Below are 144,179 nucleotides of genomic sequence, written 5' to 3'. Positions count from 1 at the left end.
TTGTCGTCTGCCCAACTGATAGGGCTGTCACGGACTTGTTATTACTCTTGGTGAGTTCTGTTCTTTCATGTCTAAAACGTGTTTGTGATGAAGCCAAACTAATTACACAATTTCAATCCTAAACTGTTTCAAGTTGCTGATAAATTGAAGTGTAGAGAGTGTACAAGTTTTATTCATTCACTTACACAGATAGGATATACTGCTAATACTACATGAAATATAGTTTAACAAAATGCATAGTCAACCAATAATATACAGATAATAAAAGTCCTTTGACCTTCAAAATATATATAATATATAGAACATTTCATTCCTTTTGGGAAATATGTTTGTGAAAGAATGCATTAGTATATATAGCAGTTTGGGGCAAATTAGCAATTATTATGATTTCCTATTTTATGACATCTAACTGAACTGTCTTGATGTATAAACCTGGAACATAATAGAGAAAACCACAAATTATAAAATATGGAGTTTCTTTAGTAAATGCAATAAAGTATTTTAAAAAATGGTTAATTAAATCTATAAGGATTTTAAAAAGAAGGAAGTATAATTGAAATTTGTGTAACGAGGTAAAAATTGTGATAGGTATCTTGTAAAGAAAGGAAATGGAAAATTGGTATCTTACAACAAAGAAAGAGGGATATAGGAAGACAACAACTATAAAATTGAGAACATTATGAGCTCATGATTTCAAAAAGAAATGTCATTTGCAGCTCTTCTCACTAAAGTACTCTGATACAATGTCATATTGGCTACCTACCACGGTATAACCAAGGCAATCCCATGTGCACCTCTAATACAACTACAAGAGATAAAACAAGGAGAGAAACTCATTCCATTTCTCACTACAGGGAAAACTCAAGGTGGACCAGGACCATATTGAGAAAAAGCAAGAATCTTTTCACAAGTTTAGAGAAAGGGAATCACCTTTCATAACTACCACTTTCAGATGGTGATGCTAAATGAAAAAAAGAAAAAAATATATATATACACATATACATATGTAAATGGAACAGGTTGAATTTATGAAAAGCCATACATACAAAAGGATACTCAAAATAAGAAAATAAATGCCATGTTTTAAGCAATTGTTTATAATGCAAAAGAATGGCATTATATATATGTATTATGTATAATTATACTGATTTTTAATGTATAACTATACTGATTTTTAATAAGTGGTAGTATTTGAGTATTCTGTTCTACTATTAAGTACATTTCACTTATAAGGTATAAACCTTTCTCTGTCAATTAAATAAAGGAATAATAAGAGGAAACTCTAAGTTGTAAAGTCCTGGGAAAGAACAGACAGGACTGGCCAACTGAGTAATCACAAGTAAGAACCATGGCTGATCAGCACCATAGGTCACACAATGACCAAATGAAAGAGGGACTAGCAACATGTCCTCAAATGGTGGCTTGGACAAATGTTCTCAAGAAGAGAGGTAATTTTGTACTCAACCTTTTGTTTTCTGGAGTTAAAACCCCTAAATTATTAGTAATGAGATATTAACTAGTCCAGCCTAATTTTTCAATAGTTACACTAACAGTGTGTATGTAATATGGGCTAAGGAAAATTTCTCAGCACGATTGTAGAAAAGGGAGCAGGATCTGCAAAACTAAGCCTCAATGGACATATCTGGGCTTACAGAGTCCCTCAGATGAGCAGTGAAGTTATTTAAAAAAAAAAAAAAAAAAAAAGTATAAGTGCCTAGCCTGAAGCACTCCTGCTAAGGTTTGGAAAATACAATTAGCTCTATATGCCAACCCAGAATCAATCGATCGCCAGAACTTGCAACCTCAGCTTCAGTGAGACCATAATCTTTTATTTCTTCCTAGCTTAGAAGATGGCTATAGCTATATCCTAAGGAAAATACAGCAATGTGTTTGATGAAATGACTGTTACTCAAGGAGGCATAAGAAGCAGTTTAAGCATGTTTACCAATAATGAGAATAAAAAAGATCATTAGAAAACAGATCTATATGCACTATACTGATAATTTTTAAATTAGATTAAATAGTAACTAATATCTTTACAATTTTTATTTAAAAAATTTAAACTTTTAAGTGTCTTTTAAGTGACTATAAGGATTAAATCTATTACAGTATGCTTTTAATTTTATTTATTTATTTTGAGAGACAGATACAGAGAAAGAGAGAGTGAGAGTGGGGAGGGGCATAGAGAGAGGAAGAGAGAGAATCCTAAGCAGGCTATACACTGTCAGTGCAAAGCCCCATGCAGGGTTTAAACTCACCAACTGTGAGATCATGACCTGAACTGAAATCAAGAGTTGGACTCTTAACTGACTGAGCCACCCAGGAGCCCCGGTATGCTGTTAATTTTAATTACATGTTTGGGAAATCTGATTACAATGTAATCAAGATCTAAATAACTGAAAAATTTTGTCTTCAGCTTATGACAGTTTTCTAAGTATTTAAGCACTCAGCATAATATCATTTAATAGATATATAATATTAAAATATTGAACATTAAGAAAATTACAAATAAATAAAAGTCATATGGTCCTAGAATAAAAAGCCATATAGACCTGCGGGACAGAATGAAGAGCCCAGGCATACACTCATGGATATATGGTCAACTAATTTTTGACAAGGGCACCAAGATCACACAAAAGGAAAAGAATAGTCTGTTCAGTAAATGGTGCTAAGGAATTAAATATCCACATCCTAAACATGTAAATGAACCCCTATTTTACACCACTCAGATGATTAAGTCAAAATGAATCAAAGATTTAAATATAAGACCCAAAACCATACAACTCCTAGAATAAAACATAAGGTCAAACATCCTTGACATTGATCATGGCAATGATTTCTCAGATAAGATACCAAACATACAGGCAACAAAAGTTAAAATTAGTTAGTGGAATCAGACCAAACTAAAGAACTTATGCACAACAAAGGAAACTGTCAACACACTGATTGGGAGAAAATATTTGCAAACCATATATATGTTAGGGATTTAATAAAATTTATAAAGAACTCATGTAACTCAACAGAAAACAAAAGCAAATAACTCAATTTAAAAATGGGCAAATACACATTTTTACAAAGAAGACAGATAAATGACCAATAGGTATATGCAAGTTGCCCAACATCAATTATCATCTGAGGAAAACAAATCTAAACTACAATATGATACTACTTCATCCATGTTAGGTTGGCTATAATCAAAAAGACAAGTGGTAACAAATGTTTCTGAGAATGTGGAGAAAAGTGAAACTTTACACACCGATGGTGTGAATATAAATTGATGAAGCCATTATGTAAAAGTATTATGGTTCCTTAAGCCATATTACATTATTAAAAATTGAGCTATTATATAATCCAGTAATCTCACTCCTGGGTATATATCCTAAGGATTTAAAATCAGTATCTCAAACACTTATCTGCACACCCATGCTCATTACAGCATTATTCATAGCAGTCAAGATATGGAAACAATCTATGTGTCCTATGACGGATGAATGAATAATGAAAATGTGGTATAGAAAAAGATCCTGTGATTTAATGGATAAACATGGATGAAACTTGAGGGAATTATGCTATGGGAAATAAAACAGAGAAAGACAAATACTGTTTGGTATAAAGATGGAGTCTAAAATATTTTTTTAAATGATTTCACAGAAACACAGACCAAATTGGTGGTTGTAGGTACTATGGGGAGGGGGGAATGGGGTGATGGAAGTCAAGGATACAAATAGTTTTAAAATATCTCTCATAAGATATTGCATAAGAGCCTACTGGACATTCAAGTTAATAAAAAGAACATTGACTGAGTACTTGTATGTGCTAGATACTGTTTCCAGTGCCTTGTCATGTCTTCTTTCTCAGTTTACACAAATCACAGCACTATGAGTTGATAGTGCTGTATTTTGTAGACGAGCAAACTCCAGCACAAAGAAATTAACTTGCTCTGGGTTATATATCATGCAGTTCCAGGCAGGGCAATTCCACTTGTTTCCAATCTTAATCACCATGATGCAAGGCCTCATAGTCACAGTCATATCTAAGTTGAGTGTCAATTCCCTATAGACCTAACTGTATACATCCTGCACTTTGGCCAGTCTTTATCAAGATAGGGCATTTACACCTGTGAAAAATAGGCATCTTATACTAAGATCTCCCTTAGTGTCTCACACCTCTACTCTGCCGACAGCAAGAAAGCAAGGCTTCATTTAAAATTCAAATCTTTGCGAGGAAATCTCCAAAGAAAATGTGTTTGCCCAATCCCATAATTCATATTTTGAATGACAGTAATAACGTGTGAAATAAACACATGTTGAGTTCAAAATCATGTCAGCACGTTAAAAAATATTTTACCTTCCTTTGAAATACCAAGAAATAGAGAAACATAGGTAGTTCTGAATCGTTTAATGTTCTTTCCAGAATTCAACTCTTTCCATTTAATTTTACTTTTACAATTGCAAAACAACGTGTAAAGGGATATACAATGAGCCAAGACGATAATTTTGGAAAGGACCAGTTTCGCCCTGCTGCTCAGCATCAGCCAAGAGCACAAGTTTCCATTTTATTGTTACAGTCCTGTTGGTGCTTAATGATCAGGTGCAGTTTTCTAGAAAACTAGAAAACATGTTTAAATAATGTTACCTAAATATCTGGACAGCTGTAGGCCAGAGCCATTTTGTTGTCCTTCTAAGTAGAAATGTCCTATTAGAGATCAATGCAAAAGCTGAATGGCTTTAAAATCTAAGCCAGTCTTTTGGACTAATGATTTCATAAACTAGTCACTTTAACAGGTATATGCAAATTGCACAGACTTGACCTGAAAGGTGTTCTTGGATGGACGAGGACAGTGGTGTCTGTTTCTACTCTTACATTCTCAAATCACCTTCCAGTCCCGGAGAGAAAGACGTCATCCTTCTTTCCAGCATTGCTCTCAAATTCTATTTATGTACCCTGATCTCATCCAGTATCCCTTTTGACCTTCTTTCCTCAATTTCTCCCTCTCTGCATTTTATTAACTTACATAAGGATATGTAACCCACTGTCGGCAAATGTTTTCACACAAATCGAGTCCTCTTAACAATTCTGAAGGTAGAAAGAATGCTAGTCTCCTATATCCTAGATCAGGCTTGATTGTACATTTCCTGTCACTGAACTCTGCAGAGACCAGAAATCAACAGAATGGAAATCTACATCTCTTCTTGGTCTTCCATCTCTAAACCTCATCAAGGTTCTTGTCTGACCAAATCACTGTTGTCTTCTTTTTTTATTGCTATCATAATCTACCAACTTTCTGTACCAGGACATATGGTCTGCACGTGGCCTGGAGTCACCCACTCCTCTTCTGGTCTCATAGTGGTCTAGGGGGATGTCAAAGTCTATGGTGAGGGCTTCCTCAGCAGCCTACCTTAATCTCCAGTGACCATCCTCAGTGCACTTGCATAGTCACACCCTGGACCTTATCACAACTCAAATCTGCTCTACTTCTAAAATCTTTGACTCATATTTGCCTGTCTCTACCAACCTTATAAGTCATTCAGCTGAGGGCCATAGCAGACTCTGCAGTCTCTCAACTACATCATTTATTACAGATCTATCAGCTTTGTTCTTGACTCACTCACTCCCTTTTCCATTCAATCTTGGCCCAACACCCAGATCATTAAACTCCACATCCCTTCTCTATGCACTGTTTTCTGGCCATCACACAAACCTTTTAAAATTTCATCCCCTGAGCAAGCTATGTCCTAGTTATTCATGTTTCTGCTGCAGAAAATCACCTAATAGGGAGGATGTATGTCACACAAAATTCATGGTTTCTAGCCCAGCTGGATCTCAAAAGCCTCCCGGGAAGCCTTCTAAGCATCACTAAGTAGCACATACTCCATTCTCCTCAGTTGCTAGTCTCAACTTTTGCGTTTCCCAGAAAACCATTATTCAGCCACATCCTCCCTCAACCTCAGCACATCAACTTGCCTTATATTTAACCAAGAGCATTTAGCTGAAATAAAAATCATTTTCTCCCTTACAAAATTACCTATGTCTATGCTCCTCCTTTTCGCCTAGGTATCTGTCTTAGAAACATGTACACTGCTCCTGTGTGTGTCTCCTTTACTCTCACACAACACTTGTAACACCAGAAGTGTGGGGTTTTATCACACACCAAGCAATTTTATGACACGAGCTGCATGCCTACAATTACACTCAATGCTGACACTATCTACCTGGAAATGGCCTCAGATCTCACAAGTTAAGTAAGGGCTCCGTCCTTTAATACTGTCCCTCCCCCAACTTCAGATGTCAATAACAAGTCTTGGTTGTTACCTGTGCTTCTGGCTGACTCCCTGTACATTGAAGGTTTGAATGACTTCCTCATATTTGCTTGATTTGGTAGAGTGGCTCAGAGAAAGATTGTACTTACTAGATTACCAGTTGATTATAAAAGGATATAAACAGCCAGATGGAAGAACTGCATAGGACAAGAAATGGGTAAAGTGTGTGGAGCTTCCATGCCCTCTCCAGACACCACTCTTCCAGCACCTGAGATGTTTGCCAACCCAGAAACTCTCGAGATCCCATACTTTGGGGTTTTTATGGAGGCTTCCTTACATAGGCCTAACTGATTGAGTCCTTGGCCATTGGTGTGACAGAGTCTACTTGCAGCTCCCCCCCTGTCACACTGGAGGTAGGGGGAGGAGATGGGACTGAAAATTCCAACTCTCTGATCACAAGGTTGGGTCTCCAGAGAACTTGTCCCATTTTTTTAAATGATTTTTTTTTAATGTTTATTTATTTTTGAGAGAGAGGGAGAAAGAGAGAGAGAGACAGAGCATGAGCAGGGAAGGACAGAGAGAGAGCGAGAGAGAGAGGAAGACACAGAATCCACAACAGGCTCTAGCCTCTGAGCTTTCAGCACAGAGCCTAACTTAGGGCTCAAACTCAGGAACTATGAGATCATGATCTGAGCCAAAGTCAGACTCAGCCCACTGAGCCACCTAGGTGCCCAGGAACCTAGTAAGTAAGTAAGTAAGGTCTAAAAATTACCTCATTAATGTAACAAAAGACACCTTCATTATGTCTCACCACTTAGGAAATTCCAAGGGTTTTAGGACTTCTGTGTCAGAAATGGGGGCAAAGACTATCTATCTATCTATATACTTTTTTATTATAAATTACAAATTTACACTGAGGAAAAAGATGGTGTGCAGGCAACTTATGAGGAATGTGATCCCAGAGAGCGGGTATGAGGAACAGAGAATGAAATAGGATGAAATAGGAAATAAGGGAAAATTAATGCAAGGATTAGCTTTTGACTTGACCACATGGACAAAACAATGTTTCTTGGTCACCTGCAATATTCTCAGAAGCCTTAAAAATTAATAACAAGTGTTGGGGCGCCTGGGTGGCTCAGTCGGTTAAGCGTCCAACTTCGGCTCAGATCACGATCTCACGGTCCGTGAGTTCGAGCCCCGCGTCGGGCTCTGGGCTGATGGCTCAGAGCCTGGAGCCTGCTTCTGATTCTGTGTCTCCCTCTCTCTCTGCCCCTCCCCTGTTCATTCTCTGTCTCTCTCTGTCTCAAAAATAAATAAACGTTAAGAAAAATTTAAAAAAAATGATAACAAGTGTCTATCAAGAAGATAAAAATCAAAATATTTCTTGTTCCGCTCTCATCCCGAGTTGGGCAAGAGTGGTCCCGTAGGCAACAGCTCTCTAATATATATCTCTAAATTTTCTCAAGAGTGTCCCACTGAGTGGTCTGTAGTCTACTAACCATCTCCTCTTAGAATTTCCCCGGGTATCTGAGACTCAACATGCCAAAAACCAACTTGTCATTATGTACTCTCCACTAATAAATACACACAGACACGCACAAACACACACCTGCTCCTGCTGTAGCCTCTCCATTATCATCTACCCACCGGCCTAAGCCATAAAATATGAAATCATCCCTGATTCCTCCTTCCTTTTTGATATTTTAATTTCATATTTTACAATTTCCCCTTGAGACTTATCTCCTGAATAGCTTCTAAATTAATTTCTTCCTGGGGTCCCCGGGTGGCTCAGTCGGTGGAGCACCTAACTCTTGGTTTCAACTCAGGTAATATTCCCAGGGTTGTGGGATCAAACCCCACATGGGGCTCTGTGCTGAGTGTGGAGCCTGTTTAAGATTCTCTCTGTTTCTCTCTCTCCCCCTGTCCCTATTCATGCCCTCTCTTTCTAAAAAAATAAAATAAATGAATATCATCCTTTGTATTCCTACTGCCATTATCTTATTTCAGGTTCTCGTTGGTTTTCACTCTGGTTACTCTAATTCCTGCATAACCAATTTCACTAGCTTCTGTCTGATTGTTCTTCAATTACTTCCAATATGAGGCTTTCAAAGTCTAACGCTGAGACCCTGAGACAAAGACTCAGGTGCAGTCAGTATATTCAGGATGTTATCCCAGAAGGCACAAATGAGGGAGTAGGAAAAGTGAGGGAGGAGAGATTTCATTAAAGACTGCATACTTCTGTTTTGTTTTTTTTTTTTTTTTCTAATTACCCCTAGGCATTTATTTTAAATGTCATGCTCCTGTCTTCTCACAACACCCTATTCAACTCTGGATTGTTAATCTTAACTCTATAATCTAATTGGTAATTTATTCCTCATCTTCTTCTCTAAATTATTAATCCCCTGAAGACCATATCCTGATCCTTAACACCGTGTCTGATACACTGGTTGCTTAATTAACACTTCATGAGTAAATAAGTGAATGGATATTTTTATTTTATTTTTTATAGATGAGGAAATTAAGACTCAAAAGTAATCAAAGAGTTTGTTCAATATCTCAAAGCTTGTAAATTAGAGAGCCAGTTCTCACACAGCTGTCCTTTGTTCTCTGTCCAGGGAAGTGGATTGTGCTCAAATTGTTATTTCTATCACTGTTACTGCTATTACTGTTACTGCTGCGACTATGGCTATTCTATTTCACCTCCACACACTCTTTTCCTGCTATACATAAACAAGCTAAAGTCTCCTGTAATCTGAGCGAGTTGAAGGTGGTCAGAAAGAATTTCATCTGACCTTGATGTTCTTCTAGGCTACATATTAATCTTAATTTGCTTTTTATTTCCACCTATCCCTAATGTTAGGATTCTAATTTCCTGAAAGTTTCTTTTTTCATTTCCTATGCTTTGGCTCTCAAAATGGTCTTTGATGACAGCCTTGCTAAATAGGCCATTGGTTTTATGCCTGTGTGTTGCTGTCATTGGTGTATTTCCTTTGCATTTCATTTAACTCTGGTTAACTCTTACCTTTCCTTCCTAAAAGATTGTTTTCTGTCGCCATTAAGGTTCATCCTCTTCCCACTTTTCCAGCCACCACCCTCTTCCTCCTCTACCATCTAATGCTTCTCCTTTAACTCTGTGCCTTTTCCAAAACTCAGTGCTCAAGCTGCTTTCATCTCATTTCATAGCACAAACTGGATTCTTTAATGGCGATTTCCCCATTTATATTTGCAAACCACACGTCATTTCAAAATTCAATGATATATTTACAATTATATAAAGACCATTTTACTGGACATCCTGTTATCAACTTAAACCCAACTTAATTCTCTCATTTCTTTCAGCTTTTATTTTACCACTAATTTTGATTCCTATACCAGTCAACAGTCTTGGTTTCATTTTGTCTTTGACCTAAAGCCCTTGTTTGTGCCTTAAATAATTTGATTCTGATAATAATTTGATTTCCCCTGTGTAGGAAACCTTTTTAGAAACTTGTGACAGGCAACTCTTCCTAAATGAATTATTTGTCACTCCTCTGTTCCTAAGTTTATACAAGATAACATCCACATTTCTGGACCTGCCACTCTAGGGAGACACATGAAAGCTTGTGGTGGCCGTGGCAATGCTGTGCAGTAAGGATTTGGGATCTGAAGACGGACCCCCTTCTCTCACATCTCAGCTAGAGGTGCAAACTGGACAATGGTGCTCCAACTCCTCTGAGCCTCAGTGTTTTCACATGTCGACAGGGATAAGGTACTCCAATTCCTGCACGGACGGCCAGATTAAGTGAGATAAAGTGCATACCTGGCATATAGTAACTATAGCAACTGCTCAATAAATGGTGGTCATTCATTTCTCAAACACAGCTTCCCCTCCAGCAGTCAGGCCTACTCACCATCCTCCAAGTCTGCCTAGCACACCTAGGCCTCAGTTACTTTTCCCACGTAATTACCTACACTTTACATGACTGTTCACCTCTTTAAATAATGAAATTCTATTCATTCTTCAAAATTATGATCTCAGTCTAGCTTTGCCTAGAGTACTCACCTTATTTATTTTCACTTGTTTGTTTTTACAGTGAATGAGTTCTCCCTATTCTGATATCATTTAAGAAGTAAACTTATTTTTGTGTTACTCAGTTGACTCATACCAGATTCTGCATTTTGTTGCTCATGGTTCCAGAATAGGCAGTTTGTCTCTCTCTAGCCAGAATCTAAGCTTCTTGAGGACAGGAGGAGGTGTATCTTCTCTTCGCTACTTTCTGCACTTTGTACATATTAGTTGGTTAATTCATTGAAGTTCATGAACAGGCTATAAACATAGGATGTTTTACTTGTACCCAGGGTCCATGTTCATATTTCTGATATGAGCTATGTCAATACATACTTTATATACGTACAGATATCCAAATTTATGTAATGTCTTAAGATACTGAGAGACAAATAGCAGTTACTTTTCCTGTGACATAATGTTTCTAAAAAAAACAAAAACAAAAACAAACGAAACAAAAACTTTCTCCATAAAATTAGACATGACCACAGATAGAACTGTAACCTTTGCCACCTATGTTCAGCAAGTATGCAACTCACCTCCTTATTTAAAGCCAGCCAACAGTAGTGTCCACACAAGTAAAACCCATGTGCACACACACTCTCACACATATAGTCAGAATGAGCTCATGAACAGCAGTTAGTTTTGGGTCTTCTGTTTTGTCCCAAGGGTTGTCTGATACTCCCTGCATCTGATCACTAATCAGCCTAAACTGAAAGATCACCTTTTAAATGCAGGGGAAAATGTAACTGTTGACCATGTTATCCTTCTTCTGTCTCATGGTATTATACTCCAACATATGGCTTGAATATTTATTATAGGCTTCTTTTAGTGCACTTCAGGTTGATCTTACCAGGTATAAAAATGGAAACATCATCTGAAGCAGTGAGGAGTGTGCTGGCAATTGGATACACGTGAATGTCAAATATTATCAATAACTATCTTAGGTTATAGTGTATTTTGCCAGGTCACACTTCTTTAGAGATATTTCTATGGGAATTATTTTAAAGCTGTACAGGGGGCTCTATAAAGTCCCTAAATCTAGTAAATGACACAAAACTAAATTATTTTGCATGGAAATCAACTCCTTTCCATCCAACTTTTTTTCCCTTACATTTTCTAAAAAATGTTATAAAAATAACAATGGTTGATACTTATATAGAGTCTACTCTGCAGTAGGCATTGTTCTATGAGCCCTTCATGTATTAGCACAGTTAATAGTCATTATCATGTTCCTTGTGTCACAAATGAAAAAAGGTTAAATGACATGTCTAATATCATAATGCTATTTATAGTGCCTCAATTTTATTATTTCATATATTTAATAAATATTTAGGAACAGTGACCATGTCTGAGTCATTATCTTCACATGTATTTTCCCTTTGCCCTGACTCCCCCAATTATTTTTTCTTGTCCATTTTTATTGATTATCTGTCGGAAGCTCTAAAAATTTTGGAATGTAACATATATATGCACATACATGTGTATATTTGGATGTATGTGTACACACACACACACACACACACACACACACACAGGCATTCCTAAAACAAAATACTCCTACAGCTGATTTTCAAATCAGACAATTTATGTATTTTATTTCCTGCCCCTCCTCACCTGCTACAAATGCTGCAGTCATTGTCATTCTCGCCACTAGGACATACACAGGTATTAGCTCATGGTGATTCTGTAATGTCCTTCCTTCTCTATTCATTTGAACTCTGTCCCATAGGTCCCAAATCTACTCAAATATTTTAACCCTGATATCCTCTCTCCTCTGAAATCCTGCACTTATTATTCTTATGTGATCACTGCAGGGTCCATAATATGCACTTCTAAATCCCGTGAGGCACTTAACACTGTCTAGGACTTAATAATGAATACCAATTGCTTATTTGATTCATGATTAAGAACAATTGCTTTTTTATTTCCTCATATTTCCATTTCATAAAAGTGCAGCTTAAGAATTATTATTACCATAAGGAATAGTTGGAAAGAAAAAATCATGCCCTTGGCCTGTGGTAAATAGAGTTAGCATATCCTTATTAACACCAAATGAACTTATAATCATTTGTTAAAAGATATTCTGCCAAAATATATATTGAATGGGTAAAATATTTCACTAATGTTATATAATTTCCTCTACATATACTACAGACACTTACTAGGTTTTATAAACGCATTTTACTTAAAAAAAAAAAAAAGAATGTTTTCCCAAATTGCTCCTTTACAGGGGATTTGCTTTCCTCTAGGTGAGTCATCTTTTCATAATGATTCATAATATCCTTTTCCAGAGTCCCTTAAAATCACAATGTCTTTTAAAAGACTAATTTGAGGGGGATAAGCCTTTAGTACATCTCTCATCATTTGTAAATAGATTCAAAGTGGTTGTTGAGATATGTGAATTTGACTTCAACTTTAGAGATGAAACAATCAAGTGAAAAAACAAAACAAAACAAAATTTGTGTGCTAATCATCCTACCATGGATGTATTGGTGCCACACCACAGGGTCTTCATGTAAACAGGTTCCGAAAGTACCCTTAGAGGAAGGTACTCCAGGACTATTAGAAAGGGAAGAGTTGAAGTTCTTTACATGAGGTACGGAACAAAAGCCAAATACTCCCTTATGCAAAACAGTGTCCAGAACATTTGTTTCTTTGTTGGTACAGTGGCAGGACTATGTTGCTTGTTTCCATTCTTGGCTTGAGTGTTGTGGTATAAAGAGGTTGGCAAACTAAGGTCCACAGGCCAAATTCCTTCCTCTCTCACCTGATTTTGTAAATACAGCTTTATTTTTAACATAGACACATCCATTCATTCTCATAGTATCTTGGCCTCCTCTCAAGGTACAGTGGCAGAGTTGAGTGATTGCGACAGACACCATATGGCCTCCATCTAAAATTTTTACTATCTGTTTCTTACAGAAAAGGTTTGCAAAACTCTAGTCTACACTATATGATTTACAATTCTTATTCTCCCATTTACCTGATAAATACATGCCATCTCTGTCCTTATCAATGGCTTTGAAGAATCTGAAAAAAGGACACTGGAGCTGAAAATGTAATGAGTTAACAAGTAAGTCTTATCAAGCACACATACTTGCTGTTATAATTTCCACTATTATTATATTATCGTTGGTGAAGGTTATTGTGCATTTATGGTGTGCCGAACACTTTACAGGTAGTATCTCATTTATTCCTCACAAATGACTTTGTGACATAGGTACTATGTAATCTCGGTTTTGGAAATGATGAAACTGAAGAGCAGTGAGCTAGGGTAACTTGCCCAAAGGAACAGGCAGAAAAAGGGATAGGGATAGGCAGGACAGGAGTTAGAAACATATCTATTCTCTACAATGCATATTCTCAACCACCATATTCACCACACAACCCCATGGACTAGGGAGGGAAATAAAGAAATATAGAAGAAGATTTAGCCTCTGCCCATCCTTCAACAAGCTTCTAAATGTGTTACAGACAAAACATATACATCATAAAAATCTATATAGAATTTTGGTAGGCACTATTCTCAGAAATTTAAACGTTAATTAATTAATTAATTAATTTAGAGAGAGAGAGAGAGCAAGCACAAACAGGGGCAAGGCAGAGAGAGAAAGAGAGAGAGAGAGAGAGAGAGAGAGAGAGAGAGAGAGACAGAATCCCAAGCAGACTCCACACTGTTAGTACAGAGCGCAGCGAGGGACTTGAACTCACAAACTGAGATCATGATATGAGCCAAATCCAGAGCCAGATGCTTAGCTGACTGAGCCACCCAGGTGCCCCTATTCTCAGAACTTTATACTTATTATTCCATTTGATCTTCAAAACAACTTTTTGGACTGAGCTCTATTATCTACCACTTTACAGATGAGGAGAAGAAAGGTTAGGTCACTTGTTCAGGGTCATAGAGAAAATAACTGTAGGGTCTCTGTTTAATCAGCTTACATTATTCCACACTATGGTAAACCAACAATACCCACATAAATGAAGCTTTCAAATGATTTTTAAGTGCCTTACACTTAAATACGACCAGATATAAGGATATATTGAATATTTAAGGAAACATTCTAACATGGAAACAAGCAAACACAAAGAAACTAATCAAAGAGATCTAAGAAAACTTAAAAATACCCATAGATGCTACATTGGAAAATAAGAAAAAGATGTTTTATCTATGAAACACTAATAGGACACTATTTTTTAAAAGAAAGGATACTCAAAGCATAAGAAATAGGTTTTGGAAAATGAGACTATAAGGGCATAACTAAATCAGAAGAAATAGGGAAAATAAAACAACAAAAACAAAAATAACAACATGGCAATAATAGAAAATGGTAATCATATAGAAAGATTTAAAAACTCAACATATATCACAAGAGCCAAAATTTTTCAAATGAATAATTTAAGACAATTTTTCAGAACTAAGGGATGTAAGTTTCTAAAATGAACAGACTCCACTAGCAACCAGCACAATGAATGCAGAAAGACCCATATCAATAAACATCATCATTAAAACAGACAAAACCAGGCATAAACAGAAGTCAAACACTTCCAGAGAGAGAAGAAAAGTAGTTCACATTTAAATACTTTACACCAGAACAACTTACGATTTCTCAGTGGCATCAGAAGCTTGAAGAAAATGGAGCATGGTATTCTTTATTTTTCTACATGAATTATAAATTCTGAGGGCAGAGTTAAAGCTTTCCACTAGGATTTTCATCTTGTCAGTTTCTCTTTGTGCATCTAACAATTTTGCCTTGGCTATTTTCTCTGCTATATAACATTTTATCTTTATTTCTTCATGGTTTATTGTACTCCCCCCCCCCCGAATATGTACTCTTTCTGTACCTTTTTAATCATTGTATATTGAATTCTTTTTTAATATTAGTAAGGTCTCTATTCTGCATTTTCATACATCTATCTCTTAGAGCTTTTGCTACTTCATGCGTTCCAACAGTCTGGTTATTTCATTTCATAAAAGGGTCTTATAAATATCGAAGATATTTAAATACATTTAACCATATATATTTCTATGAGTATCAAAAATTTAAGTGTCCATGATGTTCCCACCATGCTCTTCCCAACTCTTACTTTGAAAATGACAAGAACTTTAAATTTCATTATAAAGTTTTTCCATTACTTTCTATTAAAAAATAAGCATACTTTGAAAATTTTTCAGAGCAGTTGAGAAAAAGATCCCATTAATATGTTAGAATAATGATTCTTAAATTAATGAGGATATATTGTATGTTTGGGAACTTGTTTGGAAGGTGTGGCAATTCTTGCTAAGGAACTATTGTAATAATTTAAAGGAGAGATGATAATTACTTGATCCAAGGCAGAGCAGGGATTGAGAAATGATAAATTGAATAAAAGACTCAAGGAAGTAGAGGTGGGAGGCTGTTAAAGATGTTGGGGCTTTGATGTAGGGTAACTGGAAGATGATAGTAACACTATTCCTGGAAGTGAAACAGAGAAAGTTTGTCTACATATTAATTTGAAGCATCTCAGGAATCAGAACTCCAGAGTTGCAAACAGAAACTCATAATGAGTCAGTCATAATAAAAAATTTCTCCTAGTTCTGCCTTGACCTAGTAGCTGGATTCTATAAATAGCCTTTTACCTAAATGACCCTGTTATCAAGTACCCACCACCTGTAAACCCGTTTCTCTCAGATTTTTCTCCAGTTCCGAAGACTGAGATGCTTTCTCTAATCCCCATAGCTCCGGTGAAAAGTGTCAGTTCCTGTTAATCCCCTAATTTTAATTCCTCATTTCTATGGATCTCTTCTCTCCTGTTTGAAATCTATTAAAGTTCTTGGATGTGGGTAACAGAAACCAATCCTGGCTAACTTATTCAGTAAAATAATGATATAGGTACCACAAAAACCCCATAGGAAAGCTAGAAAAGCAGATTTAAACAACTGTTAGAACCCAAGGAAGGATAGATGGTGAGAAACACAGCCCAAGACGATGAAAAGGGTTAAGATTCAGCTTCACCATGATACTGCAGGACTTTCAGGCCACCATGGCAGAGACTTGAAACCGCCATTCCAGACATCTGATACCACAAATGTTACTGGGAATAAAATCTAAACTGACTGGCATCATTTTCTCCAGTTTCAAACTCCTTGTCAGGCTGTTCTCTGGCTGTACCTAGGGCAAGTACAAGTACCTGCTCATATATTTGATGTCAGGTATAGAAACAGAGACTGTTGCCCCTCTTTGGCCTCTCTAGTGAGGGAAAGGCATTGCGTCTTATGAAAATACTCAACAAATATTCATTGAGTATGTACCCTGTGGGCCAATTCTAGGCACCGGGGTAGAGTGGTATACAAAACACGATGTCCTTGCCCTCATGGATTTGTAGGATAAAAGAAAAGAAAGTTTCTGGCAGATCTTTGCCTAAGGCTTTTTCCCCCCCAATCTTTACAAACTAGTTTCACAAAGATCCAAACTCTAGACAAATGATTGACTGATTTTCTGAAATTTATGTTTCTTTTCCTTAAGAATTTAGGTCTGCAACAGGGTTGGAGATACTATCTAATAATAGATACATCATAAAAGTTTGAAAAGGTAGCTAAACCTCCATTTTCCTTTACAGCTCTGCGCTTTCAACAAGCTTATCCCTCTCATCTTCCTACTTCATGTCTCCCCCACCCCCAGTCTCATTCTTCTGTGTAACTTGTATGACAATGAAAATTTGTACGAGGCAGTGCTATGTCTCTTGAATACGTGACAATTTTTTGGTTTAATGTTCACATGCATAGTCAAATCCTCAAATATATTTTTTAAATGTTATTTATTTTGAGAGGGGTAAGGGACAGAGAGAGGGAGAGAGAGGCAGAGAGAGAGAGAGAGAGAGAGAGAGAGAGAGAGAGAGAAAGAAGATTGAGAATCCTAAGCAGGCTCTGTGCTGTCAACACAGAGTTCCTATTTGGAGCTTGATCTCACGAACCATGAAATCATGACCTCAGCTGGATGAAGAGTCAAAAGTAGGATACTTAATCGACTGAGCCACCCAGGTGACCCAAATCCTCCAATATTATAAAGCAACTAATCCTTATCTATGTGGGTTCAAATCTAGACCTTCCCACAAGAGAAAATTCCATATTGACTATCTCTCACCCAATTTCTCCATTGGGGGTGGGGGAGAGAAATGCACTGGCTTATTAATTAATGCAGAACACCCAGATATAAGGGATAAACATGTGAAGTGTTTTATGCGAGTTTCTAATCCCAGTCCCCTAAAGCCCAAATGGGGGAAGCTGAAGGTCTTAATTCTGAAGCCTATAATGAGCAATGAAATACCTCACAAGTATAAATTACATCATAGCAACGATACTTCAGGTAACTAAGGTGTAGACAGCTTCACCAGGCTGTGCCCCTAACTAGTATATATGTCTTGTCTGCATGCGGGAAAGTATTCCAACTCTGAAACAACTCAAATTACAAATGAATTTTGCAAAGGCAGTGTTCTACCATGTTATCATTTTTTTGTTCCAAGAATGGTTTTATAGGGGTGCATGGGTGGCTCAGTCGGTTAAGCATCTGGCTCTTGATTTCGGCCCAGGTCATGATCTCATGGTAGTGTGATCAAGTCCCCAGTTGGGATCCATGCTCAGAGAGCTTGCCTGGGTCTCTGCCCCAACCCCCTTGCTTGTGTGTGTGCGCATGCACGTTCACATGCTCTCTTTCTCTCTCAAAATAAATAAATTTTTAAAAAAGATGTGTCTTATAAAAGTTCTCATCCTTACTAAGCTCATAATCATTTCTTTTAAAGATTCATGGGCTTTATGGAGGCACAAATTGAAAAAAATATATAATCAAAACACTTATAATGTTTTTATTAGTATTAATGTTTCTTGGTTCCTCACAGTAAAGAAGGACTGGACTACCAACACCTTCAAAAGGAGAAAACAAGCATTCTCCAGCTCTGGATGTCAACATGACAGCAGAGGCTTAAACTGTGACTCAACCATGTTGCTGAAGAAAATATCTGTCTCCTAGGAAACGTACATGAACCAGAATTCTAACACTCTTTAACTGCCAGAGATGTTTTTATACAACTCGCCAATTACCACCTTGTGGTAAAATTTCACTTTGAAAATCTGCACAAACTACTAAGAAAGAAGGTGAAACATAAAGCTAATTCATTGATTTACTCAACAAATAATTAGAGAGAGGCAACTCCAGGCTAGGACTTGTTATCTTAGCCGAGTGCACAGCACTAAAATAATTGACAGATCCCTTGCTTCTCTAGAGCTGACAATCTTAGTTATGGGAGAGCATTGATTAAAGGAAAAATTGCATAGAATATAATGTCATATATTTAGGTCTGTGGCCGGGGTGGGAGGGGAATAAAGCAGATTTCAAGGATAAGGAGCCAGCAGTTGGGGGGAGGGGTGTCACATTAAATATGGTGGACATAGAAGGGGGCTCAGAAGAGATGAAACTGGAGCGGAGACTCATGCAATGAAGGAGGAACCGAGGGAGTCAGGCAAACAGATATGTCAGGGGACAAGGAGCAGGGCCTGTGAAGCTTTATGGGCAGCCACCTGTATGGTGGGTGTGACACAGGGAGATGTTCAACTCAAGCTGAGTGAAAGAGTAAACAGGAGGGAAGCAGAAACTTCAGCCGTGTAAGTAGAAGACCAGACCATTCAGGGATGTGTAGGCCACATAAGGACTTGGGATTAAATTCTAAGTGATATGGGATATGAAATGGGGAAATTTCAACAAGGGAGTAAAGAGTCTTTTTTTTAACGTTTATTTTTGAGAGAAAGAGAGGGTGGGTACCCAAGTGGAGAGGGGCAGAGAGAAACGGGGGTGGAGGCTCGGAAGCAGGTTCTGCGCTGACAGCAAAGAGCCTGATGGCGAGCTCGAAATCAAAAACCGCGACATCATGACCTGTGCCGAAATCAGAAGCTCAACCAGATAAGCCCCAGGCGCTTCCGACTTTATTTTTTTTTTAATTTTTTTTTTAATGTTTATTTATTTTTGAGACAGAGACAGAGCATGAATGGGAGAGGGTCAGAGAGGGAGGGAGACACAGAATTGGAAGCAGGCTCCAGGCTCTGAGTTGTCAGCACAGAGCCCGATGCGGGGCTCGAACTCACGGACCGTGAGATCATGACCTGAGCTGAAGTCGGACGCTTAACCGACTGAGCCACCCAGGCGCCCCCCGACTTTATTTTAAAATAGACTCTTCAAATGAAGTTATGCGGGGATGTGAAAAACACCTTAAAAAGAATATGATTTATAATGTATGATATCATCTATATGTGGAATCTAAAACAGAGAATAGAGGGTGGTAACCAGAGCTGGCCAGGGGCAGCAGTGGCGGTGCTAAGGGAATTAGGAAAATGTGGGTCAAAGGGTCCAAATGCCATTAGAAGATGAGTCAGTTCTGGAGATCTGATGTACAGCAGTGAAATTATAGTCAACAATACTGTATTATATACTTCATTGTTGCTAGGAGACTAGATCTTAAATGTTCTCACCACACACAAAAAAGGAATAATTGTATGACATGATGAAAATGTTAGCCAAGGCGATGGTGGTAATTGTAATATATACATCTATCAAAATCAACACGTGGTACACCTTAAATTTACAGAATGTTGTAAGTCAAGTATACGTCATTAAAAAAAGATGCAAGAATATGCTCTTAGAACAATATCATAATCGGCACATTAAGTGTGTTATCCTTATTTCTGATTATTCAGTTAATTTTTTATCTCCTCTTTTATAAATTGTTGACAGGAGAGATCCTACAGTTTTCATGATCGTCTATTGATTCCAACAATATTGTTCTTTTTTTTTCAAACTGCCACTGATGTAATTATTTTCTTCCCCAAATTCTCACATCCAAACTCTACTTCTGATTGATTACATTTTAAGTAGGCATAGCGGAAAAAAAAATCAAAAAATTCTGTTGTGTGAAAAATTTATCTCTAAATCGCATATATTTTATAAATCTTGGTAACAAGGAACATTTCTTTTTTGCATTCTAAAAAATGAGAGGGGCATCATTTTGTGGTCTGAGACTGAAAGAATAAAGGATCAAGAGGTAAAGAGGAGGTTTTAAAACCTTCAGCCATCTTCTGATTACCATACGTGGGAGGGGAACCTCTATTTTTGTGTAGGATTCACTCATCAGCAGTCAGTTCATCAGGTGGTATCACTGAGACTCTTCCTAGCTTGGCAACCAAGTCAGACTCCTAGGCCTGACTCATTAGCACTAATGAGTCACTGGCAGTCTGCTGTCCGCAGTGGCTACAGTGATTGGTTTAGGGGTGAGCACAGGATCCCAGTCAAGCCTTTTGGAGCGGATCTCAAAGATTGTAGAAACCTGAGAGAAAGAATGCTCTCTCTTTCCAATGAATATCTAAGTGTGAGTTTATATGGCTAGACTTGGTGCAATAACTCGGAGCTTCCTGGAGAAAAGAATGAACCAGAAGAATGGAACTAAAAAAACTCAAAGAGACAAACCAGATCTTGGTATTATTACTTTAAATTTTGACTTGAATTTCACCTGAAGCCATTCTTTCTCTCAATTTCTCCCCTTATGTGAGCCATAAAATTAATTTTAAGTTAGATTTGGCTTGGTTTTCTGTCACTTGAAACTAAAAATGTGGTAATGAATATATATTGAGTTCAAACAATCTTGAAGTGTGTATGAATGCTAAATTCAATAACATAACACTAGATATAACTTTATTATCCTAAACAGTAGGCAACATGTCTTCTCACCTAGCAAATGTAAAACTGTAAGTTAACATAAAATAAAATTAGCAAGCTCTGTCCCAACCCACAGAGAAATAGGAACACAGAGACCCAGACTTTGGATAGAGTGCTGGGGCCTGAGCTGGACAGGAGGAAATGAGACTGATAGAGTCTTCAGAGCACAGAACCAGGGGAACACCTGCATGCCAGAGCCAAGAAAAACAATCCAACAGAAGCATCACATCACAGAGGCCAGTTATTAAGTCAGAGTACAACCAAGAGGCAAAAAACCACAAGGACACCCAAACATGAAAAAGGTTTGAAATGGTTATTAAAAAGGTCAGACTTGAAAGGGGTGCCTGATAACTTGGGGATTAGCTGCAGTATAGGTCACCTCTGGAGTCAGCAGAGGTAAAGAGGGAATCATTGAAGGCACTGAATAGACACACATATGCTTGACAAAATAAAATATTCAGTTATGTATCCAGGTCAAGTAAAATATTCAGAATTCAGTAGACCTTCAAATCCCCAAGGCAACATTACTTTGAAAGGAGGAATATCTTCATGTAGAAAAACACTCCCTATTGATGAAATGGTAATTCTCTATGACCTGCAACTGAATCACTGAAAGCAATCAAAGTACAAGATGAAAGTCGTATTTTGCCACTTCTCTCCTACCTGCCCACTCCCTCCTAACATACAATGTGTTTGACATTGACTGCTTCACAAAAAAAAATAAGGACATGACTTAAATTTACTGTAAATGCATGTGCGATTAAGGAAAGAGGTGAATATTTTAAAGGTATCACGACCTGGATAGAACCTGGAGAATACACTTGCCCCACAGCTACAGCTCAAACTAGTCCCAGACCAAACTGTGAGATGAAAGTCCTTACCGAAGTAGTTCTCAGAGAATATTCCAGACCACCACCAGCAGCAGCAGCACCTAGGCACTCATTAGGCATACCTACTAAATCAAAAACTCCAGGGAGGGGCCTCCCCACGCTGTAGTTTAACAAGACCCCCAGATGATTTTGATTTATACTCAAGTGTATGACCTGCCATCTTATCCCAGTCTCCTCTCAGTTGGAGTCAATGAAACCTTTCCTCTCACAACTCAACCATAATCATTTTCTGAGCACATTCTGACCACGGAAGAAAAGTGAGAGAAAAGTTTCTTGCTCTTATGGAAATGTCCTCAAGCATTTAGAAATGGGGGGGGGTGGTAGTGGTGGAAATGAAGCATTAACAAATGAAAAAAGGAAATGATGGAAGAAAAAAATTCAAATTTTTCCCCCAGGTATCCTTTTTTTCATAAGGAGCAGTTGTTATTGATAGCCAACCACAGAAGCATTCGGCAATGTGGTTGCCACATAGATGACTACATTGGGTGAAGATTCAAATGTGCCTTTGTTAACATCTTTTATTTGTTTTTAATTTTAAGCAGAAATTGATTTGAAGTGTGTAATAGCAATTTACACAAGAAAACGAATACTAACTACACTAAAACCACAATACCAGTTGTAGGTAGATTCTTTACATTGGGAGGCATATTATTGGTCATGGATTCTAATCCAGTGTAGAAACCCCTTTTCCAGCATCCATTGTAAGCGATCCTCAGGTTTCTGGTTGAATATTTTATAGAGAGAAGTGACAGTTTGAGTAAGACTAATGATCAGAAATCTTTTTTTTTTTTTTAATTTGAACTTATAAAGCTACCTTGATACACTCTTTTGTCAACAATCTCCCCCATTTTAGGCACCTCTCAAAGCCTGGTCACAAATGGAATTTCCTACAATATGGTATTAAAACAAGGGTCCTGTTTGCATATTTCCTATTGCTTATTCATTTTACTTTCATGTAATTTAGCCACAAATGGTCATAACTTTTGAGTGTATGTGTAGCTGCTTGGGGTTGTGGTGTTTTGAAAGCTCTAAGAAATCTCTTGACATTCTCTTTCTTGAAACAATATTTTAGTGCAGCAGCTAGCTAGCCTCATTAAATATGGGATATTAGTCTACTGTGGAATTTCCAGGTAAATAAAAATTTCCCTGTTTTTAATAACACTAAAGAGGATGTAGTGCAAAACTTTCACAGCTGAAATGAGCAGGCCTCTTACAGTGTGCAGAGCTCATTGTGGGGGATGAGACGGACCGATTTGCCTAAGGCATTTTGGAAGAGAAAAACTCAAGACCTTCAGTCATGTGCCATTAAGATTCAATATCAGTGAGAGCTGAGTGAATTCATTCATTCATTAATTCATGCCTTCATTCATTCATCCATCTGAAGGACCAAGCACAGATCTAGCTAGGTGCTAGGGACACTGCAATGGACAATGGTCCTGCCTTCGGCTCCTGGCCAAGTCGGCTGTCAGAGGAGAACTCCAACAATGTACTTGAATAGCAGCAAGTCTGACACTGTAAAAACAAAAGTACAAAGTAGGAGAGATTTCATTAGCATCCCAGGCATAGTGGCTGTGTTTTGTGGATACTCATTGTGGAACGTCACTGCGGTGCTGGCAGGGGTTGGACCAGCAGGAATATCCCCGCTGCTATCAAGAAGCATCATCCCACATAGTAGGCCATCCATCAGCTTCCAAGCTGTTTGACAGAAAGGAACTGATGGCAACAATGGATCAATTATTCTGTCTGCCTTGTGTCTGAAAATAGTACTAACCCCCTTTTGGTGGAATAGGCTCCTGGATTGTTTTTAATAATGGGAGCTTTAAGAGACATAATGGGTTCACTGCTAATAAATAAGCAAAGTGTTGAATGACTAACTGAAAAACACTTAAGTTGTCATATATTCATAAAAGCAGATGAATTGGTAAGGGTGATGATAGAGGTGATTACTACATCAATGTGGTATATGTCACTATGCCATGAGCTATATATATGTTATATCTAACCCTCCCAGCAATTTTGCATGATAGATCATATTTCTCTTTAATTAATAACTTACATAACATCATACAGCTCTCTAACAGAAAATAAATAATATTATAAACTGCCATTGGTATATATTAAAAGCTCAGGGCTTCCTCTTATGAAGCTAAAAGGTTTATATTATAAATAGTGCTGTTAATATTACAAATATTAAATAGAAGCTAGCTAAAAGAAATTAGTTTTTTTTTCAGTGATGTGAGTCTTAATTGTGAAAGCTATTAACATTATAGCAGCATAATATTAGTATATGTAGTTCGTATGCTTAAAACAATTTGAAATTCTTTATGTTGATGGACAGAAGATATCACACTCTCCTCCCAAAAAGGTTTCTCCCATTTCTGTGTCTTAACCAGGAATCTGCAGAAAGCTGAATGGACAAGGGTAATCCATCATTTGCATAATGCCCTTGTTTGTTTCCACCACTTTCTACATTTCTTCTTATTTGTAATGTTTACTGCTCTCTGGAGAAGGAATTTCACCTCTCCCTAGCATTTTTGACAAATGGCTGCTGGGCTTTGGGAGGACACACATACAATTAAAATATAAAGTAGGAAAAGCTTGGAATATCGAAAGAGCTCAATAATCCACAAGACTTCCTTGATGTGGTGTAGTCCTGAAATGTCAAAAAGAAGGTAGGACTCTGAAATAACAACATTAGAAGCTTCCCTATGGCTTTTTGTCCCAGTGAGTCTGCTCAAATTTAATTTTTTTTGTTAGCATTTATTTATTTTTGAGACAGAGAGTGACAGAGCATGAACGGGGGGGAGGGGGGGTCAGAGAGACAGGGAGACACAGAATCCGAAACAGGCTCCAGGCTCTGAGCTGTGAGCACACAGCCCGACACGGGGCTCGAACTCATGGACCGCAAGATCATGACCTGAGCTGAAGTCGGACACTCAACCGACTGAGCCACCCAGGCGCCCAAGTCTACTCAAATTTTAGGATATGATTATTGATGAAAATTATAAATGACACAAACAAATCTATATAGAAAGGGAATCATGTGTAAAATTCTTTGGGAAAGATTATTTCCTTGAATTAATCTGGAAACAGAATTGGCTCTCTTCTTATGTTATAGCTGGACATCATTAGGATAACGAGATCCAAAACTCTAAAATTTAGAGACACCTCATTCAACTCCTACTCCAGATCCTAAACAGTCATTAATATGGATAGGCTACTGATGAAAGTTAAAACAACAACAACAACAACAACAACAACAAAAACCCTCCAATTTTTGTGCTAGACTATTTTTGAATACATTGTAACTCTTAATTTTTCATTGATATATATTTTTCTCAATATGATGAGACATTGCTGCATCTGTCTGTATTCCACTCTTGTACACGTGCCTTCTTGTTTCAATCCACCCTTCACTCCCATCAAATAAATCAACAACTTTATATAATGTTGGATTCCAGTTCAAAACATTTTAGGCAAGACCCTCAAGTTACTTCATATTTTATCTGCAAAATAAACTTTATGGGCTTTATGATAGCTGTTTCTTTAGTTTTTCTATCTACTTGTGAGAACACACATGGACAGTGGTTGAGAATTTTCTAAATTCCAAACACTAGCTAGATAGCATGGCAGTCAAAGATATATCATTACATTTCACATAAAGACTTATTCCAGACTCTAACTGAGAAACTACTAAACTAGACCACTAGAAGTCAAATACTTGGGGTTCCTGGGTGGCTTAGTTGATTAAGCGTCTGACTCTTGATTTCAGCTCATGTTGTGATCTCACAGTTTGTGGGTTCCATCCCTATGTCAGACTCCGTGCTGACATTGTGGAGCCTGGTTGGGATTCTTTCTCTCCCTCTCTTTCTTCCCCTACCCTACTCATGCTCTCTGTCTCCCTGTCTCAAAATACATATACATTATTTTAGGTTCAAAGATCAAATACTGACATCCTTACAGGTAACCTGTATTTCTATGAATTCCAAGAAGACTCAGACCAGCTGGTCTAATTGAAACATGTAACATTGGGATTTTAGGAGGCTTCATCTAAATTTTAGAAAAATGTTTTGCAACCAGTATAATTTAAAATAGCATATTTAGGGGACACCTGGGTGGCTCATTCAGTTAGGCATCCAACTCTTGGTTTTGGCTCATGTCATGATCTCATGATTTTGGGAGTTCGAGCCCCATATCGAGCTCAGTGCTAGTGGTGTGGAGCCTGCTTGGGATACTCTCTCTCCCTCTCCGTCCCTCCCCGACTCACACTGTCTCAAACTCTCAAAATAAATAAACTTTAAAAAATTAAAAAAATAAAGTAGCATATTTATATGCAATGACAACTAATTCTTTTGCAGTGTATTGATGGGACAAATATATATATTTTTTTCATTATTTCCATAAATATTTGTTGAAAACCAAGTATGTATCAGGCATTGCCTGTGGTTCTGGGGGTACTGAATCAACAAGAAAGACAATGTTCTTGATCTCAAGAAATTTACACACTGTGGGAGGAAAAGTCTAATAAAAATAGATTTAAAAAATTCAGAACAAACTGAGGGTTGATGGGGGATGGGAGGGAGAGGAGGGTGGGTGATGGGTATTGAGGAGGGCACCTGTTGGGATGAGCACTGGGTGTTGTATGGAAACCAATTTGACAATAAAATTCATATATTGAAAAAAAAATTCAGAATATGATGAAGTCTACAAAGGAAATAAAAATGCCTGTCAGTATAATGAGGGGCTGGAGTGAGAGTAAGAGCTTATTATGAACGGAAGTGTCAGGGAAGGTCTCTCTCAGGAAGTACACTTAGCTAAGACCTGATTAAATTTTCCACTTTAAGTATTCAGCTATCATTCAATGTAAACCAAAAACATTTTGGCATTTAAAAAAGTTTAGAAAGAAACAAAGCACAAACGAGGGTGGCAAAACTCAAAGGAAATGAAGGTAATGTAAAAGACACATTTGTGTTATATAATAGTGAAAATTCAGGATTTGTTTTTTAAAGCAGACTTCATTGTATCGATGAACATCCACTGGATGTGATTGAAAGCTCTAGTGAGTAAGTTATTACAGAAAGATACACTCTGTGAACATTAAAATGATGGAAGGTAGATAAAAAGCAGAAGTCTTATTAAAAATCACCTATCTCTATTTTTGCTTGGGATGACCCATATTTTCTGTCCAAATCACCTGCACATAGGAAAATAGGATTTGTCATGCTGGATTAGAGCATCGCCCTATTACATGTGCAATGGCGATTCCAGCAAGAGTCCGATAGCTATTGCATCATATGAAAGCAAAAATTTCTAAGATGGTTTGTCATACTCTCTGTGCTTTCGACAGGAGCCAAAATTCCATGGGGAGCTCTGACTCATTGGATTTTCATTTTAGATACAAGATATTTTATTCAAGAAATTTAAGACAACTTGTTTTATGAAGTTCTGTATAAATGTTAATATGGTCACATTTTCTGGCCTCCTTTCTCCTCTTCTAAAATAATTTTCCTTTATTTAACATCTGTGCTCAAGTTGGGTGTCAGGGAAGGTGGAGGAGACCTGAAGGTAAAGAACTAGGGAGCTCCCAGAAGTGTGGTTGAGGCAACCACCATATTCATCATTCAGACTGCCCTATAGAGGTTTTCTTTCTGCTTCCAAGAAACCTCTTGAAGTTTATTTTACTCTGTTTTACTGCGATGTATTTTAGTACAAAGGATGCAAAGTGTGATTTACTGTGGTGCATGAGCTCCCAGAAGTGGCTCCATTATCATTCTTTAGAACCTACTCTGGCTGAAATGCCAGAAGATACAGAATGGACCCTACTCATATAAAAAGATGGTTAATTGTGAATAGAATTTTTTTTATGCCTAGTTAGGGATTAAGTCTTATGTCTCTGTGCATGCTAGCCATGCTTGCTTTACTTCCATATTTTCTTGCACATTGTAGGCATTCAATAAACTCTCTCTATAACAGCCTGTCAAATTTGATTTTTCTTTTTTTTTTAAGTTTTTACTTATTTATTTTTGAGAGGGAGAGAGTGTGGGCAAGGGAGGGGCAGAGAGAGAGGGAGAGAGAGAATCCCAAGCAGGCTCCACTGCCAGCACAGAGTCCAAGTAAGAGCTTGATCTCATGAATCGTGAGGTTGTGCCCAGAGCCAAGACCAAGAGACTAACGCCTAACAGATTGAGCCACCCAGGCACCTCAAATTCGATTTTTCAATTGAAAAATTGAGGTTGTTTAATAAGAAAACTGGTGTGTTTGATTTTGTTATCTTATATTGAACTTTCTATTCTTCTGTTTTTCCTTTGGCATTTTCCATTCCTATTTACCTTTTTCTATAATGAATTTTCTTTTTCCCCCTTCTACAGGTTTGTCAGTTATAAAATATATTTCCATATGTTAGCGTTAATTTGGTATGTTTAACATATATATTTAAGTCAACAAAATTTAGAAACAGTCAGCATGTTTACCTACAGTCAAAACTATTAGAAGCTTTAACTCATTACCCTTTCTCCCTTATATTCCAATAACTAGTATTTTAGGTTTATCTTGTTTAAATTTAACTTCAAATTAGATACAGTTACTAATTTATATAGTCAGTGTTTGTATTTATTCACATAGATACGAGTTTTGTTCACCATCCTTTCTTGCATTATAGGCTTTCCTTATGAAATCCATTTTATTTCTTCTGAGGTATTTCCTTTAGTAAGAGTATGTGGGTAAATAACTCATTTTTGTTTGTCTGAAAATCTTTGTTTTACTCCCATTTTAAACCTATTATTTCATTTTATAATACTCTAGCATTTCTAGGTTGTAGGGGTTTTCTCTCATTGTTTTGAAGTTATTATCCCACAGTTTTTTGTTTGTTTGTTTGTTTTTAGTTTCTATTATTTAAAGTATATTATTTAGTTATTATTTCTCTTATTTATTTAAAGTCATCTGTCTAACTGCTTCTCCTTTGTAGGTAATTTGTCTTTTCTCTATGGCAGCCTTTAAGATCTTCTGTTTGTATATGATATTCTGCATGCTCACTCTGATGCATCTACCTTTGAATGCCCTTGTGTGTATCATGTTTAAAATTTCATAGAGTGCCTGAATCTGAATCTTCAAAAAGTTCTGGAATTTTTTGAGCCATTATCACTCTGCATATTATATTTTTCTACATATGCTTCTTCTGGAATTGAGATTAAATAATTGTTGAAATGTTTCATTCTATTATTAATTTGATTTAACCTCTTTTTAATATCCCATCTCTTTTTCTTAGTATTTTCTTCAGATCTTTCATCCAGTTTGTTAATACTTTCTTCAATTGTGTCTAACTTGTTTTTTAACTCATCTACTCTTCTTCATTATGACATAATTATATACTTAATTTGGGGGTATTTTTCAAAACTGTCAGAACAATATTGATAACCTCTATCCTACATCATATATTCAACATTTACCTTTATGTCTTTAAATATTTTAAACATATTTTTTGTCTCTGATTATTTTCTGATATTTATCTAAATTATCTGATTATTATAAATTATTTGAACTTTCTGTTTTACGTTCTCTAACGTACTTGGCTTCTACTCCTTCACAGTCCTTTATAATATAGTCTTAGCAACTGCTCTCTCTACCTGTTTCATTGGTCTATATCTTCCCACTTAATTTTAATCTTCTAGTAATTTTTTTCAAATCTCTCATTTACTGATGATACTTATTCTCTTTGCCATTAGGAGTTTATTTCTTTTAGTACATCTATAATTTGTTGAAGAGGATGGAAAGAGTGAAAAGGCAAGTGTTTTTATTCAAACATCTGAAGTGCTCTCTATTTAAATACTACCAAAATGCATCCTATTTAAATGAATTTTACAATGGATTGATCTGCCTTATCACCTATGTAACTGCTTTATATGTTATAAATATGTTTAGTTATCAAATGTTATTATGTATCTCATGAGTGTTTGTTATGAACATGCATAGCTTCAAAGGATAAGAAAACATCTTCCCCAGATTAAAAATTATATTCCATTTTTTCTACAGTATTATAACACAGTCATTTACTCCTCTGGAATTTTGACTCTATCTGTTAAAAGTTAAGCCACATTCTTTTAACTAAATTTTCTCTTAAAAATTTAAATTTTCTAAATATTGGAAAAGCTTGTATTATATAATCTATTGATGTAAGCATGGGAGGTCATAGATAATTTTTTGATGGTAGTTTTTGTTTTTCCATATTTGAGCTTTTTAGGCAAAATAAGTTTTTTCATGTATTTGTTTCTTCTTCATTCCAAGACTATTTGCATGAGGTTAAATGTTCGCCTAATGGTGAACTTGTCAGAGGGGAATCCAGACTGCCTCGTAGTCTGAAGACTGAATAGTGGAAACCGTGAGTATAGATAAGTCTTTCATGCAATTCGATATGAAGGAAATTTGATATGAGAATCAAGAGAATTAAGTGAAAGAGGACATGGAATCAAGCAGGGTTACGGTTTCAGGATGAAACATACTTGAGCATGTCAAAATGCAGATAGTGATTCACTATTAGGGTGAGATTAGAGATGCCAAAGAAGTTGTGACAACATCTAGAATGAGGTCCCAGAGAAGGTTGAAGAAAATGAGATCTAGAGCACAAGTGGATAGTGGAAAGATAAAACTTACAAGGGGACATATTTAATTTATTTTCATAAAAATTTAATAGAAATAAATAAGCAAAGGGTTGGCGATTAATTGACTGAGGTAGCTGGATACTGCAGAAAGCCTATACCACAGCTCAGTGGCTCAAAATAACTTGTATCTATTTAGTTCACAAATCTGGAAACTAGCTAGGGGTTGGGTGAGATTAAGTTTAAAATCAATTACAAAAGAACACCTGGAAAGCAGAAAATATTTGGAAATTGAGTAATACTTCTAAATAAGCCATGAATCAAGGATGAAAAAAACAAAGGAAATAAATTATTTCAAATGAAATGAAAATGAAAACTCCAGAAAAGGCAAGTGGTGGGATGTATATAAAACTGTTTAAAAGAAAATATATAACCCTGAATGCTTATATTAAAAAAGAAAAAGTTCTAAAATCATAGATTATGCTTTCACCCTAAAGAGCTAGAAAATAAATTTAAAGTACATCCAAAATACATAGAAGGAAGGAAATAAAGACTGAAAACAAACTACCTAGAAAATAACAATAGAGAAAATTAATGAAACAGGAATTTGTTTCTTAAAGATTAGTAAAATTTATAAGCCTCTGAATAGATTTATCATGAAAAAAGAAAACATACTAGCAAGATATAAATGATACCACTATCAAGATTGAGTGAAGCTACTTGGCCAGAAAGGCCAAAAATATTACAAGGATAATAAGGAAATACTGTGAACCACATTATACCAATAAAATTGATGACCTGAATGAAATGGACAAAGCCTTTGAAGGACACAAATTTCCAAGCTGACACTGAAAGAAATAGAACGTATGAATATCCCTATATAATTGAAGAAATTGGACTGTAATTGAAATTCACCTCAAAAAGAAAAAAAGAAAACTACAAGTCTGGATGGTCTCACTATTATTTCTATCACAAATCTAAGAAAGCTTTAACAGTTCAAAATTTCTTTCATAAAATAAAAAAAGAGGCAATGCTTTCCAATGTATTTTATGAGGCTAGCATTACCCTAATACCAAAATCAGATGAAGACATTATAAGAGAAAATAATCACAAATCAATACATGTTATTACTCCCCCTTATTCTTGTACCATTTTACTGCTATGGAAAGTATGGCTTAGAGTAACTTGTCTAGGATCATATAACTAGTAAGTGACAGATGTGGGGCTAGACCTCAGGAAGCCCTGCTTTTAATAACTAAACCCTTCTGCCTCTAAAAGTTGCCAATGTTTTCTACAAAAAGCAATGATTTCTAGTCCTTTTCAGATTCCAGATCTAATGGCCTGTAATATTAGTACCTCTACAAATATCTGGTACGTGATACATTTTGCAAAATAATTGTTGCAATTGGCTATAGAAGTACCCAGGGTTCTCTAAAAACTGGATGTCTTACAATAAATATATGTATAATTTCCATTAAAAATACTAGAATTCTTTTCTTTTAATGATTATTTACTTATTTTTAGAGAAAGGGAGAGCAGGAGTGTGCATGAGTGGAAGAGGGGCAGAGAAAGAGGGAGAGAATCCCAAGCAGGCTCTGCACTGTCAGTGCAAAGCCCAATGCAGGGCTCAACCTCACAAACCACTAACCATGAAATCGTGACCTGAGACAAAACCAACAGTTGGACACCTAACCAACTGAGCCACCCAGGCACATCTAGCATTCTTTATTTTGGTTACTAGTTTTTGGGCAAGGGAAACAAAAGCAAAAATAAACTTTTGAGAAATCATCAAAATAAAAAGCTTCTGCACAGTGAAGGAAACAAAAAAAAAAAGTGAAAAGGCAACATACAGAATGGGAGAAGATATTTGCAAATGATTATCTGATAAAGGGATAGTATCCAAAATATATAGCAAACTTATAAAACTCAACTCTCCAAAATGAATAATCCAATTAAAAATGGTCAGAAGACATGAATACACACTTTTGCAAAGAAGAAATCCAGATGTCCAGTATACATGAAAAAATGCTCAACATCACAGATCACCAAGGAAATACAAATCAAAATTGCAATGATATATCACTGTGATATATCAGAATGGCTAAAATCAAAAACACAAGAAACAAAGGTGTTGGCCAGGATGTGGAGAAAGGGGAACTCTCTTGCATGTTTGGTGGGAATGCAAACTTCTCCCAACACTCTGGAAAACAGTATGGAGTTTCCTCAAAAAGCTAAAAATAGAACTACACTACAATCCAGCAATTTTGCCACTTGGTATTTACGTAAAGAATGCACAAAATACTAATTCAGAGGGACACGTGCACCCTGATGTTTTTAGCAACATTACCTACAATAGCCACATTATGGAACCAATCCAAGTGTGCACTGACTGATGAATGAATAAAGAAGTTGTGATATGTACATATATCTCCACCATAAAAAAGAAAAATCTTGCCATTTGCAATGACATGAATGGAGCTAAAGAGTATTATGCTAAGTGAAATACGTCAGTCAGAGAAAGACAAATATGATACGATTTCATTCACATGTGGAGCTTAAGAAATAAAACAAATGAGCAAAGGGAAAAAGGAGAGCAAGCGAGAGAGGGAGGCAAACCAAGAAGCAAACTCTTAAAAGTAGAGAACAAACTGAGGGTTGCTGGAGGGGAGGTTGGGGGGATGAGTGAAATATGTGATGGGGATTAAGGAGAGCACTTGTGATGAGCCCAGGAGCAGGGGGTGGGGGTGGTTATGAAATATTGAATCACTGTATTGTACAACTGAAGCTAATATTACAGTGTATGTTAATTGGAGTTTAAATAAAAACTAAAAAAAAAATAACAAAAATAAAGGAATTAAAAAATCACGAAGTCTTAAATGCAAAAACTTCGCCCATTTCTGTAAATTTTTAACAATACTTGGCAAGCATAATAGAAATTAGAGTTGGAGAAAATTTGAAGAGCAATTAGCTCATCTATTCTATTCAATAATCCCTTCAGGCAATTCCATGACATTTGAAGTGGGTAGTTTTTTTTTTAATCACCATTGATTCTGAAATTTTAATAAATAGTCACAGTTTCAGTCAAAAAATGAAGTTCTGAACTTTCAGATTTATCCTGTGTCTTGAATATGCCAACATGTGTCCTATCCCATGGCCCACACACATGGAAAATGAGGAAATGGAAGAAGAAAACCTTACATTTGTAAGGGATATACACTTCATAACACTTCCCATGTCAATTATATTAGTTGATCCTCAGAACTGTGAATGCGCCAGAATGGTTAGTTTCTTCTATTTTCCGAAAAGTAAATAGAAATCCAGAGATATTCAGTAGCTTGCTTGTCTAGGATCACGTAACTAAGAAGGAGCAAAAAGTATGGCAGAACTCAGTCTTTTTAAAGTTAAAATTTTTATTCGGCAATGTATGTCCACCGTCTCCTGAGTTGATGTAAGGATTTCTCAAGTTTTTCTTTTCCAAGAAAATAATCTGGGCATGGTTGTAGAGGGCTTATAATTTACATTTTACACACTGAACATGAAGTGAAGTTATCAACAGAGGAAAAGCCTCATTGTAACTGATACTTCTTCAGAAACCAGGGCATAGTTACAGAGATGGCAAGCGCCTAAGTATTCGGTGAAGGAGTAATTTCTGGCCACTGCTCTTATATTTAGAAAAAGGCTGATCTGAATTGATGCCTGCTTTACTGCTGCACTTCTGATTTTTAAGGCTAGGAGCCCACTTTTCAGTTTGACTTATGAGTAGTGGGTATGTACTTTCTAACTGCCTTGAACAGTGAAGGTACAGATGTCTCCTTTTGCTGTGTTTGTAAAGAAATCAACATGCACTAGGTGCATACATGATGGCAAAGAATTCTCTCGATAAGAAGGGGAATAAAATACAAATACCTCTGCTATATCCAGGGGCATGCAGAATATATTATTCGTATCTTCTACTTGAAGAATCTTCTACTTGAAGATTCGTATCTTCTACTTCCTTTTTTTGGAAATACAACCTATTCCAGACATGTGAAACCTTGACCACTGTTGTTGCATTTGAATTAGTAATTTGAAAGCTATAAAGGTTTATTCAATAACTTGGTTTAATGGTTCACTAATTATCAAAACGATAAAAATGTATTCATTTTTGTAATAAATGTTTTTGATGACAGTTATATAGAAAGCACTATAAAAGACTCTGAGATGGAGAGGACATCTATCCTGTCCCCAAAAGAGTTTACAGAAAAATAAGAGATTTGACAATATCTGTCAATTACCATAACGGGAGACGGGGTATGATTAGAAGGGATGTACAACAGGGGATGGTTCATGATCAATGGTGAGCAGGGAAGTTTTTCTGGAAGAAATGCCATTTACATAGGATCTTGCAAGATAAGCAGCTTTCACTAGGCAACAATCAAAGAGAATTCAAATGGCAGTTAAAAAAAAAAAAAAAAAAGAAGATAGCCTGAGAAAGGTGGACAGCGTAAGGCATTTTGGAAGAATGTAGCATAATAATGCCTGGACGTTTCTTTCTGAGATAACAAATATACTTGATAACATGTAATATCAAATTATGTAATGAGTTATTAAATGTATGGTTCACATTGAAACATAACATTTTGGCAGGCTTTACTAATTTAAACTAATATCCTGACCCAACATTTTTATGAGCAGGCAATTAAATCTGTACCTGAAAAATAAAATTATAATTTTAATTACAAAGTTTTACTAAAATATTATCTGGCTCACTAATGATGCTGAGTGTATGAACAATCAGATACATCAAATCACTGTCTTTCCACCAGTATTGCATTTCTGACAGACATAAAAAGTCACAGCCTGTGAAAGTTCCAAGTTCCTAAGTGCGCTCAGATTAGAAGTATTTCAAAGAAAGCATCAATTTTATAAAGGATAAATGAATATGAATCAAGACGCATTCTGTTTTTGAACTCCACAAAGCAAATATTTATCTTGGTTACAAAGAATCAAAAGTTACGGCCATTTTCATGGTGAAAATAAATATTCATATTCCAATTTTAACATCAAATGAAAATAAAAAAACTTATGAGGAACCATTTCTAGGTATTCAAGGGAACGTAAGCTAGTTTAGGTCTGAAACTTCTACTCCATTCCTTTGGTACCTCCTGACTCTGACGGCAACTCTCCCCCCTCAGCAGCAGCATAAAGCACTGAATCTTGTCCAGGCCTGCCTGGCTCTACATCCCTTTTCTGAACATCCAGTTTATGGATCTGGGCGTCCTATCTCGAGATTCAATATTCCCCCATTCCACTTCTCCCTCTCTTTCCCAACTAGAAGAAAATAATAATGAGGATTATTATATAGCCTTCACTCTCCTGATTCGGTAAATAAAAATAAATAAATAAAAATGCCTCGGCCCTCAAAGTCAGCTCCTGGACATAGACAAGGGGTCTACCAGGATTTCTTGAATCTCATTACATGGTCTGAGTTAGACCTACTCTGCCAACTACAGTCGAAAGAACATTGCTTTCTTTTATGCTTCCCTAAAATATAGAACCTTCTTTCTCTCTCTCCTTTGGCACTTGCCATCTATGACTTTTGTATGTACTAAGAAGTCACCTTATCCTTTAAAATGTAAAGCTGGTATGTTTGTCATTCCACATTCAATGCATGGTCTAAGAAGGTTCCTGTGAAAACTTCTGTGTATTTACCTAGGGCACATTCCCTCACAGGAACTTCTGCCCAGTCTCTGTTTCGGTGAACTTGGAGCTCCGTGCGTGCATCTCAATCTCTTTCCCTCTTTTCAGTCCTGACCCACATGGAAAACTTTGTCACTTTTCCATGATCCCTCTCTTTGCTTTACCCTCCTCAAAAAAAAGAAGTTTAAACGATATACCAGCATTTTGTAGGCAGACTTGACTGTTCCAGACCTGCAGGTTGTTCAACCCCCTCCCCTCAGTCCTCTTCTTGCAGCCCTCTATTACCAGAGATCTTCTGGCTCTGCTAGGAAACTCATTCACTTTCCTGTTATCGGGCTCAGTAATTTAGCTCTTAGCCGCCTCATCAGGGTAGTAGGGTTTACTTTTGTAGATCCAAAAACCCATTAATGTCTCTTCCTTTAATAGCCAAGAAGAACTGTCAGGGGCATTGCTGGCCCCCTTCCTCCACCAGTCTCTGAACAGGAAAGAGAGCAATAGGGAGATTTATTTTCTCACTGATGAAAATTTCGCCCCTGCTCCCATCTTAGATGGCCGTGAGAGGTAGGGTAAGTTTTGGTTTTAAATAACGTATTCCTCCATTGCACTTGTATGCCAGTTATTTGAGGGAATGTCCATTTTTCTCACGACAATCCTAGCTCCTTGAAGAAAGAGTGAGGGACTTTGCAACATGCAAGCACCTCACGGCATAACAAGGTGCTTTGCATAGAGTATTTCTTGAGGGGGAATATGAATGCATGGGTAAGTGGATGAATAAGGAGAGGATTTTGCAATAGTGCATATACTCAGCGTACACTTAATACTTGATTAGTGGTCTGTGTGAGCAGTAGTTTGTGGGGTGGACAATATCCAATTTGTATGCTGTCCATATGGTCTATATGAGCCACTCAGTGAGATCACTTCTTAACATATTTAAATGTTAAATGTTTATAGACAGCCATTAGGAGAAATAATGGACATATAAAATTATACTGAACCCTCATAACATGAAGGATCTAAATAGAGTTCCTTACTTTCTGATGTAGTATAACAAAGTGATTAAGTATATGAAAATGAGAATAAAGCAAATCCAGTGCAAATCTTGACCTGTCACATGTAAGCCATGCAACTTTGATAAGTTACTTAACCCCACTTTTCTTACCAGTAAAATGGCTATCATTAAAGAAGAGGTGCCATGAAAATTAAGAGAGAAATAATCAGTATAAAGCACCAGTTCACTTAATGTAGTGTTTCCTATATGATCAGCAAATACCGTAAGTCACGTATAATTGTCATGACTACTATTATTTGCAAAGAACAGCAATAACCTGACCAGTTGATGATAAAGAACGTGCTATGCATCCATCTGAGAATTTTTTTTGGCTTCCACTGACAGAACTTACTAATTCTTCTGATTATCTGTAAAGTCAAATGAAATTTTGTAATTGTCCCTCATTCCAATTATTTTCAGCTGTGTTCAAGAGGTGCAAACTAAACTATATGAGACATCTGTAGTTCAATGAGATCAAAAGAAAAAAATCAAAATATTCTCTTATGTTACTGGCAAAAAAAAAAAATGTCAGATTAGTCCAAGTGTAATTCAGTCCATGGCACACTTATATATATTTTACTCTAAATTGTAAACAGGAGCCAGTTGTACAGTTCATTGTAGCTTTTGTTGCCAACCATTGGGAACATGGATAGGCAAATTATTTCAATGATTCATTTAACTGTCTTAAAATTATATCAGAAAAATGTGAGAACTCTCTTAAGACAATGATATGGAAAAAAAAAAGATTTAATTCAGTGAGTGGGCTGTACTGTGATAATGTGCTGTCCAAAAACTATCACTGGATTTCAAGATTGCTGTGTAAATTTTCACTGGGACTCAGTCATCTTTTCCCTTTCTGCATTTACGGTTGCCAAAAGCCATGGTGATTAGTATTTGTGGGCCTGATGGAGGTTTCGCTGGTCTGCAGGGTGCTAACTGCCTCCACTTTGTCCCTTTTTATTGAAGTCTTTATCCACAACTGTGTGGACCTCTTAGCTCCATATAAATCCTAAATCCTGTGAGAAATACGACTTCATCAAAGGGCAAACAGGATCCCATGCTGTTCTCTCTCCTCACATTTATGGATAATCAATGTCCATTTAGTTGTGTTCTCTAATGCATGGTGTCTGCCCCATTACATAAAATGAAGAATGTTAATAGTATTTATTAAACTGTTTCTGATTTCATAAAGCTGGAAAGGCAATTTTTAAACGCAGAAAAAGAAATTGGTAATTGCCAATACATATAATTCCTTTCATATCACAAATATATAAAAAGCATATATTCCTAAGTAAGTACAATCTTAAGTGTGTCAAATCTCCAGGAAATCTCTATCAGAGTTAGATGAAAGATGGGAAAGAAGCTATATTTGGAAAGCAGATGAAAACTCCTACAAGCAGTCAGCTGCTTCCTATGAACAGTGTATCTGGGGAAAGACTTCTGTTCTTCTTTTTTGTGTAAAAACAACATTAGGTTTGATTCTTTTCTAGCCTGATACATGTCCCACCATCCCATAAGGACTTGGTGAAAGGGGAAAAATTCAAGAATAGAGAGATCCAGAACAGGATTTAAGGAAGGGACTATAAAGAATACAGGAAAAAATCCTAACAATTAAATAGAAGAAACTGACCTCCCATCATGGCACATGGCATGGCACATGGACAGATGAGAAAGAGAGTGAGTCATAAGATGAGTTCACACATCCCTTTACATGCTCTTCCAATAAGTGTTCATATTTCATACAAACAAGAGAGAGCAAGTGGGAATAGCTAAAACTATGTAGCCTATACATTAACATGGGTTATCTCAGGAGCCAATAGATTTTTATTTGATAATACAGAACATATTCAAGAAGAAATACATCACAGTGTCATGGTTGGTCAACAGGTAGAAATATTTTGGGGTGCCTGGGTGGCTCAATTGATTTAGCGTCCAACTTTGGTTCAGGTCATGATCTCACGGCTTGTGGGTTTGAGCCCCACATCAGGCTCTGTGCTGACAGTTCACAGCCTGGAGCCTGCTTCCTTAAACAGAAATTACCTGGAGTGAAGTATAATCCTGATATTTTTTTTATCTTTGCGACAGAAAAATCAACACATAAAAGATTATTGATTGCAGTTTTGACTTTCTAGTCCAGACCTCAGATCTGAAATCAGATAGCAGTATTTAAAGCAGGTTTGTTTGTTTTAAATATTGTTTAGGTTTATTTATTTTGAGAGAGATGGGGACAGGGTGAGCAGAAGAGCGGCAGAGAGAGGGAAGAGAGAGAATCCCAAGCAGGCTCTGCGCAATCAGTGTAGAGCCCAATGCGGGGCTTGAACTCTTGAAACTGTGAGATCATGACCTGAGCCGAAACCAAGAGTTGGACACTTAACAAACCGAGCCACTCAGGAGTCCCCTTTTTTTTTTTTTAACATTGTCTAATTACTTTTGCTCCAATCAGTTCTTATATTCAAGCAAATAGTTTCTTTTTTTTTTTTTCTATTTGAAACAGGTCATGTTCTCTTGCCTTAATATAAATTATTTACATTTCAAAACACAATGTAGAGTATCTGCCTGCAGTTTCCTATTATAGCAATTCCTTTTCCTGTTTATTTTTTCTTTGAGAAATAGCCTTTTGTTTTATGCACGATGCAATGCTCAAACCAAAGGTAATTTGTATTACTTTTTGACACCATATACTCTAAAACTGAGTTCTCAATACAGAGTCCCAATATGATAGGAAAAAATATGTTATTTTCCTTACTTTATAAAAAAAGGGGACACTAACTCCCAGGAAGGTTATGTGACTTGCCCAAAAGCATGTAGCAGGGAGGAGAATATAATTTATCATCCCTAAACTAGTATTTTATGAAATCTCATTTCCTCTTAACTCTTAAAGGCATTATATTTACAGCACTATCATTCTGGGTCCTTTTGTTCCTTCTGGAATAATTATTTTTGATCCATACCTATGATAAACATTGAAGAATGGCGTATTAGACCAGTCTCATAGAAGAGGCAAAATTAATATACAATATATATCTCCTTGGTAGAATAGGGGGAAGTTTCTTGTAGTACAGTACAGTTGAAGACATACAAATCACCTTGGCATTCTGTAAACGTCCAGCTTGTAAAACCAATATAATTAATTAAAATGTATGCATTTACAGAGTATTAAAAGAAGTAAAAAAATAATGGTCAGATTACAACATAGTTCAACATGCAGATTGCTTCAGACTCTAATGATGGCGCAACAACTTTGATTCTGCTATAATTGAAATTTTTAATTTAAGATGCTGCGTATTACCCACTTCCAGCCCCAGAAACACCATGCTTGACAGGTTCGATTAGGAACTCGTCATTCTGTCGACCCCCAGAAACAACCATCTGATTCTACTACCTAAGCCAGCAAAGGACATTTTCCACATCGAGTCTGTTTGTTCACCGAGCCCAATTACAAACCAAAGGTCAGGGAGATTTTGTCTCATTGGAGGAAACTATATCATCTGTCTCACACTAATGGGAAGGGAAGCTGAGGAATACAAGTTTGTGCATTCTACCTTGAGAAGGCAGCATTCAATAAGGCTATCAAAATGTGAGGAAAATTTTTAAAAGACTTTGGACAAATGGTCCTTTAAAACTGTGCAAAAATACTGCTCTCATTTGTAGATGTATATAGAATAGGAAGAAAAAATTAAGTACTAACCATCTACTAAGTTTTTGCATGTAGATTACCCATAGCCCATTGGCTGTCATATCTTCTCTTGGCAAGAAATTCTGAAGCAAGCTTTATTTTAAAATTGTAAAAGGTGTTCATATGTTTTAGTTGTAGTTATTTCAGAGAGTGATCAAAGGAGACTTCTAAACTTAACGTTCTTCAAAGCGTCAAAGTATCTCTGGAATTAGTCAAAACAAATCTGTTTGACAGGGATGTGGTTAATGAGGCATATTGCTTTCTCAGCTTTCACAGTTGCACTTTTGTTAGGCTTAAGGTGCAGTGCTAAACTTTATTTGCTTCCCTTAACTATAGACTTCCAAGCTTGCACATTTGGGGGGGGGGTAAAAGTTTTTTATTTTTAAAAAATTTTTTTAATGTTTATTTATTTTTGACACAGGGAGAGACAGAGCATGAACAGGGGAGGGTCAGAGAGAGGGAGACACAGAATCTGAAGCAGGCTCCAGGCTCTAAGCTGTCAGCCCAGAGCCCGATGCGGGGCTAGAACTCACGGACCGCGAGATCATGACCTGAGCCGAAGTCGGCCGCTTAACCGACTGAGCCACCCAGGCGCCCCAGAGTTTTTTAATGTATATTTCTTTATTTTGAGAGGGATAGAGAGAGGGAGGGGCAGAGAGAGAAGGAGAGAAAGAATCCCAAGCAGGTTCCACGCTGTCAGCGTAGAGCCTGACATGGCGCTCAAACTCGCAAACCATAAGATCACAACCGGAACTGAAATCAAGAGTTGGACGCTTAACCAACTAAGCCACCCATGTACCCCTCTGTGTTTTTTAATGCTTATTTATTTATTTTGAGAGAAAGAGAGAGAGTAAGCATTTTTTTTTTTTTTTTTTTTTTTTTTTTTTTTTAACAAACTGCTATTTCCAAGTAGTTTGTTTTGGAAGATATTCTTCATCAATGAAGAGATGTTCTTTTGCCTCGCTAATTAATCTAATCTGTGATCTATTTTCTCTCTCTCCTACATGTTGGTTTGAACACATAAAGTTGAATAATCAGGGATGCCTGAGTGCCTCAGTAGGTTAAGCATCTGACTCTTGGTTTCAGCTCAGGTCATGATCTCATGGTTCATGAGATCCAGCCCTGCCAGTGGGCTCCATGCTCAGCATAGTTTCTCTTAGTAGTCTCTCTCTGTCTCTCTCTCTCTCTCTCCCCCTCTCCCTGTCTCTCTCTCTGCCCATCCCCCATTTGTATTCTCTCTCTCTCTCTCTCTCAAAATAAATAAATATTTTTAAAAATAAATAAAGTTAAATAATGAGGTAAAGGGGAGAATATTACTATCCAGATACTATCAACCATGGGATCATACCAGCAAAATCTTGTTTTGCTAGGAGGTCTGCCTTGTCTAACTGGCAGAGTATGTTTCCTGAGTTGCTCGTTTGTACTTTTGGATGCTAGTTTCATTCCATTATTACATGAATAACATTGAACAAATCATTTAAATTTTGTCATATCTTTCTAGGGCAGTAAAAGCTAAAGCTGATATGCGTGACTTTTGCTTCCCAAGAATGTTGGTAAGATGGAATTGATAGCATGAGCACATGTTCTGTGTTCCTTTCAAGGAATGTATAAGACAAATACTGAACTGCGATCACCTTTGGGTTGGAAAAGAAGGTCCATTCTGTGTTCCTGTCGACCCTGCATCCTCCCTCTTTTCCTGGGTAACGGCATTCATCCTTGTCTTTGAGGATATCATCTTTCATGCTTCATATATTTCTGAAGGGGTTACCAAAGACAGAATCTCATTGCCGTGGTCAGGGGTGTGAACATATACTTCAGGCCAAGCTTATTACATTTTTTTTCTAGTTCCATGACTCTACTTATCCATCCAAAGGTTTGAGACATAACTAAAGCCAAGTCAATGTGAGCCTGTCACTGAGATTGTTGTATGCTGGGGGAGACTGTCTCTTTCTTCTAGGGCAACGGTTCTCTCCAAACGTCAGTAAACTTCAGGATCACCTGGAGGGTATATTAAGACACAGATTGAGGATGGGGAGTGCAGGTCCAGGGTTTCTGAGTCAGTAGGTCTAGGATGTGACTCTGACATTTGCAGTTCTAATAAGTTTCCAGGTGTTGCTGATGCTACTAGTTCCAGGGAAACGTTTTTGAGAACCACTCCCCTGGGATCACTAAGATGCTGTGAGCCTAAAACTACTAATGATCAATTCCTCTGATACACGGATAAAGTCTGTTCACTTTTTTGGCATGTACTGAGACCAAAGCTTATAGAGGTGGAGGAAAAGAGAGCAAGGAAGACATGAGATAGAAAGAGAATGGTGAGGTCACCACTTAGGCTCTGGATCCAGTTGACCCAATACCTGGTTCCATCTCTACTTTTCCCAGTGATGTAAATAATTAAGTGTCTTGTCTAGGTTGTTCTAATTTGAGCTGACATTCTAGTTTTTGAAAATAAACAAAAATTCATATTCCCTCGGTTTCCAAAAAATAAAAGGAAATTTAATTTGGTAAGATCATTTAATGACACGTTAATTTAAGTAAAGCTCTGGAAAAATGTATGGCACTGAGGCCCTGTTTGACTATGCAGGAAAAAAATGTTCAGGCATCTTTCTATATAATAATATTTTGTACCAAAATTTTTCAAGTAGGTTTGCCACTTCATGTGTCATATGCTGGAATATATTAGATAGTCCACAGGATCAGTGCACCCCTGATTGGTTTCTCAAGAAATAGATACACGTAATTATTTTGAATTACCATTAAAGATGATATTTAATTTCAGCACAGCTTTTTCTCTGATCAACATTCTCAGTCGGGTTTTGAAATAGTTCATCAACAGAGTTCAAATTATAATAATATAGGGGCAACATAATATTTCACTCACTCACAAACACACTTCTAGGGCTCTCACTTGGAAAATACCCAAAAGGAGGGGAGAATCTGTCATTTTTTGCATATTTGCCCTCTCCATTTTACTAATTCTTGAATGACTCCCATCACAGAATCTATTCAGAAGTTTAAATTCCTTTCCAAAAATAAAAGTAGAAGGGCATAAGAGAGTGGTGCAGGGAAGGTGCAGGAGAAGAATTTTGATCATACTGCTAGGTAATTAACACAATAAGCAATGCCTTCTTTGCATGAGCTCTCAATCCCCCTACAGAGCCAAAATCAAAGACTTTTCATTTTTTATTTTGCCCCCATTTCTAAGGATCTTTTCTTTACACTTTACTGAAAAGTCCTCCATTTCTCATTAATGCTTTGAGTACAAAGCCAGCTCGGGTGATGATATAATTTTTCCCAAGTCTAAATTAGGTTTCATACAGAGCATTACAAAGTCAAGAGGCAGAACTCATGCTGCTCTGCTATTTTACCTAGGGTTTATACAAACTAAGAAGCATGGAGTTTCAGAAGTTTGCTTTTTTATTTTCTTTTCCTTTTTTAAATCAAATTTTTGTAGTTAACTTAGCATTTGTTAGAGCAAAAATAGCACGAGTGGTCGGTTTTGACTATTTTTATCATTAGACTGTTTTTCCTGCATAGATTACAAAGAATACATAGACTTTCATTCAATAGAGAATATTTGTGTATGTGGCCAAGGAAAGCCCTCTAAATTTTAGCAAAAACCTTCTGTGTATTTGCATCATATGAGACTCTACTAAATTCAACCATGTGCTGCTATTAAAACCCACTTTTTATTGGTTTCTTGTTGTTCTGGGGTTTTGATTAAACAAAATCATCTCATTCTACAGACATTGCTGGTACTAAACTTGGCCATATACTGGAATGCGCATCAGAATTTTGCATCAATTCTTTAACATTCAGTGCTTTAAAATGTTGGCCACTCATCAGCAAACATATATGAAATATCTGTTTAGAATAAACATTATATTAAAAACAGTTGAGGATATAAAAGTTTCCCTTTCAAGAAAGTTCCAATCAACAATGAAAACAATATACACTATACATGCGAACACACACAGGCATACACACACACACACACACACACACACATATGTACACACATATACATAAAGCACATTTTTAGTACTTTTGTGATACTGTTTAATTTTTACTCAATTGTCCATCCAATATATGGGAAAATAATGTAATATTAATCAATTCTTTATACACAATCATTTCTATTTCAAAATTAGTTGATTGAGTATTTTTCTCTTTCCTGATTGCTTTCTGGAAACTAACTAATTCCTAGGACTCATTTAGTCTGCCTTGGAGCATTGTATGGTAGGGGGATGGGGAGAAAGGTATTCAGACCTCATCACCTGTATCTGTTTGTCCTGGCATATGCTGAAATGATGCTCATTCTCTTATCTGGTCTCAGGCAGAATCATCCTTCAATCTTTTGATATGTCCATCTCACTGTCAGTCTCCAGTCTATTCTCATTTTGTCCGATTCATCCACACTTGGAGGCCACTTTTACTAACTTCTCTTGCCTGTAAATGGGACAGGGAGTCTTTCAGTCTCTCCTATGTCACTCTAGGACTGTGGAGTGGCCAGCAAATGTGGCCATACCAATTTAACATAACCGAACGTCAACTCTTGGTTTTATGTCATTGCCTGCTTTTCCTCATTCCTCCACAGTTCAGTGAGTGACACCACTATCAATCCAATTGATTGAAAATCCAATTGATTTTCCTCCAGGAAAAACCTAGAGGTTTTGCCTAATGACATACCTAACTCTTCTTTCTTTCTTTCTTTCTTTCTTTCTTTCTTTCTTTCTTTCTTTCTTTCTTTCTTTCTTTCTTTCTTTCTCTCTCTCTCTCTCTTTCTTTCTTTCTTTCTTTCTTTCTTTCTTTCTTTCTTTCTTTCTTTCTTTCTTTCTTTCTTTCTACTTCTCCTTATTTCCCAGTCTTTAGTTTCTGCCCTGAACTGAGCCTCTATTACTTGTCACCAGGACTACTGCGATAGCTTGTTTACTGGTTCTCCTTCCTTGTCTTTAGTTGTCTTCAGCCCATTCCCACAGAGCAGTTAAAGTGATAATAGTTGCTCAGTGATTTCCCACTGCACTGAGAATAACATTCAACCTCTTTGCAGAGGCCTCCACCAATCCACATGAATTTGTCCTCTGCTACATTACCAAAATTATGCTGGTCCATCCCCCATCACAACCCACCCCACTCCACACTCTGCCTCCCCTCCAAAAAGTTTTCTATGTATGCCCACACTGTCGGGTGGATCCTCCTTCCTCTGTTTCCATTACTTTTCCTCATTGAAGCCTGTTTTCTTTATGGTCCTTAAATGATAAGTATATTTGCTGTTTTTTGTTTGTTTGCTTATCAGTTTTCTCACTAGATGATAAAAACCATGTCCGTTTTCTTCATCCCTGTGTGACTAGGACTGTTCTCAACACTCTGCAATAAAGTAGGCCCTCAAAAGAATCTGTTGAAGTAGGTACCAGATGGGCTTATGCAGAAGAATCACATTCAGCAAATTAACATTCTTCCTTCAAAGCAGTATTTCAAGGACAAATTCAAGAAATCCTGGAGAGTCACTCTGAAAATCCCTGAGGTTTAATTTTGTTGAGTAACCCAAAACTTGAGAGTCATTCTAGAATCTCCTCTCTCCCTCACTCACCACACTGGTCCTCAGTCAAGATCCTTAAACATTTTGCAGACCTGGACATTTCTCTTCTCTACTTCCCTAGTCTGAACTATTGCCATCTTTAGCCCCAGGCTTCACAGTGGACTGCTGACCAGTGTTCTTGTCCCTAGTCTTGCCCTCCTCAAATCCACTCTCCAAACAGCAGTTAGGGTGACTTTTTAAATCTTGTAACATCCCCCCCACCCCCCCCCCGCAACACACACACAAATTGTTTTGGGAATAAAGGCAAAACTCCATAACATAATTTTTACAGCCCTTTACAGTCTGCTTGCTGTCTTCATTTCTGGAAGCCTCGATGCTAGTCTCTCTCACCCACTTACAAAGCACCACTACTGGACTTCTTTGACATAACTCCTCCCTCCAGCCCTGCCTAAAACATAATTATTTGCCATGTAGGCCTACTTTCTCTGGCCTACTCCTACTTTTCCTTCAGGTATCAACCTAAACATTCCTCTTGAAGACACCTTCACCAACACTAAATTATTTTTTTTAATATGCAATTTATTGGCAAATTGGTTTCCATACAACAAACAGTGCTCAACAGGTGCCCTCCTCAATGCCCATCACCCACGCTCCCCTCCCTCCCACCCCCCATCAAACCTCAGTTTGTTCTCAGCTTTTATGAGTCTCTTATGTTTTGGCTCCCTCCCTCTCTAAGCTTTTTTTTTTTTCTTTCCCTCCCCTCCTTGGTCTTCTGTTAAGTTTCTCAGGATCCACATAAGAGTGAAAACATATAGTATATGTCTTTCTCTGTATGACTTATTTCACTTAGCATAACACTCTCCAGTTCCATCCACGTTGCTGCAAAAAGCCAGATTTCATTCTTTTTCATTTCTAAGTAGTACTCCATTGTATGTATAAACCACAACTTCTTTATCCATTCATCAGCTGATGGACATTTCGGCTCTTTCCATAATTTGGCTATTGTTGAGAGTGCTGCTATAAACATTGGGGTACAAGTGCCCCTCTGCATCAGCACTCCTGTATCCCTTGGGAAACACCAACACTAAATTCTACCAGTTTCTCCTGCTATAGCCCCTGGTCATGTGGAATTTTCCATCAAAATGCTCCTCAGAATTTATTATAATTATTTATTTAATGTCTATTGCTTTCATGCCAGAATGAAATCTGACTTTTTGCCCAAAATATCCCTAGTACCTGGCAGAGTCTAACACAGAGCAGGCCCTCAATAAATTTCTATTTAAATAATAAACTCCCAGACTTAAACACGAAAGAACCCCTACCTTCAATGTTCCAAAAAGCCTGTGTATGTGTGTGCATATACGTGTGCGTGCATGTGTGTGCTCTCACCATAGGAGACATCACAATATGGAAACCACTGGCAACAAATGAATGCTGAGGCCATCCTCCCTACAGCAGCAAGCCCTGAGAATCCTGGAAAATGGATTCTTCCATTTCCATCTCCTCAAATAACATCATATGTATTTACTTACAAACTCTATCTGGCAATTAAAACCCTCCTCCCCTCACCACACACACACAAACACACACACACAAACGCACACACACACGCAAACACACACACACACACCTCCCATTCCCACCCTACTCCTGTCCCAGGTAATCTTTGGAAGATAACTTGAAAATTAGCAGAGATTTGATTCTGCCCTTTTAGAGGCCTACACACACAGTATCCATGGGTCCCAGATTTTCTGGAACAGTCATAATGTCTAATAGACTATTTCATTACCTCACTAAGTGCACTTGTAACTGGGCATTCTGATGGCTGGTTCAGAAAATACAGACACTGGACTTACAAACAATTACTCTGAAGGCAAGCTGCCTACTCTTAGCCACCTGCGGGATTGGCTCTTCAGGAGTGAGAAAACAGCTTCAAAGATATGGGGAGATCTGTGTTCTCTCCCCTCTGCCTTCCTGGTATCTGGCAACATGTTAGGACACAAAGAAAGACACTCTGTGATTAAAGGAGATATAACCTATGCCCCCTTTACATTGTATCTTCTTGAGCTGCAAAGAACACCTACTAAAGTAAGAAACTGTATGAATAGCACTTATTCTATCACTCAGTCCATAGCAAAGGCTCAAATGAATGTTAGTAGGATTAATATATTAATGGTTGAATATGAAAAAATAAAATAATAGAGATTTGTAACTTCCCAAAGCTCTTAAAGCTACTTTACCTGATAATTTATTTCACAGGTGCCTGTCAACACTGCATTAAAATAGGAAAAATGCTATTCTTATTTTCAACTAGTAAGTACATCATCTTAATCATTCTATAATCCTTTTAAGTAGTGTTCATATGCATAACAATATGTAAAGTATTCTGACAAGTAACCAAAATGGATTTTTTTTTCAACCATGGACTTATTTCAATTTCAAATTAATATTTATTTCAAAGAAAGATATGTCATGTTAATTCATTAATCAAAAACATAGATTAGACAGAGTTGGTTAAATGCTAAAGAGATTATAAATGGCAATTATCAATAGTAATTGCAGTGATAAGAATAAAGTTTCCTTCCTTTGAGGAAATATCTCTTTTCTTTACTGAGAACTTACCTGGGAGCTCAACATACCAAATAACAGAAAAATACCTTAAAGGGAGATATAACATATTACAAAATCTGAAACTGACTTTTAAATGCCAAAGTCATTTACATCTTGGCCGCCTTTCTTGCTATTTTATTTTCTTTGTCACTGTAGGAAACTAGTGGGCTAAGGAGGGAATGATCTATAGCTTGTACTTCTTGAAAAAGAGGTTATCACCTGAAAATCGAGAACTAACATGTAATAGCCTGAGCATGGAGAATGGTTCTCCCTGGGAACACGGCTTTCATGAGTAAATGTATCTGTGAAGTAGCCTGTTGTGAGTTTTCTAGTTTCAAATATATATTAGAATCTAAATGAGTAAAACATGTTTCTTGCAACACAAGTTACCTCAGTGAAGCTAATTATCAAGTCACAGTGTTGATATTATGCTATAAAATTATTTCTGCATTACATTTGTAAACTCACTGAATAGAGATGATCTTAGATAGTACATGAGAAATAAAATATAATTGGTGTTGATGCAATTTTTCTCACATTTGATTATTTAAAAAATATGTTTTATTTATTTATGTATTTATATATTTATATAAAGTTTATTTATTTTGTGAGAGAGAGAGAGTAAGCTTGGGAGGTGCAGAGAGACAGAGGGAGAGAGAGAATCCTAAGCAGGCTCCACACTGTTAGCCCTGCAGGGCTTGAACCCATGAACCATGAGATCATGACCTGAGCCAAAGTCAGATGCTTAACTGAGCCACTCCGGTACCCCAAAAATATGTTTTCTTTTAAAACAAGCAATTATAAACAGTTAAAGGAAGCAATGATTATACTGAGAGGCATCATTTAGAGAGCACCGTACTTAATAAATACTTAAATTAGAATACAAGAAAAGCTCAAAATTAAAAAACTAAAAATCCAATCTAAGAAGATACAAAATAGTTATAAATTTTAAAAACTTTATAAATGCAAATAATTAGGAAGAAGACAATAAAGATGAGAGCAGTCATTAATTAAACAGAAAACAAAGGCACAGAAGAGAATACAATCAAACCAAAATTTGTTTCTTTGAAAAGGAAAATAAAACAGACAAGTCTCTGATAAACTTGTTTAAGAAAGTAAGAGAAAGAGAGATGCATAAATTAAAGAATGAATAATATTAGGAAGGAAAAGTAAGAAGTAAATGAAGATCTGGAGAGATTAAAATATTAATAATATGAATAATATAAACTAATATATTCCAACAATACAAAAACATGAAATACATATACATGTATACACACATACATATATATACACATATACATTTATTACTTGTATTTGCTACAAATATATTTTTCTCATTTGTCTTGTCTGTTTCCTTTATATATTGTTTATTTATGGAAGCAGTGTTCTAAATTTCATGTAGCAAAATGAAGCAAACTTATTAATTTCATGGTTAATGCTTTCTGTGTCTTACCAACTATTTGTTCTTAAGTCACTTTGTTATGTATATTATACATATTTATATATATTGCCATCATATTTATATTCATATATTATATTCATCATATATAACATAAATATGTTATTTATACAGATATATATTATATAAGTATATAAGTTACATGATATATATTAATATAATTTTATACAAATTATATAAATATGTAAATTTATGTATATGTATATATGAAAATTAAGTGACTCAAGATCAAATAGATCATAAGACACAGAAAGCATTAACCATGAAATGAGTAAGTTTGCTTCATTTTGCTACATGAAATTTAGAACACTGCTCACCAAAAGACAGGATAAGGAAGTGAACAGAAAAGGCAAATAATTCAAAAAACGGAGTACATAAGGAACTAAATTTCGCTGCATTCAAAAAGATTTTCTATGTTTAATGAGTTAAGAAACCATTTGTGGTAAACCAAAAGAAAGTTATACACTTTCTAAAGAAAAAAATGTTAATGATTTTTGTAAATAGAAACAAAACCTCCTCAAAATATTATATATATAATATATATAAATTTTAAAAAATTGGTCAGTAAAAATTATTTACTCCAGCCACTGTGCTAGGGCTGGGAATTACATGAGCTTGTTCTGTGCCCTCTGGGAAATGATATTGTAGTGGGGGATACAGGGAAGTAAAGCAGGAATGACAAAGTAGAATAAGTAAAAAGCAGATTTGTTCCAAAACGATGCTTTCGATGTTCATTCACTTAATAATTCATTTAGCAAACATTTGTTGTATATAATCTGTGTTTGTACTGCTCACAGGAATACTGAGGAATAAGACATCGTCTTTACCTTAGAGCAACTTATAGTTTACTGGATATCATCTTACCAAGCTCTTGTGATGATCAACATATACAAAATATGTTCTTAAAATTGGAAGATTTAACATTTATGCTTTTGTTATTCCAAAGAAAGTTGTAGGTCAATGACTTTTACAGTTTTGATATCCCTGATGCAAGGATTTAAGTACTGCAAACTATGACCCAGTTGTGAGAGTAATTATGGCATATACTAAAAGAAAGCCACCTACTAACGCTGACCTATAAAGTAGGGGTAATCAAGAGGGAATCTAGCTTTGTAAGATTTGACTGACCTGAAGAAAAAGTGAGCAGTCTAGAAAGATGATGGCTCTTAGTCATTAACCAGAAGTCTATGGGTCCCCTTGGTGGCTCAGTCCATTGAGTGACTGACTCCTGATTTCGGCTCAGGTCATAATCTCACAACTGTGGGATCCAGCCCCACACTGGGCTCTGCGTTGAGTGTGGAGTCTGCTTGAAATTCTCTCTCTCTCCGCACCCCCTGCTCAGCTTCTCCCCCATGTGTGCTCCGTATCCTGATGGCTATTTGATTTGTAAGAAATCTCATGTACAAAGCTGAGCTAAGGGAAGGATGCCATATGCTGATATCTGAAAAGAACTCATTTTTAATTATCACTATATAAATTAGCATTATATTCCATTTATATACCATTCTCTCTAAAAAAAATCATCATCTATAACTTATACAGCGGAGGATTGGAATTATTGGTAGCTTAGATTGTAAGATTCCTTCTACCATAATTATCATAAGGGTAATGACGAGATTGGTGATGATAATAGCTATCATCTATTTACAAGTGACTCCATGACAGGAATCACACAAAATACTTTGCACATACTCTCAATTACAGCTCATGACAGCAAGGGTTATAAGTATTTATAACTCCACTTTAAAGATTCAAAAACTGAGTCTCAATGACTATAATTTGTTGACAGGGGCTTCCAGCATCTATCTTACTGCCCTGCAGAGGAAATGTCCCTGGAAAGAAGCCATATGGAGTCAAACAGAGCTGAGACCTTGAGAAAAAGACAGATTGCTAATGGAATCATTTAAACACCTGGAACCAACCATGTGTAAAGCTAGATCCCCCTCTTGGTCACCTTCATTTCATAGGTCAATGTCATTCCTTTCTGGCCTAAGCTAGTTGGACTCAGGGTTCTGTACCATACTATCTATCCAATGAGGTCTAGTACAAAGAGTTGGACATTCATAACCTTCTTGAGATGTATCCCTCACAGACAATAATTTTTGTCCTTCACTGGGTAAGTGTAGGAAATCTTTGTAAGGATCACTGGAATCTTGGGCTGTCCTTAAAACACGCTTCATTGAAGCACAGTTTTCTCACATATTTTAATGATATTAATACACCACAATCTTGGACTTTCTATACCAGTGCACTGTCATAAGACATTTCAGACTGGCTCAGACCTAAGGTACACCCAGCCTAAGACTGATTTCTGAGAGCAGCACCAAAGCTGATTTGTAGATAAAGGTAAATGTTCCATCAGGGTGCCTGGGTGGCTCAGTCGGTTAAGCGTCTGACTTCGGCTAAGGTCATGATCTCACGGTTTGTGAGTTCAAGCCCCGCGTTGGGCTCTGTGCTGACAGCTCAGAGCCTGGAGCCTGTTTCAGATTCTGTGTCTCCCTCTCTCTCTCTCTGACTCTCCCCTGCTCATGCTCTGTCTCTCTCTGTCTCAAAAATAAATAAACGTTAAAAAAAATTTTTTTTAATGTTTCTGGTATATTAATACTCAGAGATTAGGGTATACCAATTTCTCCCTAAAAGCTGATTGTGGAACTTATCATTCAAAACTGTATTTAGGTCGGTGTCTGCCAAAGTTCATTTTGTGAAAAGAGTCATTTGTGAGATAAGACAGGGCAGGAACTGTCCCTGAGTCTGTGGTCATATGTGGAGCCACTGTATCTAAGTATACTTGTTGGTCACTGCAGAAGAGTACCTGGCCAAGGTGAATGAGGACTGAATCCAGGTACTGCTTTGCCAGACTTTACAGTGGCCTGACTGTGAACTGTGAATCTTTAAAATGGTGGCTATAATACAAGGTGAATCTTAAATTCTATGCAACTAGACAGACACTTATTCCCCTTACGATCTCAGAAGAAACAGAAACAGCTTGTTTTTACAGGGGTGGTGGTTACAGAGAGGGGACAGAAGATAGAGGGAAGAGTATTGTCAGCCACTCTTTTTCTCAATAATGGGAGTTTTACTGGTGGTGTCTCAGGAGAAATCCCCCTCTATTGGATATACCTGTCAATGACCTTTTAATTATTTCTATCAGATATGGTAGCAAAGTGATGTTCAATATTGTTCATGGCTTAAGATAGAAAAGCTTTCTCCCTTCATTCAATCATCCATTCTTGATAGTATTAGACTTTTTTTTTTTTCTTTTCCACCTTCCTTGACTTTTCTGGGGAGGAATGTCTGTGTGCCCTTTCTGATTTGGTGGCACTTGACAGACTGATGCTTTCCTCTCTTGAAATATTTCATAAAATGGCAATTTGTGAGATAAAACTCACTTTTTCCTCCTTTTTGTTTCTTTTGAAAATGGAATCAACTTCCACCCAAAGAAAAATAAGTGTCTTGAGATCAGATTACCACAATCGTAGGCAATGACGTTAAAACAACATACAAAGTCCCCAGAAATTACTGGGAAGAAAATGGGAATTTTTCCCTATAGGGAATATAGTATATTCCCTAGAGGTCAAAGAGTTTAACAACAACAACAACAACAAAGGCACGTAGCATCAAGCATTTCAGTACTCAAGATACATGCGTTAACAGAGGAACTGAGTTCATGAGCCAATCAATCACTGGGAAACTGTTCTTTATGTAATCTTAATTTCCATATCTATATGGAACTAATCAAATATGTATTTTTTGTGTTTATCTTCTTATTTGTCCTTTGCCTTTACTCTATTCTCTTCTGCATCTGGTAAAGGGTAAAATCTGGCCCTGACAGCTTAGTTTAGTTTCATAACCTCCTGTATCGGTTACCTTTCAGCAGCGTCAGCCAGTGAGAGGCAATGATGACAGTTTGGAAGGTGTGAGCAAGGGATATGCCTCAGTGTTCGTCGCCCTTCCTTTCTGCCTGAGGTGGCAAACGGGCAATTCCATGCCTTTTCATAACTTCCCCTCCCATCGTACTGGTCAGTCATGTTTCCATTTGCCAGCAAGAAAACCAGCCCCTAGATTCCAGTAGTCACTGCTTCACTTTCTTCCTTCGGGGGATGATGACAGCTTCCCACTGTTGTTCATCTTGGACTGGTTCACCATCCTCTATTGTCTTCTCTGCTTCTCCATCGCCTATGTAACCAATTCCTTTCACTGTATTCCTTCTGTTAAACACACTTATGAGGGGCGCCTGGGTGGCTCAGTCGGTTGAGCGTCCAACTTCAGCTCAGGTCACGATCTCACGGTCCGTGAGTTCGAGCCCCGTGTAGGGCTCTGGGCTGATGGCCCAAAGCCTGGAGCCTGTTTCCGATTCTGTGTCTCCCTCTCTCTCTGCTCCTCCCCCATTCATGCTCTGTCTCTCTGTGTCTCAAAAATAAGTAAACGTTAAAAAAAATTTTTTTAAAAACACTTATGAGAAGTTTCCTTTCTTTTCAGGTGAATACCAAATTTAATTCTATTTTATGCTTCTTTTTTCATTTTATGCCTTAAGACAATTTGTGAATATGTATTTTAAAACCTGGGGAAGCCTTCTCATTGGTTACAATAGAATGAGATAAGACTCAAACATTGTAAAGCAGGACAAGGCATGAGCTCTATCTTCAAAGTCTTTCCCACTTCTTTCTTGAGTATGTTTCCTAATGACACCTGAAGAAAAAAGCATTATTCAACTGGGTGGAGAGAGCAAGTTTTAATTCAATGTGCCATATTGGAATGATCTCCTCTTTTTCCAGGAAACACTATACACAATAGCAAGTTTCAACTGGAACCCACAAAAAGTGTGTAAATGGCACAAACTTCTGATTGAACAGGAAGAAAACAAGGTCATAGTGCTCACAGTATTATCCAATCTGAGATATATTGTTCTGGATGAGTTAAGTAATCTTTATGAACAATGTTTCCCTCGTATACTCTTAACACAACACAAAAAGACTACATATATACAAATAGATGGGTACATATATAAATATGCACCAAACGTGAGGTCTTTCTCATTGCTCATTCCAAGCTGAGGCAAGTAGGTATACCCATGGGCCTAGAAAGCCACAGTAAAGGAGAAACCATCCAGTCATCAATCAAATCAATTCTGCAAATAGTCCCAAGAATTGGTGAAATACTATGCCAACCATATTTTCTGAAGGTTGATTCAGGGCCTTTGGATAATAAAGAGAACCAAACATGCTCTTTAAAGTTATAAAAATGAGGGGCCCCTGGATGGTTCAGTTGGGTAAGCATCCAACTTCAGCTCAGGTCATGATCTCACAGCTCTTGAGTTCAAGCCCCGCGTCGGGCTCTGTGCTGACAGCTCAGAGCCTGGAGACTGCTTCAGATTCTGTGTCTCCCTCTCTCTCTCTCTGCTCCTGCCCCACTCACATTCATTCTCTCTCTCTCTCTCTCTCTCTCTCTCTCTCTCTCAAAAATAAATATTTAAAAAAATGTTTTAAGTTGTAAAAACGAGAAGAAGCATCACTCAGAGAAGGACACTGACTCCACAAACCTCAGGAATAGTATTTTCCTTGTCTCACCGGTGTACTTCTGTCCCAACTAGTCTTGGCCTCTTCTTTAGATCTTAGTTTTACTGCTGGAAAAACATATCTTGTGTCTTCCTATGGGGCTTACTATTGTGATATTTTCTTTGTTTTTTCTTCAAATCTCTGGGATTAATTTCATTATCAATTGGGATCCTCAGAAAGGTGGTAAATTCTAAAACAGCACAGTCTAGGCCTATAATCTAGACTCACAAACCACAATGAGAAAATCAATTCCAACAACTTTTATCCATTTACCTAACAGGGAAAAGGTTGTATCAACACATTCCCATAGGTGTTTTTACTAGCGAGGTTAGTCATCTGGCATTTTAATGCATTGTCATTTGTTATTTCCTTAGTCTTTATCATCTGAGGAATGTTTTAAAATGTGTTAACACCTGTGGCAGAGACACATCAGCTCATCTGTGCCATTTCAGTGGCCATCAGCCTGACATCCAACACCAGAACTGCTTTTCTTTGCCTGTCGGTTTTTTTCTTAACTGCACAACCTGCCAGACCAGACCAACCAGGAAATCCATGGCCTTGTGGAGCAGTGCTCAACCAACACACATCCTTCCTGGGTGAGATCAGAACACATAACCTGTGGTACCATCTGCTTGGTAACATAGCCTTTGTTGTCTGCCTTCGGTGATCCTACATCACTACCCACTCTCTTCAGTGTTCCCTTCCCTGCTCTAATTATGTGCACTCAAACCTTTGCTTCAGGGGCTGCTTCTAGAGGAATCCAAACTGAGACAAAACCAGATTATTTCTCAGCTCACTGGGGTAAATTTGGCCAATCCTAACAAGGGGAATCAGTCCTGTGGGTATAATCTAGGGGGGAACTAAGTGCATAGAACTGCTTCTGATGAAGCTGCAATGATTAATGGAGAAAGAATCCGCAGCTACACTCACCGTTCTGTGCTCGGCTTCCTTACATTTTCAACTTGTATGGCTTATCTAATCAGGACACCTTTGGGCACAAAAGCACAGAAAAGTTCCACAATGAAAATTCAGATGACAGAGTGTCCAGAAGTTGAAGACCATGGATAGCCCACCGTTGTAATAATAATTGGCCATGCTCACTTACTGATCAGCTTTGCTTTTTCATTTATCAGTTTGCCATTTAAGATGCCAGTGAATTATTAAAAGATTTTATCCTTTCCCAACCGTTATGAGGATGCTATTTTTGTTTCTCTGACTATAGAGAACTAAAATAAAAATTAGATGCAAATTAGTGCCAATTTAGCTTACTTTTTAGAATCTCGAGTACTGAACTGTGAAATGGTTGTGATAAAAGTCTATTTATTCTTTCTGACTCATGGCATCAGGTTGCTGTTTTCAGGGGTAAATATGTTATATTTCCAAATACAGCTTTGCAACTCATTTTAAATAGACCTTATACAAAGTGTACTGGCTTCTAAAATTGTGTGTGTGTGTGTGTGTGTGTGTGTGTGTGTGTTAACACTCTACTTCCATTGTTAGCCTCTAAGATTTCCCATTACTTAACCAGTGATGGGGTTCAGACCAGGCTGCCTCAGAATATGCCACTTTGACATACAGATTACTTTGAATTAAAGTTGTTTGAGAATAGCCAGTACAATGACATTCCTCTCTGTCCCCCTGAAAAAAGCAAATTAATCTCCTATGTGAAAAGTACCCTCCTTGAACCAGGAAACAAACAGACATTCTGATCACCAGGGATGGGATATTCAGGGCTGAGAAAATGATGTAAACAAGGTCTGTTTAGTTTCTTCACTAATTAGTACCCAAACTTAGGTTTCTTTGTCTTGTCAATTCTTCAGAAATTTATGTATGTATGTATGTATGTATGTATGTATGTATTTATTTATTTATATTGTCTAAGAGGTATAAAAGCTGCCTGCTTCAGTCCCCTGTTTGAGTCTCATATTCTTATGGGGCCCCTGTATATACATAATTCCATTTGTTTTTCTGTTGCTCTGCCCTTTTTAATTTAATTAGTACACCAGCCAAAAGAACCAAGAGAGGAGGTGTGAATTTTCCCTCCCAGACAACATCTTCTTTAGAGCACAGGCCATTACACAGTATAATGAGTAAACTACCATAAAGAATAGTTATTTCCTATGGAGAGTTACTTTCCTTTTTAGTTAAGATTGCAAGTTAGGTTAAGACAAATGAAAAGAAACAAAATGTTAGCTTTTTGAGAGAAACAATTAATCTATTTCCATTGCTTTTGGCAAATTATCAGCAAGATTTGAATAAAGACAGCACTATTTGCCTGAAAACAAAATCATGAAAATGGTAAATTGGTATTTCCATTGCTTTTTTTGGTCTGAAATCCTCATTTGTTAAAGACAGAAACTACTTCATTTCTACAAAGGAATACCATGAATTTTTAAGACAAGCACTGTTACACTTTTGTGAACTATCAAAGTCAAAAAGAATACTATCTTGAGAGAAAGAAAAAGACAGCCAGAGAACCTTAAAGCCATTTAGCTACTCTGCTGTCCTCTGTTAGTGTTTTTATATACTTAGTGATATGAAGGAAGCAGAAGCAGGGAGCCTGGGGTGAAACAAGAAAATAGGCACATTATAATAACAATGTGGAGAGACAAAGATTCCACTGTCACAGAGAACCTTACTTTGCTTAATTTCAATTTAAGGGGTTACTTAAGTGCATGGCCTTATGGAAATTTAATGATATGTTATGGTTCATCTGAACTTGTCAGTTGGCCCCAAGCTGCGACAATCAACTTTTCAATGTCAGATTCATTTACTCCTCGAAGAATCCTGAAATAGCCATTCTCTCCCCATGACTTTCCCCAGGAATTGGCAGCAATCTGCAGAAAAGAGAGAGAGAGAGAGAGAGAGAGAGAGAGAGAAGATGAATATCATAGTTGGATATTTAATACTGACTAAAAAACACAAGGAACTCATGTAGCTTTAAATGCTTTTGACTTATTATAGATCACAATTATTAAGAGGCTAAATATTTTCTAAATAAGAATAAAACAGTTATATTATTTATCAGTTACTTTAATATGCATGCACACTCAAGTTCACAATAACTAGAATTGGTATAAAACCTCTCAGTTCCCATGAGTATAATGGTAACATATATTTGTAATGCCATATCAAAAGGTGTCAGACAAGCTGCAATTATAGTGTCTCCTATGTGATTTGCTCTGTGGTAGGCACCAGGGGAACAAAGATAAATAATATCTTATTCTGTGTTCAGGGAGCTTAAGCTAAACTAATGAAGGACAACAACATAAGCCAAATACTCGGGTAGAACTATGCACAGGGTGCTACTGAAGACAGCTGAGGGGCATCTCATTTATTTGGGTGGTTCAGAAAAGTCATCATGGAAGAAGTGCTATATGTGATCCATATTAAAACCTGGGAATAAATGAACCAGATAAAAAAAGGAGGAAAGGAGATTCAGGTAAAGGAAAACAGTAGAAGCATAAGCAACAGCAAAGCATGGAGCAGCATGAAGCCCTGAAATGAAGCAATGAAATTATTGTAATTAGATCATAAAACAGAAGCAGGCTGGTGGGTTATGAGGCTGAAAGGGAGTTAAGGAAATACATACTGAGAAAATAATGGTGAAAATGATGACAAGGTCTTAAGGTGCTTCCAGTAGGAGAGCAAGGTGGACACATTTATATTTTGATGATATTACTCCATGTGATATGAGAAGGATGGATTTAAGAGGGTAAACACAAGAGGCAGGGAGACTAGCTAGTAAACTAGCCAGTAAGTCTGATGTCTTCACAGGGGCGGGAGGACTAGGAAGAGAAATAGAGAAAGTATTTGAGAAATATTCAGGAAGTAAATTCAATAAGAATTAAACATTTTCTTTCTACTTTTATTTTTTATTTTAAAATATGAGATTAACTAAAAAGTTAGAATAGGTCAAGAATGTCTCCTGGGGTTTAGAGCTTGCCTGAATAAGTGTTTGGGGTAGGGGGTGAAAAACATTAATGGAGTATGTAACGATTAACCTGAAGACTGGAAGGGAGTTAGTTGACCATAAGTAAATGTAGCAGAAAAAGCCCTGAAGGATATATTCCCAAAAGTGGGATTACTGGATCATATGGTAATTCTATTTTTTAATTTTCTGAGGGAACTCCAAATTGTTTTCCACAGTGGCCACACCAATTTCCATTCCCATCAACAGTGCATGAGTGTTCCTTTTTCCCCACATCCTCGCTAACACTTGTTTTCTCCTGTCTTTTTGATATTAGCTATTCTAATAGGTGCAAAGTAATATTTCATTGTGGTTTTAATTTTCATTTCCCTGATGACTAATGATATTGAATACATTTTCACCTATCTATTGGCCATTTGTATTATTTCAGGGAGAAATTGTCTATTCACGTCTTTTGCCCATTTTTAGTTGGATTATGTGTGGTTTTTGCTATTAAGTTGCATGAGTTCCTATATATATATTTTGGATTGTAACCCCATATCAGATAGATGGTTTGCAAATGTTTCCTCCCATTGGTTGCCTTTTTAGTTTACTTACTGTTTTGCTAGGCAGAAGCCCTTGTTCCACTTGTTGATTTTTGCTTTTATCTTTGCATCTTTGGTGTCATATCCAAACAATCTTTGCAAGGATCAACATCAAGGAGATTTTCCCCTGTGTTTTCTTCCTGTATCTTTGTAATTTCTAGTCTTACATTTAAGTCTTTCATCCATTTTGAGTTCATTTTTATGAGTGGAGTACAATAGGGTTTCAATTCCATTCTTCTGCATATGGTTAAACACCTTTCTCAACACCAGTGATTGAAAAGACTATCCTTTCTCCATTGCCTCTTCTTGGTCTTTTTGTCAAATATTAGTTGATTATATGTAAGTGGGTTTTTTCCTGGGCTCTTGATCTTGTTCTATTGGTCCGTGTGTCTATTCTTATGCCAGTAATGTACTGTTTTGACTATTAAAATTTTGAAGTAAAATTTGAAATCAAAATTTGTGATGCCTCCAGTAATCTTTCTCAGGATTACTTTGGCAGTTCAGAGTCTCTTGTGGCTCCGAACAACTTTTAGGATATTTTTCATTTTTGTGAAAATTGTCATTGGAAATTTGATAGGGATTGCATTGAATTTATAGATGGTTTTGGGTAGTATGGACATTTTAACAATATTAATTCTTTTGATCCATGAACATGGGATATCATTTCATTATTTGTGTCTTCTTTAATTTCTTTTATCAATTTCTTATAATTTTTATTATACAGATCTTTCACATCCTTGGTTAAATGCATACTAAGTATACATATTTTTTATTTTATCATAAATGAAACATTCTTTAGAACAGTTCACCATTAGTATATAAAAATACAACTGATTTTTGTATGTTGATTTGGTATCCTGCCACTTTGTTGATTTATTAGTTCTAATAGTTTTTTTGATGGAGTCTTTAGGATTTTATATATATATGATCATATCATCTGCAAAGAGAGACAGTTTATTTCTTCTATTCTGATTTGGATGCCTTTTGTTTCTTTCTCTTGTCTAATTGCTCTTTCTAGGACTTCCAGTACTATCTTGAATAGGATAAGAGTGGACATCTTTGTTTTGTTCCTGATCACAGGGTGAATGCTTTCAATCTTTCACTATTGAATATGATATTTACTCTGTGTTTATCACATATAGCCTTTATTATGTTGAGGTATATTCCTTCTAAACCCAATTTTTGAGATTTTTTTAATCAGTAAAGAATGTGAATTTTGTCAAATGCTTTGTCTATATCTATTGAGATGATCATATAATTTTTATCTTTCATTTTATTAATGTAATGTATCACACTTATTGATTTGCTTATGCCGAACCATACTTACACCCCAGGCATGAATCCTTTTGTTCACAATTATGATCACTTTAATGTACTGTTGAATTCAGTTTGCTAGTACTATTTTGGTGGGGGGGATTTTTGAATCTTCATTCATCAGGGATATTTTATTTTCTTGTAGTGACCTTTTCTGGCTTTGGTATCAGGGTAATGCTGGCCTTGTAAAAAGAGTTTCAGAGGGTTCCCTCCTCTTCAAATTTTTGAAAAAGTTTGAGAAGGATTTGGTGTTAATTTTTTAAATGTTTGCATTTAAATTCCAGTTAGTTAACATACAATTTAATACCAGTTTCAGGTATACAATATAGTGATTCAACACTTTGATACAACACCTGGTGCTCATCACAACAAGTGCACTCCTTAATTCCCATCACCTATTTTCCCATCACCCCATCCACCTCCCCTCTGATAACTATCAGTTTGTTCTCTATAGTTAAGAGTCTGTTTCTTAGTTTGCTCCCTCCCTTTTTCCCCTTTGCTCATTTGTTTTGTTTTTTAAATTCTACACATGAGTAAAATGATATGGTATTTGTCTTTCTCTGGCTGACTTTTTCCTTATCATAATACTCTCTAGCTATAAAGCAAATGGCAAGAATTCATTCTTTTTTCATGGTTAATATTCCATTACACATATATAGCACATGTTTTTTATCTATTTATTGATGGACACTGGGCTGTTTCCATAATTTGGCTATTGTAGATAATGCTGCTATAAACATTGGGGTTCATGTATCCCTTTGAATTAGTATTTTTGTATTCTTTAGGTAAGTACCTAGTAGTGTAATTGCTGGATCACAGGGTAGTTCTATTTTTAACTTTTGAGAAGTCTCCATACTGTTTTCCCGAGTAGCTGCACCAGTTTGAATTCCCACCAAACAGTGCAAGAGGGTTCCCGTTTCTCCACATCCTCACTAACATTTGTTGTTTCTTGTGTTGTTGATTTTAGCCATTCTGATGGTGTGAAGTGATATTTGATGGTAGTTTTGGTTTACAGTTCCATAATGACTAGTGCTATTGAGCACGTTTCATGTACATGTTGGCCATTTTTATATCTTCTTTGGAACTAAGCGTATTCAGATTCTTTGCTTGTTTTTAATCTCATTATTTGTTTTCTTGCTACTGAATTGTATGAGTTCCTTAAATATTTTGGATATCAACCCCTTGTCAAATACATAATTTACAAGTAATTTCTCCATTCCAGGTTGACTTTTATTGTTACTTTTGGTTTTGTTTTTGTCTTGCTGTGTGGAAGCTTTCTAGTTTGATGTAATCCACTTGTTTATTTTTGTTTTTGCCACTTGTGCTTTTGGTGTCCTATCCTGGAAGTCATTGCAAAGATCAATGTTAAGGAGTGATTCCCTGTTGTCTTCACAGTTTCAGGTCTTACACTTAAATCTTTAACCCATTTTATGTTAATTTTTGTAAATGGTGTGAAAAAGGGGTCCACTTTCATTCTTTTGCTTGTGAATACACTTTTCTCAACATCATTTATTAAAGATATCCTTTCCCCAGCCAGCCATCAGTTAGGCTATTTTTTCTGAGGTTAACCTATCATTTAAAAAGCTCTACCATTTTTAAATTTTCCTTTTTATCATTTACTTTCAATTGTTTTATTATTAAATGCCTGGGCATAGTTTTTTTGTTTTTTGTTTTTTGTTTTTTGTTTTTTGTTTTTTTTTATTTCTCCTTCCTGGAGTTTATTGAGCTCTCTGAATTTTTGGGTTCATGTCCTTCAGTTTTGGAAAACTATTGGCTATTAAGTTTTTAAATATCGGGGCGCCTGGGTGGCTCAGTCGGTTAAGGGTCCGACTTCAGCTCAGGTCATGATCTCGCAGTCCGTGAGTTCGAGCCCCGCATTGGGCTCTGTGCTGACAGCTCAGAGCCTGGAGCTTGTTTCCGATTCTATGTCTCCCTCCCTCTCTGATCCTCCCCCGTTCACGCTCTGTCTCTCTCTGTCTCAAAAATAAATAAACATTAAAAAAATTTAAATAAATAAATAAATAAATATTGATTCTGACTCATTCTCTCCCTCTCTCTCTCTCTCTCTCTCTTAATCCTTCTGAGAATACAATTACATGTCTGTTAAACTGTTGATTGTGTCCTACCCTTTGTATTCACATTGTTCTGTATTTCGTTCTTTCATTGTTTTTCTCTGTGTACTACAAATTTCATTGACTTTTATTTAAGATCACTAATTCTGTTTGCCATTTAACCCATCCAGCAAGTTCTTAATTTCAAACATTGCACTCACAAATTCAATAATTCATTTATATATATATATTTAAGTCCTTTGTTAAAAGTCTCCGTCTTTCATGGGACACCTGCATAGCTCAATCAGTTAAGCAGCTGACTTCAACTCAGGTCATGATCTTGTGGTTTGTGAGTTTGGGCCCCATGTTGGGCTCTGCACTGACAGCTTGGAGACTGGAGCCTTCTTTGGATTCTGTGTCTCCCTCTATCTCCACCCCTCCACTGCTCACACTCCGTCTTTCTGTCTCTCAAAAAATGAATATTAATTTTTTTAAGTCTCCATCTTTCATCCATATTTTTAAAATGATTTTTACAATGGCTCTTTTAAAGCCAACATCTAAAGTATTATCTATTGATAGTTTTTCCCCTTAGTTATTGGTCACATTTTTCTCCTTCACATATTTCAGAATTTTTAAATGTAAGCTGGACATGTTGTCCTAATAATTATAGATTGACCTGGGTATTATTTTCCTAAGAAGTTTAGCCCTTTCTTCTCCTAAAGAGATATGGTGAGGAATTAATCACCTCAATTTGTGCAGAAACTGAGTCAGGTCAGGGCTGGAGATAAGCTTTTGTTAAACTCATTCCACTCCTGGTTTTCTTCCTATATTTGGGGTTTATGCCTATGATGTGTGTGTTTCAGGCTCTCTTCCAGTGGGACTCCTACTACAATGTCTTCAAGGCTGCAGATTTCACTCTGCCTTCTCATTCCCCTCCTTAGCTACTCACACTGTTCTAGCAACTTATTAAATATTCCATGGAAAGAGATGGCTTCGTGTTTGGGGTTCATCTAAATTCTAATTCAGCTGGATTTTCTATCTCCCAGAGGCCTCTCTCTCTTTCTCTCTCTCTCTCTCTCTCTCTCTCTCTCTCTCTCTCTCCTTATTTGAAATGTAACCTTCAGCTTAAACCCAGACCTACCGAATGTTCACAGTATGGAAAATCATCCCCATATTCAGCTCTCTCGTTTCTATAAAAATATGGTTTGGTATCTGTCTTTCTCTATGTTTTCACTCTTATGTGGATCCTGAGAAACTTAACAGGAACCCATGGGGGAGGGGAAGGAAAAAAAAAGAGGTTAGAGTGGGAGAGAGCCAAAGCATAAGAGACTCTTAAAAAATGAGAACAAACTGAGGGCTGATGGGGGGTGGGAGGGAGGAGAGGGTGGGTGATGGGTATTGAAGAGGGCATCTTTTGGGATGAGCACTGGGTGTTGTATGGAAACCAATTTGACAATAAATTTCATATATTTAAAAAAATAAAAATAAAATAAAAATATGGTTTGGAAAATTAATTCTGATACTATTTTCAACTTATTTAGTGGTATACATGGCTTCTTGTTATGTATTAAATTTTACTCAGTAGTGGAAGTCGTCTACTTTTTAAATTTTTAATTTACTATATCATAGGCCTACATGTAAATATTTTAAAATGTTCATATATAATTGTGGGGCAATAAAACTTTTCTGAACTTCTCAGTGCCCTTGCAAAAAAAACCTCTAATCTACTGGTGCACAAAGGGTGTATATGATATAGAGACACAGAATATTTGCTTTCACTTCTGTCAGAAATATTTTATCTTCACATTCAATGAGAATTAGATCTGTAGCCATTTGTCTAGTTAATTGATCTGATCCAAAAGGGTAATAAAACTTCTCTTATCTCCCCAAGAGGGCCAAAGAGTCAGAGACCAGACAAGGTCTTAAATTAAGCCCCATGGTGCCAGGAGTACTGGAACATTATCTCTCTTGGTTTTTACATGTTAAAAAAGGATGAAGTTCAGCATTTGGAGACATTATCTGTATTTATCTGACCCTTGCAAAGACATATTTATACTCCTAAGGGAAAGGGTAAGAACATAGGGCCCTTTCCATCCCATTTTAATAGAATATATTTTTTTTTTTGTTCCTTGCAGGAAAGGAGGAGGTTGCCTGTCTCCACTATATAAATGGAGAAAATCCATTGTTCTCTGTCCCTCATTTATGAGGTATCAGCTGCTACTTGTATGGAAAAACATTGTTGCCTCTTATCACTGCCAGACCTAGTGGTGAGGACTTATGTGGTGACATCTGGCTACTGATCTGGATGTAAGCATCAGTAAAGTACTCTTTTCTTCTGACCCATGTTTCTTAATTCAAGTAGGATAACATCTCAGACCCTTCATAATTTTTGCAAAACAGTAGTACTAAATAAGAATTTCATATTTTAATTAACCCAAATATTAATTTTTATGTAAAATGAAAACTATTTTAGTGACCTGACTAATTTTTCCTGATTGCATAGATCAATGTTATTCATTCAGTCAAGCAACAAGCATTGCGTAGATACCCATTATGTACCAGTCACTCTGCTCTGTCCTTTGGATACAGTAGTTAGTAAGGCAGACACAATACTGGCCCAAGATGAGGATACAGTTAGGTGGAGAAAAATATTCAATTCAATTCAATTCAATTCAATTCAATAAAATGTTCAATTTAATAAAATATGATAATTTTTAAATTTGATTCTTATATTCCTACCACTGATATTAATCAATTTATCTAAAAGAGTCACAGCAGAAAGAAATCCTGATTTTATGCCCATGAAATAGTTTTCTTAGAAAATTTTAGATAAGTAGTAAGTTCAGAATTGATAGGAATTGCAACAAAAGTAATCTAAAAGGATGGCATGCATGTATGTGTTGAATATATGAGAATGAGCGAGTATATGTACATTTGTGTATGTCTGTGTGTGTGTGTGTCTGTGTGTGCGTGCATGTGCATGTATGTGTACACCATCCATGAGGCTCTATCTCCATGAGGTTGAAGGTGAGAGGGTCACAGAAAGTTGTTTGTTTGTTTGTTTGTTTGCACTTTCATTCATATTCACTCCACAAATAGCTATCAGGTGTATCAGGTGCTAAATGCTAAAAACTGTTGTGAATTCAATACATTAACCAAATTATTTGTTTTTGCCTGTAAATATTATATTATTATTATACTGATAGTATGATACTGAATAACTGTTTAAACTCATTTAGTAGTAATCCTATATAGAAACTTAATTGTAGGCATTCAAACAACATATCCCCTTTCACAAATTATGAATTTTAGCTATGTAGCATTAATGTTAATTATTGGCTACTGCAAACTTTATTTTCATGAAGATAATGATATTTAAGAAAGTTAAGGTTATTTTAAGTTTATTTATTTTGAGACAGAGAGCATGTGAGCGAGAGCAGGGGAGGGGCAGAGAGAGAGAGAGAGAGAGAGAGGAAGAGAGAATCCCACACAGGCTCCACACTGTCAGTACAAAGCCCAATGCAGGGCTCAAACTCACCAATCATGAGATCATTACCTGAACTGAAATCAAGAGTCAGATGCTTAACTGACTGAGCCACCCAGGCGCTCCAAGAAATCTCAGTTTAAATACAAAGAAGCATCATTCTACTTAAAAGCAAAATACTTCCATTTGTCAACAAGACAAATATAAGAGATGACCACATATGAGTCACTCTGATGACTATCACTCCTAATATTTAGGTCTATAAGTTATAATATGCCCTCTACTGTATATATTCAAATTCAAATTTCATAATAATTACCATTACCTATTCATTCTATTTCTGCCTTTTTGCAGAAATTAAAATTAAAATGCATATAATAAAAGGACCTGGAACAATTCATCAAAGTTCGTTGTAATTAATTGGATATTTGAGATAATATGTTCCAGTCCTCTTTAAAATGTTTCTTATGTGTAACCTTCTATTAATTTTTATACTAGACATTGTTTCTTTCTCAGTGAAGGAACATGTATTTGTTATAATTGGCAAAAGCAAAAATAAAGCACTTTACCACTATGGGAAATATGTATACTTTACATCAATACCTAATATTGATACTAACATTACAAAGGCACCATCCATAGCAAAAATAATGTGAGAACACAAAACTGACATATGATAGAAGTCTAGCCATTACTTTAACATGGATGATAACAAAACAAAATGTTTTCCTGTTGATTCTTGCTTTGAAGAAAAAACACTCTTTCTTCTTTTATAATGTGAAATAAGAGGAACTGAGGAAAACTGTTACTTTAATACAAATGATTATAAAGAATTTTCTGCTGGAGAAAATACCATTATTACAAACAGTATCACTGTAACTTAGAGTGACTAAATAACACAAACCAGGAGGTAGAGACACAGATGATTCTAAAATAGTCACATCACAGTAGAAATGCAGTTGGAAAGAGGTACCTACCCAAAATTTTTCTTTCCGTCCTTGTGCCCCTTTCAGTGTGCCCCATCTACAGATAATAATAAAAAATATTGACATGGTTAAAAATGTTTGAGTTGCATTTTGATAAAATGTTTCCACCTTGTTTTACTATGGAAGTGCCATCAATGTCCTACAAAAATGTGCCTGCATAGTTTTCATTTTTACCATAACCTTATTTACTTGCTCACAATATACTCCTCTATGTCCAAATGGCTTAAAATCATACTCATTTGTCAAATAAAATAAACTGTAGGACAACTGGGGCATGGAGGTTTTTAAAGTATTTAAAGATGTCTCCCCTTCACATCTAGCTCCCTGAAACTCTACTCTAAATGGCATAAACTAAAAATCTCCAAGACTGCCAACAAGCATAATATAAATACAGATGAATGTCCTAAATAAAAGAATTTTTCATGAAATATGTATATGTGTGTATTATTTTATAAAATGGGTAGGTACCTAATGTGGACTTTCTGTTCACACATGTAGGTATGGAAAGCCAATGTTTTACTCCTAGTACTGGTCCATTTTCAGTGTGGCATGTAACAACCCACAAAGAATCCAAACTTCCCAAATATCTCATGTTTTCTCTTGACTAAATCCAGTGATGGAGATGTTAGTAACATGTTCTGTCTACTAATGACATGACAAGACTTGTCTGATATCACAAAGTGGGAGGTGTTAAGCACAGGCTCCAAATCCCATGTTCTTCTTCATGTTATATTTCTCTCTAATGAATGTTTCTCTCTAATAAATATACAGTCCCCAGCTGCAGCATGTCCTGAACAGCAACAGTGTTAAGTGGAGGAAACATGTGGACGACCACGTTCATGTGCTGTGATGGATTGGGAGACGACAATTCTGCCCGCATACAGCCCTGCCAGTCCCTCTCTAGTAGTCCAGATCTCAACATCAGAGTTCCTTAAAGTTAAATCCCTGTATCCTATATCTGGAAGAGATACACATCCATTCAAATATTTTCAACATGTCCATTTGCCAGAAAGCTGTTTTTAATAGGGTACAGAATAAAATGATGGCACCATAGCACAGAGGTATTGCCTTAAGAAGGCAGGTTTATGGTGGAGATCATGGCATTCAAGAAAATACATTAATGCATTCAGATCATTTGACACAAAAAAAAGGAGGGGAAAAATGATGTGGAAGTTGGGATAACACTGAAGAACAACTTTTCTTCATTTTTTTTCCGATCGAGGCTAGGAGTGGTCATTGCCCTGGTACCCATCTCTCTCTTGGTTTTCTGCTACACACAGGGATAGTAGACTGGAATAGTTTAAGGTTTCAAATATTCTGGGCAGTTTAATGTGTAAGTTCAAGCTAGTTTAATTCTGAAAAACATTTTTCAGGGGTTTTTTTAAATTAATTTTTTAATTTTTTTTAATTATTTTAAGAGAGAGAGAACAAGCAGGAGAGGGGCACAGAGAGAGGGAAAGACAGAATCTCAAGCAAGCTCCACACTGTCAGCCCAGAGACCAATGCAGGGTCTGAATTCACAAACCATGAGATCATGTCCTGAGCTGAAGAGTTGGACGCTTAACTGAGCCACTCAGGTGCCCCTATTCTGCAGTTTTAAAATTGTATTTACATCCTTGTAACTTTTGTATAAAAAGCTATCACCAGGGGTGCCTGGGTGGCTCAGTCGGTTGGGCGTCCCACTTCAGCTCAGGTCACCATCTCGTGGTCCGTGAGTTCGAGCCCCGCGTCGGGCTCTGGGCTGATGGCTCGGAGCCTGGAGCCTGCTTCCGATTCTGTGTCTCCCTCTCTCTCTGCCCCTCCCCCGTTCATGCTCTGTCTCTCTGTCTCAAAAATAAATAAAACGTTAAAAAAAATAAAAAAAAAAAGCTATCACCAGTGAAAATCATAAGTGCCTCCAGATCTTCAAAGGTCATTCCGTACTTCAATGAGTAGGTCATATCTGAAACTTCAAGTTGCCCATTTTCTAGCATTCATCATAACTATCCTAACAATTTCAGAAAGCATTTACTTCAATCAAACTTCCTTCCAGGTGCTCCGGCTACTAGTTACTTTAGCTATTTACATAAAATACAAGAAAAAATTAGATGTATCTGAGGATATCTAAGATGTATCTATCCAAAATAAAACAGGCAGGAGAGGAATCCCATATCTGAGATTACACCAAATATGGTGAGAAGTTCAGGGCACTTTGGTTTGAGGAAAGATAGAGCCTTCTAAGAAAGCAAGCCCAAGCAAAAAAGAGGTATCCAGACAGGACAAGCTTGATCCAGTAATTAAGCCGTGATCAAGAAACAGTAGGAGTTGGGGCATCTGGGTAGCTCAGTCAGTTAAGTGTCCTACTTGGGTTCAAGTCATGATCTCATGGTTCGTGGGTTCGAGCCCCACACTGACAGCTGGGAGCCTGGAGTCTGCTTTGGATTCTGTGTCTCTCTCTCTCTCTCTCTCTGCCCCTCCCTCACATGTGCTCTCTCTCTCTCTCTCAAAAATAAATAAAGAAACATTAAAAAAAGGCAGGAGGAACAATTGAAAGGATAATTCTCTGTCACTCAGATCTGTCCAAGCTCAGCTCTCACACTGGATTCAGGTAAATTTAAAAACCAGAGACGGCTACTGCACTACACCTACATATTGCATAAAACACACTAAATACCACTCAGAAGGGAATACCCCAAATGTGTCCTTCCCCTTTTCTAAGATCTTTCTAACTTCTTGGGCTCCAACGCATTGACGACTGTGCATGGGAAGACAAAGTAGTCCTCGACAGAGGGAGGTAAAAAGACACACAAGAATAATACGCCCTAAGATGAGTACTGCGTTTGTTGTCTAGTCCAGTTCAGATGCCCCTTCGCACTCCCAGAACTACTGAGACACTGGGGACAGAAAATCGACAACTGCACGTGGGGTTAAGATTCAGCAAAATAATAACTACACATAATTCCACTACCAACAGATCAGAGACTAAATTTAAGGAAACAGAACATTTTCTCACAAGGAAGAAGACACTTAAGAATGTAATTGTCTTATTCTAGTATCACCAAACAAATCAAGAGTCCGACGCTTAACTGAGCCACCCAGGCTAAACTCAAGTAACTACCTCAGTTTGGAGACATCTAAGAAATACAAATGACTATTTTAACTTTTGTTCAATGGCTCGTGTTTTTCATACATTCCCTACATTTTGTTGAGATTATCTAAATAATATTTTCAATGATATAATAGACAGCAATAATTCTTGTTTTGCAAATCTATCAATGTCTTGGGGTTGCTATACACCTCAGGAAACACTGCTGCTTGTTACAACTTTACAGGCATTAGTTAAAATACTTTTGTAGCTCAGAGAGAATGCCAACATTCAGAGTATTACAAACATTCTCAAAATGGACAGAGAAGAAAATGAAGTCTTGAAATAGAGGTGAGAGAGGAAGAAGAAAGGAAGGCCGCTGACTTTCAGAGTTTCAGAAACTAGGATGCTTGTGAAAGGAAATTATATACAAAAGATACTAACCATTATGCAAAATTCAGATAAAGAGAAAATATCACACCTCACCAAGGAAGCTATTGTACAGTTCCCTATGTTACAGCCTCTATGTCAAGTGACAAGCAAGGTCCATCCATCACCGGGTCTAATGTTTGCACTGCAAATTTCAGTTATCTTTTCTTGCCTGTATCTTTTTTACACAGTTTCTAAGATGGTAATCAACCCATAAAGTCGCAGTGGGGTATTACAGAGAAATACACCTATGGGTTGTTTTCTAAATATCTCATGGCATCTGAAAGGCTGGGAAAGATCACTTTGCCCTAGGAGAATTCCCACTGCTATCATAGCAAATTCATGTAATTAAAACCTTTACCCAAACAAAAATAAAGGTTAATTGGTACAAAGCAAGAAGACTACTTATATTGTTCATTTATAGGAGAGAGTTCCTCTCTTCTTGGTCTATGAAGGGCATTTCTCTGTCTCTCTCTCTCTCTCTCTCTCTCTCTCTGTCTCTCTCTCTCTGTCTCTGTCTCTCTCTCCCTCCCTCTCTCTCTTTCTTTCTCTCTGTATATATGTATATGTATATAGTTACAGTTATATTTCTGAATTGTGGTACTAGACTTTGCCTCGCCATTATACCAGTAGGCTGAAATTTCTAGAAATAGTATTTATTTTCACAGATATCCTCTTGTAAACCAATGGCTATCTTTGAGGACATAAGGGTCTTCATTACATTCATACAGACTCTAAATTATTTATCCTCTTTTTTATTCAGTTATACAATTTCATTTTAAGGACTATTCATAAACATTTTAGTTAGACCAGGACCATAACCTTAATCTGTTGAGAATGTTTCCTTAACCCTGCTAATTTAAAACAAATTATACAATAGGGTCACAAGTTTCAAAGATCTTGATAGTAGCTGTTCTTCAAAAACTTCTACTTCACATGAACTTCAGATTGTTCTTCTGCATTTTTCTACCCCATTAAGTTAAATTGTTCCAATTATTTGAGACACATTAATACTTCTTTTCTCACAAACTTTAGTGACATCTGGAAAAATGCTACTATTGAGAAAAATCTGGGCAACTATTGTACTGCATTTGTTGAGGACGCCTGAGAATGGATGGTGAGTCTATGTTTACATGTCTCACTTCAAGCATGTGATCATTTAAGCTCTTCCTGTTGTATTCATCTTATTTGCCCACTTTTACATAGCTCTGGAAATATTACTTTTTGCCTAATATCAAGAGTCTTTCTGGAGAGACCATAAATTCTGTGGAGTGAAACTTAAAACCCATTAAAGAATGATGTAAAATTTTGTATCGCTCAGGTACTAATGTTATGAATTTCATTATACATGTTCTCTTTAACAAGGATTTTGTTCTTTTCAGATAACTGTGCTAATCAATACAACATTTTCTGAAAACCATATTTTAAGCTATTTCTAGATACTAAAATTATTGGCTCTGAATAACTACTATAACTACTTTGAATAGGATTTTAAATCATAGTGTTGCTGTTGCTGTTGTTGCTGTTGTTGTTTGTCCCTTGGTTTTGGTTGATTTTTTTTTGTTTGAGGGCCATACATTCAGTGGTGGTCATATTGGATATGGTAACTAAGAGAGCCGAAGGTACAAATTTCTTAAAGTAATATGTATATTCCCATAAATATCTCTTTCAAAAAAAAAAAGCACAGGGTGTCTTGTGTACTTCATCCACTTATTTCTGCCTTTATTCAGCAAACTATTGTGTAGTACAAAGAAGATATATCTGTTGCCTTCAAGAAGCTGACAATCTAATGAGAGTTATTGTTTCAATTATTTAAGACCCATTGATACTTCTTTTGTCCAAAAATTGAGTGACACCTGGGAAAATGCTTGTTTTGAAAAAATCTGGGCTGCTCTCATACCACGTTCCCTGAGGATGTCTGAGACCTACTGGCTTCCAGTACGGAATGAGAAATATATCTAATGGGAGGCAAATGAAACATAAGTAGAAAATAATTTGAACCCAAAATTCATTTGAATCCATAACTGCTGCTTTTATAAAAGCATGTTTTATTTTTATTTTTCTATTGGTTGCAGACATAGAAATTAGCTGTCTGCAGAAGGCAAAGACAGCTCCCTTCACAGAACTGAGTAGAAATTCTTGAGGTACAAATGGAAGTGTAGAGTTTTAGGCACAGTAAGTGCAAATTCAAGCAAGAGCCAGTAAAACTTCATCTTAGCCTATTCTAAGAGCAGCACTTAGTCCTGTGGGACTGGAGAACAGTGAAGGGAGCAGCAGGAAATCAAGTTAGGAAAGCACATTTAGCTCAGGCCATCATGAGAACTCATAACCACCAACCTTAGCATTTATAAAGTTGGGGCCAAGAGTCATTCTAATATGGTAATGACATTATCCAGATAGTCTTTCAGAGAAACAACTGTGGTGTTAGCATGGGAGATAGATTCCAGAGGAAGGAAGGTAGCATTAGACGAATGTTGGTCATTAATGCAAGATATAATGAAATTCTGAATGAGAATGTAAGACCCATAAATGAAATATTGTTCATTCTTTTAACACCTGTATCTCCAACACCTAGAACAGTGACTGACATTCAGAGTCAACCCTAAATATATATTTGTTGAGCAAGTGAATTGAACTACACTGGCAGCAAGTGAATTGAAGTGAATTGAATGAACAGGAGGATACATATTCAAGGGCTATTTTGGAGATAAAAGTGGTGGATAGTATTATGCTAAGTGAAACAAGTCAGTCAGAGAAAGACAAATACCATAGGGTTTCACTCATATGTGGAATTGAGGAAACAAAACAAACGAACCTACGGGTAAAAAGTAGAGAAGCAAACCAAGACTCTTAGCTATAGGGAAGAAACAGATGGGGAGGTGGGCCAGGGTTGTGGGGGAGGGTAGATTAAATAGGTGATGGGGATTAAGGAGGGCACTTGTGACGAGCACCGGGTGTTGTAGGTAAGTGATGAATCACTGAATTGTACACATGAAAATAATAGTACACTGTGTGTTAACTAACTGGAATTTAAACAAAAAGTTTAAAAAAGTGATGGAATTTGTTGGCCAGTTCGTATTGATAGAAAGGGAGAAGAAAGAGTCAAGATTAACTCTAGGATTTCAATGTTGAATGAACAGGTGCATCCAAAGTGGTGTTATGTGTGCACTTCACATTGCACAGAGATGTGTTCCTGATGATCAGGTCAACGTGTCATTGCCTAAGACTGTAATTACAGAGTGGCTTCATCTACTTTTGAGTTCTCTCTACTTACAGTGATTCTGCATATTAACCTTTAAATTCATGACTTTTCAGGGTTTCTGACAGGTAAAATACTGTAAGAACCAAGGAAAGCTTATTATATAAAGAAATTGTGAAAGAACCTTTCTAAAGATTGTGGAATTCTTCTCTGAGAATATTATCTCTTAACTCACATGTCAAGATCACCTCTGTTCAAGAATCAAGTTTTTTAAAGCAGATCCAACATTCATCTAAGAATCTGGAGTTACAAGGAAAAAAAAGTTTTATTTTATATTGATGGTAGGTGTAATACACTGTAGCAGAATCATCTAGACCGAAATGTTGCAATGCGTCCGACAATTTACCACTTCTGGGATCCCAGCCCAGTCTATTCTGGGCCCAGTATACTGACAATAGGAATTCAAATTCATGTTTTCTGGGCAGACCAATTCTGTATTAGTGATTATAGATCCACACAGATAAAAAAGAAAGTTTTGGACAGTGAATGTGTAAAGAAATCTTATGCAGTACATCCTACTAGAACAGGAAATTTAGGAGGAAAACAGGGAACAAATATATAAGAGAGCCTGATATGGAACCCTTCTTATTAAGGAAATGAAAGTCAGATAGGATATAAGTATAAAAAAACCACCAGATGAGCCTCAAACCAGTAAAAATGATATGACTACTCTGGATATAGAATTTTGTTTTTAAAGGTGAGATTGTAGATAGATAGACTCTCAGCTCCCTTTACACAAACATTTGGAAGATTAGTACAGTAAGAATGAGGCAAAGATAAGCAGACTTTTGTTGCCTTATGAATGTTCTACCAGAGACACTGTAACTTCATTCAGAAAAATACTCAGGCCTAGTGAGTATAGCAAAGTTGAACAAGATAGAGAGCTTTAGGGGGTACTAATTAATGCTAGCTCAAAGATGAAACAAAATAGATTGTACGGGAAAGCAAAATCAGATGAGGGCATTCCCCATCTCCCTTCATTTTCCACTGAAGCAAAATTAAATCAAGTCAGGTTTACTCAATCTAAGACCAGATACTTTTATTGATATGTTCTGCCAAGGGACTACCAATTTTGTCATAGTTTGGAGAAGCAGATGGAGATTTGTGAAAAATCAAATATTTTTTGCATGAAAATGTCAGAGATGATTGTGTATTCCTAATATTAATTAATCATTTTACCAATACTATGTACTGAGTTGCTGCTATATTGCTTATCCTATCCTATCCTATCCTGATATTTCAGGAAGCGAAAATACTGCAAGTATAATACCACACATAATTTGACCTATAAAAAGGAGTATAGAAGAAAATAACAACACAGTTGTGCCCAGATATGCTCTGGTCATAATGGTCTGCTGGGGTACTAAAAGAACGAAAGCCCTGTATATAATATATTGACAGAATACAGGTAAAGATGTTCACAATCATGTGAAATGTACTTAGGAGAGAGAGTACAAGATCAAAACTATCCATCATCAACAATGACAATTAACTAGGGTAGTATCTTATGAAGATATACTTCTAGGGAAAACTTCAGTCCTTTGATGTTAGGAATAGAAATGGTTGATCTTCTCATAAAATCTCAGCACTTAAGGAGACTCGGAGATTATAGTATAATCCAGGCTATGACTCAAGCTAAATTTGACCCACTGCCTGTTTCATAAATAAAATGGGAAAAATAAAGCTCATTTATTTACATATTATCTCTGTGAGCTAATGGCAGAGTTGAGTTGTCAAGACCAAAAGGCACAAAGAATTAATCTGACTCTCCTCCAATTTCTTTTTTTTTTAAACTTTATGCATTTAATTTGAGAGACAGAGGTGGGGGGGCAGAGAGAGAGGGAGAGAGAGAGAATTGCAAGCAGGCTCCCTGCTGTCAGTGTGGAGCTGGGCATGGGACTCAATCCCACAAACCAGAGATCATGACCTGAGCCGAAATCAAGAGTTAGATACTTCACCAACTGAGCCATCCAGGTGCCCCTCCACTTCAATTTCTTTGCTTCATAGGTAAAGTAACTAAGGCTCAAGGAGGTTAAGTAACATTTCAAACTATACGGTAAGTGAATAAATTGGTACCAGCACAACTAATAACACAAGCAGTAAACAATAGAACTAGCAGAAGACAGAAATGGGTGGAATCATTTATAGTTGAAATGAGAGAAGGCATACAGGCCTTGAATAGCTTGTAGATAATGCCAAGAGAAAAGGAGGACAGGCCTGAGAAAAGAGCATGAAATAACGCCTAGAGCTACTCTGTGCGCATTCAAAGAGGTATCATGAAAGGTTTGGAAGGAGGACGATTGTAAACAACCATAAAAAGGTAAAACTGGTGATGGTGAATAAAGATAGATTAAAATGGAAAAGTATAGGGTTGAAGGCACAAAGAACAGTTTGGCCATTATAACAATATTCCAGTCAATGTTGCGTTCATCATACCTAACCATCTCACTTGTATCCTGAAATTTAATGAATATAATCATAACAATAATGGGGATGGAAAATAATATTTACTGCATTCATTTGAGGCTCAAAATAAATCATCAAAGCTGTCACTTAATATCACAAGTAGTATCTATTCAGAAATTTATATTTAAATTTATATTTCTGCAACCTTTCCCTTTTTATTGTAATGTAGACTTGGCCTGACTTTCTTTTTAGTCTTACTAAAGTAGTCTGTTATATCCCACATGTTTCTGTTTAGAGAAGACATTGTAAATTGCCATAGCAACACATGCCTTTTAACAAAACCTGCCAATCCATTCATTCATCAGAATTGTCATATGTATCATATTCCTGGAACACGTGATAAAATCTTGATCCTAGATTCTGAAGAGGTAAGCGTTTAATAATTTGCTTTCTAAAAATTACAGTGATTACCCTGAAAGTGCTCTCTGTTTCAAGGAACAACTGTTCCATACTCCAGCTGACAGAAAGAAGTCAGAAGCCGCTGTACTTCCTATTCCTGATATCCCCTCCCCCACCACACATCTCTAGAAATCCATAAACATTTATTTTACTTAACCTCCACGTAAATTCTGTCACATTTGAAATTTTGAGGGGAACACCTACCAAAGAAGGTATTAGTTTATAAAACAAAATCACAAAAAAGAATTGAAGCTAAATTTAGAAGGAAGCACTCTACTGGGGGCTAGTAAAATGCCATCACATAGGCCCCCCAAGCTCAAAGTATCCGCAGACATTAACGCTCATTCACCAAGAAGGTAAAGTATACTTTCCCGATTACTAAAAGCCATTCTCAGCCTTGGCATAACCCATTGCCCCAGTTCTTCATAAATCTAATAAATTGCCTATAATCATTTCCCTCAATGGAACCATTTGTTTATGTACTGTCTTTCCTTCATGTTTACCAACAAAGAAATTATTCTTTCCAAGCATGCTGATTTTACACAATCCAGTAGAGGTAAAGGGTCTGTGACCAAACTCCTACTACTTATATGGCCTTCTTGGTACAAAAACAATCATATTATCTAAGGCCATGACACTTTTATCACATTTACCAAAGAAATTAATCATTTGCTCTTACAATCACATTTCTCCTTCCCATCTCATCCTTATTCACCTACTTGTGTTCCCCAAGTAAACTGGATCAAAAAATTTTTCTTAATAATAAATTGAAATAATAAGTGTAAAGGGGTATATCATAGATAAGTACTCATTAATGCCATACTTAAATCAGCTCCAAATTATAGTTTCTAAAAATAACTCTGAAAACAGGTTCAGAGTAATAAAAAAAAAGAAAAGTATGAACTTAAAAAAAATTAAACAAAGTATGAAGTGAGTAGTCGACTAGGTGGCACACAGGCCGTGTCATATTTAATCCTGTCTTTTGATTAAATTATTGTCCAATGTAATCGATGAGCAAACAGATGTATAGAGATTAAGTAACTTGCCAGATATCACCCAAAGAGAAGGACAGCATTAGCATTTGTATCTAAACTTGACTCCAAAACACAGTTCTTTATGCTCTGTAGCATTACCCCCACAAACTGTACTGAAGCAAAAATGATTTTAGAGACCTTTTTTTTAAATTTTTTTTTCAACGTTTATTCGTTTTTGGGACAGAGAGAGACAGAGCATGAACGGGGGAGGGACAGAGAGAGAGAGGGAGACACAGAATCGGAAACAGGCTCCAGGCTCTGAGCCATCAGCCCAGAGCCTGATGCGGGGCTCGAACTCACGGACCGCGAGATCATGACCTGGCTGAAGTGGGACGCTTAACCGACTGTGCCACCCAGGTGCCCCTAGAGACCTTTATGTGTATATGTGAGGGTGTGTGTGTGTGTGTGTGTGTGTGTACATATACAATGTAATATATGTTTTATTTTTTTTAGTGTTTATTTATTTTTGAAGGAGAGAGACAGAGCATGAGCAGGGGTCAGGCAGAGAGAGAGGGAGACATAGAATCTGAAGCAGGCTCCAGGCTCTGAGCTGTCAGCACAGAGCCTGATGCAAGACTTCAACTCACAAACCACGAGATCACAACCTGAGCCTAACTCAGAGCTTAACTGACTGAGCCACCCCAGCACCCCTATTATATATGTTTTATAAACCATGTTCTTATGTATGTCAAGTGAGCTTTCTAAGAATTTACTTATTTAATTTAATTTTATTTATTTATTTTTTTACATTTATTTTTGAGAAAGAAAGAGAGAGACTGAGTGCAAGCTGGGGAGGGGTAGAGAGAGAGGGAGACACAGAATCTGAAGCAGGCTCTGAGCTCTCCTCACAGAGTGCAACACAGGGCTGGAATTCATGAACCGTGAGATCATAACCTTAGCTGAAGTCCCACGCTTAACAAACTGAGCCACCCAGGCGCCGCTCTAAGAATTCTTTTTAAAACAATGCTCCTACCATGCCTGCACCTAAATAAGAATTGGGCTTTTTTTTTTTTTTTTGGCTACTGTTGTTTTGTTTTATAAAAGGTCAGTTTGTAGTAATAGCAGTTATAGAGTAGAATGGACCTGGTCAGTGTTTGAGATGTCAAATCAATGAGACACCAATGTCAAACAAGAGAAAACAAATGGAGCACAAACAGTTCTGTCACTTTGATTCAGTACTGACATACAAAGGCAACACGATTCAATCAGGACTGAAAATAGAAGAAAAATAAAACTCATTTATCAGTTTCACCATCCCCAGGTCCCTCTCTACAGAACCTCCCAGTGGTGTTTTTGAATGATTGATCGATAGTTTTCATCATTGCACCAAATTAGTAGGTCTTATTTTTATTTTACTTATTAAGGCTCTTCATGTTATTCATATCATTATCCTCAGCATCTAGCCAGGTGTCTAGTAAATAATCATTGCACAATAAAATTGATATAAATGTTCAGTTAAGAATCAATGTGGGAGGGGCACCTGGGTGGCTCAGTTGACAAAGCACCCGACTTTGGCTCCAGTAATGATCTTGCAGTTGGTGAATTCGAGCCCCACATTGGGCTCTGTGCCGACAGCACAGAGCCTGGAAGCCTGTTTTGGATTCTGTGTATCCCTCTCTTTTTGTCCCTCCCTTGCTTGCTCTGTGTCTCTGTCTCTCTCTCAAAAATAAATAAACATTAAAATGTTTTATAAAAAAAACTTAAAAAAAAAAGAATCCATGTGGGAGGCATTTTTAAGTAATTTAAATAATTACACTTTTTTTTTCAAAAAGTTAAAATATTCTTGGAAGCCATTCAATATAATAGCCAAAGGATTCTTTTAGCCTTTGTATAATCTTAACTAATTAGGGGTTTTTATCATCAAGTTTAATTCACATACAATTAAAAAAAAAACATATATGAATGCTAAGTAAACCCACATAGGAGAAGTCAAATCTGGCAGGACTTAAGATGGAGATCAAAAATATTTTAATGTGATTTGCACCTGCAATTATAATCATGGACACAAATGCAAAGATTTAGCAAGAAGAACCAACTGCTATTTATTCTTTCTTTTTCTGAAGACTATGATATCACCAAGCCCAAAGGGCATTTTTCAGTATCTGTTTTCTGTAACCTCTAAACAACATTTTATACTATTAACCATTCCTGCCTTCTTGGAACATTCTCTTCCCCAGGTGTGTGTGATAGCTAGCTTGGTCCCCCATCTCATGATTTCTGCCTAGTCTCCTTCACTAGCCCCTCCTTCTCTATTTCACCTTGAAATACTGGAGTTACTGAGGTTTTGATCTGCAACCCTTCTATCCCTTCCCACGGTTTCAGCTACCATCTAAATGCTAGTCATTTTCAATGGCTTCTCTATGGGTTCATAAAATCTATGGTTTCACTCCAGAAATACACATCATTGCTTATTTCACCTTTCCATTTCAATGTCTCCAGAAATCTCGAATTCAGTAATCTAAGTTGAATTCTTGATCCTTCTTCTGTTTCCAATAAATGGAGCATCTGTGCAACCTCTTCCTCTTGAAGGTTACTTGGGACTTGTTTGTGACACCTACCTCTCCAATCAACATCCATTTCAACAAATTACCAAGTCTTGCCAATTGTACAAAAAAGATATATCTCACACTCATTGATTCATATTTAGAACTACCAACCCAGTCCAAGTTATCATTATTTCTTGATCAGAGCTTCTGACAGTAATTTCCTACATGATCTTCCTGTTTCACCTTCAACCCCATAATTTCATTCTCTAAGCATCACATATAGTGACCTTTTTTAAAAATGACCTTTTTTGGAATTTTCCTGTCGAAAGCCCTGAAAATAACTTCTCTAAAGCTTCGGGCGAGGGTCAAAAGTCTAACCATAACTACAAGGCTCTGCAATCTTTGTTCTATACCTACTTGTGTATGTAAAGACTTGTCTTTCAACTGCATTATCCATATTTGTGTTTATCCTAAGCCATTCCTAGAAATTCCCAAAAGACATAAGGATGGTGACTAAGAGGAGATAGCGAAGCAAAACATTTGAGGCAACATAATCCTTAAAAGAAAGTGTAATAATTGGCTGTAGAGCAGGAACATTTATCCAGTAGTGATGAACACCGATAGGCACTTAGCACCATGTCCCATATTGGTGCGGTAGAGCTTGAGCAGAAGCGTCAACATGACACAACAATGGAGCAAGGAGCTGCACATGTCAACCTGTACTTCAATTCAGAATACAGACTGGGGATTGTACCAGAGACCAAGATAGTGAGTGAGGCGAAGAGTGATCTACGACCCTGTCTGTTGGCAACCACAGAGTCTGGATAGATTTCTTTTAGTTCATGGAGAAGGTAAAAGGGAAAAATTACGTGAGAGCAAACACATATTCATGGTATATAAAACATTATCCTATGCTCTTATAAAAAAGACAATACCTCAGAAAAATTATTAACTAAGAGAACTCTCTTATGCAATTGAATTTGTATTCTCAGTGGATTGAAAGAAAATTTGGCTTTTATGCACTGATGACATGAGCAGAGTACACGTTGAGACATATGGGTAACAAGATAAATAAAGTGTAAGTATTATGAACAAGTTAAAAGGAAAGCAGGTAAGGCAAGGAAACTAGTTTCAATAGCATATTTCACATGTCAGTCTAAGGTTATGGTGAGTCAGAACTGATTCTTCAGGAAAATAAAATAAAGGTATAAAGTGTTCATTTGATAAAACTTCACACAATGCTCCATGGTATCTTGAAACAAGACACCAGAAGTTCAGCAAATATTGTTGTTTTCCTCAGCAAGTATTTTATGACAGTTTTCCTGATAATTTATTATGCTTTTTACTTTATATAAATTTGATGGTTGAGGACTCCATTTTTATAAGATTAATATTTAATTCTGTTACTTAAAAAAATTTGTTGGTTTTGATTTCACACTTTATGAAATTGGGTAACTTCTCCTTTATTATCTTTTTCTTCACACTTGAATGATTCAACTTTGTGTATAATTTTATTTTAAGAATTCCATATAATAACTTTTTGAAAAAAAGCATAAACATATATATTAAGCTCTATATATATTATATAAGTAAATATAAACATAAATATAATCCACTGTTTTCGAGCCAAAATATCAGAATCTTGTTATTAAAATGCTTTTTTAGTTATACATCTTTTGAGAATATTTTTAACTGTATAAAGGGTAGGATTATGCTGTTGAGTTCATGTATGTGAAACATTAGAACAGGGCCAATACTTTAAACACTACACAAAAGAGTTAGCAACAACTATAACTGTTTTGCCAGCATAATATTATGATAATCAATTCACCAAACTCAAAGAGTTAATTTTATGGAAAAATATCAATTTAATCAAAGAGTTGAAAGCCAGATTAAGTAAATGAATGTAAGATACACTAGTAAAGATATAAAATAATTATTACCCCCCAAATAGCTTTAGAACCGGATAGTTTTAAGGAAAAGTTTCCTTATATTTATCTCCAGAAATTTGAAAGTTGCTGAAAATTATCCAATCTTTTATGAGACTATGGTAATGTTACCAAAATCTGAAAAGGCGATAATATAAAACAAACTTTATTTTTGGTTTCTTGATAACTAAAATTGTAAAACTTGAAATAAAATGCTAACAAATCATGCACATTGGTGTATAAAGCCTATGAGCATTCTAGAATAAATTCTAGAAATATAACTGGTTAACTTCATAAATTCGTTGATAGAATATAACATTACATCTATTGAAAAGCATTCACTTATCTCAACATATATTAACAATTTCTTTTTTTTTTTTTTTAAAGTTTTTTTTCTCAACGTTTTTTTATTTATTTTTGGGACAGAGAGAGACAGAGCATGAACAGGGGAGGGGCAGAGAGAGAGGGACACACAGAATCGGAAACAGGCTCCAGGCTCTGAGCCATCAGCCCAGAGCCTGACGCGGGGCTCGAACTCACCGACCGCGAGATCGTGACCTGGCTGAAGTCGGACGCTTAACCGACTGCGCCACCCAGGCTCCCCAACAATTTCTAATACATTGTTAAAACTCATTATGATCTTTACGGGGCGCCTGGGTTCGAGCCCCGCGTCAGGCTCTGGGCTGATGGCTCGGAGCCTGGAGCCTGTTTCCGATTCTGTGTCTCCCTCTCTCTCTGCCCCTCCCCCGTTCATGCTCTGTCTCTCTCTGTCCCAAAAATAAATAAAAAAACGTTGAGAAAAAAAAAAATTTAAAAAAAAACTCATTATGATCAAAACTCTTTATTTATTTATTTTTTTAAAAGTAATCTCTAACCCAATGTAGGGCTTAAACTCAAGACCCTGAGATCAAGAATTGTATGCTCTACAGGCTGAGCCAGTCAGGCACCCCTAACCAAAACTTTTAAAACTCAGGATAGAAAGATGCTTCCTGGCTTTAAAAACAAAAACAAAACAAAACAAAACAGAACAGAACAGAACAAAACAAAACAAAACAAAAACACTGATCTTTTTTTTTTTTTTAATTTTTTTTTTCTTTCCACGTTTTTATTTATTTTGGGGACAGAGAGAGACAGAGCATGAACGGGAGAGGGTCAGAGAGAGAGGGAGACACAGAATCGGAAACAGGCTCCAGGCTCTGAGCCATCAGCCCAGAGCCTGACGTGGGGCTCGAACTCACGGACCGCGAGATCGTGACCTGGCTGAAGTCGGACGCTTAACCGACTGCGCCACCCAGGCGCCCCAAAAACACTGATCTTTATTCAAGAACCAACACATAAAGATTTAACTTCAGAAGTATTTAATTTAAAGGAAATAAAAAATGGCGAGTCCTCTATCCAAGCTAGAGAGTTCTCGAAATCCTGGACAATTTAATACACATGAAATAAGATTTTTTTTGAGTCAGTTTGATGTGCACAATAGAATAATTTCTGTACCTATCAGTGCACCAAAGCTAATTTCCTTTCCAAATTTCACTAGTTTTCTCTATTACCTAATATAATCTTTTTTTCACACAAAAATGAAGGGTTTTTAACTGTTATTCAAAAAATGTAAATCCATGTTCTGCCCAGGTTTCCCCCAAGAAAATCAAGGAATAGTATTTAATCAGATGTCTTTGCTAGAACCCAAGAAACCTCCAATTATATTTCTAACACATAAAAGATATTTTACCTAATTTTCTCTAAAATTTTTGTATCTTTTAGGAAAGTAAAAGTATTTATAGATACTTTTAGGAAAATAAAAGTATTTATAGAAACCAAGTAGTATCACTGAAGCTAATATTTTCAATGAAATTCACCCAAATTTTGGAAAACATCAAATTGCACAATGTAATTCCACATTCCATTCCCCAGCAAAATCTATTCTGAAGTCAATTACCAAGTAGCAGTTGGGAGGGGCCTGGGTGTCCCAGTGGGTTAAGCCTCCAGCTCTCGATTTTGGCTGAGGTCATAATCTCACAGTTTGTGAGATCAAGCTCCATGTTGGGATTCTCTTGCTCTCCTTCTGTCTCTGCCCCTTTCCTGCTCACATTCTCTCTCTCTCTCTCTCAAAAAAATAAATAAATAAATAAATAAATAAATAAATAAATAAATAAATAAATAAAATAAATAAATAATAAACAAACTTTAAAAAGAAATAGCAATCGTGGCTTTGCTTGAGAAATCTTGAAATAAACTTGCGCAATGTTATAACTATATTATAATGCATAAATTTAACATTTTTGAAAGCATTAGAAAAGGAACATTGAGTCAATTTTTAAAGAATCTTTTAGACGATTTCACTTGTTTATTATGTGCATGATGGTTTTATTTTCCATATAATCAGGTAAATTTCTCAGATGAGAAGTTCATCTTTCATTCACAAGGGAGGAATCTGAATAACATAATTTGAGAGTGTCATTTAAAGATTTTAACCTATTTCAGGGGTGCCTGGCTGGCTCAGTTGGTTAAGCGTCTGACTTCAGCTCAGGTCATGATCTCACAGCTGGTGAGTTTGAGCCCCGTGTCAGGCTTTATGCTGACAGCTTAGAGCCTGCAGCCTGCTTTGGATTCTGTGTCTTTCTCTCTTTCTTCCCCTCCCCTGCTCCTCTCTGTCTCTCTCTGTCTGTCAAAAATAAGTAAACATTAAGAAAAAATTTTTAATAAAAATATAAAAATTTTAACCTATTTCAAAATGTTATAGATTTGGGGCAAAGTATAGCAAATTTAAAAAGTCATTACAATATATATATATCCATTTACAAATATAGAGCAAATGATTCCTACTTTTGATATTATTCACTAATAGTAGTTAACATTTATTAAATGCTTTCAGATACCAAGCGTACAAATACTGTATCCACGTCTCATTTATTCCTCACAAACACCCTTTTATCCTCAGCTTCTAAAAGGCTAAATACAGCTAAACAAATGTCAGTCCTACGATTCAGATGTGCTTGACTTCAACACACATACTCTTAACACTGTGCTGTGTCCCAGTAGTTTATCAAAGAAGATTAGTATTGAAGTGGCTTGAACTTAGAGTTGGTTCTGCAGCTAACCAGCATGTAATCTCTGGAAAATCTATATCCCTATGTCCTCTTCTTTTACATTAGGTTATTTTGTATATAAAATACATGGTCTTTTATAGATCTTAGATGGACAAAATATTTTAAGTTTGGAAATTAGTAAATTCTTTAGTCAGTTTAATCAAATTATTATTTTAACATTTCTTTTATTTTTAACCTTATGTACTATTGAAATACTTAAGGGGCGCCTGGGTGGCTCAGTCAGTTTAGCATCTGACTCCTGATATTGGCTCAGGTCATGATCTCATGGTTCATGAGTTAGAGCCTGCACTGGGCTTTGTGCTGATAGCACGGAGCCTGCTCGGGATTCTCTCTTTCCCTCTCTCTCCATGTTCTTCCCCCACTTGCGCGCTCTCTCTCTCTCTCTCTCTCTCTCTCTCTCTCTCTGTCTCTCTCTCGCTCCCCCTCTCCTTTTCCCTCTCCTTCTCTTTCAAAATAAACTTTTAATAAATAAATAATTCAACCTGGGGAATATAAGTGAAATAGAATAACAGCTTAGTAGCCAAATAGCCTCATCTCTGAAAGTTGCATTTATGAAATATATGAAAATCTCAGGATATATAGAAGAGAAAAAAGGAATATTATAAAAACAAAATTCTTGAAGAATAGCATTTCCCTAAAGAAAAATAAATACAGGGTTCTTAATAATAGCCTTTAAAAAGTAAAAACAAGCAAACCTATGCTATATTCTTTATAAATAAAACAAGTTCTAATTTAAGATGCTCTGAGGTTTTTTTTTTTTTTTTATCTCACTGGAAAAAATAAACAGGAAAAATAACTGGGTAAATATTGAAAAAATGAGATCAATGAAGCAATGCAAACACCATCTGGTATTAAAATAAACTGGTAGATGTTGAATAATAGAAGGTGAGTATTTTGAACAGCACAACCTATATAAGCAATTTATATAAGAATTTGATAAGCAATAAAAATACATTATAAAGAGTAAAGAAGTGGGTAGTTCATTACATGGCCTTGATATTTTTAGCTCAGAATTTGGAGGAGAAAAAATTAAATCGTCACCATACATCATTTACCTAAATATCTTTCAGGTATGTTTTTCACTTAATTAATTTAAAAATCATTTAAAAATTTTTTTTTTACATTTATTTATTTTTTGAGAGACATAAAGAGACGGAGCACAAGTTGGGGAGGGGCAGAGAGAGAAGGAGACACAGAATCCGAAGCAGGCTCCAGGCTCTGAGCTGTCAGCACAGAGCCTGACGCGGGGCTCAAACTCACAAACTGTGAGATCATGACCTGAGTTGAAGTCGGACGCCCAACCGACTGAGCCACCCAGGCACCCCTAAAAACAAAACTTTAAAGGGGTAGAATAAAAGCTAAAAGTATTGTCCAGGTCAAAACTATTAAATATAAATTTCTAAAAGCCAACAATAAACCTGAGTTTAGTCAATAATGTAAAAGGATCAATGCTTTCAATGCATGACGAGCTCATACACATTCAGATTTAAAAAAATTAAGACTATTAGAAAAAATGAATAAGGGGCAAGAGTAAAGAGTTCACAGGGAAATGCAAAGGAATAATTTATTTATTCACTTTTATTTTAGGGTCATTTCCTACTTTGCTCCTCACTTGTGCTATCTCCAATGAACCTGCATCCCCCTGGGTGAGGCTCCCTTCCTCTGTGCTCCTCTATACTTTCCTGTTCCATTCATTTCAGAACCAATGCACTTACAGGTGCATAACCAATAACTTATGGTTACAGGAATGTCTCCACCACTAGACTGTAAACACTTGAAGGTCAGCCAAGTGTATGTATGTATTTCCTAGAGCTCAGCTTGGCCATAGAGTGCAAAGAAAGAAAGATTACTTTTCCTTTTTAAACCCTGTTTTAAATCCCATTGAAATCTCATTTCTTTTCTCTGGCGTTGCTGCTCTCAAATCTATCTCATCTCAGAGTAGAATGACTCAGAACTAGGATGCTAAACTGAACTGTTTGTAAATGTGAAAGACTTATCTTAGTCTCTGTACTGGGAACACCATTTCACAGGATATGGGGTGTAGAGATGTCACATAGACACTTTTGGGAAATTTTATTGTAAAGGAAGCAATGTTGCTGAAACTGAAAAGACACGTAAATTAACATAGAGATAATGGTGGAACGTGAAACAAACTCAGAGGGTGAAGCAGTCAGAGCCAGGCTGGGCTTCTTGGGATAAGTAAGAAACTTTATGATTTTTTTTTTCTAAAGTTTATTTTTATTTATTTTGAGGGTGAGAGAGAGAACAAGCAGGGGAGGGATAGAGGAGAAGGAGACAGCCAAAATCCCAAGCAGGCTCCGTGCTGTCAGCATAGAGCCAGATGCGGACCTCGAATCCATGGACCATGAGATCATGAACTAAGCTGAAATCAAGAGTCGGATGCTTAACCAACTGAGCCGCCCAGGTACCCCAAGAAAATTTATGGTTAAATAGAATGCCCCTCTCATTTGGCTACATTTTAGTCTTATATTTTTACTGGATTCCTCCTTGTTCTACACTCAACCCATATTAAAGTCCTTCCAATTCCTTAAATATTCTCACTGTGAGATTATGCATTTGCTGCCTACTTTTCCTGAAACATGATCTTCCCTTCCCATATACTTTTAGTAACCCCCACTTGCTCTACAGAAGGAGCTACCTCTTCCAGGGAGTCTTCTCTGGCCTCTGAATTGGGAGCTATGAGCCTTCCTATATGATGCACATCCTCACTACTCAATATAAATTCCTATCCTATTTCCATCTCTACACTTAAGACACTGTGTGTTAGCACCTGCTTCTCTCTCCTCTCTCTTTCTCTCTCAATTTACTTGAGGACAGGGCAGTATATAATTGGTATTTGTATTCTTAATGCCATTAACACGGCACCTGACACATATTACAGACTTAAAAAAAGTTTCTTGTTGAAAAATCAAGCAGAAGTCTTTATGTACAGATTAAATATGTGTGGTCAAAGTAAGTGAGGTTAGGAAAAAAAGATACATTTATTTTCATCCTAAGAAAATTTTTAGTAATGGGGCACCTGGCTGGCTCAGTCAGTAGACCATGAGACTCTTGATATTGGGGTTTTAAGTTCGAGCCTCACATTGGGTGTAGAGATTACTTAAAAAATAAAAACTTAAAAAAAGAGAGAAGTTTTAGTAAAATAAAATATAGCAATTGCTTCAGAAAACCTATGTGGTAAAAATACATCGAATGAATCTTGGCACTGGACTTTCCTTGTAGTATTGGTAGGATATTCTTATTGAAGCCAAAAGGAACTGAAAGTTTTGTTTTGTTTTAACATTCTGTCTCTGACTTCTGGTAGAATAGAATAATAATTCTCATCTCATAAAGATTTTTAAGTATGAGGGTTATGCAATAGTACTACTTTAGTGATTATGGGTAAAGTTGGTACCAAATACATGTATTAATTTATTCAATATGAAGCAGTGATTCTCAAAATTTTTCAATGAATATTTTCTAAAAAACAGAACACAAAATCACAGAGGGTCTGGCAGATGTGGATGACATCAGCTCTCCACAAACTCAGAATTTGTGCCTTTGGTTTTTTCTTCTCTTTAAGATTTATGAAAATTTGGAATTCTATTCCAAAATATAACTCTATTTATTCTGATATTAAAATGTTCCTGTCCATTTTTTTACAGTCTTCAGCCACTTTTGCAGTCAGGGGGAGCCATGTGAATGAGTTCTAGCCAAAGAAGCGTGAATGAAGTGATAAGTGTCAATACTAAGCCAAGGCTTTAAGTAAATATAAGAAGCCCTCCTCATGTTCTTCGTTTTCCATCAGCTGAATAAGATCACATGTGACCCTAAGAGATGGCAGAGTGACAACGTGTAGAGAGCTTGGGCCCCGAGACCATGTGGAAGAGAGCTACACAGAAACTGGGATCACCCATCTTGAACTATTATGTGAACAAGAAATTTTAAACATCTATTTGTTGCAACGACTACTGTTATTCAAACCAGTAGCCCCCCCACCAAAAAAAAAAAAAAGAAGAACTAAGCATTTGGCAGTTCAAAGATATCCTAACCCCCAAATGAAATATTTTTTTTGTCTATACTAATTATCACATATTTATTTGGATTTTTGAAATAAGTGCTGTTGAAATGTTCTTTCAACTGTCTTAGACTTTGCCATGCATTAAAAACCTCTAATTAAAACATCTGCTCAGAATTTCTCAATGTGCCATAGGTTAAAGCAAGAAAATTCAGGCTTAATATTTAGTTTTTATTCAGAAAGGAAGAGGCAAAAAAAAAAAAAAAAAAGGAAGGATGAATGGGGAAAAACGAGTGGTGCCCCCCCTAAAGCTATGTCAAATAATTTGTAACGGCACTAAATAATGCTCATGGAATCCTTATTATTTATGATATGCATAGAATATATGGAAAAAAGCTCACAGAATCTTGTTATTTATGATATGTATAGAAAATATGGAAAAATATACTAGAAACCTCACTCTGAAACATTTTTATACTTTCCTATATGGCAAGTATCGTTGACTGGATGGAGGGATCAGTGGATGGACAGATATATATAAATCAAAGGCTTATTACTACAAAGTAGACAATCATTATTAACATAATTAGTCACTAACATAAAAATTATGACTTTAAATTACCCTTTAACACTGTATTCATAATCTGTAAAATATTATTGCCTTACTATTACATGGTAACATTTTTTCTCATAAATAATGATTTAAAAATCTAAAAGAATAAATTAGAGAATCATAAAAATCACTGAAATTAAAATCATCATGACCTCTCCTCCCGATTTTTCTATTTTCTCCAAGTCCATCAACCCTCCCTTTTCATCGGTGTTAAGTCTTCTGCCGTTTGACCCATACTTAGGTCAATACTCATACCTAAATCCCTTGTTTTTTTCTGACTCTTCATTATACTCATCTGGAAAACTGCCCATACTGAATGAATTCAACTTCCTGTTTCTCCCTGCAAACACTTAGCTGACTACAACTGCAGAAAACATACACGAGAGGGCTGAAGGGTACCATTATCAATGTGTAGTGATTTCTTCAGGTTCCTCTGGGCAACTGCTTCTCCTAAACACTTAGAAGACCATTGCCATATATCACCATTCTATACCTCAAATATCTGATAATGTGACCCTCCTACCACCTCTTCCCTCTACAGATAACCTTAACTTCTACATCCTGGAGATAAATAAAAAATTTAGAAAGGATAATTTTATAGGAATTTTGCTCAATTTACCACTATCTTAAACGCTAAAACAGTTTCATCTAACTTCAGATTCTCTGCCTTCTTTCCTCATATAAGAGGGTTGCCACCCAGTCTCTTTCTAAGACCAATCTCTTCACTTACTCTGGATTCGAATTCTTACAGCTTTATAGCTTTCTTGGATATATTTAAACAAACAAACAAACAAAAGGATTAAAAAATGTGCTGGCCTCTCCTTTTCTTTCTTTGTAGATGCATCATTTTCTAGCCAGTCATTAAATATTGGATTTTCCCATGGTGTAATCTTAATCAATCTTTGCTTTTTTTCTTATTCTGTTTAGTCCCGTCCATCTTTAAACCTTATCTCTCCTATGACATTGAGATCAGTATATCTGCTTCTCTGATGCCTATCTGCATATTTATATCTTAAAGACACCTCAAAATCATCAGGCCCAATAGTGAACTCCTTCCTCATCTCACTCTCCATGTTCTATTACAAAACTATCACACCTGCCATCTTTTCTCCCTAAATCCCTCTTTTTTTTCTTAATTTCTTAATGTTTGTTTATTTTTCAGAGAGAGAGACAGAGTGTGAGCAGGAGAGGGGCAGAGAGAGAGGGTGACACAGAATTCAAAGCAGATTCCAGGCTCTGAGCTGTCAGCACAGAGCCCCCAATGCAGGGCTCAAACTCTCGGACCATGACTCGGATCATGACTCTCGGGTCATGAGATCATGAGCTGAGCCGAGGTCAGACACTTAACCAACTGAGCCACCCAGACGTCCCTTTCTTTAAGTATTTCTTGATCCATTCATGTCTCTCCAACTCCTCCACCATCGTATCAAGTCCAGACTGAAATCTTTTAAAAAATACAAAGAAAGATACCACCTTACTATTTAAAACACTTCAGTGACTTCCCACTGCTCAAGATCCTTAACCAAATTCTTAACATATTTGACTACATTCTGTAAAGTGGGCTACAAATCCCTGCCTTCTGCGAATCAGCAAACATGATGCTCTTTGTATTTATATAACATTTTGTATCTTTCTGAATGTAGAGCCTTTTTACAAGTTGCCCCTTAGCCTGGATCTATTCAGCCCATACATCTCAGTTCATACATTTCTGCCTCAGGGACATTTCTCAGATCTTCAAGTCTATTTCAAGCATTGTAAGTTCTCTTACCACTCTCTACACTGTCTTTATAAAATCTATCATATGGGTTTTTCTTTAATATCTGGTTGTAGTGTGAAGGCAAGGAGGGTTTGTTTGTTTTTTAGTTTTTCTCACCATGTGTCCTATTCAGCACAGAATCAGGAACAACATGGATTCTCTTTTAATATTTATTGACTATATAGAAACAAGAAATTTAGAAAGCATTCTATTTGTACCCAGTTTAAGTCATATAATGAATTTGCATTAAAGTTTACAGACAGCTCTGACTTGATTTTTTTTGATGATTCACTCAAACCAGATGTCTTCACAGTTATGTATGGGAGATATGCCCAATTTCTATCATTTTGACTAATTTCTTACACGTTCAATTTAATTAAAAAAATTTGAAGTTATCATTGACAATCTACTCGCAAACCACCTTTGTTATTCTTCAACCTATTCTTCTTGGACTGTTGCTATGTTTGCTTTTCTTCCAGCTACCATTTCGCACTACTTTGTTTCCTTTCTCTCTAGGTTACTATAGAATATTTGTAAGTAAAAAAGTTGATATGACTTTTTAATTTAAGCATAATTAACAGAGTTACATTAGTTTCTGATGTACAATATGATTCAACATTTCTATACATTACTCAGTGCTCATACACTAAGTGTATTCTCAATCCCCTTTATCTATATCACCTGTCCCGCACCAAGCTCTCCTCTGGTAACCACCAGTTTGTTCCCTGTATTTCAGAGTTTGGTTCTTGTTTGTCTCTGTTTCCTTTTTTTCTTTCTTAAATTCCACATAGTAGTGAAACCATATGGTATTTCTCTTTCTCTGTCTGACTTACTTCACTTAGTGTTTTACCCCCAAGATCCATCCAAGTTGTTACAAACGAGAAGACCTCAAAAAACAAAAACAAAAACAAAAATCAATGACCCCAAATACACACACACACACACACACACACACACACACACACACGTTGAGCACCAAAACACTTTTTTTTTTTTTTTGCCTAATAGCTAAATGTCAATTAGTAGACTATAAGTTTAATGAGGTTCAGGATCTGTGTCTACTGATATATCACTAGCACATAAAACAATTCTTAGAACATTCAGATAATCAATAAATATTTGTTGAATAAATGAACTTTCACCTAAGACATTATTGAACAATGGCAAAATACATCCTAGAATTATTTTATCCTTCTCTTTTGGTGACATATGGACTACTGTATCTTCATTAAAATTCTTTCCCATAGCAGGATGACAATATGAGGAAAAGTCAATGTTTATCCCAATAATTTTCTTTAATTTTCTAAAATTTATAACTCCTGGATATTTTTAAAATTTTAGTTCTAGTAGTGATTCTTGAGATCATATGTAAATGTGTTAACTACACTACTTTATCAACTTCTAACTGAGGGATTAAAGAAAGCTCAGGACCTTTGATAGACAGAGACATAAGATACTGTAATGATATGTAGATGTGGAATAAGATCATAATATAAAGAACATTGGCCACGATAAAAAAAATCTCAAATACTACACACACACACACACACACACACACACACACACCCCACATTTTAACACCTCTAAAGTTGAAATACATCTAACAATCAGTGGGTTTCTTAGTTTAAGTGGTAATATTTTCTTCTTTGTATTGGTGTATAAATAATGCCATATATCAAAACACATGGCATTTTTTGTTCAATTAAATCCTTTTACAACATAGTATCCATAATGGGGGTGAACAAATGTTTCAGAAAGGGAAGAGAGAGGAGTTAAATAAGATTATAAGGAGCAAAGGAAGGCATTACAAGTGTTTTTCTTCCTACCACAATTCTGTGTTTATATGTATGGAAATACATAGCTTTTATTACCTTATGCTAGAGTCAATCATGAATATGTCTACTTCATTCCTTAAACTCCTTAAGAGCAGGACTATGTGTTAATCCTCCTTGTATTCCCTAGAGCTGGGCACTTGATAGAAGTTTAAATTCATTTGTTCAAGTACGTTAAATCTAATAGCTTTGTCTTCTACAGAAAGGGCAGCAAATAGAATTTGTTGTGATAAATTTGTAAGGTACTTCATAGGAGAATATTAAGCTCTCTGATAAGGAACATTAACTTACTTGGGCTATTTGATTACTCTCTAATTCACTGATGCATTAATTTTCTGAATGCAGTAATTACCGTCAGGAATTACTAATGGAGAAATGAATTAAAATCTACTGCTCCAGGGCACCTAACAATGCCCAGGTGACCTGAAATATTTCCGAAAAATAAACATATTCTCCAAAAGCAATTTGCCTACCGGCAGAATAAGCCTTGCTAATTGCCACACATGTGAGGGAAATTTACAAAGATCTCCATTTCCTAGTTTATAAAAGTGAACACATTACTGCAACTGACATACTGAACATGGAAGATACACAAACAGTGTCTGTGTAATTAAATATAAACACATTTATATCTTGTTCAACCCCAGCATGAATGAATTTAAGAGTAGAGTGAAGAAAACATGACCAGCATGGCTAAATAGGGAGTACAGATGATAAGTCATCAGCTCCAATAAATCAACAAAGGCTCTGCATCAATGTTGGCATTTTCAGAGTTCTCTAAATGAGAATAAACATCATTTCAATCACCAAATATGTGCTAGGAAAATTTTTCCAAATCAAGAACATTACTAGAAAAGACAAAAATTAATAATGAAAATACATAGGAAAGGGAGGTTTTGAAGGAATATGACTTTCAAACTAAAGGCAAACAACTCAAGCAAAGCTGAATTTCTAGTTATAGTGGAAGTGCAAAGGCATTTGTATGTCATTTGCCTTCCTGAAAACTCATACATCATTTAGGAATGAAAAAACAAAGTAGACAAAATAGCCTTTTAAATATCAGTACCTACTTTCTATCTTTAGTGAGCCAAAGAGCTATAATCCCAAATAGCAATTTTGAGTAATAATGAAAAATACATTTTGTTCTGTACCCAAACTAGAGTGGATACTGAGTAACAACCCTTGCCACTACTCTCCCGTTCATCTCCAGACCTTCACAAGTACATTTTCCCCTTAAAAGTATGCCAGGCAGTCCAGAAATACCTCTCAAGATCTTTATAATGAGGGCCATGAGCAGGCCATGGCGATCACACTTCAGTCCCTTCCCACTAGACCCATGGAAAGTCAGCTCAACAAGAAATCACACTGGAAGCTCAATGGGCTGCTGAAGTCCTGGGCAAACCGCCAGAGACAATGGTTGAAAGATGGAGCCAGATGAAGCAAAAATAAAGGCAAAGAGTAGCATATGGCAGCAAAGATATTCGCAAGGGATTTATTCTGAGTCCCACCAAACTCTCTGGGCTGTGGACTAAGGACAGAGTTGATCTGATGAGCGTGGGCCCAAGAATTACAAACTTCAGGTTAAAGCAGAGGAGTGCCTCAGCTCGTTCCTGCAACTTCCCCTCACTCTATTTCTCAACAAAGACCTGCTTCATTTAAAGATGAGGCCTGAACAAGAGCTAGCGTTGAACATAAGGTAAAAATATTCATTCTTTGGATAGGAAAAGCATTAAATGCATGATGGGTCAGCAGTGGATTAGGTGGTTTGACAACACTGATGGATAATATAGGCACCTCCTCTCACAGAGTTTCATGAAAGGGGAGACAGAGATTACAATGAACATCAAAAGCTAGTTAAGTTAAATAGTAGGTGAGAAAGTGATCATTGTTATTAAAAAATAAATACATTAGGGAAAGGGTATCAGAAGTGCTAGAGGAGAGGGCAGGTAGCAGCAATGAATAGGACAGTCAGGAAGCCACACTGAGAAGATGAGATCTAAGCAAAGAGTAGATGGTGACATGGAAATGATAGAAAGCATTTTAGGCAGAGGGAGAGAGATGGGGTATGGATTCCTGAAACATTAAAGGATACCAGATCAGGAAGAACAAGATACAGATTAACAGAAATTGAGACCAGAAAGTTGAGGGGGGTGTTGGCAGGCAGATGGGGGAGTCCTCAGATCAGGTAGACCTTTGTAAAGACCTTGGCTTTTACTCTGTGGGAAATGAGAAAATTACAGAGTTTTGAGAAATGGAGTGACAAGATCTAATGTTCTAAAAGGAACATTTCTCTGTTGAGAATAGACTATTGAGGGCAAAGGTAAGTGCAGGAAGACCCATGTATAAGATAATGAGTAATGGTGGTTCAGGCAAGGGTGGGGTAGTTCAGACAATGAAAATTGGTTGGATTCTAGATGTAAGTTGGAAGAGCCAACAGAGTTTCTGAAATTTGAAGTGAGTTGCAAGGAAAGGAATAAAAGATAATTTCAAGGGTTCCAAAGTTTCCAGCCAGAGCATATGGAAAGATGTCATTGTCATCAGTAGATGACAGATGACAATAGATGGTAGATACTGTTCAGAAAGTAGAAAGGGGAAGATTGGGAGTTCAGTATTGGAAGGGCTGAATTTGAATCATTTATTAGGAATCTAGGTGGTGGTGTCAAGTAGACCATGGAATGTATGAATCTAGAGTTCAGGAGAGAGATCTGGACTGGAGAGAAAAAAAGGGAAAATTGCTTCTGCATATTGTTGAATAGTGGAGAGGGTCTGGGGTCTACAATACAGCAAGAGGGATTGAGGTAGGAGCATTATCTATGTAAGGAGTGGGAAGAAAGAGTGGAAGGAAAGCTATGGGGGTGTGTGGTATCTGTGATACTGGGGGTTGTTCTCGGATTGCTTTAATCTTTTTGGTGAAATAGAATTCAGGGTTATGGGCTAAGAACACAAGGATGTAGGAACTGGGAATTCAAGAAAAAAGGAAAAGTTTTGAGATAATCAACTGAAGGTAGGGGCAATAAACAGAACAGGAATCCAGAATATGATTGTCTGGTAGTATTAAATAACAAAATACCTGATACAAATTAAATTCAAGGACAGAAAAGCCATCATAAAAAATATGTGCTTATCATTGATTCTATTAACATACAACAAAGTTTAAACAACCATTAATAGTATGATTTCAGAGCAGAATGCATATTCTATAATCCTGCAATATGTAAAAATAATAATACTACTAATAAATATAAGATGTACGAGAGCAAGAGAGATGGGGAGAAGTATGAGAATGATAAATTTCCTGGGTGCCTGGGTGGCTTAGTCGGTTAGACGTCCAACTTTTGATTTTGGCTCACATCACGATCTCACGGTTCATGAGATTGAACCCTATGGCAGGCTCTGTACTAAACATGGAGCCTGCTTAGGATTCTCTCCTTCTCTCCTCCCCCCCGCCCCTTTCCCCCAAGCTCACTCGCTCTCTCTCTCTCAAAAAAAAAAAAAAAAAATGAAGAATTTCCTCATTTTGTTAATAACAGATATAATCCTAAATTGGAATGTGTAATTAAAAATGAATTATTGCTCCAATCTGTAATTCTCTTAACATATATTTTTTCTTAAGTGTAAATGGTTCTTTTAGGAACTAGCATTTCTTGTGTTGAAGTACCAAAAAGTCTCATTTCATTAAATTCAAGTAAAATTAACCTGAATATTAGTATTTTTAATTTTTTAATGTTTATTTATTTTTGAGACAGAGAGAGAGCATGAGCAGGGAAGAGGTAGACAGACACAGAATCTGAAGCACGGCTTGAACTCATGAGCTGTGAGATCATGACCTGAGCCAAAGTCTGATGCCCAACCAACTGATCCACCCAGGCACCCAGGCCCCTGAATATTAGTATTTTTAAGTGTCATTATCCTATATTGTCTATTTTTGTTTGTCTCTCTTTTCATCAACACAGAGAGAAACAGAGAATTACTTGACATGCTCCTCACCAAACGTTAATAGTGAGATTAATCTAATTTGGAAGGATTTTTTTTTTTTTACTATCTTCTTTTTAGGTAAAACATTTTTTATCATATATATACTGTATAATAATTTAATGAGCATGTATGCATTTTTTAAAAATTTTATTTTAGAGAGCCAACTAAAACACCCAGAAGCCCCTGTATTTTACCTTTTTTTAAATGTTTATCTTTGAGAGAGAGAGCACAATTGGGGGAGGTGCAGAGAGAGGGGGACAGAGGATCCAGAGTGGGCTCCATGCTGACAGCAGAGTCCAATGCGGGGCTCAAATTTACCAACCGTGAGATCATGACCTGAGCCAAAGTCCGATGCTCAACCAACTGAGCCACCCAGTTGCCCCTATTGTTTAAGTGATACTTTTGAAAAAAATTAAGGCAAACACCTTGTTCCATATAACCTAAAATGTAGGGTAATCAGAAACTATCTTACCCTCGAAAGAGGAGCAGTGTTGAGTGACCAAAACTATACAGAATAATCTATTAAAATGGAAAAGCAAAACAGCCAGGATTTAAAGGGATACCGAGAAATGCATTCTTATATGTTGCTAATGAATACTCTAGCAATGTTTCATTTGTCATAAAATTTTAAGAACTTCCCTATCTCATTTTCTTCTGATAGACATTTAATTATCTAGCCACCTCTCTCCCTCTGTGTGTGTGTGTGTGTACATATATACAAATACTTATACACACACCTAGGAGGAACATAAAAATATTCCAAACTCTCAAGAAAAGTTACCTCTGGATGGTGAAATTATCGTTACATTTTCCCCCAACTGTAGTTTCTCAATATCCTATATTAACATGAAATGCCATATATTTCAATTCTAATATACACATATTTTCACATCCCAGAAATCAAGACAAGTCATAAAATTAGTAGTAGCTTAGATTCAAATAAATATGGTAATTTTGTAATTGAAATAAAAGAGTATTTAAAATAAAGGAGAGATGACAAAGAGACATCACAGAAGATAACTTGTCTACAGTCCTTAGAGTTGACTCGGAACATTTGAAAGATCAGTAAGAAGGAGGTGGTGATTTGGTTGTAGCTCAGGTTGTTTTTGTGCAGGCTTAAACAAATTTAAAGAGGAAGAACATGTTCAACAGGAATAAAGTCATTTACTATGATGGCAAAATGAGAAAAGTGAGGGTTTGGATGGAAATGAAAGAAAAAGACACAAAAACCTTTCCTGTAGTATTTCATTTGAATTGGAGTGAGACATTATGAGAAAGAGCTTAAAGATGGGGCAGAGTCAGAATGAGTTGCAGAAGACACTGGGGAAAGTGGCCTCAGATGACCACACTCTCCTTTTGACGAGGGTCCATTTGTGAAATTACTTACTCTTGAAACGCAACCAAATTTTGAAGTTATTTCTTGCCCTGGAGGAGATGAATATATTTTACTCTCAAACTGGTGAGTGTAATTTCTACAATTCTCACATAAATATAAAAAAATAATTTTGGGGGTGCCTGGGTGGCTCAGTGGGTCAAGCATTCAACTCTTGATTGGGTCATGATCTCACAGTTTGCAAGTTTGAGCCCCATGTGGGGGTTTTGCACTGATAGTGCAGAGCCTGATGGAGATTCTCTGTCTCCCTTTCTCTCTGCCCCTCCTCCACGCTGTCTTTCCTTCTCTCTCTCTCAATCTCTCTCTCTCTCAAAATAAGTAAATAAACTTAAAAAATAATTTTGTACTGAATTAAAGGTGACCCTATTCTTTCTGTTTAATCGTTATTTGTAATTCCATCTAAAACCATCTCCCCAAATTCTAATATACTTTGGATTTGTACCCTTCCTTTGCTTATGCCATATACAGAATTCGTTCCAATAACATATTTTCCTTGCCCTTAAAACAGATTTTTAGAACACGCTCACAAGTGAGAGACAGGAAATGGTCATCTTTACCACCTGAGTGACCCCTTAATTGGACTTTAAAATAACAAGTAAATAGTGCGAAGGTTTGGATAATTTTTAATCTGTATGGAAACCCCTCATACCAAGGTGAATTCTGGTACCTGTATGCACTACATACACTTAGTTTAATTTTCCAAAAGCATTAAATGAAGATTTTTAAGGAATTGTCTTACCCAGTGAGTTTGACGGCATGTGTCTGAAGCTTTCGATATTTTCCTGATTCTTCATTTGCTTTTTTGGTAATATGTCTATATATCCCTGTCTTATAATGGAAGAAATCCTCATGGACTTGCATTATGGCTAAAATAAAACCCAACAAAATAAATGCAACAGTTTGACACAATTCTCTTTAAAAACCTCTGAAATTCTCACAGAACAATCAGTGGTTCAATTGCCATGAGAGTCTAAAGAAGAAACTTTGCAATTCAGCCTAATTTTCTTTCGTACTTAGTTTAATTGCTGCAGTATTTTTTTTGGTTCTCTTATAAAAACAGCTTTTAGCTATTTAGAATATTACTTAAGTACATATTCTACCTTTAAACCACCATCTATTCCTAATTGACAGAAGCGCTATTACCAGGAATTGAGACCCTTGCAGGCAAGCCCCTGTACACTTGGCTAGTGATTGCTGTTTCTCCATGAACTTGGGGCTTCACCAGGAGCCTCTTAAAACTCCAATTAAGCTGGCAGTGAAGGGTGAACCCAGCAAACAGGGCTTAAAGTAATTGTCCTTAATCCCTGCAAGTAAATACAAACCTTTCCTTGGTGAGTTTGAATAAAAAGCAAACCCTTGGCAAAAGAATGCTCTGACAAGATTTCATCCTCCCGGCTCTGAAGAGCTAAGCCACTGTTGTATTTTTTTAGAAAGTAAGAGCTTATACTTGATAAAGCTCTCCTTCATTCCCTCGCCTAGATTACTTCTTTTCTGTATCATGCGCTGCTTTGTTGAAGGGCTAGGATAATTTAGGGTGAAGGCGTTAAAGTTTTAGAAGACATGCACTGAAAATATTTTTAGTTGGGACTAGATAAGTATATGTTGATAAGTGCACAATGCTTGTCTATATTAGTTTGACATGCTTTTTAAATAAAATAAAAACTAAGGTCACAGGCATTTGATAGATCCTAAAATGAAGCTTTAACTCCAAAGTCAAATATAACTTTTTAATGTTCCACCTTTTATTTCTTTTTTTAATGTTTCATACCTTTCCTGATGCTGTTTAAATATTCTCAAAAGCGGTTAACTCTTTTTTATCTGCTTTAAAATACTTTCCCATAGGATTTTAAGAATTTATGTAACTGTACTTAATGCAGATCTTCTTTAGTTCTCTTTTCAGCACCTAAAATTACTTGCAATTCTATAGATTTTAGAGGGCTGCACACAATATTATTTATTCAGCATTCTATTGCGTTTTACATTCTTTTGTAGTGAGAGAGGAGAAAATGAGGCAACATGTTGCATGTACAGCAAGATGAGTCAACCAGCATTTATCTAAATGTGAAGATACTGCCAGGGGTTTTTCCCTTCTAGAGAACCATTGACCCCTTCAGCTCTTCTCAACTCTGCCTAAGCACCATGAATAAAATATACACTTCACTGCTAAAAAAAAGAGTGCCAAGCGAAGTAGCATGGGTGAGAGATCATCATGATCAACTTGAGGGTGGCTCCTTCCTTCAGACTCGATGAACCCAAAAAGATATGACTGTATGTTACTGTAGTGCAATTCCACTTTGGGAAAACTGCAGCCAACTTTAGCACACAGAATTATAACAAGGTATGAGGGCAGGAAGGAGTCCACATTGATTCAGCTCTATCTCCCGCTCCTGACTCAGGCTGGCAGGAGGAAGGGTCTTCACAAACATTTGTTGAATGGCTGTGGAATAATTTGGATTTCAACTTTACTGTTTTCAGATTTTTATTTTTGATTCTTACTTTTGATCATTTTTGATTCATATGTGAAATTCATGAACATTGACATACTTGAGCCTTAAAAAACAAACCTAAGGTGTTCTCAATTTTAAAGAATTATGCTCCAAATTTCTTCTGACTGATTAAAAGAGAGAGAAACTGGAAAGATTACTGCAATGATCTGAAGATAAAGAGAGCTTAAATAACTTGCCCCAAATCATTTAAGGAGCAAAGGTCAAAGGTGGAATTTTGTATGCAGCCTTGAGTTCTAATGCCTGTGCTCCTTTTAAATTTGTCACAAGAACTCACCTTAATGAAGCACGCATGTAAATCATACATGAATCTCCCACTCTTATAACAGTCAATAAAAGTTACATAATTACAAGGAAAAACAATTCTCTTCATTTGTTTCATGTTTTGTGTAAGGTCTCAGGATTTTTCGACTTAAATTCAGGACATGTTTAGTGGAAGCTCTGGCTTCCCAATAAATGTTAAGTGGTGATAATGATCAGTAATAATTCTTCCAAAATAACTTTGAAACCCATTGTTCCTGCTAGATGTTGAACCAATACTAATTAGGTCAGCATTCAGGAAAACAAAAGCAGGGCCGCAGTCAGTCCTGATGTCTGCCCCCAGCCCACCGCTGGGGCCACAGTCAGACTGGTGTGTGCCTTCTCTTCCCCTCTCCTAGGGGCGGGATTCACTGTGGGGTGGCGTGGCCCGTCTGGGCTACTTGCACACTGCCAGGCTTGTGATGCTGGGGATCTGGCGTATTAGCTGGGGTGGGAAGGCAAGGTGCACGGCGGCGGGGGGGGGGGGGGGGGGGGGGGGGGGCAGGCTTAGCTCTCTTCTCCTTAGGTGATCCACTTCAGGAGGGGCCCTGTGGCAGCCGGAGGGAGTCAGATCCGCTGCCGGAGGTTTGGCTCCGCAGAAGCACAGAATTGGGTGTTTGCGCGGAGCGAGCAATTTCCCTGGCCGGAACCGGTTCCCTTTGGGATTTTGGCTGGGGGATGGGCGGGGGAGATGGCGCTGGCGAGCGCCTTTGTTCCCCGCCAAACTGAGCTCTGTCGTCCGGGGGCTCCGCAGCTCACCCTCCCTTTGTCCTCCAGCCTTCCCGCTTTCCTAGCAGAGCTGTTATCTTATGACCTCCCAGACGCTAAGTCGCGCTTGCTGTCGGAACACAGTCCGTCAGGCCCCTCCGCTTTTGCAAGCCTGACTCGGGGGCTCTGCTTGGCTGACGAGCCGCCTTGGCCAATAATTCCTTAAGTATATATCAAATGTTTTAATTTAACTTTGGTTAATTTAAATTTATTTGGTTCATTCCACTGCACTGATAATACATTTTGGGCCCTTCATATGTTCACAACCTGAAATTCCATTTTAGGCCTTGGTAGGTTTGTTCTTCCATGCTTTTCCAGGCAATGTTTAGCACAGGGAACATGCTCTATAAACTTATCTTCATCCATTGCAGTGATGCAAAATGAAATAGATAAGCAGAGGAACTATGTCTCAGAGATGATATCTTAAAAATCAAAGTCAATATAAAGTCAGGGTATTATTTTCTTATTTACTGTTAATTTACTATCCCTAACACATTTACAAAATTGATCAAAACAGAAGTCATGTTATAAAACACAAAAGCACACTGGCTTCTTTGATTTCTTTTGACTTTATAGAAAAAGGAAAGTATTTAGATTTTTTTCTACTGCTAATTCTTGATTTTTTTTTCCAATACATTACCTAACCCCTTTAACATGAAGATGGGAAAATTTCTAATACTTAATACTTAAATATGACTGAATAATTAAGTGAGCTCTGCCACTAAGCATTTCATGTTTGACTGCCTGTTTGCCTGTTTGGTTCATGATCCCTTTTGGAAAGACTTAGCAGACTTTCATCAAATGTGCCACTAGTATTTAGAATTCAATTTATGAATGTGTCTATTTTCTTAAAATGAAATGGCAAATAATGAAGTCATTTGGTGAGCATATATCCTATAATTGCACTGATCTTAGAACTGTTGAAACTTTATGAACACTCTAAAAGTAAAAAATTTCTTTTATTTAGCTCCTTTTGCATGAAATAAAATGTAATGCTGTTTATTAAAGAAAGAAATAAGACACAACCATATTTCATCCAAGCTTACCTTGAACTGGTCCATTTTGCATGATTTCTTTCATTATCTCAGTTTCCTAGAAGGAGAAACATCATTGAACATCATTATTGTTACCACAGCATACTAAACCTACTATTTGGTATATAATGTTAGGTATTATGTAATCAATTTAAGAATTCTACAATCCAGTGTGCCTTAACCACTTATAATTTACTCTTAATCATGGCTTGAAATACTCACATGTGAAATACCACTTTGATCAAGTTGCTAAAGACAAGATGCACCCATGTGTTTTACTGACTTTTACCAATAATATTTTCACGAATACTTATTTTTAATTATTATTTGAAATAATAACTTTTGTGGTCACAAATAAGAAATAATTAATTAAAACCATGTTTTATCAGTTTATCCATTATTTTGATCACAGGAACAACCTCAGGTGATTGTTTAGTGAGGTACCTCAGTGTAGGTTAGTATATAAATATTTCTACGTTGTTACTAAGTGCTGTGTAATCCAGCACCTAGTAAGAAGGCAGGTCATTCATTTACTCTTTAATTCATTCATATGTGCACATTGGTCACAGAGTATATACCAAAAACTGGAACAGAAACAAATATTGACCCTTTACTTGTCCTCAAGGGATTTACATTTTGGTGGAGTAGATGGAGATTAGCACAACTAATTGCATTATGATATAATAAGTTACATTACAGAGATAGCACAAAGTTCCTAGGGGTGCAAATGAAAAGGGAAATTAATGTTATGTAGGAGTTAAGAAAAGTTCACAGAGAAGATGAAGTTTTGACCTGGGCCTTGACACATGCGTGGGCTTTTACCGGATGGAAACACGTGGGATACCCACTTGGGTCAGAGGAATGATCCTGCGGCTAAGAAGGAAGCATGAGAGAGCATGATGTATTTATGGAGTGGACAGTAATCCTATTTATCAAGAGCATTAGGAGCAGGTGTAGGGGTAGATGCTGGCAGGACAGAGTGTGTAAAGGATTCGGTCAGAACCGAATCATGGAAGACCTATATGCCATTATAAGAATACCGAACAGTAGGGTCGCCTGAATGGCTCAGTCAGTTAAGCATCCGACTCTTGATTTCATCTCAGGTCATATCTGATGGTTCATGATATCTAGCCCCTCGTCAGGCTCTGCGCTGATGGTACAGGAGCCTGCTTGGGATTCTCTCTCGGCACCTCCCCCACTCTCACTTTCTCTCTCTCTCAAAATAAATAAATAAACTTTGCCTTAAAAAAAAAAAAAAGAATACCAAACTTATTCTGCAAGTAACTAGAAGCCACTGAAGGTTCAGATATTCTGAAAGTGAGCAAGTCTGGGTAAGACTGATATGATGGATTTAAATTTTTCCAGGCTTTCAACATGAAAAACTAGAATCTAAGGGAGTCATGTTCCCATTTTGGCTGCACCTACTTCAATCATTTTGTGGAGTAAGGCAAAGGATTGATACAATGAGCTACTGCCACAAAAAAAGTCACTGAAAAAAAGGTATGATTTAGCTCTTATTTGTCAAGTATGGAAATATATATCATATAATCACTCATGCTACTAATATTACAAAGATCAGAAATCTGAGAGTCTTTAATGGACACTTTAAGAATATAAAAAATTATCCCTCAAAACATAGCATCATTTTAGAATATAATAGTTTTTAAATAGTTTTAATAACAGCAGAGCTATATATTTTTGAGAAAGTTAACCATTGTTAATTCTTGCCATTTAGACTTACATTGGAAGAGACTCTGTATGGGGGAGAACATTGGTAGATCCTGTTTGATTTCTCAATGTTGTTGGGACATGGCTTTGTGGCATGCCGTTTTCCCCGCCCATCAGACCTACTCGCCATGGCACAACCATGATTGGTAGCATTTTGGTTCTTGAAAAGTGGATAGCATGCATGGGATACCAGTCTATGAGGAATAAGCAAAGAAGTGAAAGTAGGACTTAGGAAAATGCCCTAATATCGAATCTATGCACAAGTTTACTTAATTAAATATTTATAAATTTTCCTGAAGTTTACGAAGTTACATGTGTAACTTTCAATGGGTTGATTAAATCTAATACACCAGTTCAATATATTACACTCTTCCCTGCTCCCTCATTTTTCTTTATTACAATTTTAAAAATCTTGTTTCAACCCACTTTAATAAATAATTTATCTATGGTATAGAATTTCCTGAAGATGAAAAGTGACTGTCAATAAAATCTATGGTAATATTCATACAGGAAAGGCTTCTTCATTCTGAATATTTAATTATAATATAGAAGAGCCAAACTTAATATGAAAAAAACCCAAGGATTTTATTATGTTGAGATGGGGTATTTTGATGAATTATATAAGTTTCAAAGTTAAAGCTGTTTTGTTTCTGTTTTTGCTTTTTCATTTTTATGAAGTTATAAACACCTTCTCATAAGATCTAAATCATTATGTTTATGTGGTTCATTTTGGGAGAAATACTATATACTAAGTAGAAAGTTATCAGATGCATACATTGTACAAAAGATAAAGAAAATTTTTATTTCTGATTTTGAAACTGAATGTAGTAAAAAGCAAAAATTATTTGATACCAAAGCTATGTAATTTATTGAATATAGAAGAAGATCATAAGGAAAATAATAAAATTGCTTTTATACATATTTAGCTTGAATTAGCCATAGAAGTATCAAATATGATTGCTTCAAAAAAATTCAGTAGTGTTCAACAGAGTAAGAGAATGTGAGCAAGGAACATGATGAAAGTAAAGCTGTTAAAGAACGCTTAAAAAAAATCTTGCATAATATGTATTACTTTGGGATAATAAGTGCCATGGATTGAATTGTGTCACCCCCAATTCATGTGTTAAAGCCCTAATTCTAAGGTGACGGTATTTGGAGGGCGCCTTTGGGAGATAACTAGCTTTAAATGAAACAATGAGGTGGTGCCCTGACACTGGATTTAGTGCCCTTATAAGAAGAGGAAGAGATATTGGTGCTCTCTTTCTGCCATTTGAAGACGCAAAAAGGCAAGTTAGGAAGAGGTTCTCTCACCACGACTAGATAAGCTAATATCTTGATCTTGGACTTCTCAGCCTCCAGAACTGTGAGAAATAAATGGTTGTTGTTCAAGCTTCCCACCCAGTCTATGGTATTTTGTTATGGTAACATAAGCAGACCAATACAGTAAGATTTAGTTTGGTCTCAAAGTTCATTTATGTTTGGAAGCTTCTAAAGGGTATTAATTTTTGCCACAGTGTAAAACAGAAGCCAATCAAGCACCACTGTACCAAAAGGTATCAGTCCAAGTTGTCCATTCGAAGCACCACCTTATTAAGCAACATGCATGAAAAATTTTTAAAGAAATTTATTGCCACCCATCAATATCTGACTATCTGACACCCACGCTTTCATACTACCTGACTGGTCTAGAGCAAACCTAGAGCACTCAGTGGATGATAAAAATACAGGTGAGCAATACATATGTACACTACTTGTTATCAGCTGCAGTGTCCTTACCTTGATAACTTGGGTTTTAAGTAGATTAGCCCTTGTGCAGCAGGTATCAGATTACATGAGATACATAAAAAACAACCTGCCTTTCCTCATTAAATGGGATGGTAACCCAATGATAAATTACTAATTTTATTCATCTTGTTCTTAATCTAATTTTTCCCTGGCATTACCCATCTACCTGGGTAAATGAAGACTCGGCAGAGGTATGAGCAATATCAACTACTCTATTCCCGTGGGGACTCAGTAAAGCCATTTGGCTCAGAGCAACCAGGAGACAATGCTTCCTTGAATCCTTCTATTCATTTGGCCAGGAAATATATACATTCTTCAAGTAATGGCTTCCAATAGCTTATAATCTTAGTAGACACCAAATACAGTGTACATTTAAATGTAATACAGGCATTTATATAGGTGTAGCACATATGTTTTTTGGTAAAATCTTAACATTCATTTGTTTCCTTCTTTTAACTCCAAACAGAACTCAGAAGAATACTACAAACATATGTTGGGCAGCTATTTACCCACGTTTTCTCAGGAACCACCAAGCCCTATCGATGCTTCCACTATTGCATCCGTGACGGTTCTTGGGACAGCAAGAGATCAAATTCTGAGGGGATAGATTAGCTGTGTATCGACCTTTGGACTGAATTGCTATTCGGTCAGCTGCCACACCTGTTTCAAACAGAATAGTGATTAATAATCAAAGGGCATATGACATTTTTAATAATTTACATAGCCTTTTTTTTTAATCCTAGTCGCCAGAGCTTTATATAATTTAAAATTAAGGCCAATGTCCTTAATATATCATGCATTCCAGCAAAGTCAATGGGGTCATAATTTTGGTCATAATTTTTATCCAGTTATGGTATTGCTCAATCGTCTTATCAAATTCAAAGACTTTTCTAGTTCCTTGTTCTTTTCTAGTTCGTTGTTCCTTTCATGTTCTATATACTTATGAATTTTTCATTAAGGAATCTTTCAAGTATAACTCCTTGAGGGCAAGAATCATATCTCAGTTACATTTCTATCTCCTGTACCTCATGTACAGTCATGGATAAATATATAACTTTGAAATGAGTGAAACTAAATTGAGGAAATCAGAAAGCTTATAGAAATATTAACTGGAAATTCATCCATATTAATATGATATATTGGAATGAATTGAATCCTTGGTTTTTAAATTGGTGTCTACGTTAATCACTTGGGAAACCATTCATAAACTAATCCATACTTATATAAATCTTATACAATATCTAAAAACTACAGAGCATAATTCACCTTATTTATACATGGTATAAATTTATATCAATATAAAATTCCCTAGCATGGTTGTAGCTAATCAGTTCATTCCTTTTCCCAACATATTACTGGCTGCCTGCTAGGTGATAGGCACTGAACTAAGTACTAGAAATTACAGTGATGAACAAAAATCATATTGATACCCTCATAGAATAATAGGCTAGGGAAATTAATTCCACCATTGGATAAAATGATAATCCATTATAATTTCAATTATGTTACCTCGATAAACTATAAGAATGACAAGATCATGAGAAAATTGGGATGGGTGCCATTTTGGTACAAATTTTTGTTGTTCTTGGATGGCTGGTATAGTTTGTTCTTGATATTTAAACTTACTTACTTTTATTTAAAGGCAACAATGCCATAGGCTTTCTTCTATCCATCCAATGTTTTCAGGAGATGTTATAGCTTTTGCTCATCAAACTTGTCTGTATAATGGAATTTCTCAAGGTGCTAATTTAGAATTATCCTAAAATAATTCATTTTTAAATAATTCACTTACATATGTATTTCTGTATGTACATGGTTTTTATGTAACTATAGCATATGTACAATTCTGTAATGCAATTGCTGGCACATTTTAAATGCTCAATATCTGTCCAATCTATAACCTCCTACTTCCTTCTCGATTCCATCCCTTACTGTGTTGGGATAAATTCATAAGAGAAAATGACATTCTACTATCACCTCTGCTATTCTCGAGGAAATAATTCCCTATTTCATTGAAGAAAATAGAAATTTTCTGATGCTTTGACTTTCAGTACGGGTTCAGAATCAAATGTAAACTTGAAAATATTAGTGCAACTATTCTCCAGTTCAAAGAACACTTTGACAACAGTAGTCAAGGAGTCAGTAACCTGGCTTCCAGGATCATTTCTGAGATTGGGTAGGTCATTTTATCTATTTGTGCCTATTTTATAAAACCAGAGGCTTGAAAAATATGACCTCTAAGATTCCTTCTAGCCCTATGAATCTGTAGATTTCAACTCAAGGATAAATATTTTGAATTCCAATTGGACACAGTATGTTCCTCATACAGACATTTCTGAACCTCAGTGAATGTTTAATACAAATTAACTTGAAAATAGTTAAAGTAAGTCAGACTTAAGAATGGCTCAGTTCAGCAAATTGTTTTCCACCTCCTTGTGAAACTTTTATTGGCCTCTACCCGTGAGACACCCTATCATTTTCCCTGCTTATTTTACTCTATCTCTACATTTGCTCTGTGACAGGTATCACCCCTGCCATTCCAAACTCCTTCACCACTTCAGCTTCTGAATCTTGCTTGAATTTTGTTGGCTGCATAACTATTGTTCATATGTGTTTATTTTTAAATATCTTATTTATTCCACTTTATAGTTTTTAGCTTCTTTGCAAAAACACGTTTTTATTGTAACTATATTTTCTGTCATAATTTTCTAGATCTTTAAGAGAACCTAGTTTACTCTTTGCTATGCTTAACACACTCAAACATTAAATAAACAAATAACATGTGCCTGATTTGTCATACTGAATACACAGGATATAAAACCATTGCATCTGAAACCACAAAAGTGTTGAAAACCCTCTTCCTGGTATTTTGGTATATTAGGAAGGGGGACAAATCCAGAGTTAGCCCTGGCCTGAGCCCATCTCTGGGGCTGTGACTAGGGGACACCAAAATACACCATTCAAATCAGCCTAGCAAGTTGCTGTCACTGTTTAACCACCAATATCTTTTCTAAGACATCTTCAGAAATTCCAGTCTAACTTAAACTTAAAGCAAAATTCTTATACATCACCTAAGAGGTGTAATACATGAACCACATGAACATAAAATGATAAATATTTATATTATTAAATATTTTTCCACCCATGTGAAACAAGTCTCAAATAGGTCCTCCATGTGGATCCCTAACAAGCAAGGGACAAATATCAGAAATCCAGGGACCATTTGTTCTAGAGTAGGAAGTAGCATAGACTAACAGATGGAGCCACTCCAGATGTAAGCCTGGCCAAAGGCATCATTTCTAGAAACAAATTAGCTGATACTATGAAGCAGTGATATGTGAACCAATTTATCAGTACTTTTCTGTCCCAAAGAGTATGACCCTTCAGAGCTGACTTCTCTAAGAGCCTATGCTCTTATTTTACAATGCTTTTACAATTCTTGGAATCATCTTCAAAGCTAGAACATAGTTTTTATAAAGATCTTTGATAGTAGCCAACCAACATCATGTTAGGCTTATGTTATTTGCTGGAATCTAACCAACACTCCTTTGAGGAAAATTTAGAGACTAAATCTTGAAATTAACCTGAGTATTTATTTACTGGACTTGTGAACTTATATGAAAGTAGCTATAAAGAAGTATTCCTTACACTTTTGAAGTAACAGCAACATTAATTTGGAAACTACTCTTATCAATTTAGAGTCAGAAGCTACAAATTTGCTTTTATCTCAAATGAGATAAAACCTATTTAATCCATTATTATTTGTTCTGAAGTGTTTCCTTACATCAGAGTAGTTTAATAATTAAGCATATTATTGCAAATTGTATAAAGAGAAAAGAATAGGAGAATTACGTAGGTATGTGCAAGTTCATATTAATATTACCCATAATACTATGAATAAAGAGGTATCTTCTACTCTTATCATGTGGATTTAACTCTCAAAGGACAAACAAATTTTGGAAACTTTTCTTTGTTGTTCGTTTGATTTATTCTCCATTTAAAATTATACCCTAAAAATCAAGACCAATTTTTCAGAGTGAAAATGGATATTTATATAATCTTCAAGTTGCTTTCTCTGGTCAGAATAAAACTTTATTTAAATTGACCAAATGTTAACATTTAAATATTCTAAATTTAAAAATCTTTTAACTACTTTCCCAGAATCTTGAATCAATGGGAGAATTATAATGAAGTAATCAAAATGACTTTATTACTTGCAGTAGAAAATGCCCATGATGCAGCACAATTTTTTTGATCCAATGGGCCATGAGTCCATCCAGGCCATTTATAAGAAGCAATGAAAAACTCTGGAAGGTCAGTTGTTGCAGGTAAAGAAGCCTAAGGAAGAGAGGCAGATGTGTCAGATTTCTTCAAATGTATCCCAATAATCATTTTAAAAAAATGACACGAACTTTTATAACATTTATCATTATTTTAATTTTGTACATTCGTGTTTTCTGAATGACACCCCTGAAAAGCATTAGTAATGTGGCATTTCTATTTCATATATGTTTAAAAGATAATTCAATGCAGGGAATCCTAACATAGTGCAAAATCATAAGAACAAGCTGTAGAATTTTTCTGGGGTACCATGCAGAGCAATAATTTTGGCCAATGTTTCTATCTTCTTGAATCGAGTTTGAGTCACTCATATGAAAGATGCATGGTGTTATTTAATTTGACCTCATAAATAACATTTACCTTTAGGTCACTTTTATGTTGGAGAGTGTGACTCTGTATGAAATTAATTTTGAAACAATGCATATGTGGCAATGTACTTGGAAGCCCTAAGGCACACCAATTTTACACAAGACATTAAAGAAGCAAAACTGGGATGAATTGGTTGACATTTATAAAATCCTTGAAGATTGAAAGGGTTTCAGAAAGTGTGGAATGCCAAATGTACAATACCATTGTTTCTTCAGAACCCATGTTCGAGTCCTGACAGAGTCGATTTCAGCTGCTGTCTTTCCAAGAATGTAAATTAAATGTTATACCTTGCTCTGTTCAAGTCACTCAAAGAAAATCTCAAACACAATACCCTGTTTTTTTTTTCCCAAACTTTCTAAAGAGTGATAACCTTCACTTGAAAAATAATAAGGACTCAAACCAAATAAGGATTTATTAATTTTTATCACTTAAGCATACACACACATTCACACACAACATTTTTCTTAGTGCTTTAAAGTTTTCAAAGTGTTCGAACAATCAATATTTATCTCCACAATAGCTCTAAGTTGTATAACCATGGCAAATAATTTTCACTCTATTTTATCAATTAAGAGACAAACTTCCAAAAGTTAAATGACACGCTAAAATTAAATAAGAAATATCCCTGAAACTAGATTCAGGTTTTTGGAATTTAGAACTAAGCTCCATTTATCATTTCCTTACTTTATCAGAAATAAATTGATATTTTGAAAAGAGAAATAAACTGTCTATAAAAGCTAAAATTTTACCTATTTAAAAGTTTATAATTGTGCATGCATTCAGCAAGTCAGGTTACTGATCCAATATCTTGCAAACAAAATTACTTCTGACAAGTATATAATTGCTTCAAAGACCTTAAAGAAAGATTTGGAATTTACATGTCGGCCTAAAAAGGTATCCATCCAAAATATTTATAAACTTGAATTTTGATTAGAGAGTTCAGTTTTGATTTAAGAAACTACTATCACCTGATAAGAAAGTTATTAAATCTTGAGTTCCATTACTGAAAATATTATTTAGATGATGGAAGAAAGTGCAGAAATGCCAAGCAGATCACAGTAGAGTGTCTGCATGTACCTTTAACGAGAAGTATCATGGAAATCCAGGTGATGTTAGATCCTTATACCATTAGACTGACCACACTGCAGAAACCTAGAGTTGCAGCTCAATCAATTTATGCTCTGAATAGAGAGTTCCAGAGATAGAGAGTCAGTCTCCAAAAGAGTCTTTCTAACTAAAATGGAAATATAACCTATCTTATTAATTACTAATATTCCCAATTTTATTATCATTGGCTCATCAATGAGCTCTTAAACATTTATAATACTAAGTTGTCTCAAGTTTCAGAAAAATAGGTGCAGTGTGAGTTGTTACTTTACCACTTCAGAATCACAATTTAATAACATAGCTAGGACATTTCCCCTCTACTCTGTTTAAGGCAATATACAACCATTACATTGAACACATTTCAGCCCGGTTGAATTATTTAGAATTGACTTCCATATTCCAAAGCCTACCAGAATTCTTTGCACACCGGAGGTATTCAATAATACCTTATAATAATGAAGAGATATAGATCTAACTAGTGGATTTCATCTCTTAAAAATGATTTTTCCTCTTTAGGCACATTAAGTTAAATTATAAATACCAGTCTGCTTTTATTGCTTTTACAATGTATGCTTTAAAAAATACTGGTCGGGGGTTAAGATAGTTGGAGTAGTATAGGGACCCCGAGCTTGTCTCATCCCTGAAACACAGCTAGACGAACATCAAACCATTTTGACCACCCTGGAAATAGATCTAAGGCTTAATGCAACAATCTGCAAACTTGAGCCAGAGCTTGGCAGGTACATGGTTGTGGAGAGGTGAAGGAGGAAGAGCTGTGCAGGGTAGGGAGCCCTTTTCATGGAGAGAGGACAGAGAGAGAGAAAGAGAAAGGGAGGAGAATAAAGCACAACAGGATCATGCAAGGAAAAGCATCCCACCAAAAGTAGCTGGTGCGAAGAGAGAAAGAGTAAAAACACTCTCAGTGGACTGAAAAAGAAACCTGTTCCCCAAAACCTTTGGGAGAAAGAAGAGAGTTTCAATAGCACCAGGATTTCTAGAAAACAGTGGAGTGCAGAGTCTGAAGGTTCCGAGTCAGTGCCTGGTGATGCTCTGGTGAGGGAAGCAGGGCTAATCCCCAGTAGCAGGCATCAGGGACTGAGGGGTCCATGTGCCACACAGCGGAGAAGCAGTTTCCCTGCTTGGAGTGCATTTATTAGAGGCCATACGGCCTTCCCACTAGCAAAATTCCCAGTGGACCCTGGAGAGAAGCCACATTTACTGACACTGGAACAAAGATGCCAGAGGGCACCAAAACCAAACCACAGAGGCTGTGTGGGGGTGATTTGCCATAAACCTCTGCTGCTGTGCCATCGTGCAAACATTTTCTGAGACAAGCCAACACCAGCCACTGCTCAGTGAGAACTTTCCCCAGAGAATTTGCATGCATCCAAGCCACAGGTCTCTCTAAAGTGTGGAGTTTTGACACACAATCCCATCTAAGATAAAACTCTGGAGAGAGGTGCAGGCAGACAGCTTGGACATGGATAGGGGAGAAGTGGGTGGACGGAGGCCTGAGACAAAGGAGGGGTGCCTGATCGCAGGTCAGTGAAGTGTGGCATTCCTGCACCAAGAGTAAGGAACTGGGTGAAGCCATTTTCACCTCTAGCGTGTGAATACACACAGGGATTGACCCCAATAAGCTATGCAGTGTCATCAAGTGGAAAGGGAGCTGTTTACACCAAGCCCTGCCCATCTGTGGTACATCCCCCAAAAGACCAGCACAAATCCCTTCCACCTGCTGATTAGTCTACAGACTATAGTGTGCTTCAAAGTTTCATTTCTAGTGGAAATGATGTAACTGCATTCAGTTTTCATTCTGTCTGCTGGTTCCTTTATTTATTTGTTTTCTTCACTTCTGTTTTTGCTCAGGTTGTTTTCTTTTTTCTTTCTTTTCTTTCCCTTCTTGGATACCAAAAGAAACAAAATTATTTTTTTTTTTTAATTTTTTTTTTCAACGTTTATTTATTTTTGGGACAGAGAGAGGACAGAGCATGAACGGGGGAGGGGCAGAGAGAGGGGGAGACACAGAATCGGAAACAGGCTCCAGGCTCTGAGCCATCAGCCCAGAGCCTGACGCGGGGCTCGAACTCACGGACCGCGAGATCGTGACCTGGCTGAAGTGGGACGCTTAACCGACTGCGCCACCCAGGCGCCCCCGAAAATTATTTTTATGTTCTTATTTTTTAATTGTTTTATTCTATTTTACTTTCTTCATTTTATTTTATCCTATTTTAGTATTTAATTTTTTTTTAATTTTAACTAGGTTTTTCCTTTCTCTTTTTTCTCTATTCTGTCAAGTTGCTCTCAACAAGCAGACCAAAACACACCTAGGATCTTGCATCCTTTATTTGATTTATTTGTGGTTTTTTTTTTTAATTTTTAACTTTAATTTTATTAATTTTTTTTTCTTCCTCCAAAATGAAAAGATGGAGGAATTCACCCAAAATGAGAGAACAGGAAGGGGGCATCTGGGTGGCTGAGTTGGTTAAGCATCTAACTTCAGCTCAGGTCATGATCTCGCAGATTGTGGGTTTGAGCCCTGTGCCAGGCTCCATGCTGATTGTTCAAGGACTGGAAGCCTGCTTCAAATTCTCCCTCTCCCTCTGCCCATCCTCCCCCTTTCTATCTCGCTATCAAAATAAATAAACATTTAAAAAAAGAAAGAACAGGAAGAAATGACAGCCATGTATTTAATCAATACTGATATAAGTAAGAAGTCTGAACTGGAATTTAAAACCACGATTATAAGAGTACTAGCTGGAGTTACAAAAAGCATAGATGACACCAGAGAATCCCTTTCTTTGGAGATAAAGAACTACAAGCTAGTCATGCCAAAATTAAACATGCTGTAACCAAGATTCAATCTCTAATGGATGCCATGACAGCAAGGATGGCAAAATAGAACAGTTAGTCAGTGATATAGAAGATGAAAATGGAAAATAATGAAGCAGAAAAAAAGAATGAAACAAAGGAAAAAGATCAATACACAAGACTTAGAGAACACAGTGACTTATTAAAAATGAATAGCATTTGAATCATAGGAGTCCCAGAGAAGACAGAGAGAGAAAAAGGGGAAAAAGGTTTACATGAGCAAACTATAGCTGGAAACTTTCCTAATCAGGAAAAGGGTACAGACATCAAAATCCAAGGAGCACAGAGAACTCCCATTAGATTCAACAAAAACTAACCATCATCAAGGCATACCATAATCAAATCCACAAAATACACAGACAGGGAAAGAATTACAAAGGCAACAAGGGAAAAAGTCCTCAACCTACAAGGGAAGACAGATAAGGTTTGCAGCAGATCTATCCACAGAAACTTGGCAGGCCAGAAAGGAGTGGCAGGATGTATTCAACGTGCTGAATCAGAAAAATATGCAGCCAAGAATTCTTTATCCAACAAGGCTGTCATTCAGAATAGAAGGAAAGATAGAGTTCCCAAACAAATTAAATAAGTTCATGACCACTAAACTAGCCCTGCAAGAAATTTTAAGGGGAATTCTTTGAGTGGAGAAAAACAAAACAAGACAAAGACCAGAAGACTAGAAAGGACCAGAGAACCAACTCTACAGGTGACACAATGGCACTAAATTCTATTGAATAATCACTCTGAATGTAAATGAACTAAATGTTCCAATCAAAAGACATAGGGTATCAGGATGGATAAAAAAAAACAACAACAATAACAAAAAACAAAAAAACCACAACATGTCTGTATGCTGCCTGCAAAAGACTCATTTTAGACATAAAGACACCTGCAGATTGAAAGTAAGGGGATGCAGAGCCATCTATCATGCTAATAGATGTCAAAAGAAAGCTGGAGTAGCCATACTTCTATCAGAAAAACTAGATTTTAGAATAAGACTGTAATAGATGAAGAAGGGCATTATATAATTAAGATCTATCCACCAAGAAGATCTAACAATTGTAAATATTTATGCACCCAACTTGATAGCATGCAAATATAAATCAATTAATCACAAACATAAAGAAACTCATTGACATTAATACCATAATAGTAGGGACTTCAATACCCCCTTACTACAATGAACAGATCATCTAGGCAGAAAATCAACAAGGAAATAATGTCTTTGAATGACACACTGGACCAGATGGACCTAACAGATATATTTAGAACATTCCATCCTAAAGCAGCAGAATGCACATTTTCTCAAGTGCACATGAAACATTCTCCAGAATAGATCACATACTGGGTCACAAATCAGCTCTCAACAAGTACAAAAAGATCAATATCATACCATGCATTTTTCAGACCATAATGCTATGAAACTTGAAATCAACCACAAGCAAAAAAAAAAAATTGGAAAGACCATAAACTTGGAGATTAAAGACATCCTACTAAAGAATGATAGGTTAGCCAAGAAATTAAAGAGGAAATTAAAAAGTACATGGAAGCCAATGAGAACAAGAAAAGCAGTCCGAAACCTCTGGTGTGAAGCAAAGGCAGTCATAAGAGGGAAGTATATAGCAATCTAGGCCTTCCTAAAGAAGGAATGAAGGTCTCAAATACACAATCTAATGTTACACCTAATGGAGCTGGGAAAAGAACAACAATAAAGCCCAAAACCAGAAGAAGAAGGGACATAATAATGATTAGAACATAAATCAATGATATCGAAATCAAAAAAAAAAGAAAAAAACAGTAGGACACCCATAAAAACAGGAGCTTGTTCATTGAAGGAATTAACAAAATTGATAAACCCCTAGCCAGACTGATCAAAAAGGAAAAGGAAAGGACCCAAATAAATTAAATCACAAATGAAAGGGGAGAGATCACAACCAACACCAAAGAAATACAAACAGTAATAAGAAATATTATAAGCATTATATGACAAGAAATTGGGCAATCTGGAGAAATGGACAAATTCCTATAAACATATAAACTACTAAAATTGAAACAGGAAGAAGTAGAAAATGTGAAGAGACACATAACCAGTAAAGAAATTGAACCAGTAATCAAAAATCTCCCACCAAACAAGAGTTCAGGGTTTGATAGCTTTCCAGGGGAATTCTACCAAACATTTTAAGAAGAGTCAATACCTATTCATTTGAAACTGTTCCAAAAAATATAAAAGGAAGGAAAACTTCCAAAGTCGTTCTAGGAGACAGGCATTATTTTGATTCCAAAACCAGTCAAAGACCCCACTAAAAGGAGAATTACAGACCAATTTCCCTCATGCACATATTTGCAAAAATTCTTACCAAGATACTAGCAAATAAATCCAACAGTACATTAAAAGAATTATTCACCACAATCAAGTGGGATTTATTCCTGGGCTGCAAAGGTGATTCAATATCAACAAATCAATCAATGTGATATATCACATTAATAAAAGAAAGGATAAAACCACATGATCCTGTCAACAGAAGCAGAAAAAGCATTTGACAAAATACAACATCCTTTCTTTGTAAAAATCCTCAAGAAGTTAGGGATAGAAGGAACAAACCTCAAGATCAGAAAGGCCATATACAAAAGACCTTCAGCTAATATCCTCCTCAATGGGCAAATACTGTGAGCTTTCTGATAGGTCAGGAACACGACAGGGATGTTCACTCTCACCACTGTTGCTCAACATATTGTTGGAAGTCCTAGCCTCAGTAATCAGACAACAAAAAAGAAAGGCATCCATATAATAGAGGAAGAAATTACACTTTCACTCTTCACAGATGACATGATACTCTACGTGGAAAACCCAAAGACTCCACAAAAAAACTACTAGAACTGATACATGAATTCAGCAAAGTCACAGGACACAAGATCAATGTACAGAAATTGGTTGCATTTCTACATATCGGTAATGAAGCAGGAGAAAATCAAGGAACCAATCCAATTTACAATTGTACCAAAAACCATAAAATACCTAGCAATAAAGTAACCAAAGAGATAAAAGATCTGTACCCTGAAAACGATAGAAAGCTCATGAAAGAATCTGAAGAAGACACAAAGAAATGGAAAAGAATTCAATGCTCATGGATAGGAAGAACAAATATTGTTAAAATGTCTATACAATCAAGCAATCTATACATTCAATGAAACACCAGCATTCTTCACAGAACTAGAAAAAACATTTCTAAAATTTGTATGGAATCAGAAAAGACTCCAAATGGGCAAAGTAATGTTGAAAAAGAGAACCAAACCTGGAATCATCACAATCTGGACTTCAAGCTATATTACAAAGCTGTAATTATTCAGACAATATGGTACTTGCACAAAAACAGACACACAGATCAATGGAACAGAATAGAAAAACCAAAATGGAGCCACAAACATATGGTCAACTAATCTTTGACAAAGCAGGAAAGAATATCCAATGGGAAAAAGACAGTCTCTTCAGCAAATGGTGTTGGGAAACTGGACAGTGACATGCATAAGAATGAACCTGGACCACTTTCTTACACCATACACAAAATAAACTCAAAATAAATGAGAGACTTAAGTGTGAGACAGAAAACCATCAAATCCTAAAGAAGAAAACAGTAACAACCTCTTTGACCTAGGCCACAGCAACTTCTTACTAGACATGTCTCCAGAGGCAAGAGAAACAAAAGTAAAAATGAACTATTGGGACAAACCTTCTGCAAGACAAAACCTTCTGCACAGTAAAGGAAACAATCAACAAAACTAAAAGGCAACCAAAGGAATGGGGAAGATATTTTCAAATGACATATCGGATAAAGGGTTAATATCCAAAATCTGTACAGAACTTATCAAACTCAATATCCCCAAAACAACAAATAATTCAGTGAAAAAATGGGCAAAAGACATGAATAGACACTTTTCCAAAGAAGACATCTAGATGGCTAACAGACACATGAAAAGATGCTCATCATCTCATCACTCATCATCAGGGAAATACAATATCACTCATCATCAGGGAAATACAAATCAAAACCACAATGAGATGCTACCTCATACCTGTAGGATGGCTAAAATGAACAACTTGGGAAATCAACAGATGTTGGCAAGGATGCAGAGAAAGGGGAACACTTTTTCACTCCTGGTGGGAATGCAAACTGGTACAGCCACTCTGGAGAACAATATAGAAGTTCCTCAAAAAATTAAAAATAAAACCACCCTATGACCCAGCAATTGCACTACTTGGTATTTATCCAAAGGATTAAAAAAATGTATATTTGAAGAGGCACATTCACTCCAATGTTTATAGCAGCACTATCAAAAATAGCCAAAGTATGGAAAGAGCCCAAATGTCCATTGACTGATGAATGAATAAAGAAGATACGGGGTGTGTGTGTGTGTGTGTGTGTGTGTGTATGTGTATGTATGTGTATATATATATATATATATGTGTGTATATGTATATATATGTATATATGTATATATTTTATATACTGTATATACATATATATATGTATATATGTATATATTTATATACTGTATATACATATATACATACACACAATGGAATATTAGTTGGCGATCAAAAAGAATGAAATCTTGCCATTTGCAACAACATGAATGGAACTAGAATGTATTATAATAAGCAAGATAAGTCAGAGAAATATAAATCACATGATTTCACTCATATGTGGAATTTAAGAAACAAAATAGATGAATATGGGTGCCTGGATGGCTCAGTCCATTAAGCGTCCAATTCTTGGTTTCAGTTCAGGTCATGCTCTCATGGTTTGGAGTTCAAGATCCATGCCAGGCTCTGTGCTGACAGCATTGAGCCTGCTTGGGAGTCTCTCCCCCCCACTTTCTCTCTGCCCCACCCCCGCTTGCGCTCTCTCTCTCTCACTCAACATAAATAAACAAACATTAAAAAAAATTTAAAAAGAAAAGAAACAAAACCGATGAACATAGGGGAAGGGAAGGAAAATAAGATAAAAACAGAGAAGGAGTCATGCCAGAAGAGACTCACAAATACAGAGAACAAACTGAGGGTGCAGGAGGGTGCTGGGTGGGGGATGGGCTAAATAGGTGATGGACATTAAGGGGGGGGCACTTGTTAGGATGAGCACTAGATGTCATATGTAAGTGATGAATCACTAAATCTGCTCCTGAAACCATTATTACACTCTATGTTAACTACCTTGGATTTGAATAAAATTTTAAGAATATACTAATTGTCAATCTTCCTCAATAAGATAAGGCAATAGAGAAATAACAAGCAAAATGACATTTTTATTGAAAACATATTTACCAACCCACTAAGCCAGATCCAATTCATAAAGCTCACCTATTGGATCTTTCAGAAATTTATCACTTATTTAATATGCTTTTCCAAAGAATAAGCCAGTAGGCTTTGAAGATCAACAGGCAAATACTATCTTACAATTTTATTTGCCTTATGATACCAGCTAACCTGATGTAATAAACAAAAAGCAAATTTTTTATCCCATTATTCCATGATTATTGCATGTCTGTAATGTAAAAGTGTTTTTAAGGGCTTATAAACTAAGGTAGGCATCAGAGAATAATAACTTTTAGGAATTGATAATAGAGGTCGGTCGGTTTAACAAATGCTAATTTTTTGTTAAAGGATGCTTAATAAAGCAAAAAAAATCAAGACTATCAGCTGTGAGTGACAGAAATTTCAAAGTGACAGTGGCTTAAATAAGATAGAAATTTATTTTTGAAAATATTTACACTTTTGCAAGAGGGCATTTTTAAATTTTTTAACTGTAATGATGAAAAAGTTTCAGCCATAATATAGCTATTTTTTAAATTAACATTAGTCAAATTTGAAGTTAAATTTCAACGGTCTCCCTGCTTCAATATTTCTATTTAAAGTTAAAGATTAAAGATCTTGTGAACCAATATAAAAGTCAAATGCAATGGTGAACACTGGAGAATTTTTTATAGTATTTCCTGCATTTAACTGAATCAAAGTCTCTGAAAGAGTAATGCAAACATAATCACAGAGCAGCTTGAGAACACTCTAGTCAAATTCTAGACATTCTGGACATTCTTACTAGGAGCCCATATCTCTACAATATCCACTATGTGAGTTACTGCCTCTATTTCTGGCTGCACTTTCCTCCACTTAAATTTGGATAATCAGAGTGATCTGAGAATCAAAAGAAGGCAACAGAGAATATTATTTTGTTCTGACCTTCACAATCCAAGGCCATGAATACCAAGAAATTCCCTCTAAACTATTTGATGTTGGAGAGGATAGGCAAATTTTCTGGTTGCTAACAGCAAAATTTCTCAACTTCAACAATATTGGTCATCAGTCCTTTAACTTTGGATAGCTTGGATATTTCTCTAGTTTCTATTTATACGGTAATTTGTTTAGTGATCTACTTACAAATATCAGTATTCCATGATAACACTATGGAGGTAGTGCTAATTCTCCAATCCTCCCCCTTTCCATAGGATTCCCTTCATTCAGAGAAATAACAACTTTAGGGGTGCCTGAGTGGTTCAGTCGGTTAAGCGTCCATCTTTGGTTCAGGTCATGATCTCACATCTGTGGGTTCAAGCTTCACATCGGGGCTCTGTGCTGACATCTCAGAGCCTGGAGCCTGCTTCAGATTCTGTGCCTCCCTCTCTGCCCTTCCCTGCTCATGCTCGCTCTCTCTCTCTCTCTCTGTCTCTCTGTCTCTCTCTCTCTCTCAAAAATCATTAAAAAATTAAAAAAAAAAAGAAATAACAGTTTTAGCTCATCACGTGCAGGTCACAAAAATGACTGCCTTCCCTAGCCCCCGTTGGCTTCTAGGCATGTCCCCTTACTAAGTTCTGTCTTTATGGGATATAAGCCTAAGAGTCATTGGCAGTTTCTGAGAATTTTCTTTCAGAGATAAATGATACTTCACTTTTACTTCTTTTTATTGATCTTTTTTATTTTCCTGCTAGCAGAAATTAGACATGGAGAAGGCTTCTTGAATGATTACATGGCCTTGGATAGAACACTCTGGAAAACAGAACAAGAAAGAAGCCTGGGTATCCAACACCATGGAGTGCAATTCTAGAGGAAGACCACCCATTTCCAGATTTGCTGGTGATAGGTCAATTTCCATGATATTTAAGCCACTATCCTTTTGAATTTTTGTCATTCTCAGATGAGTGTAACCATAATTATAATAGTACACATAACAGACATTGAAGTTGCCACAACAGTCCCATATTTCATGGAAGCCAGGACATTATCAAATGTAAGAAGCATCCCAATTTCAGAGGTGCAAAAAGTGAAGAAAATAAGCATCTAGAAATTGATGAACTATGATACTTCCTAAAATGAGTTTCTTAGAACACTAATTCTGGGGAATTGTAATAGATAATTATAAAAAAGGAGTTGGTTAATCTAACAGTTCTGAAACAGTTTTGAAAATTAAATAGATTTTTTTCCAATTACTTTTTTTTTACCAGCTACGTAAGTGCTGTGAGACTCTAGGAAATGGAAATGACATTCATGATTTTAAATGCCCATGACCCAATGCAAAGTATTTTATCTTATTTCAGTTCATTTCACATCATTTTGCTTGTGAAGCAGAGCAAAGAAGTTGCTCTGGGAAGAAGCACAGAATGGACTAGATAACCCAGGTTTGAGGGTAACCCAGAGAGCAGGTGCTTGCTCTATCAACACACTAGATCGCCTCAGGAATCTACTCTTGTGACAGCACCAAATATTTATTCACAAGGAGGGAGAAATAAATTTTCACATTTCTTTTTGGAGAGCTGCCTTGCAGTGATCAATTCAGCCTCCCAGTGTTGTTCGAGTCACATTCAATTATATCACAGTGTTACACACCAGATTGTAACTAGAACAGAAAAATAAAACTGAGAACTAAAAACTCAAAAACTGACTTGAGAGATAAGACACTCATTCTGCCACAAGTTCAGCTGAATAAGGAGGGAGGCAGTATGCGTATGTTCTAAAGTTTCTCGAAGGCTGTGGGGTTCCATTCTGAGACGGAGGGAAAGGAAGGAGACACAAGCACATGCTTTGGTGCTCTTTAAATTTTCAAACTCTTAATTTGGAGACAGCAAGAACTGGCATCCTAATCTGTCCCAGGCTCTTTACCTACATAGATGAGACGATTCTGAGATGAACTGAGGAAAATATACACGTAAACAGACTCCACCAGATAGATATCTGGCTGTGCCCCTCTTATGCAGCATCACTGAGACCTGCATTTTACAGTTATTATTCAAGCCTGATGCCATTTGCCTATATTCATGTATGTGGGAGATAACCATCATTTTTATGGGGAAAATGTTCATTTTTGTTTAAAATTATGGAAAGAACAAAAACATGTAACTCTGTTCTTCATGTTTCTAAGATAGTGTTTCATTTTCTACAGAGGTTTCTGTTCACACAGGTGACAAACACTTCTGGAATCAAGTAGATTATTTTTAATGAAATAAAAAATTTCTATAGCCTATGAAGGGTTAAAAGCTACACTTCATTATATTCACTTTGATTTTTTTGCAAAGGTAATTCTCATCCCTCAGTACTTGGTGTTGTTGAATATATTTCAGACAGGAAAAAACAAATTCCTCCTGTTATAACGAATGACTTAGAGAAATAAATCCAGTCAGTTAATACTGTGTGTTAGCTAGAATGGTCAGGTATCCAGATGATTAAGTAAATTTTCATTTCTCATTTCAGTGATTGGTGGCTTTAAAAGTTACTATATAAAATATTATTTTACTTTTAACTTCCAACAAACCATAGAGAAAGACGTTGTTTTTCCTTTATTATTAATGCCAACTAAAATACACCAAAATCATTTATATTGGATGACTGAGAAAAGATGTTATACTAGTAAGGTATAAGGTTCACAAAAAAAATTTTTTTTTGTTTTTTTTTGTTGTTTTTTTTTTTTTTTGTTTTCTGTTTGTTTAATTTAAATCCAAGTTAGCTAACATATAGGGTACTAATGGTTTCAGGAATAGAATTTAGTGATTCATCACTTACATAGAACACTCAGTGCCCTCCCTAATGCCCATCCCCCATTTAGCACATCCCCCCATACCCTTCCAGCAACCCTTAATTTGTTCTCTGTATTTAAGACTCTCTTGTGGTTTGCCTCTCTGTTTTTGTCTTATTTTTCCTTCCCTTCCCCTATGTCCATCTGTTGTGTTTCTTAAATTCCACACATGAGTGAAATCATATGACATTTATCTTTTCTGACTGACTTATTTTGCCTAGCATAATACATTCTACTTCCATTCACATAGTTGCAAATGCAAGATTTTGTTCTTTTTGACTGCCGAGTAATACTCCATTGTATATATATATATGCCACGTACAAGTCATTCTGGAAAACAGTATGGAGGTTCCTCAGAAAATTAAAAATAGAACACAGAAAAATTTTTAAAACATCTATCATAACTTGGTTAACTTTATTGTTCTCCCTGGGGAATCAACAACAACAAAACTATTTAAAAATTTTTTGAACTGTGCCAAGTATACAAGTGAACTCTCCATTTCCCCATTTCTGTCTGAAAATACTATTTTTAAATCAAAATATTTGTAATATTTATAATAGAATATAATGCAATGAAGCTTCTTGAAGTTATCTCCCAAATTCAAAAGCACTTGGACATTATGTCTAGAAAAACAATCAGGTACAAAGCTGATGATTAGATCATACCAGATTAGATTAGATTTAATTTGACTTGACTTGATTTAGGAGCATAGTAGAAAAATTTTCAGGTTCACCAGAAATATGTAAACTCCAATAGGGCCAATATTTCCAGAACTACACCTTTTCCTTATGAAATAAAAATCTTCAAGTGATGAAGTTTTGGATAACTTTTTCTTATGAAATTGACCCTACTCTTTTCCCATGGTTAAGCTAAAGGAGAAAGAACAACTTTATGCAGTATATAATAACATTTCTGTTATATATGCAATATAGTATATAATAACTACTTCTCTTTCAGAATTCATGGCTTCTTACAACTGTTATGAGCAAGGTAGTACTGCTGTCATTATTTCAAAGAGGAGAAAATGGAGACAATAAGTGAAGGAACCAGATTGAGACCCAAGTACACTGGCTCCAAAGCTCATGTTCATCATGGTTGGTGTATGGAATGGTGCCCATGGGTAAACACACTGGCTTACTCGTGCCTATTAACAGACTTCAATAGTGATGTTTCTGCTGGCTCAAAAGGACCTCAGCCATTGCCAGTTTTGCAAACAGTCGTAATAGCTGGTTGTTTCCATTGTTTGCTTTCTGAGACACTGAGAAAGTTCTAATTTATCCCTAAATGTACTTCTGCTCTAGTGTGAATTTTCAGAAGGAAAATATAATGCACAATTTCACAAATTTATTTGACCACAGATGGGACATCTTTTAATTTATTGTTTTAAAGTTTATTTATTTATTTTGAGAGAGAAAGAGGTGGGGAGGGGCAGAGAGAGAATCCCAAGCAGGCTCTGCACTGACAATGCAGGGATGGAACTCACAAACCACCAGATCATGACCTGAGCTGAGATCAAGTCAGATTCTTGGGGCGCCTGGGTGGTTCAGTTGGTTAAGTGTCTGACTTCGGCTCAGGTCACGATCTCACCGTTTGTGAGTTCAAGCCCCACATCGAGCTCTGGGCTGACAGCCTGGAGCCTGCTTCGGAATCTGTGCCTCCTTCTCTCTCTGCCCCTTCTCTCTCTCTCTCTCTCTCTCTCTCTCTCTCTCTCTCTCTCTCTCTTTCTCTCTCTCTCAATAAATAAGCATTAAAAATTAAAAAAAAAAAAAAGAGTCAGATGCTTAACCATCTGAGCCACCCAAATGCCACCAGATGGTACATCTTTACTCCCAATCTTGGAAGATTGGTGGTCCATGGAACAAATGTCAAGAAATATTGAAATAAGGGTCAAGCTGTGTCACAGCCTGCTTTATACTACAAGGAGACAAAAGACTCAACGGGCAGAATTTGAAGTTCTTGTGGGGAGCTTTCTGATGGCCAGTTTCCAATCAGTCACATTGTGATTCTATTCATACAACATACACAGCTTCAATGGACTGCCAGAGAATGGTTGATTCATCTAATCGTTCATAAAATTTTTAGTGTAGAACCATTACGAACAGAACTGTTCCATCAAGGTATTTCTTTGAACAATACCAATCTAAGAAAAACATCAAGAAAAAAATAAAAATATACATGCATTCACCAGCCAGCTTTTGTTGACCTGACACCAAACATAATTGATTCTAATGTGGGTGAAGTGAGTCTTTCTCAACACCAAGGAGTTGTATGGTCTAAACTGCCTTATTTCTTTCCCTTTTTCACTTCCTCCCATCTACTCTGACTGTACCCAGAGAAAACAGTAAGTTTATGTTTTCTTCTGTCTGTCCTCACTTAAGATTGCCATCCAGGAAGGGCTCCCTAAAACCCTGAAACTAACTTTTTCCAATCCTACACTCTCAACATCTTTTTAGTCTTCATTGTTACTAACCACACTCTACAAAATTCATTTGAATTGAATAAGCTCCTATAGATTAAACAAACTTTGCATATTTATGTGATCATGGAACACTCTGCACAATGCCTACTGGCATTTCTCTAACTCGCGCTCAGCAGACACATTATGGAAATAGTGGATTAAACCAAGGAATGAAACCAGGAATCCAGCCAGGGAACAGAAGAGCCTTCCCAGAAACCAGGAATGACTCATTGCTCATCTGTTCCACCCTGGAAAAAGAATTTTATAAACCCTAACTCTCATTCAGGTAAAACTGTCAAGGAAAGGAAGTTTTGGTAGTGGGGATGCAGTGGAGTTTCTTACTAAAATCATTCGCACTATTGGCAACTGCCTACTCTAGCTCTACCCATAGATCATCCTATGTTGAAAATGATATTTAAAAAATATATCTGGGAAAGGTAGTGGGGGGGGGGGGGAAGTTATCCAGAAGCATATCCACAAAGAAAAAAATTCAATTCATTGTACTCAGAGGCAGGTTGATGTCTTGAGGTATTTTCTATGTAGTCGCCAGACTGAGAATCGACATATTTTGTAGCTCTTTCTGTAGCAACCAGTTCAACTCAGTTCACTTCCTAGAAGTACTTGTTGTATTTCTGATTTTCTTCCATATACATATATTAGGACACCTCCAACACTTGGAAACTTTTTGAAAGGCCCTCAGTCCTCAAGCTACTACACCCTAGAAATAAGAAGCTATTTCCTTACCTTACATCATGAGTGGGTAATGGAACTCTTACAGATCAGCCAGATTTTCCTTATTGCTTTCCTGGAATAAGCTGGCAACTGTGTTCCATTAATTCAGAGCATTGGGCAATTTTAATTCTCCCAAAGTACTAATCATTAAGATTTTTCATGTAAATATCTCCACAACGATTTTTATGCAAACAAATCCCCAGCAACTAATAAATGAATTAGAATTAGATTTCCTTTTCTATACTGTGGTGAGTGGCAACTTGGGAAAGGAACACAACTCATGTCTAGAATATAAAATATTCCAAGTTGCAAAAATTAAATCTTAAAAAGGAAATGTTAGAAATACAGAGAAAATGTATATAGACACCCAAATGAGTATTTGACTGACTGGAGCCCTTAATAAAAGCAAGCGATAAAACAATCCTTATAAAAGGAATGAATTTATTCTTTCTTGAATAATACTGCCTCTTTTTTTTCCCCAGATGGTGATAAATTAAAAAAAAGCAGCCAGAAAAAAAATAAATAACACTTCCAACTGATCATAGAATTAGGTCACTAAAAACCATGAATCTGAGCCACATCTCTAAAGATTTTGTATCTTACTCATTCTAGGAAAGATCCAAAAGTATCTCTACAGCTGATCATTTCATCAAGTTAGCTCTGCCTTTTGTTATTTTGAACCTGAGCTGGCCAAAGCTAACTGATTCTACTGGAACGTTAAGGGACAATTTGGGGGCCCAGATATTTTAAGATGGCCTGTCTCTGCAATTTAAGTAATTCTGTGGTGGCTTTTCACTTCTCCCAATCTCAGTGTGACTTAACCTCCCTCAATCTCACTTTTCTTGTCTTTAAAATGTAGATAATCATAGTACCCACCTCATCAAGCTGCTGAGGAAATTAGAGGAGATAACGTATGATAGTGTTTATAAGAGCGTTTAACACACGACTACTCAATACATGGTGGCTATTTTGATCTTTTCTGATGTTGGTTATAATTTAGTAGAACCCATTTGTGGAATTTGAATTGGTATAGGAACTCAGGGGACCACATCTCTTGAAAGCAAAGTACATTAAATGCTTCATGAGAAACCTGTGGATTTACACCTCATCCAATGGCAAACAACAGCCCTGCTCACTCCGGAGACACAGAGCTTCCAGGCAGCCAGGACCTGAAGCCTGCACTGCACTGAAGCCTCCAGCCACTTAGGAGCACCTCTCAGCCCAGGGCAGTCGTACAGGCCCTTGAATACAGTCAACATCTCAGCTGGAAAGTATGTGTGCTCCACACAACACACATCTGGTGGTCGATCTGCAGCTCTACGAGTTAGAGGTCTGTGACCCTGGAGACCTAGAAGCCTCTTATATAAGATACCTATTATCAGATGACAATGTCTCTTAAAAACGAAGGGGAAAGCCAATACAATAGTGCAAAGTGTAAGAGTGTAGGAAACGCAGCAATTTCACGAAGGAGTTTGTGAGGTCATCTGGCAAAATTTGAAGGTGCTCCTGTAGTGGAAATTTTGAGGATGCACCTTTACAAATTACCCTAACATACATGTCTGCAGTTACTGCCATTTACCTTAGCCTCATGTGATAATGGCTAGCCCCAAGACAGCAGAACTCTGTCTTGATGAATTCAAAAGATATCTGTGTTTACTGAAAAAAAAAAAATATGGACAACTAACGCCTTGCTTGAGCACTGGGTCACTTAATGACTAATAATCAGAAATATGAAATTCTATGAAATCGTTAGTGTGCAAATGAATACACGATCATTGTTAAAGGCAGGAGACTTTCTCTATTAGACATTGGTGAATGTTCAGAGTTCACACGAAACTTCTGAGGAAGGTGACAACCATTTTGGTAAAGACTTTCTATTTTTATGACAAAATTTTAACTCTGAAAGCTCAAAATTCATGATTTTAGTTATTTAAAAAATCTTCAAATGCACATGCAAACATGCCTGTACAAACACATATATACTTGAATCAAACAGAGAACACTTACTGTCACTTCATTCATACTCAGAAGCATGGGACTAGGTGGCAGGGTGCCAAGACGATACTTGAAACCTTCTTCTAAAGTCATTCCCCAGAATTGGCTGTAGTTCTGGGCTGTCCATCTGCATTCCAAATGAAAGAGAAAAATCGGTACAGGTAATGTAATATCACTTTTATAAATACATGTTTGCTTATATTTCTGAAATTACGTAACATCAGAACTAGTACTGTAAGCTAGATATCCTTTATATAAAGAATGCATTATTGCTTTCTCTTATAGTAAAACATATGAGGCATTTCTTAAATTATGTCTATTTCAACAGATTTTCATGACTTAGATGAGGAAACTAAGGCTATATCAATATACACTAAATTTAAGAATATGAATCTTACATATTATATGGGATTAAGTGGCAAAAAGACCAATAATACAGTTTCATTTAAATGTCATAAAATGAATTTTAGGAAGAAACCTGAAGGGTGCCTACGTGGCTCAGTCGGTAAGGTGTCTAAATCTTGATTTCAGCTCAGGTCATGATTTCGCTGTTCATGGGATCAGATCAAGATCTGTGCTGGTACCATGAAGCCTGCTTAGGATTCTCTCTTCCTCTCTCTCTGGTCTCCACCCCCTCTCTCTCAAAATAAATAAATAAACATTAAAATAAACAAGAAGCTTGGATGTACAGAAATGTACTTATAGATTAAACAAGGTAATTGTTTTATACATAATTTATATTTAAAAATAATTGACCATGTAAAAGGAAGTATCCATGAAAATTGAGGATAAAATAGTTATGCTTAAAAACATACTTCAGTGCTTATTAATTTTATTAAATATTTTATTTAAATACAGAAATATTCTATCCTATATTAAAGAATTAATTTGTATAAGTGCTCAATAATTTTCGTTATTATTAACGATGATATAAATTCAAATGATATGAAATTAAATAGCAAAAAGTACTTATTTTTTTAGAGACAATGTTTGTGCCCTTTTATAGGAAAAGAAGCTTTGTTTTCAAAATCTAACATTGAAATTTAAATTCAACAAAAAAATTTATTTTTAAGGGTCATTTTATTTTATTTTATTTCTTATTTTATTTTTTGAGAGAGCAAGAGACAGCATGAGCAAGGGAAGGACAGAGAAAGAGAGGGAGGCACAGAATCCAAAGCAGGCTCTAGGCTCTGAGCTGTCGGCACAGAGCCCAACGCGGGGCCACCTGAGCTAAAGCTGGCTGCTTGACCACTGAGCCATCCAGGCAGCTCAGGCACTCCTCAACAAAAACTTTCTTTAGAGATGAAAGGAGATGAGAAAGATGATAGTAATTTAATCATTGCTTTTTTAATTATTTACAACTTGAGGACAATATTTTCAGTACTTAAATCAAACTAAATTCAATCCTATTGTGCTAATTACCAAAATTGCTTATAATGTGATACTATCATGCATGATGGAAAATACAACTCGATGTTCAGTAATATGTCTACCAAGTTAATGCTTTTTTTTTTAATCAGTTAATAAAACCGTAAGCAACTGTGAGCCACAAGCTTATTTATTTTTTATTTTTATACTTTTTATTTAGATTCTAGTTCGTTAACATATAATATAATATTGGTTTCAGGAGTAGGATTTAGTGATTCATTACTTGCATTTAACACCCAGTACTCATCACAGCAAGTGCCCTCCTTAATACCCATTGCCCATTTAGTCCATCCCCCACCCATCTCCCTCCATCAACCCTCTGTTCTCTATCATTAAAAGTCTTTTATGGTTTGTTTCCCTCTCTCTTTTTTTCCTCCCTTCCCATATGTTCATGCTTTGCCTCTTAAATTCCACATATGAGTGAAATCATATGATATTGTCTTTCTCTGACTTATTTTTGCCTGGCGTAATACCCTCTAGTTCCACCCACGTTGTTGCAAATGGCAAGATGTCATTCCTTTTGATGTCTGAGTGGTATTCCATTGTACATATGTGTCACATTTTTTTTTGCCCATTCATTAGTTGATGGACACTTGGTAAGCCACAATTTTAGAGTGCAATCTCCATCACCAAAGGAAATCTTTGACTATGTTAGATACTGTCCCACATTTAAGAGACCATTAGGACCAGCCATAGACAAAACCATGACATCAGTAAAGTATGTTTTTGGTGCCCTACAACTGGTAGTTTTCAAATATTCAGATACATTTGTGGTCATTTAATTAATTACTCAATTTCATGAGCAGGGATTGTTATTTAAAAAAATAAATAGACAGGAGAAATAATAGGAAATATTAGTTTATTGCACATAGTGAGGGTAAGTACTATTTTTATATATGTAAGTGTGTTGTATAGCATTTGTTTGTACAGGTATGCATGTGCACATGTGTGCATATTAAATCACAAAGTTAAATGTACTTTTACTGTGAATTATGCTCAAAACAGTGTGAAAAGACTACTATTCTATCCCATCCTCTTTGATCTAGACTCATAACTTTTCCTTCAATCCGATTTAGCATTTACTGAACATTCTTAGTTTATCTTATTCTCTCTTAGAGCTTAGTGATAAGTAAATTTCTCTCCAGGAGCTCAGACCCTAAAAAGACTGCAACGATAGAAATGACTTCAGTATGTGTCATTTATTAGCAGTATGTCAAGGTATGATCAGAGTAGAGGATTCAAATACAACTCTGCCTGAAGGAATTGGCTTTTTTTTTTTTTTTTTTTCCAGAAAGTGACTTTCGTGCTCGGTCTGGAAGGATGAGAATGAGTTTGATGAGCAGGTTTCAAAGAGGACATTTATTCTTAAAAAAAAAAAAAGGCAAAGTATACAGGTTTGAAACTGGGTAGCACATTTAGCAAAGAGCAGATATGTTTAATGTTAAACCTATAGAAGGGCCTAGAGAGACAGAAAGGGGAAAGATTGTAAAAAATAAGGTAGTAAAGCAGTATTTGGGCCAGAATGTTACTTTTATCAAGGAGTATAATGATATTCTACGAGCAATGGAGTATCATTGAGGATTTTTTTAAAAAGTGAATAGCAGAATCAAAGCTTTGACTTAGAGGGATAACCATGAAAGTATAAAGGATTGGTTTCAGTTTGATGACACTGAAACAGAAAAATCAGGTCATCTCAAATGAGGCCTGATAAAAATTGCACTTAAGGGGTTCCTGGGTGGCTCAGTTGGTGAAGCATCCAACTCTTGATTTTGGCTCAGGTCATGATCTCATGGTTCATGGGTTTGAGCCTCACTGGGCTCTGTGCTGATAGCAAGGAGCCTACATGGGATTCTCTCTCTCTCTCCTCTCTCTCTCTCTCTCTCTCTCCCTCTCTCTCTCACTCTCTCTCTCCTGCCTCTCCTCCACTCACACTCTCTCTCTGCTCTCTCAAAATTAACATACTTAAAAATTTTTTTAACTATGTAAAAAATATAAATGCACTAGAATATAGCAGAGGGGTAGAGAACATAAATATCTTAAAGAAACCATGAATGCAGATATTATGAGAGACTAGTGACTGCCAGTGAAGAGGAAAGAAGAATCAAACTAATTTCTGATTTTCTGGCTTGGATGACAAGGCAGAGGGGAATCCAGTCACCAAGGACAGGTGGAAGAGGTAAATCCTTTTGGTTTGGGGTATGTTGATTTGAGAAACTATTGAAAAATCAAAGGCAACTTATCCAAAAAACTAAATTTTCAATTCATAAAAAAAAAAAAAACAAGTTTAGAGATGTGGTAGATCATAAAGGGTCACAAATAATTTGTGATTTTTTGTACCAAGAAGTGGATCTATTTCCCCAACATTTGAATGTGGGCAGGCATAGGGACTTGCTATGCCCAACAGAAGGCAAGAGAGTTGATTCTGTACAACTTGCAAACTTAGGCCTGAAAGGCAGTCAGCTTCCCCTCGTGCCCTGTTTGAACCCTGGCATTATGTGGAGAGGCCACGGCTAGCCTGCTGGAGACACACAGGCCCAGCGACAGCCAGCACCAACCAGGCAGGGGAATGAGGCCATCTTCCACAGCTGGGCCCCAGTGGAGGCTCCAGATGCCTGTAGACATACGAGTAACTGCAGCAGAGATCAGGAGAAGAGCCTCAGCTAAGTCCACCCCAAGTTCCTGAAGGGAACAAGTGAAAAACTCATGGCTTTAAGCTGTTAAATTCTGGAGTGGTTTGCTGTACTACATCAGATAATTGAAAGTTATCTATCTCCCTTTGTTCCACTAACTTGCTGATTATTATACCTGTACTAATTTGGCACTCGCATACTGCCCTATCTTTAGAAATCCTTTCACAAACTGATGACATGTTGACTCCTCAGCTAGACTGTAAATTCTTGTAAGACAGAAATTATTTATTTGTATCATCAGCAGTGCCCCCAAGAGAACACATTTTGCTAATATTAATTGATTGCATTGAAAAAAACACAGGGAATAAGTATGCACTCAAGTAGCTTATGCAGAATGAATAAAGACTTGGATCTAAAACACCACCAAGATGAGAAAAATAAGTGTTTTAAGGCAAAGAGAGTAATATTTGCATGTAGGCTATTTTGAAAACCACTTAGTAAGTGTTGAATAATAGGAATCTCATTTCACACATGAAAACAATTTGAACATCAGGAACAGAAAAAATTTGAGTGCCAGAACTTTTATTTGATTTTTTTTAAATATTTATATATTTTTGAGAGAGAGGGACAGCATGAGTGGGGGAGGAGTAGAGAACAGGAGGGAGACAGAGAATCCAAAGCAGGCTCCAGGCTCAGAGCTGTGAGCACAGAGCCCGACGCAGGGCTTGAACTCTCGAGCCGAGAGATCATGACCTGAGCTGAAGTCTGACACTTAACAGACTGAGCCACCCAAGTGCCAGAGAAGCTTTTAAATTCAAGGACTCCCCCTGCCGTTTTTTCTCCTCTGGTAGTAATTTTAGTTTCACTCCTTTTCTTCATAGCTTGTCTCTTTTATCAAGTTTTTTTCTTTGGGCAATGGATGTGTCCTTTCACTCCAATTATACTTCACTTTTTGTCCTTTTAAGGTCATCTGTGTTTGCTACAAAAGGGAAGCCCATGCCTCCTAACTAGTCCTCGAGTTATCTCACAGTGAACAAATGATAGACAGAAAAAGAATTCTCTTCCTACCAGCTTCTGTATCTTATGTGTATTTTCCACGTTGCCTTTGACTGTGGTTCCCGGTGAGTTCTGTGATGGTGGAAAGGCAGGCTGCTGCTGATGTCTTCTTGGAAATATGTGCTCAATAGGCCAAGCATTTGAATTATTTTAAGAAGCTGATTCAGATCATTTCTTATGATGACACACACTCTTATGTTGTTTTAGTGATTTAAGTATCACTTAGCCACAGAAAATTATATTTTCCCTAGAAATACTTAAAATGTCATATTATCACCTAAAATATTAGTTAAACACGTGTACACACACACACACACACACACGCACACACACACACAGGAATTGAGCATGGTTGAAGAGTAACAATGTCAAAAAAACTGTAACTTTCTGAATCTCATGTCTTCCAAGAAGATATATGGGGTACGTTGAAATTCAGTGTCATCACTGTGTTGGGAAATATCTGTCCTGTCGTCTCATTCGGGGAAACTGATACTTCTAAGTTTTAAAATTGTATTTCAGGATTTAATCATTTTTATAGTTCCTTGATAATAGATCTTCTTATGTGAAATCCTTTCCAGAATGTGGAAAATGTTACTAAGGGAATATAGAGATTTGATCAATGGCAATGGAGAAATCCTGAGGTGGATACCACCCAGCTATCTCTCTTCCTTTCAGCTGAGTAAAGAAAACCAGTGTTAACACTGACATCATAATTCCCTCTATGGAAACAGAGAAGCACCTAATTTATTAATCTTTCAGAGAGCATCAAACCATTATTTCCTATGTTTAAGCATCAGTGAGCCTTATGTTTACTCTATTAGCAAAGTAAAATGGCTCAACTTGTCTTGTGATTCAACCATAAGTGAAATTGGCTACAGAGGTCATGTCAGTGAAATTGTCTAGATGACTGGTTATTTGGGGAATCATCAAGATTGAATATTGACCTCTTACTTTCTGATTCTCCCAGGCTGACTGGCTGGGTCAGGACAGCACCAGAGGGAGAGATATGGTTTATAAGAATAATCAATGTTTTGCCTTCTTCCTAATTTTACCCAAATACTTATCCAAACCAAAGCTTCCTCTACTCCTCTCATTCACACCACTGACACTGCTCCTTCCTAGACAATTTATGACCCTGTTCTATATTTCTTTGTGCGTTTTAATTTTTAACTATTTAAGATCTAACTACTTGCATTCCACTCTTACATGTCTTTCTATTTCTCTTCCCATTTTTCCCACTCTTTCTTTTGAAATAGTGACCATTTTTAGAAGTAAATGATAAGAAATACATTGTTTGAAACCTGAGAAGTAACTGAGACTGCCAAAGTCTAGAAAGCAAGATTTTTCTCACCCATAGTCTCCTTTTGACACGTTCAATTAGTTCTGGTTGAACAAGGCATACAAGCTGGGAACATTTCCATTGCTGTCCTGAGCATGTGCTGCAAAGATACAAAAATCACAAAAGTGGCCTACCCTTTATGGAGTACATTTATAAAATGAGTAACCAGAATTGTACATTGTTAAGGCATAAAACATATTCTTGATTAATGATAGCCACATGCCTATTTTATTCTTGACAAAAATAAAATAATAATACATGCATTAGCTACCACTCAATATACTCTTAACTTCTGCCCTAGGCAATTAATAAATGAAATGACCACACAGTCAATGAATTTTGAAAACATAAGATAATTTAGACAGTAAATTCAGTGTATTTGTATTCGGAAACTTTCTGTGGAATAATCATTTCAAGGCAGCCTGTTTTTATATGTTGTTACTGTGATCAAAGAAACACGATTGGCCTCTAGCATATCTTGCCTGTAGAATGCTTATAATTAAGAGGTAAATTTAATGCAGGCCTGCTGTATAATAAAGGCCACTGTCATGAACAACAAACTATGGCATTCAGAGGCATATCTGTGGTTAGATTTTTCAACATTCGTTAAAATGAAACATGCTTATATAAAGCTACAGATATGTGATATCCTAGGACATATGATTCTATCTGTATTTAAATATCAGTTTTATTTCACAATACTCCTTTTATTTGAAGAAAACATACACCGACAGTAGAATTCAGTTGTGTGCCACTTAAATTCATTACCAGGAATTGCAGTTTTCCTTAATTACTGATCCTTCTTCATAAGGTTGGCCATCTCTGAGGCAACCTGTTAACATAGCATGTAAACAAATGAAAATTCTAAATTGAATAATAAAGTGCATTAGCACAACAAGTAACCTAAAATTCGGTTTAGTTTCTCAAATATGCAAAAATACTTGGTGCCAACCTGATGAAAATTCACATCTGGTTTGTGTCAAGGTTTACATATAGAATTTTTCTAAGCTTGCTTCCATGACCTTTTATCTTTAAAACTGCACAATATGTTTCAACAAAGGGTTTATAAAGCATGAAAACTAGATTAAAAAACAGAATTAATTACTAACCACACTGAAAAAATAATGTGTTTAAATAGGTGAGCAATAAAACAGCACTTGAATAAATTTAAGGCATTTCTCATTTAAAATTCTAAACAAGTCTCAAGTGAATATGACTAATCATGTATGACAAGGTTAAGGAGCTCAGAGTTTTAGACCAAAATGTGAAATTGTTTCATTGAATTCACCCTTTAAAGATAAATTCTATTTTTTTGTTTAGGATTTGGATCAGGAAAAAAGTTCATGACCCAGTAAGATTGTAGCCATTTGCGTTCCAAATCCACACGTTTCTCAGTTAACTAAAACTAGTTGTTAACTAGTTTACCAGATTATACAAACTACTCAAAAGAGATCAATGGTGTATTATCATTATGAAAAGCATCAATAAGATAAGGTGAAATTAGTACCTGGGTTAACAAAGTAACCAGTGGCCTGTGAGGAAATAGGGAATTCATGCCAGAGTAGAACCTTAGAAGCAAGAGAAAAAGTATTTCATAAGCAGGGGTGGTCATATGTGAAGTACCACTGAGAGATCAAGAAAAGGAGAACAGGCACATGAATGTTGCATTTGACGATGTGAAAGTCTTTGACCCTGCCAAGAGGGATTTTGGTGAAGTAGCAAGGAATGGCATCCTGTGGGAATGGATTGAAAAGGGACTTGGAAGTCAGGAAGCAGATGTTTCTTTTAGCTATTTTACCATCAAAGAAAAAAGAAAAAAAAGGAAATGAGACAGATGCTAGTTAAGAACATGGAGCCAAGGGGGGCTTTTTCAAAGTTGGGAACTAGAAAAACATATTTTAAATTGATCGTTGATCCAAGAAAGAAGGAGGCAAAAAATGATGCTTTAGGAGAGAAAGAGAGAAAGAGAGGGAGAGAGACGATTTTACTAGTGAAGATCTTGAAAAGATAAGACAGGACAGGATTCAGAGCTCAAGAGGAGGAATCGACTCAGTAACCCAGAGAGAGGGAGGTTGAAATTTAGGATGATGGAGATGAGAGAATTACCAGTGGCTTTATTTTCTCAATGACACGTGTATGAAGCACCTCAGAGTGAGTTAATCAAATTGGTTACCCACAGAGCATCTCGACAAAAGAAAAAAAAAGCCAATGACTGTTGAAATTAATAGAGTTTTGCAACTGAAGAGTCATTAATCCAATATAAGGCAAATCAGACATTTGGAGAGTGAAATAGTTGGCCCACTGATTAAAAAAAAAGAGGATATGATGTCTGTAATTTATTTTAATATTCATCATAATGCATTATAATATCTGCACTGGTCTAAACCTCATTTTAGGGAAGGCAGTTACTTGGTCCAATCAGGAATCCACATCCCAGGCATGGACACTAGCATTCACTCTGAAAGTCCAGACTCCAGGGCAGCTGCTACAAGTGCTTCCATTATCCATTTTTGGATGCACACTAGAGTATCAGTATAACGAACATCAGAAATGGGCTTTCATTGGTAAAATTACTGGCTTTGAATCAACATGATGGATATAAGTAATCAGCTGTTGTTGATTAAATTAATAGTATTGAATTTATGCAGATTAACTAAAATATTTAAAAATCATACCCCACTCTTATACCCAACAGTGTATATGTTTCTCTCAAGGTCAAAAGCCTTTACTCATAGACCTGGTGCCACCCTATTGATCTTTAAAAAGTTCTACACTTCCAGCCACTGGGTAGGAGGCATTCTCATTCCTTGACACCACTGTAAAGGTAACAGAATCCTACTGCTATTATTATACTGCTTATATATTTATGATATACTGCTGTTATTATCACATGTTCCTCCAATAAGTTATTCAAGCGAGGAAGATGTGGGAACCTCTTAAGGACAGGGTCTTGAGACTTCATGAAGCTTACACAGGTTGTATGAATTGGTCTATGTCTGCTTACCAATACAGATTTTGTAACTACCAGTGTATGGCAGAATTTGGACTGTGACTTCTCTTCATTATAATGTGGTTAAGGAGCAAACAGCCCTTATCCAATTCAGATGTGTCAGTGGCTTACACACATTTTTTTTTACCAATATGAACATAAAAGTTAATCAAATTAACTTAGGTCTGTTTACAACAGATGGTATACTAGACTCTTTCTCTAAGATATGCTACACCAGAAGATTCATCTGAAAAATCCATTTTGGTTCTTTTTCAATCTCTTACCACTTTTTTTTCTGTATTTGACATTGAAACCCTGTAATTACTAGGAGTTACTATCAGAGAAGGGGGAAAAGAAAACACACACACACACAGAAGAGAGATATTTACCAGTATGCCCTAATCCAGTTTATACAAAAAGGACATACTTATTTTTATAACTCTTAAGATATTGTACATAGTTTTTAAGTCACTGGTTGAAAAAGAGCTCCTGGGACAGTTGCAGTATAAAAAACTAGATATAACACCATGTAATTAGATAACTGAAAAATAGTATTTAGTATATCAGTGAATGAACAACTTAGCATCTCAGAGGAAAGTCACATTATACATGCACAAATTGGTATAAATAATATACCATTGTGTTTTATTTTAATTTTATACGATTTTTAATATTGTGTAGTGCTATTTTCTTTCAACCAGCTACTTTCACAAGATAAAACAAAAGAAAACAAATTACCTTCATAGAAGTAATTATAGTCTAATGTGAACTTTTTACTACTAAATAAAAATGATTAATTGCTTCCCTTTATAATGAATGGAATAAAAACTATACCTGGAATATAAATTCTACCTAAATCATAACGCTAAATTAAAGCTGTAGCAGAATTCTAGCTCTCCAGCAAAAATGGACATTGATGGAGCAGTCATCATCTCTATCCTCACAACAAAGCTCCTTTCCTAAATGAGCTATATGTTTCATATAAGCTAAAATACACTGTAGCGCATCAAAAGCACTACAGCTTATACGTAATATTGAGACTCAACACCCATGAGGCCACCCCTATTCCCACTTAACACCTTTCAATGAGTCCTCACAACAGAATAAAATCTCAAATCTTTAGTGTAGCCTATACATCTTGGCATTATCTGTCCTCTACTTGCCTCTCAAACCTCATCTCATGTCACCTCCAAACCTCCGCTAACCATTACTCTCCAGAAATGGTGGCCTCATTCCAGTTCCCGGACCAAGCCAAGCTCCTTGCTCTCTGATCCACAACACCTTTCTGTCAGTATTCCTTGAAATCAGCTCACTTCTCCTCACTCCTGGAGTCTCTGTTAAATGTCTTCCCTCACTGACACTCTCCTCAGGCTGATGTTGTATTTTACATATTAATGTTGCATTCTCATATACTTCACAGAACCCTAAATATTTCCTTCAGAGAATTTATCACAATTTACAATGGTATAGTGAATCTTACCCTCTCCATGGCAACTTGACTATCATTTAAAGAGAGTAAGATCTTGCCTTTTTCTCCCCCATTGTGGTCCCTACACTAAGTACGATGCCTGGCATAGTGAAGATATTCTAGAATAATTTTTTTATGAATGACTAGAGTCCCCATTCTTGGTAAAGGATCTACCACTTTTTTAGGCTAAAATAAATACTTGATGTTTTCTGAGCTGTATATTGGTAGCGGCAAAGGTCTCGGATAAATGATAGTTCTGTGGAAATTTTAACCTATCACATACATGTTTTACCAGCAAACTCACATCACTGAGAATGCAGGCAATAGCATCCGAAATTTGAAATAAGGACGCCAAATCCTAGTTGATCCTAAATTGTCTTCAACTGTAATTTCTAGTCACCATAACTCTGCATTTCTGCTGAGGAGCTTTGATGTGATGGGCAACAACAACAACAAAATAAGGCTTTATTTAAGTATAAAAGTGTGTTGCTTTGTGTTTGTTGCAAATCTTGGATATTGATTGCTCAGCATCTATAACCATTTTCCTATAATTAGACCAATATAGTACCTACCATCATCCCTTTATGAATTATTTGTAGTTATGCACTCAATCTTCGACTTTTACACTTATTCTATATGAAGTTCTCCTTTGTTTCAATGGTGTAAAAATTCCCACATTAGCAAAACAAAACAAAATAGAAATACACATGAAAGTCTATTTGGTATTACTTAGGCAGGTAGCTGACTTGACTTTGTTTTTGCACTGGTTTTACTGGCATTGCTATACCACAGGTTCTAATGCTAAGAGGTCCATTGGTTTTGTGACATAATCAAAATGTTACACAAATCTGCCAATGACCAGACCTTTGACCATGAGATCCCCTAAAAGGTTACACACAAAAACGCTTCAGAGCTTGAGTCCTTTTGTCAAAACATTTTAGAAAGACAGACAGACAGACATACAGACAGAAAGAGTTTTAAGTAACCTTTATATACACTGAGTCAGTATTCACAACATGATTCAGACCAGCATTCATGGCCCTCACACCAGAACTTTCTTGAAGGTGCTAGTACATGTGGTATCTTGCATCTAAACCAAAGCACTTTAACATTTGAAAGGAAATTTATTTAATCATAATATTCATTTTTCACTTCATCTTAAAAAAGGGAGGAAGACAGGAAAGAAGAAGAGGTAAAGAGAGTTGGACAGATCTTGTAATGAACTAGGAGACTGCTTAAACACATTCCCAAGCCTACCTTCCGGATACCAAGGTTTTGTGTGAGGAGGCCATTCTTTCTCTTCATGGCAAAATGACTTGTAATCAGGACAGCAATCAGAATTTTCCCTTTCACAGAATTTATCACAGTAACACAGTGCATTTGCCTCATGGAACTGAGTGGCACAGTCATCATCTCTATCCTCACAACAACGAAAATTTCTACAGTATTGTCCTTTGAAAGTGGATCTTTTGAATCGAGGACTTTCCAAAATGGTGTGATTCCTAGTGAAATCAGTTCCTTCTCTTTGAGATAATACTGTTTCTCCATCCAAATTTCTGTGGTAAGATAGGAAAAGATTAAGATCTTATATCCGGTCCACATTCTCTAGAGGTCAGGTAGGGCTCCCAATTTGTATTATATCCAATACTCTTGGCTTTGGGGCCCTTCTCCGAGTCCTGTTTTCTATGATGGGGGATTCTCCTGGAGCACTGAATTCTAATATCAAGACAACTCAGCCTGAATCCTGAAATGGATCCTTTACTTGAACTGAGTATACTTCTTGTAGTTAAACATTAAACAAGAATTTCAATATTTGCCCAAGATAATGTAAGTGTTAAAAATAGATCCTTGTCATGTCTTCAGTTAAAAATGTGTAATATTTTATATGACACAAAAAATATCCATCACCATAAAAATAAATACATAAAATCTTATCATAGATGAAATACATCAAATATTGCTTGCCTTCAAAAAAATCTAGATTCTTAAATCAGAAACCTCTCTGGAATACACATGG

At 36.4% G+C, this 144,179-nt stretch overlaps 1 protein-coding gene across 1 annotated transcript; it reads right to left on the bottom strand.

Annotated features, from left to right (window-relative positions):
- Nucleotides 1–58,291: 58,291 nt before the first annotated feature.
- On the bottom strand, nt 58,292–143,835 carry TINAG (tubulointerstitial nephritis antigen). Its single transcript, XM_030315731.2, is given in 13 exon segments — nt 58,292–58,934; nt 68,439–68,484; nt 100,946–101,072; nt 104,825–104,870; nt 106,554–106,734; nt 108,835–108,985; nt 112,540–112,663; nt 131,265–131,379; nt 137,718–137,738; nt 137,740–137,805; nt 138,474–138,537; nt 143,420–143,695; nt 143,698–143,835. Coding segments are annotated over 13 exon segments (1,419 nt in total). The 5' UTR covers nt 143,765–143,835; the 3' UTR covers nt 58,292–58,799.
- Between the last annotated feature and the right edge of the window lie 344 nt (nt 143,836–144,179).

Source organism: Lynx canadensis, chromosome B2 (genome assembly GCF_007474595.2).
Source record: "Lynx canadensis isolate LIC74 chromosome B2, mLynCan4.pri.v2, whole genome shotgun sequence".
Taxonomy (NCBI): Eukaryota; Metazoa; Chordata; class Mammalia; order Carnivora; family Felidae; genus Lynx; species Lynx canadensis.
This window is presented reverse-complemented; position numbering and strand designations above follow the sequence as displayed.